Source organism: Ctenopharyngodon idella, chromosome 19 (assembly GCF_019924925.1).
Source record: "Ctenopharyngodon idella isolate HZGC_01 chromosome 19, HZGC01, whole genome shotgun sequence".
NCBI lineage: Eukaryota > Metazoa > Chordata > Actinopteri > Cypriniformes > Xenocyprididae > Ctenopharyngodon > Ctenopharyngodon idella.
The window spans coordinates 31,790,465-31,934,643 of record NC_067238.1 but is presented as its reverse complement, the minus strand read 5'-3'; the positions used below and the strand labels follow the sequence as shown (position 1 = coordinate 31,934,643).

Below are 144,179 nucleotides of genomic sequence, written 5' to 3'. Positions count from 1 at the left end.
TTCTCTCAGTATGACAGTTTCCACATCGACAGTGAAAAACACAATTACAGGTACTTTCTGCTCTTTATTATTTTTAATGCATTATTTTTATATATATATATATATATATATATATATTAAGGGTCGGTAAGATTTAAGTCTCTTCTGCTCACCAAAGAACTGATCTGACAGTTGACAATTTGAACGTGGAGCTGCTTTGAGATCCCCATATCTATGAGACTGAACTATATAGGGCCTTGAAATTGAAGATTTTAGAAGAAAAGTTTATTAAGAATGAGAATGTAGAAGGATATTAAGATATCTTGAATACTTTTAGAGTTACAGACATGACAACTTTGGAAAAGGAGTATTTATGGCACTCGGAAAGTTATGTTTTTTGCAATTGAGTTGATAGAAAAACACGAGATGCATTTCTAGTTTCAACATTATTTGCTCTTCAGATATTTCTCTTTAAAAGAAATAAGCATCAGCTGTACGCAAAGTGACCCACATTTGGTTTTTGACCACTGAAAATGTGAACAATTTACTCATGGAGCCGCATTAAGACATCCATATCTCTGGGATTGAACCATTGAGGGCCTTTAAAATGAAGATACCGAACGAAAAGTTTGTTAAGAACCAGAATGTAAAAGTTCTGTTAACACTTCTTGAGTTACAGACATGCAAACTTGAGGCAAAAAACACAAGAAGTGCTTTTTTCCCATTTTTGAACTGTCACCGTTGGCATATAATGAAACAAAGATTGATAAAGTTAACAGATTTTAAATATAGACCTACCAATCTCTGTGTAAAAATAAAGTAATGATGCTGCCATCTTTCTAAAGTCATTTTTACACCCCTGTAATTTGGCTCTAAATCTCAGGTGAAAATTGTCATTTTGACCCTTCCTATACAAAATGGTGGATTACTCAGTAAATATACATCTCTGACATTTAATATTTTGGATTTCGTCACTAAAAATTTGTAGTTTGTCGTATTATAATATTTGATTGTGGGAACATCACAGATGAGATATGAGATAAAAGTGTTGTTATTCCTCAAGTTCATGCGTTCATTCATAGTTTCACTCTCTGTGGGATCTTTAAATGCTTTTCATGGATGAAACTATGTGGAGGAATCAAGCTATTTGTTTTAATTCCATCTGGGGTTGAAATAGGGTTACGTGTCACACCAAACGCTCCTCCCTTTTCAGCCCTATTAACCACTTAGATTTCTATACAAAAAAGGAAAAGTCAAAGAACACAAAGAGAGCAGTCTTTGTATCTCACACACAGGCAGGTGTTCACCTACAAACGCTTCAGATCTGTGCATCTCAGCAGGCCGGCGGTCCGTGGCGTCCTGCACACTTGGCCAGCCCGGAGTGGCCTGTGCTGGTGAAGAGTTTCAGGAATCTAATCAGCATTCTTATCTCTAAAAATAGATTTGTTCTTTCGAACTGTTATGCTATGGTAATCACTCACTGCCTCTTGAGAGTACAACCCCTTTTTTTGGCCAAACACAAAGTGTGCAAGAGGTTGCTACTTCTGGAAATTCAGATTAGACCTTCAGATTCCAACCTGACAACCTTTTTACTTTGTGTATATAAAAAGCACAACCTGTAGATGCACTATGAAGATATGCCTATCTAGTACGGGCGCTTTTAAATCCCAGCAGCGACAGGAAAATGTTTACAGCTTGATTTTTTTTTTTTTTTTTTTATGTGAAGGAATTTGTATGCTGTTCCAGTGTGGTTTGTGTTCTGGTTTAGGTAGACATAGACTTTCTAATGAAGAGGAAGGTAGGTTACGTTAGTTACAGGCTAGTTGACCCAAAAATGAACATTCTAAACTTGTTTTTTAAATACTCCACACAACCAGCTCGTTTAACAAATATTAGAAGTAAAAATGAAACATTTAGAAGTAATTCAAGTGTAATCGACTAGTCTCTGTTGTCCTGTTTCCACCGTAACGCCGCTGGATCTCGTGCCGGAGATGGCTCGCGTTCGGCGAATTCTGAGAACAGATTTAAACATCCTAAGTATTTATATTCTGTATCTTTTTGAATAATATCTTAAAATTTTATGCCAGGCATTAGGCATTTCCATCACGCGAAAAGACCGCCGCGACACTTGTTTAGGTGACTCACATTGCGCCCCTGTATGTTGCTTTGCATAAAATTAAACGATATACAGAACAATAATGAATTTATAGATAAAGGTTGCTCTGAAGAGGTTGCAAAAAGCCCGCAATAAATAACTCAAACACTGGGTTGTTACGTCTGACCCAGGATCTGGGGAACTCAAAAACTACCCAAACACTGGGTTGTTACGTCTGACCCAGGATCTGGGTGACACAAAAACTACCCAAACGCTGGGTTGTTACGTCTGACCCAGGATCTGGGGAACTCAAAAACTACCCAAACGCTGGGTTGTTACGTCTGACCCAGGATCTGGGGAACCCAAAAACTACCCAAACACTGGGTTGTTACGTCTGATCCAGGATCTGGTAACACAAAAACTACCCAAACACTGGGTTGTTACGTCTGATCCAGGATCTGGGGAACTCAAAAACTACCCAAACGCTGGGTTGTTACGTCTGACCCAGGATCTGGGGAACCCAAAAACTACCTAAACACTGGGTTGTTACGTCTGACCCAGGATCTGGGGAACCCAAAAACTACCTAAACACTGGGTTGTTACGTCTGACCCAGGATCTGGGGAACCCAAAAACTACCCAAACACTGGGTTGTTACGTCTGATCCAGGATCTGGGGAACCCAAAAACTACCCAAACACGGGGTTGTTACATCTGACCCAGGATCTGGGGAACCCAAAAACTACCCAAACACTGGGTTGTTACGTCTGACCCAGGATCTGGGTAACACAAAAACTACCCAAACACTGGGTTGTTACGTCTGACCCAGGATCTGGGGAACCCAAAAACTACCCAAACACTGGGTTGTTACGTCTGACCCAGGATCTGGGTAACACAAAAACTACCCAAACACTGGGTTGTTACGTCTGACCCAGGATCTGGGGAACCCAAAAACTACCCAAACACTGGGTTGTTACGTCTGACCCAGGATCTGGGGAACCCAAAAACTACCCAAACACTGGGTTGTTACGTCTGACCCAGGATCTGGGTAACACAAAAACTACCCAAACACTGGGTTGTTACGTCTGACCCAGGATCTGGGGAACCCAAAAACTACCCAAACACTGGGTTGTTACGTCTGACCCAGGATCTGGGGAACCCAAAAACTACCCAAACACTGGGTTGTTACGTCAAAGTATATGTAAAAAAACAATTCATTTTGATATTTTATTTTTCAGAAGCCAATAATTAATATCTTATGTCATTTTGCTTTACAAGTAAAAGTATTGTGATTGTTTAGAAATTTGTACTGGAAAACAAGATAAAAATACAGAGGAAGAAACTCTTTTTTGCAGTGTTTGCCTTTATAAGCCCTGTGTTTGTGTCAGCCATTGCGAAGTCTTGTATGTGTCACTATTGCATTTCTGAGCAATGAATGAGTGAGACTGATGAGGTAATGAGATGCAGCTGAAAACAATCATAGGTGAGTAGACTGGGCAAGTGAATTATGGGTAATGTAGTCCATGACAGAATGGCAGTAGTCTGGGTGGAGTGCCCTCTGGTGGCAATCAAAGGCACTCCAGCTGATGATTGTAACAAGTAGGTTGTCAGAATACATAGTATTCAAATAATAGCCTACTGACTCTGGTAGGTCACATGATGATGGCAACATGGCCAATGTAGTACAGCCGGATTACATTCATACTATATAGAATATACTTTTTTTTACAGTCACAAAACAAGTTTCAATCCAATTGCTGTATGTACTATGCCATTTTGGACGCAGTGTGAGACTTTTTTTTTTTTTTTTAAATACCTTCTTTTGTGTTCCACAGAAGAAAAAAATCAGGTTTGGAATGACATGAGAGCGAGTAAATTTTATTTAAGCAGCTTGGCGGGTTCACCAGCATATCAGGATCCAGTCGTGCTTAATTCACGCACACATACTGTACATGTGCACATGCACACACACACACATAGTGCGGACATGGCACATATAAGCACTTTAAAATTCCGCAAGCGTGTGCATGAATCCACAAAGGATAATTTAAAGCTTAACATATTACAACGCACAAGCATTTCTATTTTTCAGAAACGATGTGGAGACTTTCCAGTCTGGAAATATTTGCCAGTTACTTACATTTGCCTAAATTTAAAGCTAAAAGAGTCGGTATTAGAACAGCAGTAATTGCTCACAGAAATAGTGGAGCGTAATCCCAAAACCTAAATCATGAATAGGAGTAACTGTCAAGTTTATTACCTTTCTTTGGTACTAATGATTTCCAAACTACACACAGGGTAAAGGTTGAAGTGAGCAAAGAGCACTTGGCTGAATGTATACCATGCTCAGCACAATAAATTTCAAATAACGACGATCTCTTTTTTTTCTTCATGTAACCAAGTTTGTGCAAAGGTCCGAGGCAATAATTGTGGGTATGTGAGGGGAGTGAGAGGTGTGATCCAACAAATCAGTCAGCATTATTAGACAGTGACATTACAAATACATATTAGACTTGACACTTTATTCATTTCAATAGTAAATCTCTAATGTTATGGTTAAACTGAGATCATTTTTATTCCTTAGTCACTTTTTATGTATTATTCTGATAATGTTAATATGCACACTACTATATATATATATATATATATATGTGTGTGTGTGTGTGTGTTTTTAACCTTTGTACTACAATATGAAGTTAAGTCAAGAATATTTCAGCAAAAAAATCAGTGTATTTTGAGATATACTCTAGTGTAAACACTCAAACAAGATGAAAATCTGACTTTGGCATGGAAAAAAACAACCTTTCCAACTATATATTTTTTCCAGGTCTTGTGCATTCTTCTGGTAAACCTCAGGTCTAGTTATCTACAGCTATCACAGCGTAATGTTATACGCCTCGGTGCCGCTAACTGACCACAGCTCTGCCCGATACACACATTTTAGGCTTGTGCAATGGAAATTACAACAGTTTTCAGGAGCACTGAATACACAGACCATGACACCGAATGTGAAAATGATCAATGACTGTGACACGACGCTCACTAGAAAATATGATATTAATAGGATGCAGAGAAATACATAAGAGTGAAGGAAATATATATATATAGCACATATACACAAAGATGCATATGAATATGTTTATCTGACCATTTCATATAAGTAGACAGTAATTCCTGGAGGCAGGAAAAAACAACTCCATTTTATGCTTAAAAACATAATAAATAAATACATAAATAATGTTAAAAAAAGGCAAGACTTTTGTGTATATGATTTAAGTTCAGGAAGAGAGAAAAGTGACATGAGGAATGAGGAAAAATACCCAGTACACCATTTATATTGTGTATTTAATTTCTTGACGATTGTGAGATGCTGCTGATAAACACCAGCTCTTATTACAGTCATGTTTACACTGCTTATGAATCCTGAAGCTCCTTCACTTCAGCGAGTGTACCAATCAGCTAAATGGATCTTGAGCGTAATTGCTTCTAAAGATCAACACTGGTAATGTTAGTTTGGCACAGCGCTCTACATCACTATATTGAAAGTGATCATAAATTACATTGCCAATCTCCAGCCGATCAGAAGCATTTTATCCAGATACTCCATTAAAGAGGAGCTGAAAAATGATATTTGACCATAATTCAAAATGAATTAGATTTTTTATCATAATGTCTATAATTGCATGAGTTTAATGTGAGCTGGAATTTGGGAGCGCAGTGTTTTGTTTCTAGGGTGGAACTACAAGGATACAATCCGTGGTGTTCTATTTAGAACTCTAGTGTTCTTCTTGCATTGCAGAGGGGCGGAGTTATGAGGTTTGACTGACATATTGAGGATCCAATGGAGTTACGAGGTTTAGTCACAAGCTGTTTTTCATACTTTTCATTGGTTAAATATTTGCAAAACCCACAGAGAGATGTAAAGGGTGACCGATAGTAATGATTTATTTAAAAATATGGAGATAAAAGTTTTCCACTTGACAGTTAGTAGAATGTCTAAAGTGGACTATCGAAATAAAGTCCAACTGAACTGTTTCTTCTAAGAGTGTAGGTCAGTGCTGCCACAGCCTTGTTTTCCCTGTGGGATAGGGTCATGCTGGGGGTCAGTCTTGTTCATATTCCTGGGCCGGATGCCACTGACCCAGAGCCAATGCCCACAACACTGACAGACTCCCAGACTCCGCCTGTGTTTACACGGCTGCTTTGTATATTGATGGAGTGGAGTGTGTGAATCCCTGCTGAGAAGACCAGCTCAGTCCAGGCTGGTTTGTGCCAGAGAGACACAGTGTTTACTAGTGGAGCTGATTCATTAAGTCTTGCTGGTTAACCTAGTTAAAAAGTCTGGTAGAAACTAGCAGTATAGCATCTCACGATGGGGACCGGCCTCCAAAACATGCTCCAGCTCTGCTGATCTTCTTAGCATGAGTGTGTGTTTGTGTGGGTGTTTGGAATAAAATATGCTTTAAGCTTTAATTTAAGAGAGAGAATGAGGTGCAGAGTAACTCAGGGCAAAGAAACTCATTTTTAAAGAAGGCGAACAGCAGCTACAAGCCAAAAAATACTCACTGGAGCTTCAATATTGAAATGTTTTACTGCTCAGTGTCCTTGACTTTGTTTTTAAAATCAGTCTTAAAATAGAAGAACTAATTCTCAATGTTATGGTCAAATCCAGTGAGGGGATGAAAACAAAATCGTTTTGTTTTGTTTTTTGTCTGTTTTTTAATGTTTTTATATTTTGTTTTCTGTTGTTTTTTTGCAATGATGGGAAAAAAAGAGTGTGTGTGTGTGTGTGTGTGTGTGTGTGTGTGTGTGTGTGTGTGTGTGTGTGTGTGTGTGTGTGTGTGAGTGTGTGTGTGAATGTATGTGTGTGTGCATGAGTGTATATGAGTGTGTGTGTGTGTGTGTGTGTGTGTTCTTGTATATATGGTTTATGAGGACACAAATGTGTATAATAACATGGGTATTACAACGTAAACTTCCTGTGTCCTCGTAAACCAAATGGCTTAAAAAAACATACTAATGTAATAGCACTAATGTCACAGTCCAGAACCAGGAGAGACAGTATATCCACGACACCAGTGAGGTTAACATGTGCTTTTCAGGTCCTGAAGACACTTAATTGGCGCTATATATGTTTGTTCTTGAAGCAGATGAAATGATCTTGATTTAATATCTCTTTCGTCCAGCCAAGTTTGAAATCCACAGATTTTGCGAAGATCTCTTCAGCTGTGTCTGGTGTGAATTTTGTATGGAGGTCTTGGCACAAACACGCTGTCGGCTGTGAACTCTCTACTGAAACATTAAAATTGTGTACTATCAATATCACAGCGTTCTTCCAGAGCGCTGTCAGCAAAACGGCACACAGATGCATTTCAAAGATCTCCTTTATTGACAGCCAACTTTTGTACATGATTTGCTCAATGTTGTTTCTAAAGGAGGTCAGAAAGTAGTAAGAGTGAAATATAGAAATTGTCACTTTCACCTGCGAGATGAAAATGAACTTTTTTTCAGAAAACAATCTTCAGTCATTTTGCTTCTCCAGTAAATGGATCTTGATTTAAGAATATTTGTAATGTAAAACAAGACAAAAATACTGAGGAAGAACATCATTTTTTTTTTGCAGTGCAACTTAAGGTTCTGTATATTTATTATGTTTTCAGAGGCAGCTTAAACTCCACCGTCACATTACCAATTTAAAGAAATATCGCCGCTGCAGGACCGTTGAATGTTTCCGATGGGACGTGACGGATTTAATGCGTACGGCAGGAGCGATCATGGTGGGCCTCACGCTTATCACACTGCGCTTACATGATGAGTTTTGACATGTCCCACAGCCGCAGAGAGGAAGCGATATATAAGGCTTTTTATTTTCAGTCTTTGGCAAGGAATTTTGCTTTGATCAAAGGAAGCCGTGACGCATGGACCCCTATGGCATGTGTGACTTATAGCACTCAGGATTTTGTTTTTGTTTTTTTTGTTTTTGCTCCTCAAGTAAATGAAAAGCAAGACAAAAATAATAAGCAAGAAAACCTGTTTTTGCTGTGAGTTTCGACTCTCTTTTAGTCTGTGTTGCCAAATAACGGTTTAGGTTTGTGGAGCATGTTCAGCATGATTTCATCATCAGATTTCATCAAGGAAAAACATCCATACATCCTCTTTTACTCTGCATAAACATCATCTGGTGAGGAACGTTACCAAACTGCCATCATTTCATATTAGGAAAATAAAATTAACCGGACACCAGAACGCTTCCCCTGGGCTGCTGTTGTGAAACACCAAATAAATCTCATTCCATTCTCGGTTTTCATCACAGCTTTTCCTAGTAAGGCTTGGACTGATTCAGCAAAAATTCATTAAGGCTGGTGAGAAGAAGCCTAGATGAACTGTGTCCTGTTGGCCATGCAGATGTTTGAGCTCAGACTGAAGCAGAGGCCAGAGCGTGACATTAGTGGGACAACAGAGTATCTGAACGCACAAGTCTACTGCTCTTTTGTGAACTCAGACACTTTCAGTCGGCGGTGACTGGAGATGAGCAGGTGTGTGTTTATTCACCTGGTCATGTGTTTGTGTGTGTGAGGACCTTGATCATGGTTGTTTCTCACAGAGAAATTATTAAGATTTTTTTATTACTTTTCAATACAATACAAACAGAGAGCAACACTGTAGAAAATCTATTAATTCATATCTATTAATATTACCATTAAAAACATTTGCTGTTTGTTTAATTGCAAGGATGCATTAAATTGATCAAAAGTGACATTAAAGTCATTTATAATATTACAAATGTTTTCCGTTTCAAATAAATGCATTTTAAATGCATTAAACTTTCTATTCATCAAAGATTCCTGAAAAAAATGTATCAGTTTCCACAAAAATATTAAACTGATTTCAACATTGATAAAAATCAGAAATTAGCATTAAATCAGCATATTAGATAATGATTTCTGAAGGATCATGTGACACTGAAGACTGGAGTAATGATGCTGAAAATTCAGCTTTGATCACAGAAATAAATTACACTTTACTATATATTCACATGGGAAAAACCTATTTTAAAAAGTAATAATATTTCACTATTTTTACTGTATTTTTAATCAAATACATGCAGCTTTGTTGAGCAGAAAAGACTTCTTTCAAAAACATTTAAAAGTCTTACCGCCCCCAAACTATTAAAACCTGGGTTGTTTTAACCCAGCAATTGGATTGCTTTAACCCAGGTTTTAACCTAGCAGTTGTGTTGTTTTAATCCAGGTTTTAACCCAATGATTGGGTTGTTTTAACCTAGCGTTTGGGTTTTTTAAATCCAGCTTTTTAACCCAACGATTGGGTTGTTTTAATCCAGGTTTTAGCCCAACGATTGGGTGTTTTAACCCAGCGATTGGGTTGTTTGAACCCAGGTTTTAACCCAACGATTGGGTTGTTTTAACCTAGCGGTTGGGTTGTTTTAATCCAGGTTTTAACCCAACGATTGGGTGTTTTATCCCAGCAATTGGATTGTTTTAACCCAACGATTGGGTTGTTTGAACCCAGGTTTTAGCAATTGGGTTGTTTTAACCCAGCGGTTAGGTTTTTTGAACCCAGAGATTGGGTTGTTTGAACCCAGGTTTTAACCCAACGATTGGGTTGTTTTAACCCAGGTTTTAACCCAGTGGTTGGGTTAAATGGTTGCCGTGCTGGGCAGTTTTATTTAACTCAGCTGATTAAAAATCATGATGTCTGGCTTAAAATGAACCCAAAATAGGTTGGAAATTAAAAATCAGACACATAATTACTAGAGGCAACAATAATAATCAAAAGGTGAACATTTATTAATAAGCAATTTAATTAAGCTTACTAATAAATGTTAATTTCCAACATACTTTGGGTTCATTTTAAGCAAGAAATACAGTAATTTTTAAACAATAGTTGAGTTAAATAAAACTACCCAGCAGGTTGGGTCAAACATTTAACCCAGCATTTTTTAGAGTGTACCCTATAACCAATGTCTATGAAGGCGTGAAAATTTTATTTTTAAAAAAGCAGTTTACACAGAGATACAAGTCAAATTATGCAGCAACGTTTGCGTCTGCTGTTCAAATCCGAGGAAGTTTATTTCCTCTCAAAATCTGAGTGTTGACAAGTTTGACATCTTGTATGACAGAAACTGTGCATAATAAGTTAATCATGCTGTCTTTCTGAACAATCAGTATTGCACTTGCGTCTTAATATAGGATGTAAAAATGTAGTCTTTAGTGTCAGCGAAGAACAGAATACATCGGTTTGGCATCGAGCATATGCAGAAACCACAAACAAGCAGTCCATTTATCTTTATTTAGAGACCGCAACAATGCACTTCATCTTAATGAGCATGATGTCACCGAACAATGTTTGCAACTAGTATTTGATGTGGGTGGTTTTAAAGTGATTAGGCAGCTTGTTACAAGAAAGTCTCTGAGATGGATGAAGTGTGAGGAACAAAACATTGAAAAAAAAATCCCACTTAACAATAAGTCTGACAATCACACGCTTGGCCTCGAATGCCTGTTGTTGCATCACTGGCCTCTTTGGACATCCCTAAAATACATTTTCCAAGTCGCTTTCCAAGATTCATCTTAGAAGAGGTTTATAAAGCTCACTCTCTATTGTCTGATCTTATTTGTGGCAATGACTTTCAGGAAATGATTTTGTGGGCCGAACATGTTTCATTTGGTGTTCCTTTCATTGCTGGCATGCTGATGCAGTATAGCTTTTTGGCTTAGATTATGACACTTTGGATAAAAAAAGACCAGTCAGAGGGGTAATAACCCTCAGGTTAAGACCTTGGGCAGAACTATGGGTGACACAATGAAGCAAGATGGGAAAATCAAAGGCCGTCCTTTAACCACCAAACTCTGGGCGTCAATGCTGCATAAAATTAAGCGTTTTAACCCAAGCCTGCATTAAGTGAAGGTTGTGAATTTGTGGTTGAAATCCTCAAGTGTGGATGGCTGGAGTTCAGTTTCACGCTCTGTGTGGTTTCTAAGTGCGCTTTGTTGTCTGGATTATACGGTATGGGGTTTCCCAGCCAATGTGTTTAAAGAGGCCTTATTATGCCCTTTTTGTTTTTGGGCTCTACTAGAGCAGGTTTTCCTGCTTGAATGTTGATTATTTTCCTCATATTCTCCATTGTTGCAGCTCCTCTCTTCCCAGTCTGTCAGTAACGCTCTGTTTAGTTCCTGTCTCTATGAAGCCCCTCCTTCTGAAAAGCACAATGTGCTCTGATTGGTCGGCTGGAGTGCTGTGATTGGTCAAGCACTTCGAGCATGTTTGGGAAATGTCCCGCCCTCTACAATAACCGCCAGTTTCAACACACTACACAAAATGCTGGGTTAAAAACAACCCAAGTTGGGTTGAAAATGGACAAACCCAGCATTTGGGTTGTTTTGACCCAGCGGTTGGGTTAAATGTTTACCCAACCTGCTGAGTAGTTTTATTTAACCCAACTATTGTTTGAAAATTACTATATGGCTGGCTTAAAATGAACCAAAAATAGAGTGTACACTGGAGGCATTTCAGGGAGTTCAGAGAGACTATTTATGGTTTTTCATGCTCAAACTAAAGAAAGCTGAACATGTAAAAAAGCATAAAAACCGATGCTAACTCTCACGAGTGGAAACACGGGTCATGAGTGTGAAGGTATTCTGCATAAATCGCTCATGGATGTTTCTGGCAGTAAATTTTCTTGTTCAAGGCCTCCTTGTTTGAAAAGTCTTTCTCTCCGCTCTCTTCTTTCCTGTCCTCCCTCTGTCTCAGATTGTTCCTGAAGAGCCACAGCGGGACGGCAGGCAGGCAGAGCAGTCTGGCCATCCACGGCGCTGACTTCAGCACTAAAGACATGGACAATGACAACTGCACATGCAAGTGTGCTCTGATGCTCAGCGGGGGTAAGGCAGAAAACCTTCTCATTTAACCATCTATTGCAACCCTATAGTCTTGTTCCTTTGACTGTGATACATCACCCATGATTCTCAGGAAGAGGCTGACATTGCTTTAGTGCTGAAAGCATTTAAATAAAACTGGAGAAGTAAAATGCTGCTGCAGAGAATGCTGGGAACATATAGAATTTCAGCAACTCTAAGGGACAGTTCTTAACACTTCTATTAATGCAAAGTAATATAATTTTAGTGCAGGATTAACAGCATTACATTACTACGTGTAAAATATAATTTATAATTGTTTAATAAAAGAGAAAAGCAAGTAAATTAAAGTGATTTGGTTGTTATATTCGTGTTGCGTAAGTTCAGTGGTGCTGCAAAGGTTTCTATTTACAAAGTGATTTTGCAGCGTTGAGTATTGTAACCAATCCCAGGCATTTCTGTTGAACATGATGACCAATGAGAGAGAGGTGTGTAAGTGACCAGTTGCTCAGTAACACTGAATGAGTTTGTTTAGCCCAAGTTTACTAAGTTTTACACATGCACAAATCCTCACATTATAAAAAACAGAGCGGAGACATGATGTAAATAAAAGATTCATTGTGAAGTTTAGTCATTTTCATTGACAAAAACGAGAGTTTTCGCCCTCAAGGAGTTTGCGCTGACTGACAGCTTCAGTGATTATAAAGGATGCAGTCTTTACTCACTGTCTGTGTGATTTCTTTCGCAATTTGAAGAAAAGTTTTTGTTTTTCATGAGACTTTGTGACCTTTCCTACAAATATATACTTCACACTTACAAAAAGTGACAAAAATAAACAAAAAATGACAAAAATAGATTATGTTATAATAGTGTTTTAATAATATCTAATGTGATTTTGGATTGATTTTGTTGCGAGTGCAGTGCGCTTGTAGAGAGACTCCACCCACACGCTGTTCTGATCTTTGTATGTTATAATAGTGTTTTAATAATATCTAGAAATAATTTCAAAAGCAAAACGTGTGAAAAACTATGTTAAGTAGTGGAAATGGCTAATGAGCCAATAAGTGATCCTCTGCAGCCATCTAATGGTTATATTGGTAATTTCATGTCTTTTTTATTTTTTAAAAAAAGTGTTTGTTTTTCACCAAGTTGTACACATGGGGACAATCGTTGACGGATGGACAAAGTACTTTAAAAGTCCGTCATTCTTATAACAGTGGTCCATAATTGTGTTATGATCAAAGCTATACATGATTCATCTTTGGACGCAACACACACACACTTGTCGTCATGTCGAGGGAGTAAGATTTGATGACGTCCTCAGAGTTCGTCATACCTTGACTCTTGGTGAATTGATGCCACTGTGACAAAGTAATAACTTCAGAAAGTGAGTCTGATAAAACAGTAATGACTCTAACAGAATCATTCAAGTGTTTTTGATTCACTACAAAGAATCAACTTATAAGAGTCATTAATTCAGTAATCAAAATGCACTTGTATGCTTTTGATTCATTAATAAGAACTGGTTCGTAAGAGTCATTCGTTTGGGAATTGAAAGTTACACACTGTGTTTTTTATTCACTAAACTTGCTCATAAAAGTCATTTGTTCAGGAGTCGAAATGCAACATTTCGAACAAAAAGCTGAGAAAATCACATTTTTGTCAAATACTTCATCGGGATTGGATTCTGTCGGCTCCTTCTGGTATACACAGATCATCGTCTTCGCTTGTTTTTGGATCCGGAGATGCTGTACTATTTCAGAAGATGCGTAACAGCGCCCCCCTACCGCATAACAGTGGAAACACGGATTGCCGGAAAAACTTGTCAATGGCAGGGAAAGAGTTAAGAACCACTAATAGAACCGAGCGTCATGAATCATTCAGTTAAAAAAATTATTCAAATAAACTACTTAAATAGCTACTATAGTGTTACTCTCTACATAGACTCTTGTCCCATTGAGTATTAAAGCCTTGTGAAGTGTGCAGACAGTAGGATCTAGTCTAAACAGTCTGTGTCTGTGTACACCTCATGAACCACCTCATGCGTTCTTTTTGGCAGAGGAACTGCATAAAGCCTTTAGCACGTAGTAATGAGGTCTTTGTGGACTTCCACGTCCTGTGAGGAGTCTAGAAGAATGGGCTGAGCACCAAGTATCTGTATAGGACTCCCATAGTCTCTCCTAGAGGATGCAGACCACCGACAGCTTTTGCGTTTCATTAAGAGGAAGCTCTTAGGTCTCAAAACGCTGTGCATCATTTAATAAAGAAGGCACTGAGAGAGATCCTGTCCACCCGAATCTGCCGTCACCTTCTGCGTCCTTGGTGGCCAAATTCTAAATGGGGCCCTGACAGTGATTCATCTCTGAGATATTTAATATCAGGATGAGAATAAATATGAGCCTTACAGTAGGGTGACATGCATACATCTGCTGTATCTGCAAGGGGATTTGGGCAATGCAATTAATAAAAAAGAATAGTGTCGCGGTGAAAGATTTTTAATGAGTTTATAATGAAAAAACAGTGCGGAAATCATCAGTCTCGAAGTAGAACACTTTAAATTCTGCAGCGTAAGTGCTTTAATGAAAGACATATTGGTTCCAGCTCTGGTTTATATCATGAAATCAAACTTTTATCATTCTGTTGCCTCATTTCTTGTTATGCAGTGTGGTTAACAAGCCTATAAAACACGTACCCTAGAGACGACGAGGCACTCGCCCAGATAAAGGCCTGAGATGAGAAGCATAGTAACAAGTACAATCAGCATCCAATCAGTTTACTGTGTCAGTGAGAGTCGTGACAAAGGGCAGCGATGTTGGCTCACGGACGGCTGTTAAAATGGCACAGATCTCTCTGGCATTTGAGCCTGTGAAGTGAAGCTTAAGTCCTTCATTGGAAGTCCTTCATGTGGGCACATTTTGTGTGTACGTGTCTAATAGAATGAACAGGCCAGATTCTTCCTCAGTGTTTTTGTCTTGTTTTCCAGTACAAATATCTAAACATTCTTAAATAAAAAAATATTTACTTGAGAAGCAAAATTCCTTAAGTCTTCTTTTCTGAAAAGTGAGTTTGTGCTTTAAACAAGAACAAATATCTGTCAGTAGGGTAAGAAAAATAATCGTTTTCCCCATTTGGTTGCGAGTGCAGTGCGCTTACAGAGACTCCGCCCACATGCTCTTCTGATTGGCTGTGATATTGGATTGATTTGGTTGCGAGTGCAGTGCGCTTACAGAGACTCCGCCCACACGCTCTTCTGATTGGCTGTGATTTTGGATTGATTTGGTTGCGAGTGCAGTGCTCTTACAGAGAGACTCCGCCCACATGCTCTTCTGATTGGCTGTGATTTTGGATTGATTTGGTTGCTAGTGCAGTGCACTTACAGAGACTCCGCCCATATGCTCTTCTGATTGGCTGTGATATTGGATTGATTTGGTTGCGAGTGCAGTGCGCTTACAGAGACTCCGCCCACATGCTCTTCTGATTGGCTGTGATTTTGGATTGATTTGGTTGCTTCTCATAGTCGTTTTTTGCTTCTTCTTTTTTTTCAGTGTATCGCATTGAGTTAGGCCTTAAGTAATTAAAGCCTTAAAGTAATTAAAATTAATGAAAATTATTCACTTGTTATATGATTTATATCATATGTTAGCTTCCTTTCAGGATATTGTGATACTGAATGTATACACAGAAAAAAATATTTTCTTACTCAGTAATTTTGTCTTGTTTTTCTCTAAAAATATCGAAACAATCTTAAATAAAGGTATATTTACTTGATTAGCTAATGCCAAGTCTTGTTTCTGGAGAACAATGATCATAAATTCACTTAATTTTGATCATTGTTCTCCAGAAACAAGACTTGGCATTAGCTAAAGAAACTTAATTCAAAGGAATATAAGTTTATTCAAAGGAATATAAGTTTATTTTTCTGACCCCATTGGCAGATATTTTTTCTTGTTTTAAGCAAAAAGTCACTTCATATCTTCAGTCATTTTGCTTCTCCAGTAAATGTATCTTGATTTAAGAATGTTTCGATATTTTTAGTGAAAAACAAGACAAAAATACGGAGGAAGAACATTGTTTTTTGCAGAACTGCATTAACAGTTGTAAACGTTTGTGTTTTAGGATGGTGGTACGATGCCTGCGGTCCATCCAACCTGAACGGTGTGTACTACAGACAAGGACAACACGTTGGAAAATTCAATGGAATCAAGTGGCACTATTTCAAAGGCCCGAGCTACTCTCTCCGATCCACGGTCATGATGATCCGACCGGCCGACTTCTCGTAGTCCAAAAACCTTTGGAGAAGTGTTATTTTTTCAGCCCATGACATTATCAAGTAAAGCTGCTTGCCATGCATATAAATGCAGCATTAATTTGAGATAACACTCCTCCGGGAAACAGGAATCCTGTGAATACGAGGCCGTCCTGTCACCTTCGTGAAGAGATGGAAAGCTTCCTGGGAATTTAGGGCAGGAGATGATTTGGCTGGGCTTTTATTTTTAAATATCAGAGGTATGAATTCAAGTGCCATTCACTTGTCACTCAGGACCCGTGGACTGCTCATGCAGACACATCACCTTTGATGGAAGTGCGACGCCTAATAATCGCCCTGCGCTCGTCCGGCTTTCCAGTCTCCAAGTGAATCTAAAGCAGCTTGAATGTCCTTCAGTATCATAAAAGGACCTATTAATGTCTAATACAAACGTGTTGCACAGTTATATTTGGATTATGATACTTTGCTTCACATTTTTATGCTCTTTTTTTATCCCAGTATATTATTACTTTTTTATTTTGTACATTATATCTGTCAAAGTGAAGAAAACCATAGCATGCAGCATTAGAGGTGACTTACTGTGCTATTTACAAGGAATATTTTCAGCACAACCATCTTCCAGCCTGCAAAAAAGTTATTCTTACTCAGTATTTTTGTCTTGCTTTTCAGAAAATAAAAAAAAAATCTTTAATCAAGATACTTGAAAAGCAAAATGACTGAAAAAAAACATGAAAATGAAGTGAGTTTGCGCTTAAAACAAGACCAAATATCTGCCAGTGGATTAAAAGGGAAAACAAGATTATTTTTCTTGATATTTGTTCTTGTTTTAAGCACAAACACACTTAATATTCATGATTTCTTTTCAGTAAAAGTCATTTTGCTTCTCCAGTAAATGTATCTTAATTTAAAAACTTGGAAAACAAGACCGTGCAAAGTGAATATTATTAATGGCTTTGAACTTCATAGCTTGGCATCAAATTTTGAATGCATGCCAAAGATCACAGCTATTAAAGATAATACCATAAAAATATTGATCTAATATTAATCGTTGTTACAACTGATGGAGTACAGCCAATGGCACATACGGTACTGGTGCAGTATAATACAAATAATACTGTTTTAATTCATTAATTTTTTTAATACGAGTTTGTCGTATTAAGAATGTTTTTTCAGTTTTGTATGTAGATGCTCTTCTCAAAGCAGTGTTATAATTACCGACAAGCTTGGATGATCTTTTAAATTTATCCTTAAACTTAAGGTTTGCAGAAGTATCTAATAATTGTGAATGACTGTATTATTGAAAGGAATGGAGTCAGATAAGTGTCTGACTTTGATTTGTATGTGAAGTTTATTTGTTGTGGTTTTAGGGCCGGATCACACAGAACACGTTTTTAACTGCGCCACTTTTAACTGTTTTTGTACGTAAACATGCGCTAGACTGGCGTCTTTGCTGCTTTTTGTTTTGCACTGAAACAACAGCCATTTTTAACAAGCCATGCATGTGAAGTTAAAAGTTCAAGTTCTTTTCCATTCTCCCATTTCTCATTTCACTTCGCTGCTTTTTAATCATTTCATATGTAAACATGCACTAGACGGATATATTTGACGTTAGGCTTCGTCATTCTGCTTTGTCAGCATTTTGCGCTTCGAGTAAAAAAAAAAAAAAATCAACTTTTAAATTTGACCGACACCTTGTTTTCTTTTCTATAACGCTTGATGTCACGTGTTCTTGTGAACGGCCCATTAGGACTTTCAGTAACAGTTTACAGTAAGGTTCCATTTGTACATACATTAGTTAACATGAACTTACAATGAAAAATAGTTGCATCTGTTAATTCTGTTTAATTCACTTGAAATAACATGCAATGAACAGTTAACTAACATTAACAAAGATTGATGGACACTTAAAGTTTATGTTAGTTAATGCATTAACTAATGGGACCTTTTTGTGAAGTGTTACCACACATTTCACTTTACAAATGTACATAAATTGTGTTTTGGTTTGTGGGAAAAATCATTATTTTGTAAATGTTCTGACTTTTTGAGCTGGCAGGATTGTAAAGAGATGATATTTTTGGCTTGCGCACTGCCATGTTCACAGAAGTCATTAGAAGTTCTACTTGCTTCTGTTTTTCATCAAAAAGGTCTGATAATATTCTTCTATGTCGCTGTATGTAAGTTTACTACTACTGTCTTCCATCAAATAACAACAGAGCATTTTACTGGAAACATGTACTTTATTGTAAATCCATAAACTGGCTGGAAAGCTCCAGAATGGCATGCTTATTATCATCACACTCCAAATACTGTGTTCGAAATTGCTTTTCAGAGGAAAGCACTGCTTTACTTTAATTTTTTATTAGTTCAGAACCATGGAATATATGTTCTGAATGAACAAAGATGTAGCTGAAGTAACAATAATAATAAGGAGTTTAAAACAAAAAACAAAAAAAACAACTCATTTAAATTTCATTTGCCATGTTATTTAAACACCTCATCCTTTGTAACAATGTTCATGATGTTAGTTCAAATAATAAAAGAAACCGATTCCTCAAGCTTAGCAGAACGAGCCATTATTTGCACTGCCAAAAAAAACTTTCTCGCTTAGTATTAGTGTCTTGCTTTTTATTACAAAATATCTAAAAAAAAACTCAATACATTTTCTTGAGAAGCAAAATGACAAGATATTAAGTCAAAATTAAGTGAGTTTGTGTTTAATAGTACATAATAAAAGCACTATTTAAATGCTTGATTCATTAAAACCAAAACAGATATCTGTCAGTGAGGTCAGAAAAATATGGAAGCTTGTTTAAACCAATAAAAATAAAAATAAAAAAAAGGTAATTGCAACATTTTATCTCACAGTTTTGACCTTTTTTCTTGTAATTGCGAATTTACATCTCGCAATTCTGACTTTTTTCTCAGAACTGCATGTTATAAAGTCAGAATCGAGTGATATAAAGTCAGAATTGAATTATATAAAGTCAGAATTGAGAGATATAAAGTGAGAATTGCAAGGTATAGTCAGATTTCAGTGATATAAAGTCAGAATTGAGTGATATAAAGTCAGAATTGCGAGTTATAAAGTCAGAACTGAGTGATATAAAGTCAGAATTGCGAGTTATAAAATCAGAATTGAGTAATATAAAGTCAGAATTGAATGATATAAAGTCAGAATTGCGAGATATAAAGTCAGAATTGAGTAATATAAAGTCAGAATTGAATGATATAAAGTCAGAATTGCGAGTTAAGTCAGAATTGTGAGTTATAAAGTCAGAATTGAATGAGATAAAGTCAGAATTGCGAGATATAAAGTCAGAATTGTGAGTTATAAAGTCAGAATTGAATGAGATAAAGTCAGAATTGCGAGATATAAAGTCAGAATTGCGAGTTATAAAGTCAGAACTGAGTGATATAAAGTCAGAATTGCGAGATATAATGTCAGAATTGCGAGATATAAAGTCAGAATTGAATGAGATAAAGTCAGAATTGCGAGTTATAAAGTCAGAATTGAATGAGATAGTCAGAATTGCGAGATATAAAGTCAGAATTGAGTGATATAAAGTCAGAATTCAGTGATATAAAGTCAGAATTGCGAGATATAAAGTCAGAATTGAATGATATAAAGTCAGAATTCAGTGATATAAAGTCAGAATTGCGAGATATAAAGTCAGAATTGCGAGCTATAAAGTCAGAATTGAATGATATAAAGTCAGAATTCAGTGATATAAAGTCAGAATTGCGAGATATAAAGTCAGAATTGCGAGTTATAAAGTCAGAATTCAGTGATATAAAGTCAGAATTCAGTGATATAATGTCAGAATTGCGAGCTATAAAGTCAGAATTGCGAGCTATAAAGTCAGAATTGAGTGATATAAAGTCAGAATTGAGTGATATAATGTCAGAATTGCGAGATATAATGTCAGAATTGAATGATATAAAGTCAGAATTCAGTGATATAAAGTCAGAATTGCGAGATATAATGTCAGAATTGCGAGATATAAAGTCAGAATTGAATGAGATAAAGTCAGAATTGCGAGATATAAAGTCAGAATTGAATGAGATAAAGTCAGAATTGCGAGATATAAAGTCAGAATTGAGTGATATAAAGTCAGAATTCAGTGATATAAAGTCAGAATTGCGAGATATAAAGTCAGAATTGAATGATATAAAGTCAGAATTGAATGATATAAAGTCAGAATTCAGTGATATAAAGTCAGAATTGCGAGATATAAAGTCAGAATTGCGAGCTATAAAGTCAGAATTGAATGATATAAAGTCAGAATTCAGTGATATAAAGTCAGAATTGCGAGATATAAAGTCAGAATTGCGAGTTATAAAGTCAGAATTCAGTGATATAAAGTCAGAATTCAGTGATATAATGTCAGAATTGCGAGCTATAAAGTCAGAATTGCGAGCTATAAAGTCAGAATTGAGTGATATAAAGTCAGAATTGAGTGATATAATGTCAGAATTGCGAGATATAAAGTCAGAATTGAATGATATAAAGTCAGAATTCAGTGATATAAAGTCAGAATTGCGAGATATAAAGTCAGAATTGCGAGCTATAAAGTCAGAATTGAGTGATATAAAGTCAGAATTCAGTGATATAATGTCAGAATTGCGAGATATAAAGTCAGAATTGCGAGCTATAAAGTCAGAATTGAGTGATATAAAGTCAGAATTCAGTGATATAATGTCAGAATTGCGAGATATAAAGTCAGAATTGAATGATATAAAGTCAGAATTATGAGATATAAAGTCAGAATTGCGAGATATAAAGTCAGAATTCAGTGATATAAAGTCAGAATTATGAGATATAAAGTCAGAATTGCGAGATATAAAGTCAGAATTCAGTGATATAAAGTCAGAATTATGAGATATAAAGTCAGAATTGCGAGATATAAAGTCAGAATTGCGAGATATAAAGTCAGAATTCAGTGATATAAAGTCAGAATTAGCTTTTTTTATTTTATACTTAGTGGCAGAAACAAGCTTCCATAGAAAAATAATCTTAATTGTTTTTGCTTCAATGAATGAAGCATTAAATAGCACTTTTATTATGTACTATTTTTTCTAAAATCAAGACTTAATGTCATCTTGCTTCTCCAGTAAATGTTTCTTGATTTAAGAATGTTTATTACTGGAAAACGAGAGAACTTGTGGCTCTGGAATCCAGAGTCTTTCCTTTTCTTTCACAGCACTATTCAGCATTTTCTATTTGAGTCACGTCTCTCCATAGACACAATATTTACACACGGCAGAAGAAAAAAATATAAAGGAGCGCAATTTTTGGAGAGAATGGGCCCTGAGCAAGCGAGCCACCTTTGTGTCCGGAGCGAGCGAGACTGTTAGTTCTCCTCCACTCCGGCGTGACAGATTGCTGAGGTGTCAAACGATGCTGTCGGGACGGCCAAAGCCCTCCATAGCTGACATTCCTACACCCTAATCGAAGGGTTAAGCAAACGACGGGCGCTTGTAAACTGCCGCATGTCCTTCAACACCTGAGCTGACCCACTACACCCTCCGGAATGCAGCCGACGGCATCAGACGGGCACAATGGAGAATCAAGAGACATTCAAGATGTGCGATGGAGTCAAGCCAACGTAAGAGAACAGAAGAGGTGAGTTCTGGTTGCTTTGCATCTCTGAGATATAGTTTAACATAATGTATTGATGACACATTGATATCGCCCAGAGCCTCGCGTTTAGTCTCTTGTGACCAGGATCTCTATAGGTGAAGGCCGACTCAGACGCCTCCGCGGTCCACTGGTGTTTCTGAAGACGGATCATTTCCTGTTTGCACAAGCTGAATTGGGGGGAATGGTCTGCTGACGAACATTAGGCCTGACGCCAGATCAGACAAGAGAAGAGACAGTACTGTAGAGTGAATGAGAAGAGATGGCAGCATCACACACCATAACATGATTAATAGCAATTGGAAATAAGACCACCTGGATAAAAGAAAACTCTCTAAAAGCATGTTTCCGTGTAGTCAAAGTTCCAGAAATATATCAGATATAACCTAATGAATTATGGGCCTCAGTTCAGCAAGTTAGATTGAGGGAAGCGAACAGAAAAATGAATCTTCTGGAATTTCTTTGGCTCAGGAGCGCTTGAACTTATTTTCAGGACGAGTTTAAAACATGCTGAAGTCCAGGATTGCACTGTTTGGGGCTGTTTGATATGACTGAACGATGTTTTTTTTTTTTTGTATTATTCTTTCAGTTTATTGAATTTATAGGATTTAAACAACTATTTCAGCATGTTCCATTCATTATTTGTTCAAATTGGGATTCATGCAGAAAAACTCTCGCTGCACTGTTTGTTTAACAGATGCAAATATAATTTGGTCAGTGTCATCAGAAGTCCAAAACAAATTGGTATTATGCTTAGTATTTTTGTCTTGCTTTTCATTAAAATTATCTAAAAAAAACTTCTTAAATCAAGATACATTTACTTGAGAAGCAAAATGACTGAGTTTGTGATTAAAACAAGAAGAAATATCTTTCAGTGGAGTCAGAAAAACAAACATAATTTAAAGGAAAAAGATTATTTTTCTGACTCCACTGACAGATATTTCTTCTTGTTTTAAGCACAAACACTTCATTTTCATGATTTTTTCAGAAAACAAGACTTCATATCTAAAGTCATTTTGCTTCTCAAGTAAATGCATCTTGATTTAAGAACGTTTAGATATTTGTACTGGAAAACAAGACAAAAATACAGAGGAAGAACATCATTTTTTTTTTTTTTTTTTTTTTTTTGCAGTGCATGACTTTTGCACCGTACAATAGAAATTTAAAGGATTATTTAAAGGATTAGTTCACTTCAGAGTTAAAATTTCCTGATAATTTACTCACCCCCATGTCATCCAAGATGTTCACGTCTTTCTTTCTTCAGTTGAAAAGAAATGAAGGTTTTTGAGGAAAACATTCCAGGGTTTTTCTCCATATAGTGGACTTCACTGGGGTTGAAGGTCCAAATGTCCATCTCATTTTTTTCTCGTTCCATCCATCTCATTGTTTTACCTTTTTTTATTAAGGTCGTTTGACTTAGTCTTTGCACGTTTGCTTTGTAAATACTTGCTCAGTACTTCCTCCTATGTCACACGTGACCTTTCCAACATGATTACGTAATGCGTGGCGCATCACAGAGCAGTGCAAGACGAGCATTTGTGGTTAAAAAGCATATAAAATTTTTTTTTTTTTTTTTTAGAAAATAGCCAACGGTTTCTCTAGATAAGACTCGTATTCCTCGTCTGGGATCGTGTAGAGCTCTTTGAAGCTGCACTGAAACTGACATTTGGACCTTCAACCCGTTGAACCCCAGTGAAGTCCACTATATGGAGAAAAATCCTGGAATGTTTTCCTCAAAAACCTTCATTTCTTTTCAACTGAAGAAAGAAAGACATGAACATCTTGGATGACATAGGAGTGAGTAAATTATCAGGAAATTTTAAATCTGAAGTGAAGTAAGGGTATATGTATATTATATGTAGCCATTGTTTATTTACGCTCTTGTTTCCTGGAAGTCAGTCGCTAGTTCCGCCTTCTCAATGACATCACGCATGTCATAGTCCAAGACAAGAATTTAGGAGTCAAAATCGCATAATCTGACACAGTGACTAAAATATTGTGTAGTCTGAAACTGGCTTGAAGAAGGTTTCTATATAGAAGCTTAAAGGGTTCCGTCGGGCACTTCATATATAGAACTTTTTCCCATCATGGGATCGTTTTATGGGTTTTTTTTAAATAAAATTTTATGAATTACACTGTTACATCCATCAAACTGTTACAACACCACCTTTCGTCTTGGTTATCTCACCATGGACTATTCTTTCCACAACCCATTGCCCAAACTCATTATGCCTGATTACATCCACCCGTGTCTCATTATCTTCTCAACCCTGCCTATTCAATTCACTCATTGCGAAGTCTTGTATGTGTCACTACTGCATTTCTGAGAGTTATCCTGGTTCCATGTGTCTTGGTTTTTATCTTCTGCTTGTCTCCCTGTATTTGCCTGTGTCTTGGACCTTGTTTGCCCGTGGTTTTGACCTTATGTCTTTTATGAATTACGATTTAATTAAGCTGCCCTTGGATCTTCAACCTAAAGTCTCGGAGCAGTTCGTAAACATACTTTATCACTAGAAAAATGGAAATAACTGTTAGACATGAAAGTATTATGGAATTATCTAAGACATTTCTTCTTATATAGAAGCCTTTTGGCATAAAATTGGAGTCAGAAACCCTAGAGGTCTGTGTAGAGCCCTATTGAACCTTTGTTACGAGAGTGAGATTTGACATGACAGGTCTCAACATGGTGAGTGACATTGTTCCAGATTTCTTCTTTTGTGTTCCATAGAAGAAAACAATACAGGGTTTGGAACAACATGAGGGTGAGTAAATAATGACAGAATTTTCATTTCTGGGTGAACTAACGATTTAAGTGCCTGAGAAACACACAACCTCATTGCGACACCATTGAATAAATGGTTCATTTTAAATATGCATCTAAAGGTCAGCGCTTGTTGATCAGGGTCATCACTATTTTAAAATGCAGTCGTGGTTACTGGCACATCCTCGGTTTCAGAGAAACAGATACTCAGTCTATCGACAGACCGATTGCCCTGGAGATTTCCCTGCTTGGCATTGTCAGGCTGCATTGATTTTGAGTCTGAAAGTGTAAACACACAGTTAGTGGTTTGGGACCTCTTTCACTTTAGAAGTCCAGAAGGTGTTCACGGTGATGGATGGATGGAGAGCGTAAGAGTGAAATTTGATTTGGAGGCTGATGGGAGAGAGGCAGTGGGCTGAGGTAACGGGAGAGGCATTCAGAAGAGTTATGATGGCCGTCAAAGGCCTGTTCATCAGACTCCCTGTCGTCCTGTTAGCCACTGCTGAATCAGACCCGAGGGACGGACCTTCCCCCCCGGCCACACTCGAGTGATTGACTGAGAAAAGCTCTGTTTGTTTGTTTGCTCAGTGGCATTAGCTTTTATTTCACCAGCTGCATTCCTAATGTTTTTGGAGCATGGTGACACAGAGCCTTAGAGAAATCAGGCCCTTGATAAAAGTTTGCTTTCAGTGACTTTATTATACGGGATTACGGCATTGTTTTGTATTCCAGTCACGTCGAGGAAAGGCTGCGAGGCCATAAATGGGTGCTGGAACAGTGTTATTTTAGTATCATTGAGATACTATTATAGTTTAATATTGTTAATTTGATTTTATTTATTATTTTTTTTATGTTTTATTTCAGTTAACGTTTGTTTTAGCAATAAAGAAACACATTTTTTAAGGTTTTAGTTTTAGTTAACTATAATAACCCTGGCTCAGAAGATGCGTTTTCTGAGCAATGAAACTTATAAAGCTAATATAATTCACAACAAAAATGGAATATAAATCAACACAGAAAGCCATAATGCAAGTGCTTCTGACCACAAGGGGGCGGCCTTGACCTGAAAACAAAAAAAGATTTTTTAAAAGATAAGAAGATATTTTTGCATAAAGGCTTGTTTTTCTTCACATACAGCAGACAGACAATCACTGATGGAGTATTTGTGTAAGAATACTGTTTTTTTTTTTTTTTTTTATCCATTATGTCCCAAAGCGCAACAATTACAGCACAGCAAAAATGAAGGACAATCAATCACATAACACACACACACAAAGAAGGCAAGACCTTTTAATTACACCTCATGGTAGAGGAGAAGGAAGCATGTTTACACGGTACGGCCTCGTCCTCCCTCTCAGATATCCAGCTGAACTCTCAGATTTTATCCTTTTTTTCAATGCAGTTATATGGTGTTGTGCTTCTCAGGGAAATTTATAATGGATGTACTGAGTCTAGCCTCAGGAGATTTAGTGTCTGACACACAGTTCTGTAGCATGAGGTCATGGCTTGCTGAGTTTGCTTAACACTTCTCCATAGGGATGCTGACTCAGGAGCAAACTCATAAAGATATGTTCTGAGGACTGACAGATTCTTGCAAATATATACACTCTAAAAAATGCTGGGTTAAAAAATAACCCAAGTTGGGTTAAAATTGGACAAACCCAGCGGTTAGGTTAAATTTTTGACCAATGTTCTGGGTAGTTTTATTTAACTCAACTATTGTTTAAAAATTACTATATTGCTCACTTAAAATTAACCCAAAATAAGTTGGAAATTAACATTTTTAAATAGGTTTAATAAATAATAATTAAATAATAAACATTTATTAAATTGCTTATTAATAAATGTTCACCTTTTGATTATTATTGTTGCCTCTAGTAATTATGTGTCTGATTTTTAATTTCCAACCTATTTGGGTTTATTTTAAGCCAGACATATAGTCAATTTTAAACAATAGTTGAGTTAAATAAAACTACCCAGCAGGTTGGGAAAACATTTAACCCGACTGCTGAGTCAAAACAACCCAATCGCTGGGTTTGTCCATATTTAACCATATATGTAAGGAATAATTGATGACAGAAAATAATTTTAGAAAATAATGCCTTAGAACGTTTGTCACATTCAAGCATTCAACAGCCCCTAAAATAATACATTTAACACAATATATAACAAGATATTCAGAATTTAAAGTATTTAATTAAATATATTAAATATATATTCTATTTTTCATATAAATCTTTTTTAATGAATCTGATAATTCAGGAAAAACTACTTCGAGCCTCGCGCCAGACACGTCACGCTCTGTCAGTCACAGCGCGGGAGTCAAAACAACGAAACGTGATGTTTCGCGATCCGCCTCATAACTCTTCACATTTTCACTTGCTTGTCCCTGAAAATGGAAACATTACAGACGTGTCTAATAAATTAAAATTACCGGAGCCAGAGAGTTCCGTCCGTAACGAGCTCATCTGATTGCGCGAGTCCTCTCACTCTTCCTGACAGTTAAATGCGCGCGAAATAGGGCGGAGGTGTTTCCGCTCTGGCCTGTTGGCAGTTTTGCCGCCGACTCCTGATCACGTACGAGGTAATTTACCATCCATTTCGTTTATTTATGAGGCCGCTCCAGACGGCCAAACACAATCAATAACGTTCACTGCATTAGAGCTTTATTGGATTAGAGACAGATTTGAAACCCACCAGCTGACACTGTTGACTTTGGAGCGTCTAAAATGTTCAAGGCAACACTTAACTCTGGTCATTATCCATGAGGAAGAGGATGTTGTGTTGAATTTTTCTTTTATACTCATCTGCTTTTTCTCTCTTTTAATTTCTATGCCTAATTTCCATGTCTATCCCAGATTTGGGCACTGTTTTTCCTCTACTGTGCGGTCTTACAGGTATTTTTTTATTCATGGTTGGCAGCTAAAGTTAGCCGGCTACTCCAAAATCAACATAATACAATATGTTTCTCACAGTACAAATATTCTGTAATAACTATGAATAAAACCCTAGAGTATAATTCTTCAAAATTGTTACTTTCGAGACATAATAGAAAAATAGCTATTTTGATGGCAATGTGTTTCACCTACTGCAAATATTTTGAAAACCAAAAGCTTTGCCTTGTAAAAGCCACAGCAAAGTATTTACCTCATTTTTTTATCAGTGTTTAAGACTTAATGGTGCCTTTAATCAGAGACAGATTACCACAACATAAATCCTATTTCCCTGCTCAGAATGATACACAAATCAGAAACCCCAGGGCTTCGCGTCTGCTGCGTCTGCTCAATTAGCTGCGATGGCCAAACAAAACAAGCTCAGGAACGGTTTTAGTCTCGGAGGAATTGAAAGGCAAACAGAAAGGCGGAGAAACAGGGAAGTGCGACACGCACCAGCAGGTACAGGTGCTCTTACTCTGACTCTGGACCCTACGGCCCGCCTTGACCAGGAGAGATTTTCAGCCCAGATGGACGAAGGAATCACTGGACCATACGTCTAGTGCAGACAGCCATACCAGACGTTTGGGAAGCCGATTAACACCTGGCTTTTTGGATGAGGTACCCATCTCTACTAATGATGAACGTAATAAATCAGTTGCAAGCTTGGTCAGAATGGAAACCATCTTGAGGGCTGGTGTAGGACAAATATTTGTGTACTAGATGAGTTAAATGAGGTATTATGGAAGGAATGTAGAGTGAGCTGTGTTTCAATTAGCGTTTTCAATTCAAATGAAGTCGTGTGCACAATCAAAACTGTATAAGTGCTCTTGACCATCAGCGTTCTTTTTACAGACCTTTTGAGAACGTGTGTACTGAGATGAGGTCATTTAAGTGGCCTCAGTTCGTAACACAAAGGGAATTTGGGGCTTTCACATTTGGCCTGCGTTGCAGATGAACCCCATATATCATTCGTTCTGGATGATCTGCCTTTATCTCCACATCTGCAGATGATTGTGCATTATATGCTCCAATGAAAGTCTGTATTTTTGTTTTTTAAATATTCACAGACCAATTTATCACAAGTTACTAATTAGATTTATGGATCTGGCTCAAGCTTTTATCTAAAATCTTTTATCAGTTCTGATTCCTTGAGTGGCGGCATGCACTACAAGAGCTTAATGTTTTATATACACCGATCAGGCATAACATTATGACCACCTTCCTAATATTGTGTTGGTCCCCCTTTTGCTGCCAAAACAGCCCTGACCCGTCGAGGCATGGACTCCACTAGACCCCTGAAGGTGTGCTGTGGTATCTGCACCAAGATGTTAGCAGCAGATCCTTTAAGTCCTGTAAGTTACGAGGTGGAGCATCCATGGATCGGACATATTTTTCGGCATATCCCACAGATGCTCGATTGGATTGAGATCTGGGGAATTTGGAGGCCAAGTCAACACCACAAACTCATTGTTGTGCTCCTCAAACCATTCCTGAACCATTTTGGCTTTGTGGCAGGGGCATTATCCTGCTGAAAGAGGCCACAGACTCCAGGGAATACCGTTTCCATGAAAGGGTGTACATGGTCTGCAACAATGGACCCAAGGTTTCCCAGCAGAACATTGCCCAAAGCATCACACCGCCTCCGCCGGCTTGCCTTCTTCCCATAGTGCATCCTGGTGCCATGTGTTCCCCAGGTAAGCGACGCACACGCACCCGGCCATCCACGTGATGCAAAAGAAAACGTGATTCATCAGACCAGGCCACCATCTTCCATTGCTCCATGGTCCAGTTCTGATGCTCACATGTCCACTGTTGGTGCTTTCGGCGGTGGACAGGGGTCAGCATGGGCACCCTGACTGGTCTGCAGCTATGCAGCCCCATACGCAACAAACTGTGATGCACTGTGTATTCTGACACCTTTCTATCAGAACCAGCATTAACTTCTTGAGCAATTTGAGCTACAGTAGCTCGTCTGTTGGATCGGACTACACGGGCCAGCCTTCGCTCCCCACGTGCATCAATAAGCCTTGGCCGCCCATGACCCTGTCACCAGTTCACCACTGTTCCTTCCTTGGACCGCTTTTGATAGATACTGACCACTGCAGACCGGAAACACCCCACAAGAGCTGCAGTTTTGGAGATGCTCTGACCAGGTCGTCTAGCCATCACAATTTGGCCCTTGTCAAACTTGCTCAAATCCTTACGCTTGCCCATTTTTCCTGCATCTAACACATAAACTTTGAGGACAAAATGTTCACTTGCTGCCTAGTATATCCCGCCCCACCCAACAGGTGCTGTGATGAAGAGATAATCAGGTCAGGTTGTCCCCCTCAGTAGTAATCACGTTCCGGTTCCCCCAAGCCCACAGGACCCCACACAATTGCATGCTTTGCGTGGTGGGTAAACACTACTGACTATGCAAAATAAATGCATAGGAAAAACAAAAAGCTCACAGCAAAAAGCATACATTGACTACAACATAATCAGTTATTAATATTTCATTTGTTTTTGCATGCGTTCATAATTTCTTTGTATTACACCCTGGACAAAAATTATGTTGCACAATTTGGCATTATTTGAATAAAGGATGAAAATGTCAATTGTCCTAGACTGGACATTCCTTTTGGCCACTACTGTATATAAAATACAAAAATTATATATAGTAAATATATACTTTAATAAGTATAAATATAAAAGTTTAGTTGGTTTAATTTTGAAAAAACTTAAGTTAGTGGCCAAAGTAGAGCTCTTCTCAATCTCATATTGTTATGAGGACCTCTGCTGGCAACTGCGTGCACACACACTTCTTTATTTTGAGGATGCACTGTTTTTATTCTCTCTGTTTAGGTGATCTGCAGGTATGCTATTCAATTGGTAAAGCTGATATTTATCCAAGGTTGTGTGTAATAATTTTTAACATTATCAAATTTCTTCTACATTTCATTTGCTAATGTTTTGATCACACATTTATTTTTAATGTCGGCTCTGTTGGCTGTTTGTCAGATGCACTTTCTTGATAGTGGCTTGTTATGACTCCTGAATTAATTCTGTGCGTTGTACTTTCTCTCTCTCTCAGGTCTAGAATCTAGATTTCCTGAAGTGTCTAGAGTTTGCTGAAGTTGACTAGAATTCCTCTGCAGTCACAGTGACCGTCCCCTAATGCTTACACAGATCTACACCATGTGACTGACAGCCACCAGCTGCCTTCCCTTTGCTTCATGCAGATACTATTAATAATGCCTCTCAATTCTATCTCAAACAAACAGATAAACATAGATGGCATACTTAAACACCTTTACACTGAATTTAAATATACACAAGCACAATTCTCTGCACTTCAACAAAAAATGTGTGGTATGAATAGAAGTGTTTAAAGTGCATTATAATTTTTGTCAAATCCTTCATGCATGCTGCCAGGTGCAATGCAAGACTATCCTCTGTGTACGCAAGCAGAAACTCTTGAGTCTCCTTCAGGTGTCACTTATTTTCCTCTCCAAAGACATGTCTACTTCTGTCTTGGATTGAGTGACGCCTTGACATTTGATCTATGCTTCAGAACTTACTTCCTTCACCTTGGGAATTTAGTTGGAATGAGAGACCCTATGTTGTTAAGTATCTACTCAATCCCATTGTATACATTATTCACTGTATATTGTAATTGACTGTTGGGGAAACATATACACAGGATCCACACATTTCACATTGGCAGTTGATCACTTAGCTAAGGCGATATAGTTGTCTAGATAAGCACCAAGACAAAATCAATTTAATCCAAGTATCCAGATAAGGAGCTGTCTGCACATTTGCGCAGCCTAGGAAAAAGCTTAACACACTCTGACATCTCTGCCCTGTTTACCCCCAGCGATGGTCAATGTCTTTGATGCAACGTGATTCCCCACCAATCCCAGAGGTCAGTAAGTATCAAGGAAAGATGATCAGCAGGGATGCCTGGCATACTTTCCACCGCCATGTAGGGTTGGTTCACTCATTTCAAAACCACTTGTGCTAGAGCTTATAGTCTAGAATTTACTACAGGTTGGGAATCACAACAAGGTGTTATATAAACGACAAAGGATTTGAATGAGGGAAGGAATCCCTGGAGGTAAACGATGTCAGAAAGGAAGCCCTCAGCAAACAAGAACATTAAAAAGCTGCGTGCCATAAGCAGGGTGTGCAGCTTAACACGGAGCTGGCAGCAGTGGGTGAGCGAAAATGAGGAGAAGCAGTCTAGCGAACCCAGCGGATGGGCTCCATCTTACCCAGAAGACCCCAAAGATGCAAGAAAATATTCGGTGAAGATCAGACCTGCTCAGAAGTCTCTTCCTAACCAGGTCCCTACAAATAAAAACAAGGATGATGTGGAGTCACGCATCAAAACTGGACAAGTGCTGAAAACAGTGACGAGGGATGTCCAGGAGAAAAGTGTGGGCATTGACTTTCTGACCAAACGCATCTGTAAGGACCCGGCCACAGATGAAGTGGACAAGATGCTGAGCAAGAAAGGTTCGCCCACGCGCCGCAGGAAGTGCTCCAACATGGTTTCGGAGCTGACCCGGAGCTGGAAGGAAATGGAAACGGAGAAAAAGCAGGCTCAGGAGAGCGGTGAGGATAATGAGGAGAGAGGCCTGCAGCTGGGAACCAACCAGGAGGACATAGAGAATAACAGGACGAATGAAAATACTGCGGTCACCATCAAAAGATCTTCTGTTCTCGGGTAAGTTCTGGTCTTCTAATACAGATGAGATCAGAAGTGGAATGTTTTTTTTGTTTTGTTTTTTTGTTTTTTAGAACAAAAAGGGAATAGGGTAGTTAACAAAAAGTTAATTTGTCATGGTTATATTTAGATGTTGTAAATCAATTTAATTATAGCATGCTGTGTTATTTTAGTGAATCACTTTAATTAGCATCCTTGTGTTTGATAGAAATCCCATATGTGTGCAATCTGTACCATGTACCATTCTATTTATTCACCGTTAGGTTATTATATTTAATATTTAGTAATATAAGGAATAGGCCTATCACAGCCATACTGATTATTCAGACCAACTGTTATTCAAAACTTTAATACACAATAAGTTAATATTAAGCAAATTACATTTTAGACAAAATAGAGCCAGTCAGTTGCTTCTCTATTTCACTCCACCAAAGAAAATCATTCCAAACTAATCTACAGCAGAATTAATCCTACTGTGTGGCATTTCAGAATGAATCTGTGTTTTTGAACGAATTGGTTGAATGATTTATTTAGTGAGTCAATCATAAATTTGTTTTTGAAAGAATGTTTAATTAAGTATTCAATAACTCATAAAGACAGCCACTTGTTTTGTTCCTGTATGAATCTGTGTTTTTGAAAGAATTGGTTGAGTAAAAGATTCAGTGACTCACTCACTTTAGTTTCTGAATGAATCTGTGTTTTTGAAGAGTTGGTTGAGTGAAAGATTCAGTGACTCACTTATTGTTTCATTCCTGAATGAATCTGTGTTTTTGAAAGAGTTGGTTGAGTGAAAGATTCAGTGACTCACTCACTTTAGTTTCTGAATGAATCTGTGTTTTTGAAAGAGTTGGTTGAGTGAAAGATTCAGTGACTCACTCATTATTTCGTTTCCTGAATGAATCTGTGTTTTTGAAAGAGTTGGTTGAGTGAAAGATTCAGTGACTCACTCATTATTTAGTTTCTGAATGAATCTGTGTTTTTGAAAGATTTGTTTGAGTGAAAGATTTAGTGACTCACTCATTGTTTCATTCTTGAATGAATCTGTTTTTTTGAAAGAATTGGTTGAGTAAAAGATTCAGTGACTCACTCATTGATTTGTTCCTGAATGAATCTGTGTTTTTGAAAGAATTGGTTGAGTGAAAGATTCAGTGACTCAGTCACTTCTTAAAAGGTTCACTAATACGGTCACTTTTAAACAAATGTGTCCAAATAAAAACCGCTATAGTAGCCTATAACAAATAAATATTCTACAATCTTCTTATAGGGGCAAAAAGGACATTGAAGAAGCCAACAAAATAAATGCCTTGTCAAAAAAATACAGCGCTGTGGGAAGCTTAAAAAGCCGCTGGCAAAACTGGGCATCGGAGCATACCATCAATCAGAAGCTCAACCCCTTCAGCGAGGAGTTTGATTATGAGTATTCCATGTCAACACGGCTGCGGAGGGGTGAGGAGGGCTACGGGAGGCCCAAAGAGGGCAGTAAGACAGCAGAGCGGGCCAAACGTGCAGAGGCACACATCCACCGCGAGATAGATGACATGTGCTTCATCATAAGGACCATGGCGGACCCGGATGCAGATGGCTGCACCAGAGTGACCTTTGGCGATCTGTTTGACAGATACGTGCGGATCTCTGATAAAGTCGTGGGCATACTAATGAGGGCCAGGAAGCATGGGAAGGTGGCGTTTGAGGGGGAGATGCTGTGGCAGGGCCGGGATGATGCCGTCATTATTACTCTGTTAGTATGACATGAGACTGACACAATGTGTTGATGTCATTCACTGTAAAATCAAATAGTTAACCTTACTGAAATTGCATGCAAACTGATTGCCTTTAAAAAAACACTTGGTTTCAACAATCAATTAATTTTAAGTTAAATATAGTGGGTGTATTTAATATATCTTCCACACAATTTAAGTTGAGCTAATTAATGCAACTTGGAATTTCTCAGTTTTATGTACTTGAATAACAATCTGATTTGCTTGTTAAAACCATGCAAACTGATTGCCTTAAAAAGACCAAGTAAGTGTTAATCCAATAAATTAAGTGCTTCAATCATCCAGCTAGCAATACATGTGTAAAATGTTAATGTTTACACCCATCCTCAATCTAACCACAGCCTCTACTCTCCAGAAACCCTTTTAAAACCAAACATTAAACACTAACGGTTTAATCTTGTGCAAAAACAAATAAAATAACACTTAATTTAAACATTTACACCTAGAGTCTGAAGCAAAGCATGCTGGGAACTAAAAAATATGCTGTAAGTCAAGTCAGTTTTGCCTCTTATTATCAGTTATTGAGTTCACATAACTTTTTACTGCAATTAACATAATATACAAAAAGTATATTAATATAAAAGTGCCCAACCAAAGGAAACACTGATCACCATAATGGTGATATAATTTCACAATATAAATTCATGCAGTCAACCTCTGTGGTGTTCTTTTGACGTTCAAGTTGACTTGAAAATAAATTAAAGAAAAAGATAACTGCAGAATGATTGTCCCGCCTCAAAATGATACTCATACAAATCAATTTATCTTAACTAGGGTTTACTGAGTAACAAAGGCACAGTACACAAATAATACAGATTACTATATTTTTACAATTAAATCAACAAATTGTTGTACATTAAGTAAAGTTAAATAAAAAAGTGTTCACTTTGACAGTGTTCACTCTGAACTGAATGTGAAAGATTTTGCTGCTATTGATAAAATATTGAAAGGTAAATCAATTATGTTCTACATGTTCTATGCGTTTACAGGTACTGTATACAGTTTATAAGTTCGCAGTGTTTTGGTAATGCTTTACAATAAGGTTGTTAATGCATTAACTAACATGAACTAATAATGAGCAATATATTCTTACAGCATTTTAGTTTGTTAATGTTAGTTCACAGTGACTAACCCCCTTGTTTTTCGTTGTCATATTTGTTACATTTGTGTGTATGCATGTAAAAAGATGTTTTATTGACTCATACTTTGTAAATAAGAAGCTGCTAAAAGTAATGAGGTGTTTGGTTTGTTTGTTTCTAAGGATATAGAGTAGATCTGGTAGTGTATTATTTGGGAGACTGTCATACTGTAAATTATCCAGAAGAGGGAGCAGTGCACTAACGCTACAGTCCCCCCTTACCATGTATTTGCAGTTCTTATGAAACTGGATGTGATCTCTGCATTTAGTACATGTTGTACTTTTAATAAAATACAAGTATTTGAGCAAAACAATATGGGCTTTGTTTTGATTTGTAGAAAATTGAAAACAAACCTATGTCCTTCACTCATGTTGTTTTTTGAATGGAGTGTTAGTACACGTGTTTGGCTGTCAACTTTCAAAATATGTAAGACATTCTACAACAACAACTGCTATGGCCATATAGTGGTTTCTTGTCATGTGGTTGTGTAAAGTGCAGAACAATACAGAACAAACTGATACGTAATGCCAGACATTCCATCATTTGGTTTAGTCATTTTGTCTGGAAACCAGAAAGACAGGAGCTGACTGTAATCCTCAAGAATGCGGATTAAAAATCATTAACAGGAAGTGCTGTATCATGAGATAAAAATGTGGACCGAAATCTTATACCTGCTCCACCTGAAGGTTTGAATTTAGGTGAATAGCATAATAGTAGTCTACTTTTCATGTATGTTTTATAACTCATACTCAACTCCATATATTCACTCACTGTAAAAAAATATTTTCATGATTTGTTATCACGACATTTTTTTCTTTTGTCAAATCAGCTTAGATCATTAATATGCTTCAGATAACAATATTTCGAGTTTCTGTTGATTAAATCAATCGCCTTCATTGTATCAACTCAAATTTTTAATTTAAGTGAACTCAAAATTAAGGCAACCAGGTAAATTACTTTTTTTTTTTAAGTTAAACCAACTATTCTTTTTTACAATGCTGTAAAAGATATTTGCTGTTTGTTAAATTATAATAGTTTAAAGTAACACAACTGCTATAGGGACATAGGGACGTAGTGATGATGAAATAAATGAGATGGAGGAAAAATGATATGCGCATTCTCTCGCAAATGTTTTGCGTTCCCCCGAGAAACTTTGCATTTGCTCGCAAAGGTCAGAATTTCATTGATTTCAGTACTGTATATTGATTCTGTTGTATAACTATACAATTTCAGATACAGCTACAGAACCAAAATAGAGATTTCCCACATCGCTGGTCTCATGATGTCCACCGAGGGGCTCCATCTGTAATGACATACAGTAGATCTGGAAGCATATTCTCTCCATTCATTGGAGCAAGAGTCGTGAGGGCTGTTGAGCTGCCAAAGGCGACCTCTGATTGTCACAAATTACAGCTGAAGATGAAATTACTGGTGTTTTACTTTCCTGAGACTTGGATAATGACCTTGTTCTTAATGTAGATGACTCCACGATATCGTTTTACAGATATTGTTCTCCATCTCCATGCCCCAAAAGTCCCCCAAAGACAGGCATTTCATTAGAGTGGGTTCAGCAATATTCAAGCAGGTTTTTACTTCATTTTGCCACACAGAAGACCCAAAATGAATCATGTGTATGACATATATTCTAACACATTTCCCATTATAACCTCAATTAGGTTATGATGTGATCAGTTCATAGTGGTACCTGATAATAAATATATTCTTCATGCTGTGAAGCCTGAGTTCTGCAGACAGTGATCTGTATCTGTAATGAAGCCTCTTCAGTTTCTGCATTCACTTTATACAAGCTTGGATGTCAAACTCTTTCATGAAGGGTTTATGTTGCTCTCCAGTTGTTCTGATTCAGTGTTTTGTACTTTTTGGACATCTAATTATTAAAAAAGGAATTATTTGTTCTAGCTGCCAAATGAGGAAAGAACATACCAACTCTGACTTACAGATTAGTTTGGAGTTCATATTGCAGTTATTTGGCTGTCCTTCAAACATGCTGGAAATGTTAACAGTCAAAAAATATTCTGTGCCACAATAGTCAGAACTTTTCAAACTGAATGCATGCAATAAATTAATTAATTAATTAATTTCTTCAAACATAACTCTCAACATTTGAATAAAAATAACATGAAGTTTCTGCTAGTCAAAGATAGCATACATGCACACTCAAACACACACACACACACACACACAAGCACACACACACAGGCACTCGCACACACTCAAACACACACACACTCTCTCTCTCTCACACACAAACACACACACACACACACACATATACACTCTCTCTCTCACACACAAACACACACACACACACAGGCACTCGCACACACACACACACATATACACTCTCTCTCTCACACACAAACACACTCTCACACACTCTCTCAAACACACTTTCAAACACACACACATACACACTCTCTCTCACTTACTCACACACAAACACACACACAGGCACTCACTCTCAAACACACACACACACACACACACACAATCTCTCTCTCTCTCTCTCTCTCTCTCTCTGAAACACACACACTTTCAAACACGTACACACACAGTCTTTCTCTCTCTCTCTCTCTTACACACACACTATCTCTCAAACACACACACATACACTCTCTCTCTCACTTACTCACACACAGACACACACACACACTCTCTCACACACAAACACACTCTCACTCACACACACACACACACACACACACACTCTCTCTCTCTCTCTCTCAAACACACACACTTTCAAAAGACACGCACGCACACACTCTCTCTCTCTCTCTCTCTCTCTCTCTCTCACACACACACACACACACACACACACACACACACACACACACTCTCTCTCTCTCTCTCTCTCTCTCTCTCTCTCACTTACTCACACACAAACTTGTCCATGCTTCCTAAATACAATGAGAAGAATCCAGTCTAACAGCATAGTTCCAGTAACTTTAAGGTGCAACTACAATACCCATGGTCCTCTGAGAGCTCATTCAGGCTTTACCAGAACGCTCGGCTCGACAGAGGTTTGGCTGCAAGTGTTAATAAGCAAGACGCTTTGGCAGAGTCACTCAGACACCCGACAGCTTTACTCCCATAATGCATGAACTCATGGAGTAGCAGCATGGCTGTTCAAGGTAAGACTTCAATGCTGAATTCATGCTTAAATAATGTGTATTGAAAGAAACGCTACAACAAACAAACAAACAAACAAATAAACAAACGCAGCGCGGGTCGGGATTATGATTGGCTGCCGATCAGCCGCAGATCTTTGCCCTGCTCTCGCGCTGGAAACATATGACATAGAGATGGGCTCGCGGGGCCCGTGGGCTTGAAATCAGTCTATGCATGTACTGTAAAGATTCACGATCTGCATCATTCAGCATCTGCACGTCCACCCACCGATTCACATCTCACCGCGGAACACCATTGAGAGGAACGGAACACGATTCGGCATGTGCATACTCCGAATTAACCATTTTAATGTTTAGAAGCCGTATTTTGTGCGACACTTAGGTCATTGGGATGCGATGCGCTCTTCATTGAGGAGACTGGCGCGAGAGCGTTATTAATAATCAGCTTTCATAAGGCGCGCGAGCTGTTAGACAGGTGTTTTCGCTTGTTTCGACCACCTGCCCTGGTACCATGATGTTAGGGCAATCCCCACACCTCATCGGGGGGATCCTCTGGATTCAAAACCCAATGCGAGGTAGGTTTTTTTTTTTTTTTTTTTTTTTTTTTTTTTTTTTAATCTCTGAGGACATCTGTAGCTGTGTGATCCGAAACTTGTATTGAATGACGTCTTATCGATTGTAACTCTATCGTATTGGCAGATCAGTTGAACCAGGAATAATGTGAAGAATTAACATCAGTTAACTTCAATCTCATGTGTGATCTAGTGAGTTATGCTTATTAAATTCGGTGTGTGGAATGACGGAATAGCTTATAAAGCTCAGACTTATAATAGCTAGGGCTAGTTTGCGTCCTTTTTACTTGGGTAACTATTCGTAAGGGTCGTTTTTTTTTTTGTACAAGCACAGGCTTAAATCATTGACTACAAAAAAGCTATCGGATATTTCCTCTCGCACTGGAAAAAAGATACAATTCCTTAAAAAGATGTTTATCTTTTGTGACAACATGCCCCAATAGCCCTGCATGGTGTCACTGTAGAGTACAGTATATGGGTTAAGATGGAACCTGTTGTTAAACAGCCTATTATAGGATTTTCAGCAAAATGTAAACATTATGAAACGCTAAGAATAAACATTCACTTTACAGAAATATGATGATTGGAATTTTAGTTTTTAAGGAATCTTAATAAGAATCTTTTACAGATAAACTGAACTGTGACGTTTCAGCTCAAAATACTCCACAGATCATTTATTATAGCTTGTCAAATTTGCCCCTATTTGGGTGTGAGCAAAAACACGCCGTTTTTGTGTGTGTCCCTTTAAATGCAAATGAGCTGCTGCTCCCGGCCCCCTTTCCAGAAGAGGGCGGAGCTTTAACAGCTCGCGCTTCGGTTGCTCAACAACAACAAAGCTGGAGAATCTCACGCAGCCAAAATGACGACGGTGTTCAGCCTTACGTTGTTCAAACCGGAGTCGACACTGATGGAGAGACTCAGGAAGAAGTTACAACTTTTAAATGTTTCTGAATGGTTAGTGGATAAATTTATGTAGTTGCTGTGGAGTTGATTCAACTCATCCACTAGCATGTGCCGTCATGTTAATCTTTTGTGCAAATCCAGCGTTTAATTGACCCTCGTTTGTGGTGTAAAATGAACAACACTCTACTACAACAACTCTTCCTCTTCTCTAAAGCAGCCCAACATGGCCTCACCCCCTTTGTTGTGTGTTCTTGGGGGCGGGGTTTATGTAAATTTTGGGGTTTGTGATGTCACTAACCCGGGAAGAAGCTTGTTGTAGTCCCTACCAGCCGTTTGTTGTAGTCCTTTTAAAAGAAAATATCTCCCTTTGCATTGAACTTTGAGCGTTGTAACTTTGCAAATTTTGTTTATGCTCAAACAGCAACATTACACACTAACTAAAGTTAAAAAAGTGAAATCATAATCAAGGATCCCTTTAAGAGGATTCTTGTTTGATCCGATTTGGTCTGGTTCCAAATATGATTGCAATTCCATTTGCATTTCTTAGATTCTTTGGCTTTTGATTTTGACCATTTTAATGGAAAATGTTTGATTGTTAGAGCCCTGATTCATCTTATACATGCACTTTGTGAATAAATGTGATTAAGCATTCCCTTGACTCAAATTTAATGAAGATAGGGTAAATGCATCTTACCATTTTAGAATGAAAACGTCCCATAACATTTTGTTTTTAACATCATACCAAATACTGTCACTTACATCCTGAGTTGGTCCAAAAGCTAGAATTACATTTCCAAATGTTTTGTAGTCAGCATACTGAAGATGTCCTGTCTCAGCATATACAGTCAAGAGAATTTGTGTTTTACATTAAGGGCATGCACACACAAAACATAATGGATCTTTAGGGAGAGTACATTATTCCACTGAAAAATGGGCACTGCCTAAAGAACTGTTGCAAAACTCTGAGTGATTATTAAACCCTTCCTAGTATGGTTTGCAGTATCATCTCAGGGGCGTTCTTGTATAAATGCTTTGGCTCTTCAAAACACTTTTGATTCTTCTTCGTGATTGGTCATCAGGGACGTGACATATAAGCTGAAACCAAGCCTGAATGAAGAAGACAGCAGTATTACTCAGCTGGAGGGCTGTTTAGTGCATGCTCTGAATGATTCGTCCTTAGTGGATGCTGTTCTGCTTTTAGAGTGACGTTTACATATTATAAGACAGCAAAACACTAGATTCCTGCATTTGTGATATGCACTAAATTATGCTTTTTGGGATATTACCATTCATGTAGTGTGTAATACAGCTGATTGTGAATGTAAAAGGTCTGCAAAGTTTCAAAGATCAGCAGATAAATGGAGTTTTTGTCTCCTAAAAGAACTGATTCTGAACTGCCTGAAACCTACGTAGGTTTTAACTAATTTGCATAATGCCAGCCCATTGGCTGCTCGCGAACAGTGTCTGCTTTGCCCCGCCCTCAAACACTGTAGTTGTATCTGAGACTGGAAGAGTTTGGTTCGTGTTGTTCATGTCGAGAAGACGCTGTTTTCTGCTGCCAAAGCAAATCCACTTTGATGAGACTGATACGGTAAAACCTACGCCATCATTACTGTGTGATATATCGAGTTCTGAGGAAGAGCTGAAATTCAGATATGATAATGAGAGTTTGGTTTCCGACTAATCAAAACAGACTGGGCCATCTGACCAATCAGAGGCTCTCAGAAAGGCGGGGTTTAGATAGACCGAATCCTTGATCGAACCGTTTCAGACACAGAATTAGCAATCTTTAAAGGGGTGATGAATTGAGAAATCAACTTTTCCTTGAGGTTTTGATATATCAGAGGTCATCTTACTATAAGCATATCCTGTAAGTTTCAGAACTGAAAACTTCCTTGTTAGTCCAATAAAAGCTTTTATTGACACCAGGCCTCACAAACAACTCATCCCAGAATAGGTGAAACTCCGCCTTCACAGAAGAAATCAACGCCTACTTCATCATTGCAACATTAGCCCCGCCCACTGGTGTGTCAGTGAGATGAGGAGGAGAGAAGAGCGATACAGGACTAAAATAACATTACCTTTCAAAGGATCCTAATGCTAGGAATATGGTTATTTATTTTCAACAATGTGAATGTCTCAGTTGAGCTTTATTTATTTGTATTCGGTACATTTCACTGTGGATTCTTTGGTAAATCAATCACATTTTGGTGCAAACAGACTTATGCGATATGGACTCGACAGTAATGCAACAACATGTGAGTAACTGTGTTCATTCTAAGGCCTGATCTGATATTAATGATTCATGTACAGTCAGATGTTCTTTGTCTGTGTGTCAGTAAATCAAACCAGTGACTAAACGCTCAACTTCACATTGTTTCTCTTAGTAGGATGAAAATAATCTGTTATTTAAACAGTGATTAAATTATATATAGAAAACGATCAAAGAACGCTCCCTTTACAATCACTGGAGCTGTCAATCAAACAGAGCAAGTTTGTCAGTGACCAAAACTCTCGTTTTATTCAACGAATTTCTTATTTACATCGAGTTTGCACTGTTAGTTACAATGAAAGCATTCGTTAATGTGCAGAAATTGAGTTGCAATGACGAGATCACTGCTTTCATGCGCTCAACAACATGTCTGTGATCGACTACAATGTTCATCACTGCAACCTTTCATGCCACGATCTAAACATAATGTTTTTCACGATTAGTTAACCTTGAGAGCTGTAATAGTAAAAATGCACTAAAAGAGAGAGTAATACGTGGCTATTTTAAATGGAAAGGTGTTATCCATTCACTGAAGTGATTCAAATCAGGGTAGGAAAAATGCCTTTTATTTCTAAATTATGACAATTTTTGATGTAAAAAGCATACTAACATTATAAGTGCACCCTAGGAAACATTATAAAACAACAAAACAACACTTCATGACCCCTTTAAAATAACATAACATGGGCACTTTAAGCAACAGAAATATGCATGTTTTGTTGAAATGTTCGTCAAGTATAAAATGAGGAATGCTTGAAAAATCTAGTTATGCTTCTAGCGTGTTAAACTGAGTAGAGGAATATATGTTGCAATGGCCTGGTGACAGATCGCTGGTCACATGAGACATTCAAAGACATTTGCATTCTCAAGCCCCTGAACCGACTCGAGATCAAAACGGTGAGAGACTCCCACCCACTCCAGGCAGACTCAGACTGATCTGGCGCAACACAATGTTAATATGTATGCAACGCTGAAGAAAATGTGGAGAGATAGTACTGTATGTGCCAGACTACAGCTTCTGAAGAGAGAAAGCTCTCATCTTTGATCAAAAGAACTGAGAAAGTGTTACAAGAGCCTTTTTCTTCAATATAGGGCAGTTGAGTTGGCTGTGTTTTTTTTTTTTTATAGATTAAACGTTCTTTGTTACGTTTTAAAGTTCTTCAGATCAGACTACTTGGCGTCTTCAGCAGGTTTATTCTTTATTTAAGACAAATTAGTCTAATGGTACATTGAGTTTTTATTAGGATGCAAAGGGAACATTTTGAAATCCTGACCTTTATACCTTTGAAAAGTTTGGGGTCAGTAAGTTTTTATTTATTAAAAGAAATTAATAATTTTACTCAGCAATGATGCATTAAATTGATTAAAAATTGATTAAATTGTTGCAGAAAAATATATTTTAAATAAATGCTGTTCTTTTGAACTTTCTATTCATCAGGCGATCCTAAAAAATGTAGGTTTATAAGTGAGAGAAACTTTTCTCAAGGTATGAAAAGTTTGCTAGTAGATGTTGAAACCGGTTGACTTGCAGATATTGGTGTAACAACTTTGTTTTGAAGGTTTAAGACCTTGTAGGCTTTGAAAGAGTGGATATTGAGTCACGGACCAGTTTGAGAGGTTTAACTCAACACCATTGATAGGTGCGCTTTTCTTTAATTGAGCTCTTTTTCCTGGTTTATTTTACGTTATTTACTGATAATAGTCTCCTCAGCTGAAGCTCTCAGATATCATTCATTTGTTTATGTTCAAATCAGGCAAGTCTGATGTTAAAAGTCATGAAAACGGAAGTTTCTCTCATTTTTTATTCCCTATTGTGATGTATATCTGAGTGAAACACTTCGCAAACAAGAACAAATGTAGGGCGGGGCTTGATTTTGTTTGTAGGGAATTGATTGGATGGTTGTGGTTTGCTATTGGTTGATCTCATGTGAGTGACATGTTGCCCCACCCTCGTCATCAGAGAAGAGAAGAGATGCTGACGCAAAAGGAAGGGGAAGATATTCTGATTCAAGATTACGAGGAACATGAATTCAAAACAATGATAAATAATTTATAATAAACGCTGCAATATTCCATAAAAAATAAGACTTTAATGGTGTGAAGCGATTCTGATCATGCACTCATTGGTCAGTCATTGAAGAATTGATTTGCACAAATCAATCAGTTTTGATCAAAAACATTACAAATGAAATATGACCCAAGCACAATGCAAGAAACAGAATACGTGCGTTTAGTTCAAGCATTCCTCCGTGAGTTTTCTCAGTTGATGCATCTGAGCAATGTAAAATATGTGTTCAGTGTTTCTCAAAGCATTCTTTGTAGTTCTAAGATGGGGTAAAAACACTTGCTTATCTTGGAACTTTATGTACATTTCTTCTTAGGAATAAACCATGTGAACATAAGTGCATTCTTAAAAATAAAGGTTTTATATCGGTTCCATGAAGAACCTTTAACATCCATGGAGTCTTTATTTCTTTATATTGGAAAAAAGGTTCATTAGATTTTTAAAACATTCTTCACACCAAGAAAAAAAAGGTTCTTTTTAAGAACTGTTCACTGAAAAGTTCTTCAATGGCATCCCTGTGAAACCCACTTTTTCGAACCTTTATTTTTAAGAGTGTAAGAAGCATCGATCTCAATCAATCTTCAAAGAAACCTCACATACTGAGACTCTCATTCTAAGTCTCAGGTGTCATGAGCTGATAATGCAGTCTCATCGATATGGATTGCTCTGCACGTCTATTTATTCACTCCTCAAAGCTATTTTTACTTTAGAGAGTTAGTTGATGCCAAAGGGAAGGGATAAAGATAGTCAGTCTAATTTAAGCTCTGATTAATATTCATCTGAATTGAGGCTAGAGGAGCTGGCTGCTTTTGTCATGTTCACAGCAATGTCTTTTTGGGACATTACCTGATTATTTTGCTTTAATTGAAGCACTTTGACATTATCAGCTCTCCTTCAGTGAATTGTTACCAAGTAAAGGATGGATTGATCTGATACTGAGCTTTATCAGACTAAGATGCTGGACTGGCTGTCAGTGAAAGTAATCAAGTGTTTAATTCTCTCAGTGTCACAGTACATTTTATGGTATGTCAGTTACATCTCAGTTTATTTTGAACATGCATTTAGTTTTATGCAAGGATAAGCTTCTTGTTTGCATGCTAAGAACAAAACTGATTCAGCAATAAAGACATATAAAGACAACAGTGTGATTATTCAGCTCAAATCAGTTCAAGTTTGCACTATCCGATAGTGTTAGTGGAGTCAAATCAATAATATTGCTGGATATTATGTTTTAGATGTGTAATACAGTGCTGTCTGACTTCAGATGAACAATGATGTATTGAATGCTAATGTATTGTATACTAATTTCCCCATCAGCAGGAAATGGCGAGTTTTGAGTATCACTTTCCTTGGTTACATTTGCTGAGACTACATATCAAATTTGTGTTGCCCCAAGCAGCTGAAAAAGAGAAGGTCATAATGATTATAGCAGCTAGACTCTTTTGAAAGGCATAAAGAACAAAAAACAAAATGAGATGACAGGTTCTCCTTTGTGGATTTGGAGAGTTTTATAAGTAGAAAGTGCACATTCCCAGTGGACAGACGCCTTGTTTCTGAAACAACAAGTCACAAATCCCTAAAATAGGATTTTGAAATGCTTTCAAAATTCTTGCTCCTGATTAAATATTTATATCTGTCTCAGTACTTTGTGTCCATATTAGCTTGCAATACTTGCTATTTATAATCTCTCTTAAGACCTTGACTGTTTCAAATGTGCAGCGAGCGTTTTGCCTCTGTTTTGTCTGCTAAGCAAGTTCAATGTTGAGAATATTTTTAGAGGAAAGTCGTGTCTTTTTAAAATGGGTCACTACCTTTTTTAACTTGCATAAATTAGTAATATATTTGTAGTGCATTTTGCTTGGCATCAAATGATTGAATTGTAAAGAAACAAAGACGAATTAAAGAGGACCTATTATGCTCTTTTAAGTCTTGATGTTGTTTTTGTGTTCTACTAGAACAGGTTTTCCTGCTTGAATGTTGATTGTTTTCCTCATATTCTCCATTGTTCAGCTCCTCTCTTCCCAGTCTGTCAGTAACGCTCTGTTTAGTTCCTGTCTCTATGAAGCCCCTCCTTCTGAAAAGCACAGTGTGCTCTGATTGGTCGGCTGGAGCAGTGTGTTGTGATTGGTGTTTGGGAAATGTCCCGCCCCTTACCATAACCACCAGTTTCAACACACTACTAACTAACTCAACCAGGCCCCGCCCCTTTATTCTGTGTATGCTGTGGGCGGGGATTATTGTATTTTATCATGGTACGGGCGTCACGGTTCAATTCATACAGTCAGACGACGAATACGGTCAGTAACAAGGTGATCCACACTCCAATCCAGAAGGGGGCGTGCATGGTAATGCAACGCTGTTTGCTAACCACCACAACAGGAAAAAGCGCAGAGATCGTCTGTGCTTAAATATGTTTAACTCTGCGTCCCATTCGGAAAGGCTCATCCCTATGCCCTAATCCCTTCAAAGAGTTTACCCTCCGGAGTGAGAGCTTTGAAGGGATGAAGGGTGTAGAGGTCAAAAAAACATTTTGTAGGCTAATTGATCCCCAAAAAAACACGCTCTGAACGATGAGTAGATTGTGCAAGCTGCGCCTTTTGTTTAACTTTATTTATTTATTTATTTATTATTGGTTTATCGCACCATATTATATATTGTGTCTATGTATTTGAAACATTTGAATGGACTGATAAAGGGAGCTGTAAAGTATTTTTGTTGAAGTACAATGTCGTTTTGACCATAATAATGTACCAAATCTAACTCGTATAAATATTACAGTAGTATAGAAAAAAAGAAAAAAAACTATACATACATTTATAGGTAAAATCGAACTGTACCCATTCTGTGATGCCAAACAACTTCCCTGTGCAAAGGATCATGGGGGCCTGAAGTGTCCATCAGTTGTACCCTTTGAAATCCTTAATTCCGAAGGGCCCTTTGAAGTGGCCAGTTTTGAGCACTTCGGTTTGGAACGACCCTTCAGTATGGCGGCCATGATTGTTTTCACTCTGAAGTGCCCTTCGGAGGGCGATATATGCCGTTTGGAACTCACGTTGGTGTAATCGCTCAAGCAGTGTTTCAACCGCAGAAAGACATCAATAAAACAGCTTAAGAATAATATCTCACATAGCATTACATTTACCTCAGGCAAGTCATTTAGTGTCCACAGCATGTTAGTTCACTAGAGAAATGAACTCGAGGTCAGCATTTCACTAAATTTAATGCACTTTATTAGCTTATATATTCATTTGTCCATTTGTCCCCCCTTCTGTACCGAACCCATACTGAACCGTGAATCAATCAATCCGTCATGTTTGTGTATTGTTACACCCCTACTGCCTATTGTGCTTAATAACACTTTTTAACATTGAGCACGTCCCAAATTCGCGATTGCCAGTCAGCATGAGTGCCACACTGAACTCTGTTTCAATATAGCAAAATCTCTAACAATAGACATTTTGTACCGTGGTAATGATATCGTCATACCACCCAGTCCAACTTTAGAGGCGATGAGGAAATCTCCCACTTGAACCCGGCTGACCAGCGGTACCCTGAGATCCAGATTGGATTTGGAGCTGTAATGAATTCAGTAGACCCACACAGGTCAGGGTCCAATATCCGTATCCAGTTCCAGAATTAAGGTGGCCTACTTTATAGAGCAGGGACAATCCCTTTATCTTAGATGATGGCTTGAAATTGGGAAAGAGAGCCAAGATTGGAAGCTTTTTCTTGGCTCACATATGGGACAATTAGCTCTCTCTTTCCCTCTTTCTCTGTGTGTCTTCAAAGAGCTCAATTAGAGCTTTAGTAAGTGTGTAACAAGGAGTCCACTGAGAAGTGGCCCTGCTGAGAGTTTTCTGAGCTAGCGCTAGTGAACTTTCTTCTCAAATTTCAACTTCACAGGTCTCAGATCTGACTAGCAGATAAAGTCGAGTCGGTCACATTAAATCAATTTGGATTTTAACTCTCAGAGACTCGAGCTTGATATTAATGTTTTCTTTTTTTCCCCCATTAAGAAGCTACTGGCTTCATGATATGCATGTTTTTGTGGTGAATCTTATATTTAAAAATGTTACAGTGAGTCTTCCAGGAACAAACACGTCACAATATTCCTCATTTAAATAATTCATACGCAGAATAAAGGGGCGGGGCCTGGTTGAGTTAGTTAGTAGTGTGTTGAAACTGGTGGTTATGGTAAGGGGTGGGACATTTCCCAAACGCCAATCACAACACACTGCTCTAGCCGACCAATCAGAGCACATTGTGCTTTTCAGAAGGCGGGGCTTCATAGAGACAGGAACTAAACAGAGCGTTACTGACAGACTGGGAAGAGAGGAGCTGCAACAATGGAGAATATGAGGAAAATAATCAACATTCAAGCATGAAAACCTGTTCTAGTAGAGCCCAAAAACACAATCAAGACTTGTAAAAGGGCATAATGGTATCTTTAAAGGCCTGCAATGCACTCTTTAAGCTCATTAGGCTACGTTGGTAATCATTTGCAGTGTTTATCAGTAATTTACTGTGACTCTTTTGAGAGGATAATGTATACACTATATTATAAGTTTACTTGGAAGATGTTAAATTTGATTCAGTTTGAACTTTGTATTCATCAAAGAATCCTGAATAAAAAATATCATAGTTTTCACAAAAATATTAAACAGTTTTCAACATTGATAATAATCAAAAATTAGGGATGCACAATATATCGGCCACAATATCGGTATCGGCTGATATATGTTCATTTTTAATGTTATCGTTATCGGCCCAATAAGAAAATTTGGCAGATATATTAAAACCGATAAATAATGGATTATTTCCATCCACCATGATGGTTTTGAATTGCTTGAAATATGATTGAAAACACTTCAAAAAGGAAAATACAGTTAAGTGTACAGTCATATAGGCTACATAAAATTATAATGAGAAAGAACATTATAATTGTGTGTTTGGGACATGGCTTTTAATGGTGATACTTTTGTTTTTGTAATCAGGCTGTCAAAAATATATAAAGATATGGATTTAGATTTATCGGCCAATATATCGGTTATCGGCTTCAAATATAAAGAATTATCGGTATCGGCCAAAATGTGCACTTTTTGCAGTGCACATTTTGTTTTAAAGTGAAATAATACATTAAATTAAGTTTAATGGTAAATGTTATGAAATGGTCAGAGACCAGCAGGGTTGATCTGTTCACAGTTGTTTTCTCCTATAATGTATACAGTATATGAGTGCTTCAGCCTCCGTCAGAGCGGTGGACAACATTCAGAGTGAACTGCCCTCGCAGTAGACCCTACACTTTATATCTTCACCCTAACTAATGACGTACATTTGTGTTCTGGATCAGCTGATTCTCAACTAACTCCACTCCAGTTTCTGGGTCACACACTGAGTGCACAAACAAACCACTCCACTCTTAAATGAGCTGCCATCCAGCCTTACTTCAGATACTGACCCACAACACTGGAGCGCCGCAGATACTGCTGAGGCCAACAGTAATGCAAGTCGTGATGTTCAGACACTATTGAGCCGAATCGATCCACTGTTCATTCATCCTTTCCGGCCTTTCGCATTATAGGAAAAGCTTCACTGTGTAAACCAACCCTGCTTTCCTCCTCCTCATTTAAAGGGATTGTGGATGAATTTATCCACCCTTTTGTTTTCTTGTGAAGAATCCCTAATGCTGCAGCTCTTTTTCATACAGTGACAGATCATAATGGCAATTTTTGTCAAAAAACCTGGTCCATATGAACTTTTTAGAAGCCTTATGATAATGAATGAACTGAAAATCTGATTTTTTTCCCCCTTTAACAATAGCTCGCAACATTTGATGGGTTTGATTGTAGATGCTCACCAAGACTGTTTTTTTTATTTATTTTTTTTTATTAAAAATACAATAAAAATAGAAAAAAATGTGAAATATTATTACAATTTAAAATCAAAAATTTAAAACCTGTTTTCTATGTGAATATATAGTAAAATATAATTTATTCCTGTGATCAAAAGTGAATTTTCAGCATCATTACTCCAGTCTTCAGTGTCACATGATCCTTCAGAAATCATTCTAATATGATGATTTATTTTCAAGCTGTCATATTTTTCTGGAAACTGCACTATAAAAAATGAATTTTCGAAATTGCAAATAATACATTTTACAAGAAAATGCTATTGCAATCTTTCTACTTCAAAATATAACGTTTAATTCAATGCGTTACTTGCAGTTTCTTTGTAACTTGTGCAATTTTACTAGCAATTTTAGTTAAAATTGTTTCAAAGTAAATCCTGCACCAGATGTTTTTCAGTGCAATAAAAAAAATTTAATAGAATGTTCAAAAGATCAGCAATTATTTGAAAACATTTTAACTGTCTTTACTGTATATAAAAAAAAAATCTTACTGACCCCCAAACCTTATAAATATTTTACAGTATATAGTGCACAATATAGCACACAAGATGCTTTTTATTTTATTTTATTTTATTTTGTTTTATTTTATTTTATATTTACTTTAGTTTAGTTTAGTTTATTTTTTTAGTTTATTTTTTATTGTTTTATTATATTATTTTTTATTTTATTTTATTTTAGTTTTTATTTTAGTTTTTTTATTGTAGTTTTTTTAGTTTATTTTTTATTGTTTCATTATATTATTTTTAAAGTATATTATTTTTATTTAAATTTATTATTATTTTATTTTAATTTATTTTTTATTTTATTTGATTTTTATTTGATTTTATTATTTTTTATTTTATTTAATTTTATTTTAGAGTTAATTATATTCTTCAAATTTCTCCTTTTATTTTACCTGAAAAAAAATAAAAACAACTTGAGGATGAGTAAATAATGACAGCATTTTTTTATTTTTGGGTGAACTATCCCTTTAAATGAGGGCGAGGGAAGCAGGTCTGGATTAAACAGTGGAGCATCTCTCTCTGTCTCTGTCTCTCTCTTCCTCCTTCCCTCAGTGCGCATGTCGTACAGAAGAGAAGAAGAACATCCTGATCTATATTTAGAGGCAAAGGCAGAAAAAGCCTCCTCAAGGCCCAACATCACCACCTCCACATCTACACCCCTCCAAACATTCAAATCAAGGGCACTGCTCTGTCTTTCAGATGAATTAAATGTATAATTCATATATGCCGGCCATTAGACAACCTGGTTTCAATTTTGTGGAGCCTGAGAAAGATGTGGTGCGAGGAAGGGAGGGAATCTGGGAGAAGGAAGCGCTCCGTGCTTTGCATGCTAAGATGCTTTTTGTTTCAAGGCTGCTTCTCTCTTGTAGATGCTCTGGCTCTGTGTGTTGGAACAGACACATCCAGGCAGGATGAATATTCCCAGCATTCACAGCGACAGAGGCTCAGTAAACAATAGCAGAGCGATTTGTTCTGCTCAGGGTATCAGTGGTTCTCTCTCTAATGGCGTTCAGCAGATGTCATCACGGCTTAGATTCATTTGATGACCTGTTACACAACGCCACAGGCTGCTGTTCGCTTCGAGAGCTTGTTGAGCTGATCAGAGTTAGAGGGAGGTCACACAATAATTATATTTTGATCATTTATTCACCTTCATGTTGTTCCAAACCTGGATGACTTTCTTTGTTCCACGAGAGATTTTGCAGAACATCCGAGCTGCTCTTGATGGGAATCAAAAACGACAAAATAAAGCAGTTATTTTCATTTGTTTTTTTCTTTTGTCAAATCAACTTCAATAATTAATGTGGTTCAGATAACATAATATTTTGAGTTTCTGTTGATTAAACCAATCACCTTCATTGAATTAACTCAAAATTTTAAGTCAACCAGGTAATTTACTTTTTTAAGTTAAACCAACAATTATTTTTTACAGTGTATTAATTATGCACTATATTAAGTGCATTATTGTATAAGACATTTCTTGACAATATTTTTGTCTGAATCCATGCGAGTTTTGTGTCAGCAATCCGTGTTATTTTAGTGTCATTGATATACTATTAGTTTAAATATAATATATTGAATTAATTTTTATTTTTATATTTTCTGTTTTAGTTAAAATTTTAGTAATTTTGTTGTTTTTGTCCTTTTTATTTTTTATTAAAAATGTATTATTTGTTATTTATTTATTTATTTATTTTTTAAATATGTCTATATAGTTAAAATTTTAGTAATTTTGTTGTTTTATCCTTTTTATTTTTATTTTTTTATTAAAAATGTATTATTTGTTATTTATTTAAAAAAAAAAATTTAATGTCTGTATAGTTACAATTTTAGTAATTTTGTTGTTTTTGTCCTTTTTATTTTTATTTTTTTTTATTAAAAATGTATTATTTGTTATTTATTTATTTATTTTTTAAATATGTCTGTATAGTTCAAATTTTAGTAATTTTGTTGTTTTTGTCCTTTTTTTATATTTATTTTTTATTAAATTTATTATTTGTTATTTATTTATTTATTTATTTTTTTAAATATGTCTGTATAGTTAAAAAAAATGTTTATTAAAAATGTATTATTTGTTATTTAAAAAAAAAAATTGTCTGTATAGTTTTTATTCATTTTTTTATTTTTTTTTATTTTTTTTATTTAAGTTTGTTATTTTAGTGCATAAAGTTAAACCTGGTTGCCTTAAAATTTTGAGTTCATTGAAATTAATAATTTCAGTTAATACAAAGAAAGAGAGATTCAGAAACTCCAAATATTATGTCATCTGAACATCATAGTTAATCTAAGTTGAAAAGAATATATATATATATATATATATATATATATATATATATATATATATATATATATATATATATTTCAGTTATTTAAAGCAACAAAAACATTTTTTTGGTTTTATTTTTAGTTTCATTTATCTATATACCCCCTGTGGTTGTTCAGTGTTCTGTTGTAAACTGGGTGTTTAATGTTTGCAAACAGATGGGATGAAATGATTGAATTATTAAGCGTTGAACAGTTGGTGTATATGAAGCTCAGTGATGGTTTTAGTCACATGTTCTCAGCCCTTAATCACATATTGTTGTCCTAGAGATCCACGGTTCATCATTAACCACCGTTTCAATGTTACGAGGACGCGCTCGGGTTTATTTTGGGCGTTTAATTCGGTCTTCAGCTTTGTGTAATTTCTGCCAGAACAAGCTTCGTCTGCCTCTCATCTGCTTGGCCTCAGTTCACTCCAGATAACATGACAGACGGATCCGTTCCAGTGTTTTACTCTCTAACGCTCTCAGATGAATCTTCACGTGTGCTGTAAGGATCAGCTTTCACCACTGAGTATTCAGAGATTATTATTAATCACAAAAAGGTCTAAGAATTCACCAACTGCTCTGGTTCTCTCAGAGAAATATCAAATCCTTGGTTGATTTTATAAGAGACACTGTCCATCATCTTTATGGATTATGAGAGCAGTAATATCAGACAGTGTTACAGAAATGTTGGTGTCTGTCAGACTTTGGCAGCTGCATAATTTTGTCTCTCATGCCATCTAGAGGACAATCTGAAAAATGTTTCTTAACCAGCCGGGCATATGAAACACAATCACAGTTTATTTTAACATCATTGAGAAACTATTATATTTTTTTATTAATATAGTTTTTATTCGTATATTTTCTGTTTTCATTTTCATTATACACACACACACACACACACACACACACACACACACACACACACACACACACACACACAATAGCGCCACCTTATGGTCATATCTGGTTACTAACAGTCTTGGACGTGTTTATTTCCACAGCTGTCCACTGCAATCTGACCCAGAATGGGATCGACCATCAGGTGTGCGCAGAGGAAGTGACATCACACCGGGAGGAAGTGTCTGTTGATCATGGACTGGATGACGACAGTCTGGGGTTTCTGGACCAGAGTCCTGGTTTCCAGCACAGATCTCCACCCCAGCGCTCCGTCTCCGAATCGGAGCTCTCCAGGGTGAGAACAGACACGACTGTACACTATAAACACATCTGGAATTACTGTTCAGAAGTCTGGGGTTAATGAGGTTTTTTAATGTTTCTAAAAGAGTCTCTTCTGCTCACCAAGACTGCATTTATTTGATCAAAACTACAGTAAAAATAGTGAAATATTATTTAGACTTAAAACAGCTGTTTTCTATGTGAATATATAGTAAAATATAATTTATTTCTGTGATCAAAGCTGAATTTTCAGCATCATTACTCCAGTCTTCAGTGTCACATGATCCTTCAGAAATCATTCTAATATGATGATTTGATGCTCAAGAAACATTTATGATTATTATCAATGTTGAAAACAGTTTAATATTTTTGTGGAAACTGTCATACATTGTTTTTCAGGATTCTTTGATGAATAGAAATCTCAAAAGAACAGCATTTATTTGAAGTAGAAATCTTTTATAACATTATGAACGTCTTTACTGTCACTTTTGATCACTTTATTTTCCCTATCACATATTTTAGCAATCATAAATTAGGTATCATTCGAAACACTCAAAATTCTTCCTGTGAAAACCTTTTTAAAATTGGACATTGTGATATTATGGAAACCATTTAGCAGCTCAATTTTTGTGAAATCAACTTAACATTTGGAACACAACTTGGTTAGACATTTCGCTTTGATTTTCTAGCAATTTTAAAGACCAAATTTTGTAAAATATATATTTTGTATACAGTAATAAATATTTAGTTCAGTGCATTTGCTTTACAGTAAACATACACTTCTGTAACTTTTACACTTGCTGAGTGTCTTCTTTAAAAAGATCAACCTCGGGTTTATATTTCAAAATATTCATGAATTACAGCTATTTAAGTTCAGATCTGCTCATCAGATCTTGTAAGAGAAGATTGATTTTGTTCATTTCTTTGAGACGCATGTAAGTTGTCCAGCAGGACAGAAATCACTTCAGGTGTCGTATATTGTAGTAATTTTGTCGTGCATCTGTGACTTGATCTGGAGCAATGCGTTACTGGGTGAATCTCATGAAGAAATGCCCAGATCATATTTCACACTTCAAAACAAGAGGAAGAAATTATATTTTGCTTTAAGAATAGGACTTTTTTTTCACTATTGAAAATCATCCTGTCTGGACACAATTATTATTTATTTTATTTTATTTTATTTTAATTAATTTTATTTTATATTTAAATGGCTTTGTTTTCTTTAGCAATAGTTCTCTGTTTTTTGTGGTAATTTATAATATTTTTCTTTACAGTTTTTATTATTGGCATTTAGTAAGTGATGCAGTTTAACTTTCAGATGAGAGAAGCTGAATTTAAAACATCATTTCTAATGTGAACAAAAGCTGACATAATTTTTCTCTCTGTACCAGGGTTATTATTGTTAAATAAAACTATTAAAAACTATTAAAACTGACTAAAATAAATACATACTAAATAAATACTGACTAAAACCAAAACTGAAATCAAAATAAATTAAACAATAGCAGTATAAAAGCTAATAAAATGACAAAAGCACATAACAAAATGACTAAAAAATAAACTAAGTCTCCGTCCACAACAGGGTTATTATCATTAACTAAAACTAAAGCTATTCAAAACATTTCTGTTCATTGAAATAAGGCTGAAATAAAATAAAAAAAAATAAATATTAGATGAAAAACTTAAACTAAATGAAAATTAGAATTGCATTGGCAATAATCTGAAATAAGTTTAAGTTGAAGCAAAAAATGATTAACTGGAAATAAATAAGAACTAAAACTAACAAAAACTGAAATAATAATAAATTAAACCTAAATGGCAATGTTTAAAAAAATGTGCTTTTGTCATTAAAAAAAACAAACAACTAAATTAAAAAAAAAAAAAAAAAATCAAACAAAAATGAACATGAAAACTAAAAATATGAAAATAAAGCTAATTCAAAATAATAAAACTGCTCTGTACCTTAAACTTCACTGGCTTCACAAATGTTTTTATTGTTCATCTTTCCACCACAAGATGGCGCTCTAATGCACAGATTCTGCATTTTACTCAGATTTAAACTGTCCATCTGTCTTATTAAACATACATGTATTGTGCATCATATATGAACTCTTAAGCAATGTATATGAGAAACAAACACATTTTTTAAAAAAATTGAATCAATTCATCATTCCATCAAACTATAAAATAATGAAAACGCATTTTGTCATTTTCATTGAAGCCATATATTATCTCCTTCATCTTTAATATAAATATTTCTCATATCGATCAGCCCTTCAGATCATAATCCTCTAATATGAGTTCTGCTGTCGTACATGATGATGATTCTAGTGTGTTATGCATTCATATCTTCAAGTCATCATGCTTTGTTGCTATAGTAACATGAGAATTCTTGAATTGTCTAATTATACCAAGGACAGAATGACTGACATTCTGTGTGTGTGTGTGTGTGTGTGTGTGTGTGTGTGTGTGTGTGTGTGTTATAATTTAAAATCTCACTTCCTCCCCTCATCTGTCACTCATCTCTGTTTAATTGGCTGGGAATCCTCCTATAAAGTCATTCCCACCTGCAGGAACTCCGGAGTCTCCATCCTCTCAACTTCTGAAAGTCTTCCGTGAAATGGCGCTCGCGGCGGCGTCTCCGCTCTCACTGCGCTTTCAATGTACTTTATATATTAAAGCTCATCAATCCTTTCGTAAGACTGTGTCAGCGATGGCGTCTCAGTGGCAGATATCTCGGGTTAATTATCTCGCTGCTGTTTTTAGTCGAGCTGTGACTCTCGCCCCACTGGAGCTCGTTTCTCCTGACTCAGCGTCTGTCTGTTTGCGGAGCTGAATTAGCTGCTTCCTAAAGGTAGTGTACACTTCAGCTCTCCTCTGAATTCAGCTCACGCCGTACTGACATTAAACATGACAACAGGACGCAGTCATTAAAGGCAAAGTTCTCCCAAAAATGGCATTTTGTCATTATTTACACGCCCTCACCCTCATGTTGTTCCAAACCTGTACGAGTTTTCTTCTGTTGGACACAAAGATGTTGGTAATCAAACAATTAATGGTCTCCATTGACTTCCATAGTATTTTTTTTTTTTCTACTATGGTAGTCAATGTGTGCCATCGACATTACATTTGGACATTCTCATGCTGAGAAACTGCTGAATATAATTTTACAAATCTTTTCTGCAATAATTCAGGAAGGAAATAAGATAGAAGAAGTTTTTTTTTTTTTTTTTTTTTTTTTTTTGATGAAGTTCTCCTACATGTGAGCTTCATCTGGATCAAATTTTGTGGTGAAAGCATAAAGTAATCAGCATTTGGAACCAAGGTAGCCTTTTTGTTTAGCACTTGACGCCCCCTAGTGGGCATTTTTAAAATCGTTCCTCCATGAGGAATATCTAATCTAAAAGTAAATAATGTTGTGCCAAAATTTCTACGATCTGTGCATGTTTCATGAAGTTATGAGTAAAAATGCCACTACATATTTGTTTTTAGTTAAATAAATTATGAACACTTTTTTTTTTTTAATCAGCAAATACTTAGGAGTTAATTGAATTGGCTATATTGAATTGTGCATTGTAAAGTTCAGACTCTAAGCTTTCAAATGACATCTATTTTATGTTGATCAAGGCAGGAGTTTTGGAATAAATGTGATTATTAATTTTTTCATTGCTAGGTGGCGCCGGCGGGTGGTACACTCGTTAAGATCAAAATGGTTAGAAGCTGAGTTTCTAAGCTTTAAGATGATACATATTTTGTGTTATTCCACTTTGGAAAACAAGCATGGACGGTTCTGGGAACATTGGATAACACATTGCATCCCGGAAAGATGAGAGACATAATGTGGGACATAATTCCGTAATGTGGGCATTTTTAAAATCGTTCCTCCATGAGGAATATCTCATGATCGACACAAATGGATTATGTTGATTTTGGGCTCATTTTAAATGATGATGTGCTATGATCTGTGCACTACATATCAATGATCTGTGCAGTTTTCATGAAGTTATGAGCAAAAACGCCACGTGAAATCTACATATTTGTTTTCAGTTAGTTGTTTTGTTGTAAACTCAGCAGGAGCATGTTGGAGGCTTGATCCGAACATGTAAAGTCTCTGATTTTGTATGCAAAAAGAATTATTGCGCTACCTACTTGGTTTCAGTTTCTATTGGCTCTTAAACAGAGACACGCAAACGCTCCCGCCGGTCATAAAGGGTTAAAATAACTTCTTTTGTATCCGACAGAAAAAAAATCATACAGATTTAGAACCACTTGTAATGACAATTTTCATTTTTGGGTGAACTGTCCCTTTAAGAACCATATCATTTGTAAATGAATCATTTTGACTTTGAACTGAATCAACCAATTCTTTGAAAAGATCTGATTCATTCATCAGTCAGATATTGAATCGATTATATATGCGATCGAATATATATATATATATATATATATATATATATATATATATATATAGAACCTTTTAGGGATCATGGGATTATTTTATAGATTTAGTTTTAATTAATTAGTTTTAATTTTATGAATTAAGCAGCTTGTTAAACATACTTTATCAGTAGGAAAATTAAAATAACTTGTTAAACATTAAAAGTTTTTTTTTTTGTTTTTTTTTTGGCTGAACTATTTCTTTAAAATCAGCATGAAATGGAAGTTGCACTCGTATTATCTCCCCTATTGTGCCGTATATCCGAGTGAAACGCTTTGCAAACAAGAACAAATGTAGGGCGGGGCTTGATTTTGTCTGTGGGGAATTGATTGGATGGTTGTGGTTTGCTATTGGTGGATCTCATGTGAGTGACAGGTTGCCCCGCCCTCATCATCAGAGAAGAGAAGTTGCTGCAAGAGGAAGAGGAAGATGTTCTGATTCAAGATAATGATATTCCATTAAAAAATAAGAAGTGTCCATTTTGATTTCATGGTGACTTCAAAAACAGTAAAGATCTGGTCTGCATTGCACTTAGATTCCATTATTTTTGTCTTTCCCAGCCGGGAACCGTGAAGCTGTCTAAACCGGTGGCGCTGTGGACCCAGCAGGACGTGTGTAAATGGCTGAAGAAACACTGTCCCAATCAACACCAGGTCTACAGTGACTCCTTCAAGCAGCACGACATCACAGGTAAACACAGGCACCCTGTTCGTCTGTGATCTTGTTCAAGGTCAAACACACACAGTCCAGCGCTCTCACACACATTCCTCTCGCATTAAGACATTCATAACGGCACCGTCGTTAATTGCTGCCGGCTCATTCGAGATGATTGCATTCTGATGTTTATTAGCTCAGCGGGGGATTTATGTGCCCGCGTGTGTCTTTTTAATGTCATGTGACCTAACTCGTAGTGATGGATGACTGTACCGCGGTTTTTCATGTTGTATTGTGTTTTAATGTGTTCTACTTCAAGAAGCATTATAGAGATAAATCGCTTGCATTGTGCAGGCGTCGAATTCTAATGTTAACAACATACTTTTGTTATTTACCCCTACAGCCCTATTATATTATAGAGGAAATTAATGAATTAATGTTTATTTTTACATTTTTTGATATATTTTAAAGTAAGAAAATGTTATGAATATGAAATGAATATGAAAGAATATACATTGCACAGCAAAAATGAGTACACCCCCTCTGAACAAACACAAAAGATGTATTTTCTTTATGATCACTAATACAATTCATGGAAAGATATGTCCATGAATATATGTCATTAATAGCCATAAAATAAGTAAATTAGCCAATTTTGTTTAAATTAAGGATTGCAGAAATGAGTACACCCTAGATTTAATTCAACAAATGTATAATATTTTAGTACTTAGTATGCCCTAGTATACTTAGACCCTTCTTGGCACGGAGTGTACGAGTTCATGACAAATTGTCACATCTGTCCTGTTAAACTCCTGGATGATGAGCTCCTTAAATGCCCTGATCTTTAATGGGGAGTGTTGCTCAACTCGTCTCTACAGAATCCCCCACAGGTGCTCAAGAGTGTTAAGATTGAGTGCAACACATGTCCACAGAAGGGTTTTCACCTTGGGAGAATGCATATCCTCATTGTCATGTTGAAAAAATTCCCAACAATGCAGGGAACGAGGAAAGGGTAACATCTTCTGTTTCAAGTTTGTGTGAGTTCATGACAGCATTGATAAAGCACGACTCCCTCACACCTTCAGCACTCATACATCTCTATATAAGCTTTACTACCACTGAACTTTAGGCACTTCTCACTGTACTCCTCCTCTAGCAACACCAGAACATTTTGGATGCTGTTAGATCCAAAATGATTGATTTGGTCTCATGAGACCAGAGTATTGATTCCCAGAATCTATATTTTGTAAATATGGGCTTTGGAAATGGATAATTGACTTTATTGTGCTTTGGCTACAGTAGGTAGATCCAGTGCATGTCATTTCTGCAGGCTGCATCTTACTCTGTGAGATAAACATCACTTTTTTCATAGCTTTTTCTGGCTCTGAGACACTCGCTTGGTATTTCTCCTGCTCTTTGTCTAGCCAAAAAATCCCTCATCACTAAATGAAAGCTTAAAATGAAGGCCTGGTTATTGTCACAAGTCCATTGTTTTTGAATATCTGTATTACTTTTGCTATATTTTCACACTTAAAACAATGATTTGGTAATCCTCTTGTACCACTGTCCTCTTTTGTGCTGAGAAATAAGTCTCCTGACAGTTCTCTCCCAAGTGCTTCATTGTTGTCAGCATTAAATCTGAGAATGATTCAGAGGGCTATATAACACTTCTAATTGTCAAGAAATTACTTCTCTTTAAATGTTTTGGTTCAACATACTTACCTGATGATCAAACATTGCCTTAAACTTGCACCAGAACATTTTTATTTCAGTTTATTTAGTAACTTTTAGGAGGGTGTACTCATTTTTGCTATGTTGCTACATTTTTGTTGTATGTTTTTGTCATTTTTATAAGTTTTGTTTTCTTTAAAAATATTTCTATATAGTTTTTATTTTATCTTTTTTTCTTTTTTTTTTTTTTTTTAACTAAATCAAAATGGAAAATATTGCCTTGGCAACTAGCTGAAATAAAATATTATTTTATTTTATATAAATTTTTATATTATTTTATATAAAAATGTATTTTATTTCAGTTAACGGTTTTAGTTTAAGTTCTAATAACATCCCTGATATATATATATATAATTTTTTTTTTTTTTTTTTTTTACGTATATGTATATGTGTGTGTGTGTGTGTGTGTGTATATAATATATATATATATATATATATATATATATATATATATATATATATATATATATATATATATACATACACACACACACACACACACACACATATATATATATATATATATATATATATATATATATACACACACACACACATAATTTTGTAAATTACATTTAAATAAAATAATTTTCCATTTTAAATACATATGTAATATTTCATACATATACTTAAATAGTCAATTGAAATTATAAATTATAAATATAAAATTATAAATTTACAATTCAAAATATTACAAAATAAACAAAAATTATAAAAAAGTTTAATTAATTTTAAAAATTATAAAATTAAATTAAAATAAAAAAATTAATTTAATATTTTTTAATTTACATAAAAATATACACAAATATATAAATACATACATTTAATATATTTATATAAATACTTTATAATCTGTTATATATATATTCAAAGTATTTATATATATATAATAAAATGTAAGTAAAATAATTTTCCATTTTAAATACATATGTAATATTTCATTTATATAAAAATATACATGAATATATTCTATTTAATAAATATATATATATATATATATATATATATATATCATGTCCTTCCTACTTTAGTAGGAGATTGTCCAAAGTCAAATAGATCATGGTTTGCTTTGCTCTCCTTTATTTATAATTGTGATTTTCTTTGCAGTGTCATAAACGCACAGCGCTGATGAACTGAAGTCAAGAGCAGTGAAAGATCTCTTGATGAAACACTCTTGTGGTGATTTATCATGATTTGGCCTCAACTGATCTCAATCATCACCAGTAATGCTGGTTAAAGTAAAGTTATGTCCATTCTGAATTGTTCTGGAAGGATTGTGAGTGTGATTTGCGTTAGGGTGATGCGAGATCCAATTAGCCATAATTTATGCATAAAATATGCAAGCTGCTCGATTTGATGATCCAGTATTAATTAACAGGAATCAGTTCATAAACATCAAGCCTTACCAATTAGAGAGACAATGCAATTTGCATCCATCTCTGGTCACACCATGCGTAGCGTAACACATTTCATTATAGTAAACAGAGATGGATCAGTGCCAGATCTCAAGACAACAGCGTTAAAAACTCTTTCTTTCAGCTCTACATGCTTTTCATCAGTCCAGGCAGCCTCAAATACAGCTTTGAGAATGCACCAAATTACTAACTATTAAGTTACCTAATTAGTCACCACTAAGTGTCGTTTGTTTCCGTCTGAACCAGAGCGTAGTAAGATAAACCTTTCCATCGCCAACATTCTCCCTCGGTCTCCCAAATCGCTCCGAGAGTTTGACTGGAACACCGAGCTGTCATTAAAAATGCATTAACGCATATTAAGGCATAATTAGATATTAGTCCCTAATCTGCAGTAATTACAAAGACAGAGGCAGCGAGTGCTTTGGTAAATGAGTTAAGCACATATTTTTGATAGCGTAGGTGTAATCAGGGGAGAAGGTGCACTCATTCTGTGTAATATACAGCCAGGAAGAGAAGAGAGAATGACTGAACCAGAGCTCCTCTGTGGGATACAATGAAACTCTGGGCTGGATTTCAAATACACATCAATCCCATGAGCCACACAACACTGTATAACATCACAATTAATGCCTGTTAAGTAACCAGCTGTTCTTACACATAATAGATAATTGGATATTCATTCATGAACTTTTGTGAGTGTTGTGCCAGTGTTTTTTATATCTGTACACATGATCTAATATAAGACTGTGAATGTCAGGTGTGTACGTTGATGACAATGACATTGATGACCTTTTTCGGATGTGGAAAAAATGCTGGATATTTATCAAATCTTCTCTTTTTTTTTTTTGCACCATTATAGATCAGTTAAATCAGCTAAGTCAGAATTATTGCATTTATTTTGTTGTTGTTTGTGTGAAAACAGCCAGTAGTGCAATGCAAAGACGTAATGTAATGTAATGTTATGATATATAGTAATATAATTATTTAATATGTTATGTTATATAATTAATACAATTATTAATAAAAAATATTAATATTTTTATTAAAATAATTATTTAAAATATATGTATAATTAATAAGTTATAATAAATAAAATACTGTTTGTGTGAAAACAGTAGTGCGATGCAAAGATCTCATTAATATAATATAATAATAATTTCAATATAATATAATAATAAATATATATTATATATATTTTCATTTAATATTTAATATGTTATGTTACATCATTAATAACATTATTAATAAAAAAATTATATTTTTTATTAAAATAATTATTTAAAAATATATGTATAATTAATAAATTATAATAAATAAAATACTGTTGTTTGTTTGCGTGAAAACAGCAGTGCAATGCAAAGATCTCATTAATATATAATTAATTAATTAATGTTATATTATTAATAAATTTAGATTTTTTATTAAAATAAATTATTTAAAAATATATGTATAAATAAATTATAATAAATAAAATACAATATATATAATTTTTTAGGTGTTTTAGGCATATGTGTCAATTTAGGAGTGTAGATTTTTCAGTCTAATGTCACATTTGTGGCACATTTAAAAAGTCGTGCAAAAAAATATGAAAAAAAGCAGAAAAAATGAATTGTTCCCTTTGACTTACAATGTAAATATAGCTGATTTGGTTTTATAACTTCAATTTTTCAAGTTTATTGGAGTACATTTTATAAGAAAATACTATTTCAGTTGTTTTACTTCAAAATTTCACGCTTAATTCACTGTTTGAGAAATGTACTAATAATTTCTGAGTGAAAAATTGCTTTACACCATTTTGTTTCTTCAGTACAAGTGTCCATTTTTGAACCAGGTTTCACAGCAGTGTTGTGAAAAGCCACAGTTCGGTCTGGTGTGGGAATTGGCAGCTTGTTTTAAACTGGTGGCAGCATCTTCAGATCGTGCTGTAGATCTAAATCCTCCTGATTCATGATCATTGGCTCACTCTCTGCGGTTTAACAGCAAAGAAAGGAAAGTTTGACAGATTGACAGGATAAATGAATCCAGCTGGGATGTTCCCAGTATTCTGGCTCTTCTGGTGTTTCCACATGCGCTGGACAGTCATTGTCTGTGCAGGAGTTCTGGCTCACCGCTGGCCGAATCAGTCCAGAGAACACTGGGGGTGTAGGACAGTGGGTTTATTTATTTGACTTTAATAAGAGTTATAAACAGCTCATGTAAAGGAGGCTCCCATCAGGCCAAACACTGGTGGTCTTGGCGTAGTAAATGGGCTTTTTTATGGACTCATGCAGTCCCAATTTGACATTTTCATCAGAGTGAATTTATATTTTAGTTTCATTTTTAATGTGAAAATTACATGCTGTAAAATGGGACATAGAAAATCTGATCTTTGTTGAAATCATAAAGAGGCCATATTATGACCTTGATTTTGTTTTTGGGCTCTACTTGAATGTTCAAAAACACATTATTTTCCCCATATTCTCCATCCTTCTGAAAAGCACAGTGTGCTCTGATTGGTCGGCTGGAGCAGTGTGTTGTGATTGGTGTTTGGGAAATGTCCCGCCCCTTAACGTAACCGCCAGTTTCAACACACTACTAACGAACTCAACCAGGCCCCGCCCCTTTATTCTGCTTATGAATTATTTAAATGAGGAATATTGTGACGTGTTCGTTCCCGGAAGAAAACTCAAGACTACAATGGAGGCGTTTCAGGGAGTTTTGTCCTCTTGCGTTCATTAGAACTGACTTTAAACATGGAATGTGTGTAACTAATATAATGCTGATGGATTTTGACCCTCTGATATGAGAAACAACTGATATGCTGTAATAATAAAAGGGTCAGTAAAGTTAAAGGGGACCTATAATGCCCTTATACAAGTCTCTGGTGTCCCCAGAATGTGTCTGTGAAGTTTCAGCTTAAAATACCCCACATATAATTTAATAATCAAATTTGCCCCTATTTGGGTGTGAGCAAAAACACGCCATTTTTGTGTGTGTCCCTTTAAATGCAAATGAGCTGCTGCTCCCGGCCCCCTTTCCAGAAAAGGGCGGAGCTTTAACAGCTTGCACTTCGGTTGCACAACAACAACTCTTCCTCTTCTCTAAAGCAGCCCAACATGGCCTCGCCCCCTTTGTTGTGTGTTCTCAGGGGCGGGGTTTATTTAAATTTTAGGGTTTGTGATGTCACTAACCCGGGAAGAAGCGCGTTGTAGTCCCTACCAGCCGTTTGTTGTAGTCCTTAAAAAGCGATTTAACTGTGAGCGTCATAACTTTGCAGATGTTGTTTATGCTCAAACAGCAACATTACACACTAACTAAAGTTAAAAAAATAAAATCGTAATCAAGGACTTCTTTAAGTAATGAACATGTCAATCATTTCTGAATAATGCTATATAAATCCCACTATAACGCAGCAGAATTCGAGGGCTTCAGGGCAGCGGTCGTGTGTATTTGGGATTCAGCACAATGTCTTCACAGATCAGCCCTCGGTAGCGCGCGGTGATTTCCGCGAGCGGGATGATGAGGTATGAGCATCTGAAATTGCAGTGTTCCGCAGGGATGCAATTCAGAGCCATCAGATCAATTTTTCAGTATTCTGTGGAGAAGGAAGGAGAGGAAAGATCAGATTGAATTGTGGTGATGTTGGAAGATAAGAACATGATGTGGTCTGAATGAAACTACTGCAATTTTTGTGTTTTGAAGGATTCTGAGGGGCGGAGGGAGCGGTGTGGAACGGTGTTTTGGTGGCCACATTAACAATTAATAATTCGACTGTGATCACTCGCTCTGCAAGTGTTTTATAGCTGTTATAAACAATAAAATAGGAAATAGTCACGTTCTGATGGACGTAGAGGTGAGTGGTTTGTATGGAGCGGATGACTCACACAACTGACATTTCTCTGGATGGAGTATAATGAGCATCTTGATAATGCTGTAGATTTACATTCAGGGGAAATGGAGGCCTGCGGCAAAGCATCAAAATTTGCTGTAGTATCTTTCCTAGTGTGCATGTCATGTGGAAAGACATGGCATGATCTCAGTGCTCATTCATAATGATTTGTGTCTTTGGTTGTCGCAGCTGTTGTTGTTTTTCACATTCTCCCAAGTACATTTTATGAGAGCTAAAGTGAACTTTCTCAACCACTAGAACCACAAATGCAATTGCATAACAATTACTATCAAACAGGTTTCTGAAACACTCACCCCTGTCTGCTATTGGTCCAACCAGGCATAAGCCCCACCCCTAAACTCACGCAATTGGTTGAACCAGTCAGCTGGTTGGTTTGTGTTGATTTCACCTCAGTGCCTAAAATGTCTTACTTAGTTGTCTCTCCATATTAGGCTTGTATATGAGAAAGTATTTTAATAATTACACACTTGAACTACTTTAATATTACACTAATTTTACTCCTTGAAGTCATTTAGTCAAAGTTACATTGTTATTGCCAGAACAAATGAACATCACTGATCATCCCGTTCTATTCATCTGTGAAACTCTCACTATCTGCCCTCTTTTGATTAAATGCCAAATGCCATTGTCCTCTTATCTAGTGATCAATATGGGCTCAGCAAAAGGACAGTCCAAATAATGATAACAGCTCAATCTCCTTCAAGTGATTTGGACTTATTAGGGACGTCCTAGGAACTTTAGGAAGACTGAAGATAAGCTTTTGCAGTCCAAATTTCCTCTTCTACACTTGTACATCAGGCTTATGTTTCTGTATATATATATGTGCAATACTGGTCAAAAGTTTGGAAACATTACTATTTTTAATGTTTTTGAAAGAAGTCTCTTCTGCTCATCAAGGCTGCATTTATTTGATTAAAAATACAGAAAAATCAGTAAAATTGTGAAATATTATTACAATTTAAAATAATGGTTTTCTATTTTAATATACTTTAAAATATAATTTATACCTGTGATGAAAGCTGAATTTTCAGCATCATTACTCCAGTCTTCAGTGTCACATGATCCTTCAGAAATCATATGATGATTTATTATCAATGTTGGAAACAGTTATGCTGCTTAATATTTTTTTTATAACTTGAGATACTTTTTTTAGGATTCTTTGCTGAATAAAAAGCTAAAAAAAGAACAGCATTTATTCAAAATAGAAATCTTTTCTAACAATATAAGTCTTTAGTATCACTTTTTTAGATCAGATATTTGATCAGATTTCTATTTTGAATAAATGCTTTTTATTCAATTTTTTAACTTTTTATTCATCAAAGAATCCTAAAAAAAAAAATATCTCAAGTTATAAAAAAATATTAAGCAGCATAACTGTTTCCAACATTGATAATAAATCATTATGATTTCTGAAGGATCATGTGACACTGAAGACTGGAGTAATGATGCTGAAAATTCAGCTTTGATCACAGAAATAAATTATATTTCAAAGTATATTAAAATAGAAAACCATTATTTTATTTTATTTTATTTTATTTTATTACAGTGAATTACTGCTATTTTCACAGTGAATTTCTGTTCAGCACCAGATTCACAGATTTCAAAATCTGTTCTCACTGGCATTTTTCATTTAGACTTTGGTCCTCAGCCATGTAAAGTAGGTAATTTGGCAGCATAATCTGGCCTGTTGGATGGAACTCTGTATGGATCTGCGTAGGGACGTACTTGGCAGTCATGCACAGGGCTACTAATCAGCCTGCCAGGTTGTGTGCATGTATGTGAAAGAGAGAGAGAGAGAAGGAAAGAATGAGGGAATGAAAGGTCCTCTCGGGACTCATGAATGCAGCTGCGGTTAAACTATGTGAAGTATGCTACAGTATCACCTGAGGAGTTTCCGTCTCCAGTCCAAGCAGACTCAGTGTTTCTCAAGTACAGAGTGAGAGTTTTGTCAGAGAAATCGAGGTTAATTTCCATCTTTATAGGCCCCAGAGCCACCCCAGCCCCCCTCTGTCCTTCTGTCTGTCATCCCTCCTGGTTGTTGGAGCAGTAATTAGCCAGGCTTTTGGTTCACATGTAAAAGGGACAGGTCCCTCGAGTGACAGTGCCAGGGTGGAGGAGGGAGAGCTTTAAGATAGTCCATTCATCAGGACTGGAGACGAGTACGCCAGTCCAGAAACCACAGGGAGAAAGAGAGTGAATTTATCTGCCCTGATGTCTCGCATATGTGGAATCCAGCTACTGTAATATAACGTCATTTTTGTGATTTATATGTTGCTTGCAAACCATTTTATTTCATCAGAATGCACTACTACTTTTAAATGGCTGTCAATGTAGAAAGATGTGGTTTGCGGCCAGATAGATACAGCGTTTACCTTTGGTTCATATATGTGTATCAAAATGAACAATTCTTGTTTTTTATATGGAATATTGCAGTATTTATTTTAAATTAAATGATGCACATCATAACTTTTTTTTTTTTTTAATTCATGTTCCCAGTAATCTTGAATCAGAATATCTTCAACCTGTCACTCACATGAGATCCACCAATAGCAAACCACAACCATTCAATCAATTCCCCACAGACAATATCAAGCCCCGCCCTACATTTGTTCTTGTTTGCAAAGCATTTCATTTGGATATGCGTCACAATAGGGGAGAAAAGTCATGCCCATTTTTAATAGTCATTGTAGTAGCACTGGAAAACAGTCACAACAGTATGCAGAAGAAGCCAAGTATGGAGCGTTTGATCAGTATGCTGAAGTCCAAGATGCTGTTAAATTTTTAAAACCAATTCTCTGTCAGTAACACAAAGATAAGTCGACACAGGCCGTGAACAAAGAGATGGTGTTTGCACTGGCTCAGCTCCACTGGAAAGTCATTTAACAGTCATTAAAACAAGAGTTTTGTTTTTGTGTTTAGTTGTTTTGTTTTGTCCGTTATAATAATTTTACTGGCAGGCAATATTATGACTCATTATATAATTTGTGTAGTTTACGGATACATTTCTTATTTGTCCTTTTTACAGTAATTTCCAGTTTTTGCATTACCACATGGAATGCTCTTACACTTTACATAAAGCCTTTCTATTTAATGCATTATAAAAGTATTTTTAATGCATTAATTTTGCATTTTATAATGCACTGTATGGTCTCATGAATAATTGTAACCACAGTTTTAATACATTATAATTCTTGTTTATTCATTGAACACACCTTTAGAAAGTATAATGCATTAAAACACATGACAAACATATTATAATGCATTATAATGCATATTTTTATTGATGTTTTATCATCTTCATAACATACAAAATGACATAGACAAACAATCAGCCGTACAAAAATAAGTAAAAATCAAAATAACAGCAATAAATAAAAAAATATTGAAAATAATAATAATAAATATAGCTGCAAGCAGCAATTGACCCTTCGCCTGGAGTTTGATTGACAGGCAGTCTAACCAATCATAATGCCGAATCCACCATTTTGTCTGATAAAGGGAGTTAGTAGATTAACGTCGGTGGACTTGAACTTGAAAAGTGGTGTGTACTGACGACTTCAGCGGTTGAAACAACATTCCTTCTGATGTTCATTCATGTTTATTTGATGCTATTAATGAACTAGTAGTAAGAGATGATCGGTTCACGAGCCGCTTGAACTGAGGCGCTACAGCAATCTGTCACGACACAATAAAGAGCCACAAAATGGTATTTATTGTTTAAATTTCTTTAAAAATGACAAAATTTGACATTTCAATTATAGTTATATATAATTATATATACCAAGTGGCGCAGTCCCACTGCTTTTTTTTTTGTGTGTGTGTGTGTGTGTGTGTGTGTGTGTGTGTGTGTGTGTGTCCTCGAAGTGCCCCCATATAGAAGTGTGTCAAATTTGGTGAAGATATCTCATTTTGTTTAGGAGTTAAAGACATTTATGCATATGAACACAAAAAATTACACACACCTGACTTTGACTGCATTTTTTTTGCCACTTACTATAAAAATTTTGACATTTGGCCATTTGAATTTAGTCAATGACCTATGTTTCTGATTTTTCTAAGGCGGTTTCATCTCGATCGGACTAAGGGTTTCGAAGATATTCATGAATGTTGTATAAACGCTAAATCAGAACCATGAGGTGAAACCTAGCATGTTTGGTATCGTTGGACTCTGCAAGGATTCAGGAGTCTAAGGAGATTTTCACTCCTGTGAAAATAAATCAACCTCATCCAAAGTTATAAGCATGTAAATAATTTTTTCACCACTAGGTGGCGCTGGTCCGAAACTTCTCAGACTCCTTCAGGGCATCGTGCCGATGACCCATTCCGGGTTTCGTAATAATACGTTCATGCGTTCGTAAAGTACCAAAATCGCAATGTATCTCGCCCAAAATGGCAGAGATGGGAAAATTGGATGTCATTTGATTGGCATGACGCCCTGAATCTAACGAGACTACTTTTATGATTTGGACAAACCGTTCAGAAATTATAAGCAAAAATAGCCATTTTTCGTATTTCTCCAGACCAGCAGTGCCGAATCGCAGCAGGTCATGCTTGTGATGACATGTACCAAGTTTGGTCTGAATACGATAAAGCGTTGAGATGATACAGCCATACATCTATTTTCACAAGCGCTACGTAAAATTCGCTTGCATGTTTTTCGAGAACGGTTTGACAAATCAACATTTTGTCGGCATAGTCTGAAGACGATCCGGTTCAATTTTTGTGAAAATCGGAGCAACGGCCTAGGAGGAGTTCGAAAAAGTAGGTTTTTCGGAAAATTCTAAATGCCTGGAAAAATTTTCATGAAGGAAAATGACGTCATAGGGTGCAACTGAATCGTTTTGAGCCAAAGAATCAGAGGAAAAACTTGTTTCTAGCCCTTACGGTTCAAAAGTTATTAGCATGAATATAACTGCAGGTTTGGACAGCTGGTGGCGCTAGAGGGATTGAGTTAGAGACTCCAAATTTGATATGGTGACAGTTCAGACTGTCCTCTATCAGTGTGCCAAATTTCATAACTTTCCTGCAAGTAGTTCTATAGGCTGCCATAGACTTTCCTTGACATTTAAACCAGTAAAACAGTTGGAAAACAGCAAATTAATGATGGATACCTTTATAATGCATTATACATGAAGGCTTTAAGAAATGTGTTACCGTTAAGATAATCTAAATTGTTTCGTTTGGCTATCTTTCAGAGTGATTTTTGGGAAAAGTCTCATAAAACTCAAAAAATGGTGGTATTTTTAGAAGATATTTCTGTTTTGAATCATCTGTGAAAGCATTAGTGACATTTGCACAATAGATGTTTTGTGTATATAGTACACAATATTTTATGCTTTTGTGTTTTGTATATCAGACCACATTCTCTTGCATCCTTATCTTGCTGAGACAGCTGTTACCCGGCGACCCGTTCTCCCTGATAAGCAACATCTAAAATGTTTTTGTAGGACAGTCACTTGTTTAGAATGGCACCTCTCCCATTTCTTCTCATGCACTCACATTTGTAACTCTTCTCCCATCTGTATGCGTCTTCTCGTCTTATTTTCTTTCTTTCCTGTTTTCACACTCTCCTATCCTCTCTTTGACTCATCTTCTCACTCGTGGCAGTGATTCAGAGAGAAGACACGCTGAGTTTCTGTTCCTCATTGAGGCGTTTCAGCCAAATGCTGCCAAATGAAGGGGTAGTTTGGCACTCTACCAACGTACCAAAATACCTTACCCCGATCACCTCAACCTACACGCCTCACACATACTCCAATTTTCTGCTTCTAATGTTCCGTGACTAAAGAGGCCCCATCTGTGCTCATAGCGCCTCGATATTCTATTTAGAAATATAGACGGCATCAAACTGTGATACAGTTCGAGTTGATCAGAAATGAAAAGGATTGTTCGACTGTGCCTATATTACTTTGTTGTGGGCTGTACTGTGAAATGATTCTTTCTCTTTAAAAGAAATGCCTTGTACATTTACAGTGTGTTTTTACTGCAAAATAATCTTGTTCTTATATCTAAACATCCTCAAAACAATATTGCATGAGATAATAAAATGTAAGATAATAAATGACCGGTGGCCCTCGGACCAGAGCAAATTTTAAGTTCTACATTTTAACATGTATTTTTGTTTTATATGCCTCGCAGATTTAAACATTAGGATTTTGAAATGTCTTGAATGTAGTTGCTAATTATGCTGGTATATATATATATATATATATATATATATATATATATCATTTAAAATTAAGTTAATATACATATGTATGTATATAAATTGAATTTTAAATTATATACTTAATATATATACACTAAATTTTAATTTCTTATATATATATATATATATTTAATACTTTAAAATTAAGTTTAAGTTTATATATATGTATCATTTAAAAATATTTAATAAATATAAATATATATGACTAACTAAAATTAAGCTGTCTAATATATTAATAATCATTTAAAAGTCAATATATTTATATATATATATATATATATATATATATATATATATATATATATATATATAATATAAATTATATTTTAATTAACTTAATTTTAAATTTTAATTTTTTAAGAACTGCTTTATTATTTACCAATACACTGCATCTATAAATATATATATTAATATAAATGTATATTTAATTTATAAGCTTAATTTTAAATTCTTTTAATATATAATTTCAAATCATTTATTTATTTATTTATTTATTTTTAATTATTTATTTGTTTATTTATTGGCCTTTTCCATTATTGTAATTTACTGACTTTTTACAGGCTGTAGACAAATAGAGATACATAATTTTTCCCATTTGTTCCTCTGTCCTTTTAATTTGCCATTTTTGCATTACTGCATGAAATATTGTCCAGTGGGTAAGGGTCGGCAAAATTGTTTGTTTGGCCAGCTTTCAGTGTGTTTTTTTCCCCAGTTATGCATAGCTTTCCCCTTCACCGGAGACACGCTGCGCTTTAAAGACATGAGCATTACAGCAGCGAGTGACAGGAGCCGAGCATCCACGCTCATAATGCAGCATAATCACTGAAAATTGTGCTATGCTCCATCTGAATACCGTCCTTCTCACAGATAATGATACCACGTTTGCTCTCTTTCACGAAAAACAACCGAATTAACAATTGTCATCGCAGTGTAAATGCATTAGTAGCCTTTCTGCTTCGGTACCTAAAGGCGTAGTGTGAGAGTACAATGGCTTTAACTTTATTGTGCACAAATGGCAGGCATTGACAGGCACTATTATGAGTTTTATCAGCACAGATATGAGGAGAGAATTTGTGAGGCGATGATTAAAAATGGCAGTGAACTTCATCTGACCTTGATCGTATTTCTAGCTGGAGGAAAAAATTCCGGTCTATTTCATTTCACTAATTACGATATATTCTTGTTAGGTTCTTGTAATGTAGGTTATTACAATACTCCGTTTTTACACAAGGGCCTGGATAATAAAGGACATTTACAGTTATGATTTAAATGAGTTATGCCATTTTATTATTCATAAATGTGCAATATGTAATGCTTTTTTCCTTGTAAAGCCCGGTCTGAGTTCGTGTGTGTGTGTGTGTGCAGGTCGAGCTCTGATGAGGCTCACTGACAGGAAGTTGGAGCGAATGGGCATCATGCAGGAGAGTCAGAGACAGTTCATCCTACAGCAGGTTCTCCAGCTCCGCGTCAGAGAAGAAGTCCGAACCCTGCAGCTGCTCACGCAAGGTACAAACATCTACAGCTACGCTTGGGAACATCTCCATAGACTTCTGATGCATTTAAATTAAATTCATTAGACGCACTTCACCTTAACCCTGCCTTTATAGGTTTTAATTAAGGGATTACTCTATCCTTTTATGAACCTTTTTTTACTGTAATTGCCTAAAATATGTAGTTAAGCTATGCAGTAATGCTGTAATTGTCTGTCTTCTTGAGGTCTTGTTTTCACTTGGTTTAGTAAAAAAAATTAATTTGAATGCAGAGAAGTAGAATTCATTGAAATTCAAAGAAATATATAAGCAAAATCTGTCAAGAGACTTTTTAAGCAGGATGGATGGATGGATAGAACAATAGATGGATAAAGAATGAAGGATAGAACAATGGATGGATGATGGATGGCTAAAGAACGATACAACGATGGATGGATGGATGATGGATGGATAATGAACGATGGATGGATAGATAGATAGATAGATAGATAGATAGATAGATAAAGAATGATAGAACGATTAAAAAGAAATACATAAGCAAAATCTGTCAAGCGAGTTTTTTAAGCTGGATGGATGGATAGAACAATAGATGGATAAAGAACGATAGAAGGATGGAACGATGGATGGATAAGGGACGATGGATGATGGATAGATAAAGAATGATAGAATGATGAATGGATAACAAACGGATGAATGGATAGATAAAGAATGATAGAACAATGGATGGATAGATAAGGGACGATGGATGGATGGATGATGAATGGATGGATGGATGGATGGATAAAAAACAATGGATGGATAGATAAAGAATGATAGAACGATGGATGGATGGATGGATGGATGGATGGATAAAGAATGATAGAGGGATGGATAGATAAGGGACGATGGATGGATGGATGGATGGATGATGAATGGATGGATGATGGATGGATAAAAAACGATGGATGGATAGATAAAGAATGATAGAACAATGGATGGATGGATAAAGAATGATAGAGGGATGGATGGATGGATAAGGAACGATGGATGGATGGATGGATGGATGGATAAGGGACAATGGATGGATGGATAAAGAATGATAGAGGGATGGATGGATGGATGGATGGATATAGAATGATAGAATGATGGATGGATAGACGGATTGATGGATGGATGGATGGATAAAGAGCGATGGATGGATGGATGATGGATGGATAAAACATGATAGAATGATGGATGGATGGATGGATGGATAAAGAATGATAGATAGATAAAGAATGATAGAACGATGGATGGATGGATGCTGGATGGATAAACTACATGGATAAAGAATGATAGAACAATGGATGGATGGATAGATAGATGAACGATGGATAGATAGATGGATAAAGAACAATAGATAGATAGACAGATGGATAAACAATGATAGAATGATGGATGGATAGACGGATTGATGGATGGATGGATGGATTGATAAAGAGCGATGGATGGATGGATGATGGATGGATAAAACATGATAGAATGATGGATGGATGGATGGATGGATGGATGGATAAAGAATGATAGATAAAGAATGATAGAACGATGGATGGATGGATGGATGGATGGATAACTACATGGATAAAGAATGATAGAACGATGGATGGATAGATAGATGAACGATGGATAGATAGATGGATAAAGAACAATAGATAGATAGACAGATGGATAAACAATGATAGAATGATGGATGGATAAATGGAAAAAATATATGGTATATGAACAATATTGTTGTCAGATGTTATTGCTAATTTGAATGTAATCATAACATTCAAGTATGAAGGGACTCTAAAACAGCTGTCTGTGTGACTCGCACATCTGTGTGTGAACAATCCTCACTGGAGTTCAACAGGATTCAGAACTCTTGATCTGTGTTTACTGGATCAGCATTCCTTGAAAGGGAGAGTTAGCGATTGAAAAGGAGAGAAAGAGAGGTATTATTTGGTAAAGGCCCCAGCTGTCACTGCTGCTTTTTGTCTTCTTTCTGATATACAGACTAAATTAAACAATGACGTGCATGAGAACGAACAGCACACAGATGTGAGTTTGCAACGTCCAGAGAAGGACAATATTTTTAGGGAACAAACAAGAAGCTGCTGTCTGATAAAGGAAAGCTAGGATAATATTTAATGTCTAATATCTAACCAAATGCCATGCGATTAGATTCCAGTGACAAGCAATTTGTCTGTCCATACCAGACTACGAGACGTGACAAAATCAGTATAAAATCACAGCCAATCAGAAGAGCGTGTGGGCGAAGTCTCTCTGGAAATGTTTAGCATTTGCAACCAAATTAATCCTAAATCAAAGCCAATCAGAAGAGTGTGTGGGCGGAGTCTCTCTGGAAATGTTTAGCACTCGCAGTCAAATTAATCCAAAATCTCAGCCAATCAGGCGAGCGTGTGGGCGGAGTCTCTCTGCAAAAGTTTAGCATCCGCAACCAAATTAATCCAAAATCGCAGCCAGTCAGAAGAGCGTGTGGGCGGAGTCTATCTGCAAGCACACTGGTCTCGCAATCAAATTAATCCAAAATTACAGCCAATCAGAAGTGCGTGTGGGCGGAGTCTCTCTGCAAATGTTTAGTATTTGCACCCAAATTAATCCTAAATCAAAGCCAATCAGAAGAGTGTGTGGGTGGAGTCTCTCTGGAAATGTTTAGCATTTGCAACCAAATTAATCCAAAATCACAGCCAGTCAGAAGAGCGTGTGGGCGGAGTCTCTCTGGAAATGTTTAGCACTCACAACCAAATTAATCCAAAATCTCAGCCAATCAGAAGAGCCTGTGGGCGGAGTCTATCTGCAAGCACACTGGTCTCGCAATCAAATTAATCCAAAATTACAGCCAATCAGAAGTGCGTGTGGGCGGAGTCTCTCTGCAAATGTTTAGTATTTGCACCCAAATTAATCCTAAATCAAAGCCAATCAGAAGAGTGTGTGGGTGGAGTCTCTCTGGAAATGTTTAGCATTTGCAACCAAATTAATCCAAAATCACAGCCAATCAGAAGAGCGTGTGGGCGGAGTCTCTCTGCAAACGTTTAGCATTTGCAACCAAATTAATCCAAAATCACAGCCAATCAGAAGAGCCTGTGGGCGGAGTCTCTCTGCAAACGTTTAGCATCCGCAACCAAATCATTCCAAAATCTCAGCCAATCAGAAGAGCGTGTGGGCGGAGCCTCTATGCAAATGTTTAGCATTCGCAACCAAATTAATCCAAAATCACAGCCAATCAGAAGAGTGTGTGGGCGGAGTCTCTATGCAAATGTTTAGCATTTGCAACCAAATTAATCCAAAATCACAGCCAATCAGAAGAGCGTGTGGGCGGAGTCTCTCTGCAAATGTTTAGCACTCGCAACCAAATTAATCCAAAATCACAGCCAATCAGAAGAGTGTGTGGGTGGAGTCTCTATGCAAATGTTTAGCACTCACAACCAAATTGATCCAAAATCACAGCCAATCAGAAGAGCCTGTGGGCGGAGTCTCTCTGCAAGCGCACTGCACTCGCATAAAAGATGCCTTTTATCATATGTCGCCGCGTCTGGTTTAGGACACAATGTTGGTTCTGTTGCCAGAAAGAAGAAAATACAAAGCTTTGTTCTAGCTGTTGAGCATCTGTTACATGTTGTCTGTTACCCTGACAATAACAGAATGTATTTCATTGATCACATTGTCTCTTCAGAAGAAGCTGTCCTCACAGATTCCTCACGAGTGCGCCTGGTAACTCCTGTAGGCCACTTGGATTCACACAGTCTGACATTAGCTGCTATCTGCAGCTTTTATTGTGCTCTGGCAGTCGGGTGTCATGTAGACAGACAATAATTAACCTTTAGGGCTCATTGGACCATGCAGGGAAAATAATTAGATTCTGGCTCGCGTGAATGCCATCACGGACCACGAGGCCTGATCAGTTACAGTGAACCGGACAGTGTTTGCTACATGGGATTACGACACGTTGCATACCCACTTAGATGTGTTTATTTTAAAGTTTTTTAGCTGGGATGTGTATGATGTTTTACTTTCTGTTGGACATCTGCAGTATCTGAGCGTTTTCACTGAGATCAGACTTGTTATTTTGCCAACTGTGACAGTACCAGAACCCGAATCAAAATGAAATCATCAATACAAAATTAAACCCACCCATAGATACCAAAACAAGCACAAACAGATGGCTCACAAAACAGTTGTACAATTGTTTATGGGCTTTGAGAACTAATGAGAACTGCTGAGCTCTAATCATTCTGTCATAATTACTTCTCATTAGTGTTAAATGTGTATCCAAGATCTACATCAGATATTCCACTTCAGGGGAGACAAAAACCATCTACACTGTTATGATAAAAATAGATGTTACTGAATCGGGCAGCCCAGAAACAAAAGAGTGTCTTAGCCAAGTATTACTGTATCTGTGCTTCCTTTCGTCTCTGTTTTGTGATTTGAGTGTCTTGGTGAATTTCCCAAAACATCAGCCTCATTTTAATTCATGAAGAGGTCCGATTCGTAGAGGTTATTGCACAGATTATGAATTATTGCATACATGTGTCTTGACGGGTCAAATCTCAGAGGTTGTTATAGAGGTTTTAAATTGGCTGCCGTCTAGAAAGTTGGACAGCGAGTTTAATAGCAGTCCAGCAAAGCTCATTTATCAGAGCGAAAGTGGCCAGGAATAAAAACACTTTTTGGGAGTCTATGAGGATTAAGTTAATATTTGTAATGATGGCAGCTTATTAATGCCACGCCGTGACGCTTTAATGTGTTAGAAGAAAAAAATACATTTGTAACTGTGGTAAACGTGTTTATTGATCATTTCATATGTTATTGTTTTGTTTTCTGTATATATTTTATATCGAATTCTATTGATTAGAAAACATTTAGCATCTGGTACTTTTACAGTGGTGTTATTTAAGTATCATTGAGATATTATTATAGTTTTTATTTATATTTTGAATCAGATTTTATTTTTTATATTTTCCATTTTTATTTTAAAGTTGTTGTTTTTTTTAGTCATTTTCATATTTAATCATGTTTTAATATATATTTTTTATTAATTTTTATTTAAGTTTTACTTATTTTAGTACATCAATGAAAATGAGAAATGTTGTCTTGAAACTAGTTGCAGTAAAATAAGTTTAAGATTTTTATATTTGACTTTATTTCAGTTAACGTTAATTTCAATTCAAGAAATATGAATTTTTAAAAATGGTTTTATTTTCAGTTTTTCGTTTTCATTTCTGTCATGTCTTAGTCATTTAAAATAAATAATATAAATGTTTTTAATTATTATTTTAATTATTAATAAATTATTTATTTTATTATTTTAATTAACACGCACACAGTATATATATTGCTAATGTCATTTTTATTATATAGTAAATTATGATAAATAATTTTAGATATATTTAGTACATTTATATATTTTAATTTATTTTATAGGCCTGTATAATTTATATGAGCATAATACTGGTCTATCAATAAGAATCTGCTGCATTTTATTTATGGCAAAATCAATGATTGCTATAAATAAAACCGTACCACAAACAAAATATCTTGGCATTTGTGCTGTGAGGTGTCCGTATCAGTAATGTTTAATTAGAGTATTTTGCTCAGTCTTGGGATGTGCATCGTGGCAGTGGTGATGGGATCTTTATTATGAAGGGGTGTGTGTGTGTGTGTGTGTGTGAGCGCTCTCGGGAGGGAAGCGCGCACAGTAGTCCCTCTCTTGGGGTCTTGGTGGGAAAAGGTGCAGATTGGTATCATTATTTTACACCGCTTCGAGGAACCCTTCCTCTCCTCCAGAAGGTCAGATTAATTTCATTTTTTAATTTCCTTCCCCGGCGATCCCAGAAGAGACACTTCCTGAGCCCTGTTTGGGAAGATGTGATTAAGTCTTGCTGAAGAAAATATACTCTCCTATTATTCCTCCATAAGTTCCTGTCATTCAGTCACATGTTGTTTAATAGAGTCCTCGGTCGAGAATCATATTCAATCAAATCTAAATCAGAATGAGTTTGCAGCACATTAGCAGCTCATTTTGAATGGAACGCAAAGGGTTTGGCATCATTAGAAAATGGACTATAATTATATATGACTAAAATGCTTTGTTTTTTGAGTCTTCTAAAGCCATACGTGTGTAGAATAGCTTGGTGTGAGAAACTGGAAGAAAAATGAAGTCGTTCACTTATGCAGTAACATTAATATTCAAACTTTCTATTTTCCTTGAAGGGGTAAAAATGAATATTCTGTCATTTACTCTCCTTCGTGTCATTCTGAATCTGTGGAACACAAAAATAAGATATTTCGAAGAATTTTTTTTACTGTTTTTGTTTATATTATGAGTCATTAGGGTCCAAAACAACGAGTCCCAATGACTTTCATTGTTTGGGCAAAAAAAAAACCACTGAGACATTTTTCAAAAAATCTTATTTTTGTGTTCTACAGAATAAAGAAAGTCATGCAGAATGACATAAGGGTGAAAATAATGAAGATGCAATTTTTTGTTTTGGGGTGAAACTGTCCCTTTAAGAAATATTTGTTGGTTGCATGAGAGAAGTTGCATGCATTAGAAGACATAAGAGGAGGGAGGGAAATACAGAGTGAGTGTGATATACAGGTGGTTTGTAGTTTGTACAATCCGTTTGATGGCATCTGCAAGGCGGCATTCTGTTAAATTAATTCAATTGAGTATATGCACGGTTACTTTCTGGTTTTCGTTAAGCCAGCTCGGGCATTTCTGGTGAACTGTTAGCTGTCATTCTGTACTTGATGTACATCGACACAAAACCATCAATGGTTGACTTTTTAATGTTGTATTTTTATTTTAATGCAGTTATCATACTTGCCTAATATGCCAATTAACCAGTTTTATTGATTGCAATAAAGACGAAGCTAATGGGAACGTTTGACTAAAAAACGCGTTGTCTGTAATTAGACACATTTTTCCAGCACTTCAAATGTTATTTTTAATGTGATGACCAAAAACATTATTTGTTCACACTTCTAAGATTGTCCCTATTTGTAAAACCTAAAGTTTCAAGATCCAACTTTTGATAGAAAATGCTTTAATTACAGCTATAACCATCAGATGGCGGCAGAGGAGCATTTATTGGCTCATATTAGCCATTTCCTGTAATAGTTTTTCGCTTTTGAATAAATATTAAACATTATAAAATCACTAGGTTCAAAAATACATTTTGTTAAGGTGAAGTATGAAGTATTCACAAAATCTCATGAAAAACAATAACTTTTCTTGTGAATGAAATACACAGAATTACTCTCTTTATAATCACTGAAGCTGTCAGTCAGTGCAGATCAGTGATTTTGGCACATTTGTGAAAACTCATATTTTATTCAATGAATCTAACTAAAGTGCACAATAAATCTTTAATTTGCAGTGTGTTGACCTTTTTTTATTCACACGAAAGTGTGAAAACTGATGGTCAAATTGAATTTTGCTAAGGACAAACACTGAGACTCGTCTTTTTTTATGTCTTCTTACGTTTGAATAACTAAATTAACATCAGGCCTGACTATATTCTGATTATAAACTAAGTATTACACTATTGATGCTGTTAAAGCTACCTCAAGACATTGAAGATACCGACACACCAACAAGTGACATTTCACCGGAAGTTTTCCAGCTGGCTTATATTATTGCGGAGGCTCTTAAGAACGTTCTGTGCATATGGTCAATTGAATTGCTAAAATAACTTCAGAACATGTAGAACTGCAAATACTGTACCACTGAATTACAGGGACAAAGAGATTACAATAACGTAAATGTAAATAGTGGCGTCTATAAAGTACAGCTTTCTTTAAAAATCAATTTGAGAGTAATTTTCCTTTCGCCCTCAGGGAAGATCAATACTAACCATTTTTCAACTAAACAAAAGTATTCACAAAGCAATGCATCCTGACAAATGTTCATCTATTGATGAGTGGAAGGCGTCCAACTCACAAGAGGGCCGTTTTGTTTGTTAAACAGGCATGAAGAGTCACTTCAGGGTGTTATTGGATTTTGTAAGCTCCCAAAAAGACACCAAGTAGATCTTTTGCTTAGATTTTGTTCTTTTGATTGACCATCGCTGCTCATTAACATGCAATTTTCAAGCAAAACCATCTTCATTGAAGCTGAACATCTCATAATTTTTTCACCAACTTCCACCCACTACCGATTAAAATACCCTTGACATGAAAATCGAGAGCTCCCTACTTACATTTCCACTTTAGTTTCCATGTTCTGTGTCAGAACTATACAAGGCTAATCTTAGCTGTGCCATTTTGCTTTGCTCTTCTCCGCATCTTCCAGCGCCGCACATTGTGGGCTGTGAATGCCAAGGTCACAGAGAGGTCATGATATCTCTCAGAAAAAAGAGGAAACTGCAATGTGTTTGTGTGTATATGTGTATGTTTGTGCTTGAAGGACAGTGGACTGAGAACCACTGATGCATGTGTTACATTCTATTAGTGAAAGCAAGGCTGAGACTCCTAGATATACAGAAAAAATGTGCACACATATATATAGATGTTTTCACATATAGTTTTGTCCCTGAGCATTGTTGGAAGTGGGAAGAAAATGGTGCTGATACTTTTTAATGTTATATATATATATATATATATATATATATATATATTTTTATATATATATATATATATATATAGGATATAGGATAGGATCATGTGACACTGAAGACTGGAGTAATGATGCTGAAAATTCAGCTTTGATCACAGGAATAAATTACATTTGAAATTAGGATAGAATATGCCACCGCTACGTTTACATTATGCCTCCACTGTCATTTTGCTTTTTATAGAAATAAACAGCCATTTAATTCAGTTGGATAACTGTCGCTTCAATCCCAACTTGCTCATCCAACATGACATGCAGAGTCGTACGTGGTGCAGCAGGAATCAGGAGTTCAATGATCATGTGACGAGATGACTGACGAGATCATGGCGGAGGATTCATTGCACAACAGGGCCTAAAAGCACTTGACAAATGTCTTATCTTGTAGAAAAATGTACACGCGATCGCGAAATAGAAAGCGAAAGTAAACCGCGAGTGCACGTTCGAATGCGATTTCAATACCCCGCATTTTGAAAGCGGCTCCCTGATGCATGCAAATATCTCCCAATATGAAAGCTTTTCTTAGGCTGGGCTGTGTAGTTGTAACCATCTCTCAGCTCTGTATCATTTGAAGAAAAATTTAGTCTTTATTTGCACATTGATTATTGAGAGAGTAGTTTGATTATGGTTGCACTTATTGTTTGCACTTAATAAGACTAAGAGAAAACTGTGTTATTCTTTTTTATTTATACTGTTTTATTTATTTCTGTGATCAATTTGTGGAAAGGAGTTCAGTTAGGAGGTCAAAAGTTGTAGATTCTCATAAATCAAGTACAGTTCTGAAGAGACTCGTATAAAATCATACAGGAGCCAGTCAGTTGAGTTTGTGGCAAAACCTTTTACAGTGCTCGAGTATTGTTGTCTTTCACTGCATATGATACTCAGAAAGTAGAACTGAATTGGCAAGATGATTAGTTAAAACATTTTTTTTAAATGCACCTGCAGTCATGTATTTCATCACTGAGGATTTCTAAAAAAATACTGTGTAAAAATCTCGTCTCGTGAACTCAATCTCGTGTCTCAATCTCATGAGATAACTTGTAACACCGTGCATGATTATATATCTTTGCAACAGGGACAGAATTTATCAAAGATGACCGTATGCAAGAATTATTCCTAGTTCCGTGAAAAGTATAGCACAGCATTGCCAGTACAAACCTCTGAATAATATTCCGAAAAAAATACTGAAAAACTGATACATGATCCACCAAGCTGTAACAATGGTCCACTCTGTACAGATAAATCTGTGCAAATAGGAACATTTCCCCTGGAGGTTTGTCAGGTGCAGCCATCCGGTCAATAAAGAGGCGCAGCGTAGAATTGGCTGGATTAGAAATCAGAAATGAACTGGCTGGAGGTTTGAGTTTCACAGCGTGGAGCCTCGTACATCAGTTTCCAGAGAGCAGCAGTGCCATTAAAAACGCATCGGCCCGGTTCCGCTCTGTCTGCACCCCCCCATCTGCAGCGCAAAACCACCGAGCTCTCCGGCCGCCCGACGCCAAGATGCTCTCACAGATACACTCACTCTGGTACTCATAAACATGCGCTGCATATACACACTGTCCGCTGCCATGCAGTCAGTTTCCCAGCAATAGGCTGTGGACCTCGCCAGCAGGATCAATACTGTGGGCATTAAAGCCAAGGAAGCCAGTCCGAGCTCTGCCCTGCTCCACAGAGGGCTGTTAAAGAGAAATATTAATATATTTATATATCTTATATACCTTTGGTGTCACTGTGTTCATGATTGTAGCACGTCTACAAAACATGTTGCATGTGAGTTTTGTTATGCCATGTCGGTTGCTTGCAGTGTTGACAGGGTGTAAAACTTGTTTTTAAAAGACATTTAATTGGTAAATGCATTAATTCACAGAAGGCTTCTTAATTAATTAAACAGGACCTATTATGCTTGTTTCCATGTTTATCTTTCTTAAGTGTGTAATGTTGCTGTTTGAGCATGAAAAAGCTCTGCAAAGTCCCTCCAGCGGGAGTTGTTCTCTATATCAGTGTGGGAACGAACACGTCACAATATTCCTCATTTAAATAATTCATATACAGAATAAAGGGGCGGGGCCTGGTTGAGTTAGTTAGTAGTGTGTTGAAACTGGCGGTTATGGTAAGGGGCGGGACATTTCCCAAACACCAATCACAACACACCAATCAAAGCACATTGTGCTTTTCAGAAGGAGGGGCTTCATAGAGACAGGAACTAAACAGAGCATTACTGACAGACTGGGAAGAGAGGAGCTGAACAATGGAGAATATGTGGAAAATAATCAACGTTCAAGCAGGAAAACATGTTCTAGTAGAGCACAAAAACAACATCAAGACTCTGTAAAAGGATATAATATAACATTTATTTATTAATCATGAAGTTAGTGCTAATGGTGCACTTGTGGCATATTCAGACTGCGTTCAATCTAGCAGAAAAAATTAGCAATTACGTCCAAACGTTGAAAGCTTGACAGCGGAAATCATTTAAACAGCTTTAAATAAACTGGCTAATTCCTAATACAATCTAATTAGTATGAGAGAGCACCATTCCTAACTTTATAGACGAATTATAGTGAATTTGTTTTCTTGAATAATCAATATATTCACTTGAAGTAGAAAGTTAACATGCTGAAAGCATGTAATAATTTTCTGAAGGCAGATTTACACGTTTAAATTCACTTTCACTGCAGCTTTTTCGATGAATGGCTGTGATTGTAGGTTACTGCACCTTTCTTAAAAAATGACTATTACTTGTTGATTTTATTCACTGGCTCCGGCCTCAGCAATTTCTAAAAGTGGCCCTTGATCTCTGTAAATTGAGCCTTCCTGCAGTAGAATATTACACTGAATGAAAAGGTAAAGTGGTGGAACTGTAATGGTATGTCAGAAGGTAATATCTTTTGATATATGCTTTGGTACTGCATGATTACCATACTCATTTACCATAGCATTTACATGATACTCAAAAGTACTTTAAATAATACTATGAAACATGCCCAAAAACCATGGTAGAATCATGGTACCTTCTTGTTAGTTCAGGCGTTTGGAAAGGTATATTCTAAAACAGAGTGAAGGAATGGTGAGGAGAAAATTACTTTATTGTGGGGTGTGAAGGGAAGTGTGTTTTCCTGAGGTGTTTTGTTGGCTCTGTTTATACCAAAAAAAAAAATTTAAGTCAGCTCAATATTGCTTCTATATATAGAAGTGTTATAGCTACTTTTTTCAGACTTGGGTTCAGGTTATTTTAGTTGAGGTCATATTTTAAAAACTACAAAAAAATGATTTTTTTCCTCAGTATTTTTTTCCCCCCAATATATATATATATATATATATATATATAGATAGGAAATTAAGATTCATTTACTGGAGAAGCAAGATGACTTCAGATATTAAGATAAGATATTGTTTTCTGAAAGAAAAAAAAATCATGAAAATTAAGTGAGTTTGTGCTTAAAACAAAAACAATTATCTCTCAGTGGGATCAGAAAATAATCTTGTTTTCTCTTTGAATCAAGTTTATTTTTCTGACCAAAATTTGTCCTTTTTTTTTTTTTTTTTTTGATGAAATATAATGAATTTTTAATGAAAAGCAAGACAAGAATATTAAGCAAGAACTTTAGTAAATTAGGGGCACCGAAGGAGCGTAGTATTCATTGGCGTTCTTATTATTATTCTTCTTCCGTTTCCGGAAGCCCATAGAGGAAAGTTATGAAATTTGGCAGACAGATAGAGGACAGTCTATTCGGTCACCACAGCAAATTTGGAGTCTCTAACTCAATCCCTTTAGCGCCACCAACTGTTCAAATTTGCACTCACGTTTATGCTAATAACTTTTGAACTGAAAGGGCTAGAAACAAAATTTTTTTTCTCCCCCATTTTAAATCTTCCGAAAAACATACTTTTTCGAACTCCTCCTAGGCCGTTGCTCCAATTTTCATGAAAATTGAACCAGATCGTTTTCAGACCATGCCGACAAGAAGTTATGGAATTCAAGTCTATTTGTTAAACCATTTTCAAAAAATCTTGTTAGATTCAGGGCTTCATGCCAAGTTGAATGATATCCAATTTTCCCATATCGGCCATTTTGGGCGTCGGCCATTTTGAATTTTGTCGTGAAATGTTGTATTTTATGAACACATTAGCGTATCATTACACCATGTCCTAACAGTACTCAAAAAGCTTTGGGGCAGCGCCACCTTGTGGTCAAAAATTATAATGAAATTTACAAAAATGCTTTTGACTGTATTAACCTATTGTAATGAAACTGAAACTCAATAGATTCCTTGGGTCATGCTGAGAACATAGATACCAATTTTGTCATAGTCAGCCAAACTTCCTGCCTGCCATTTTGTTTTTCTTTAAAAAGCTACTTTTTTAACTCCTCCTAGACCGTTGCTCCGATTTTCACCAAAATCGAATCGTATCATCTTCAGACCATGCCGACAAAAAGTCAGAATTCAAGTTGATTCGTCAAACCGTTTTCATTTACCGCAGCAACGAAGTTGAGGCATGATGCAAAAAACGACTCTTGAAGCTGTATCTCTGCAATGCTTTGGCATATTGACACCAAATTTTTCTAATGACTGTATTTATGATTTTTCAGCCAATTTGCAATCTTAAAATGTTGTTACATGCTTGTTGTTGCAGCTGACTATGAAAACACTTACAGTGTTAGCTGTGATAAGGTGCAATAAGCGGCATTGAGAAAACATTGTAACAGATGAAGGCGGGTTACCTTTCTTGAGTCGACAGATTCAGCATCTTTACCCTTTGCTTTTTCCCAAGTCCTATTCAACGTCTCTTCTAAAGTGGACCTGAGAGGACGTGTGAAAGGAAATCGCACAATATGCCAGAAGAATTCGCTGTCCATGAAGCGGTGACCTCTCGAAACGACATAAACATCTGTTTGAGTTCACTGGATAAATGGCCTTAATTATGACATATTCCACCCCCGAGATTCCACAGTTTTTGAACAAATACAGCTAATTTTTTCTCTCTCAGTCAGCCCAGGTGCTCCACCTCTTGTTTTTCAATGAGTCTGATTGTAGCCTTTCACCGGACTATTGAACATGATCTCCCTGCTGTTCCGGCGCACACACATCCCATCATCCATTCCTTCTCTAAAGAATTGCTTTGCACTGATCAACAATCCATCATTAACTATAATTGGTGCCATTACACATTTAATTGCCTGCCAAAATGTCCCTTTCCTCCCTCTCTGGGAGAGCGCAAAGAGAAGTGATTATTGTCTGCAGTCTCTGGAAAACGGACTGTATGAAATAAGCGATATTTCCTTTCGATATTAAGTGTTAAAGGGGTCCTTGATTATGATTTCACTTTTTTAACTTTAGTTAGTGTGTAATGTTGCTGTTTGAGCATAAACAACATCTGCAAAGTTACAACACTCAAAGTTCAATGCAAAGGGAAATATTTTCTTTCACAGAAATCAGTTTATGGACTACAACAAACGTCTGATAGGGACTACAACGAGCTTCTTCCCGGGTTAGTGACATCACAAACCCTAATATTTACATAAACCCCGCCCCCGAGAACACACAACAAAGGGGGTGAGGCCATGTTGGGCTGCTTTAGAGAAGAGGAAGAGTTGTTGTAGTAGAGTGTTGTTCATTTTACGCCGGACTGCTTCACAACACTGGATTTGCACAAAAGATTAACATGACGGCACATGCTAGTGGATGAGTTGAATCAACTCCACAGCAACTACATAAATTTATCCACTAACCATTCAGAAACGTCCAGTTTCATTCTAAAAGTTGTAACTTCTTCCTGAGTCTCTCCATCAGTGTCGACTCCGGTTTGAACAATGTAAGGCTGAACACCGTCGTCATTTTGGCTGCGTGAGATTCTCCAGCTTTGTTGTTGTTGAGCAACCGAAGCACAAGCTGTTAAAGCTCCGCCCTCTTCTGGAAAGGGGGTCGGGAGCAGCAGCTCATTTGCATTTAAAGGGACACACACAAAAACGGTGTGTTTTTGCTCACACCCAAATAGGGGCAAATTTGACAAGCTATAATAAATGATCTGTGGGGTATTTTGAGCTGAATCTCCAGACTCCACATAACGAAATTACTAAAAATGAAACTAAAGCTACTTCAAAATATTAATTGAAGTATTAAAATAACACTGAAATAACACTGAAAATAACTGAAATAACACTGAAATAAGACTAAAATAACACTGAAGCTGGTTTATATGAATCCAAGTCTTCTAAAGCCATATGATAGTTATGTTTGAGAAACAGACTAAAATTTATATAAATCTAGACATTTTTGCTCTCCTTGTCACGATCAGATTCATGAATCAATCATTATGTTGAGTTGAATCTTTTCAGTGAATCATTTGATCAGGTTCACAAACCTGTTTGAATCAAATCTTAACAATTATGCCTTTTTTGAAGCTTTAGAAGCTTAGTCCATTCTGACACCGGCTCATCTTCAGAATTTCTTTACAAGTGTACACATGAGAGTAAATGATGACAGAAATATTAAAACTGACCTAGCAACCACATAGCAACAAATTGGCAATCACTGACAACACCCTAGAATCGTGGCCGGGAGTTTTATTTTGCTCATTCAGTTCTTGTTTCTCTTTCTCTGTGAATAATGTCGCAGCTGTGATCTAATTGTTGTGAGTTCGCTCTTGCATCAGCTCACAGTATATCAGAATCTCACTGACTCATGGAGAGCAAATTGGCTTAAATCAGTTTGGGCCTTGATAAAAATCGGTTTATAAATATTTACAGACAAGGCCTGCCTGAAGGGTGGGTACCAATGAGACTTATTTGTAAGTAGCTGATGCACTGCTGTAGTTCCTTCTGTGAGGATGTCAAGCTGTTTGTGCCCGTTTCAAGTATGTGTGAGTGTGTTTCAGAGTAGCTGCAGGCTTAGTTTGCCCCCTATTAAAGATTTACACTCTTCACAGGGGTAGTTATTAAGCCCCTGGGCCTCTTTATGACACTGACTTTCAGTGTGATGGAAACATTGTGAGGAGATTAAAGCCACTTCATTGAAAGGCCTTTTTGCTTTTCTGCCTGATTGATCTTCAGCTGCCTTTGATTCACAGAGTTAAATGTGTCTCTCTGTCTCCCATCTATCTATCTATCTATCTATCTATCTATCTATCTATCTATCTATCTATCTATCTATCGTTCTATCTATCTATCGTTCTATCTATCTATCTATCTATCTATCTATCTATCTATCGTTCTATCTATCGTTCTATCTATTTATCGTTCTATCTGTCTATCTGTCTATCTATCGTTCTATCGTTCTATCGTTCTATCTATCTATCGTTCTATCTATCTATCATTCTATCTATCTATCGTTCTATCTGTCTATCTATCTGTCTATCTATCGTTCTATCGTTCTATCTATCTATCTATCGTTCTATCTATCTATCGTTCTATCTGTCTATCTATCTGTCTATCTATCTATCTATCGTTCTATCGTTCTATCGTTCTATCTATCTATCTATCGTTCTATCTATCTATCTATCTATCGTTCTATCGTTCGTTCGTTCGTTCTATTGCTCCATCCATCCATCCGTCGTTCTGTCGTTCGTTCTATCATTCTGTCTATCATTCTATCGTTCTACCTATCGTTCTATCTGTCTATTGTTCTATCATTCCATCTATCCATCTGTCATTCTATCTATCGTTCTATCTATAATTCTATCTTTCTATCTTTCTATTGTTCTATCTATCTATCTATCTATCGTTCTATCCATCCATCCATCTATCATTCTGTCTGTCGTTCTGTCTATTGTTCTATCTATCGTTCTTTCTATCGTTCTATCTATCCATTTGTCATTCTATCTACCATTCTATCTATCATCTATCATCTATCTATCATTCTTTCTATCGTTCTATCTATCCATCTTCTATCCATCTATCGTTCTATCATTCTATTCATCTATCCATCATCCATCCATCCATCTGTTGTTCTGTTATTCGTTCTATCCTTTTATCCATCGTTCTTTCGTTCTATCTATCATTCTATCTAACATTCTATCTAACATTCTATTGTTCTATCATCGTTCTATCATTCTATCTGTCTATAGTTCTGTCTATAGTTCTATCTATCGTTCTTTCTATCCATCTGTCATTCTATCTATCGTTCCATCTATCATTCTATCTATCCATCTATCATCTATCCATCCATCTGTCGTTCTGTTGTTCGTTCTATCATTCTGTCTATCATTCTATTGATCTATCTATCTATCATTCCATCCATCCATCATCCATCCATCTGTCATTCTGTCGTTCGTTCTATCATTCTGTCTATCATTCTATCGGTTCTTTCTATCGTTCTATCCATCTGTCATCTATCCATCTATCTATCATTCTTTCTATCGTTCTATCTATCCATCTTCTATTCATCTATCTATCATTCTATCTATCATTCTATCATTCTGTCTAACATTCTATTCTATCATCGTTCTATCTGTCTATAGTTCTATCTATCGTTCTTTCTATCCATCTATCGTCTATCCATCTATATATCATTCTTTCTATCTTTCTATTTATCCATCTATCTATCTATCTATCTATCTATCTATCTATCTATCGTTCTATCCATCCATCATCCATCTATCATTCTGTCTGTCGTTCTCTGTCTATCGTTCTATCTATCCATTTGTCATTCTATCTACCATTCTATCATCTATCATCTATCCATCTATCTATCATTCTTTCTATCTATCGTTCTATCTATCCATCTTCTATCCATCTATCGTTCTATCATTCTATTCATCTATCCATCATCCATCATCCATCTGTTGTTCTGTTATTCGTTCTATCCTTTTATCCATCGTTCTTTCGTTCTATCTATCATTCTATCTGTCATTCTATCATTCTGTCTAACATTCTATTCTATCATCGTTCTATCTGTCTATAGTTCTATCTATCGTTCTTTCTATCCATCTATCATCTATCCATCTATATATCATTCTTTCTATCTTTCTATTTATCCATCTATCTATCTATCTATCTATCTATCTATCTATCGTTCTATCCATCCATCATCCATCTATCATTCTGTCTGTCGTTCTCTGTCTATCGTTCTATCTATCCATTTGTCATTCTATCTACCATTCTATCATCTATCATCTATCCATCTATCTATCATTCTTTCTATCTATCGTTCTATCTATCCATCTTCTATCCATCTATCGTTCTATCATTCTATTCATCTATCCATCATCCATCTGTTGTTCTGTTATTCGTTCTATCCTTTTATCCATCGTTCTTTCGTTCTATCTATCATTCTATCTATCATTCTATCATTCTGTCTAACATTCTATTCTATCATCGTTCTATCTATCGTTCTTTCTATCTATCTATCATCTATCCATCTATATATCATTCTTTCTATCTTTCTATTTATCCATCTATCTATCTATCTATCTATCTATCTATCTATCTATCTATCTATCTATCTATCTATCGTTCTTTCTGTTGTTCTATATATAATTCTATCATTCTATCGTTCTATCATCTTTCTGTCAATCTATCTACCCATCTTCTATCCTTCTATCTATTGTTCTATCTATCATTCTATCCATCCATCCAACCATACATCTGTTATTCGGTTTTTCTGTCGCTCTATTTATCTTTCTATTGTTCTGTCATTCATTATATCTATCGTTCTTTTGTTCTAGCTATCATTCTATCTATCTATTATTCCATCCATCCATCCATCCATCCATCCATTCATCTATCATCCATCCACCTGTCGCTCTGTCATTCTATCTATCCATCTATCATTCTGTCTATCTATCTATCTATCTATTATGTCGTTTTATCTATCGTTCTATCTATCTATCGTTCTATCGTTTTATCTATCTAAAAGACACCAAGACTTGTTTTCAAAGAATATATCTTGTAATAAATGAATTGATCTCACTCCAGTGGCAGTTTTTTCTTGTCTTCAACAAAAGCCTTACAAAAATACAGATGAAGACATTTTCATGCAGTGCACACTCCCTACATTCTTCCTCTCACTCCATCTTGTTGTCATCCCCTTATGTAATTACCCATCTTAATTGCTCACCTCCCTCTCATCCTGATAACGAAGAACCGGTCACAGCCGGCCGTGTGTCAGCACAGAAATAAGTGCTGTGCATCCTCTTTCCACCTCAGATGTTTCCACGTTGAGTGATCTGTCCAAACCGAGCGTGGGCTCACCATGGCAAGAGATGCTCATATTTTACGGGCCCTGTTAGCGTTGAGATGTTGCGTTTTGGCTGAGAGCGAGATGATGAGAAGCAGAAGGAGCGATGCTGCCGTCACCTGTTCTGACAGAGGCCAGACGGAGGAACACAGATGGTGCCTCCTTTTAGCCAATGGTGTTCCAATAAACCCGTGATGGATGGATCATTATCCCACCCTCAGTTGCGGGCAATGGATTACCCCAGTTGTTTTGACTGTTTGTCAGTATAAGCACGTTTTATATGATATGAAATGTCATTTGTTGTAGTATTTAGGGCTGTTTGTGTAGATCAGCAGTCTCTTGTTCACACAGGCATACACTGCAAAAAATTGCTTTCTTAATAAGTATTTTTGTCTTGTTTTCCAGAACAAATATCTAATCATTCTTAAACCAAGATACATTTACTGGAGAAGCAAAATGACTTCAAATATTAAGTATTGTTTTCTGGAAAAAAAAAAAAAAATCATCAAAATGAATTAAGTTTGTGCTTAAAACGAGAAAAATATCTTTTGATATTTGTTCTTGTTTTAAGCACAAACTCATTTATTTTGATGATTTTTTTTTTTTTTTTTCAGAAAACAATACTTAATATCATTTTGCTTCTCATGTAAATGTATCTTGATTTTAAAAAGTTTAGATATTTGTAATGAAAAGACAAAAATAATAAGCAAGAAAAAGTGTAAGAATAAGTTTGCCAGGCCTGTTTGGTGCCCTAAATACAGTTACTTTCATACACCATTTCTATAACTGAAGTGAAGTCAAAAAAACTGCATTCAACACGTTCTTATTATTCACATCATTAGACATGGGTAATCTTTTTGTGGTCAGTCACTATGTTTACAGATGTCAATCTGCTCTTATCTGCTATAGGACAATTAAAGAATTAAAGTCCCCCTGTAGTCAATAATTTTATCCCTTAAAACTCATCTTTGATCACTAAAATTACATATTTAAAAGTTTTTTCTTGTGACAAAAAAAATCTTAATGCCTTAAAATAGCTTGGATGTTACTCTACATCCTTGCCTCATTTATACGCGGATTTATGAATATGATAATTAGCCCCGCCGATTTCAAGCCGTCTTTTTATCACTGCAGTTTTTAGGAGAAAATACTCGGCGATGGTCTTGACTTCTGAATTTGCACATGGTTTGTCTTAAAGCATATTAAAAACACCACATAGACATATAAACAACATTAAAAACTTGATTTTCACCACAGGGGGTCTTTAAACACTCAGAAAAATTGTACCTTTAGGGGTACAACAGCTTGTCACTTGGGCAGTATCATTAAAATGACAACTTTGTACCTTATTTACTCATAAAAGTTCTTAGTAGTACCTTAAGGGTACATATTACCACATTTAAGTACTAAAATGCACTTTTTAGGGGTTGATAAGGTTATCCTTTTAAGGTTACTGCCCCAGTATCAAGCTGTTGTACCCCTAAAGGTACAATTTTTGTACCTGTTAATAAATGTGCTCATCAGTCCCAAATACTGACGGTTTGAACATAGAGAACAGAGTGTACAGCTGCCCCAGATCTGTGCCTGTGAAATCAAACACAATACAAATTTACTGCTTAATGTATTGCAATCTGCAGCGTATCTAGCAGTGTCTGACAGAAAAATATTGTCTGGTTTAAAAAAAAAAAAACCATAGCTTAGGTGCTGGTCATAACAGAAGTAATGGTGTGTTGTTTACAGTGTGATGCCAGGCTTATTTGATGCATAAAAACAAGCTCAGTGCTCAGAGTCTTAATTTAATATTCTCTGTTTGCACATTGCGTGCCGCACAAAGATTTGGATGTCTTTACGATTTATGTCTCTAGATGTATCTCTTGCAATTTCCTGTGTGTAAATGTACTTGCTTTCAATGCCGTGCACCTGTGTTATGCAAACTAACCCTGGAATCAGATCGTGGAAATGCTGGAAACGCCACATTCGAAGTGCATTTATTGGGATTTAAATTAATTAAGGTTTTGTTTATTGCCTAGATTAGTCTGGTTCTCAATTGAAACCATCAAACAGTCTCTCCAAGTGCCAAACTTCAGGTGCTTCAGACCAAGTTTATCATTAACTAAAACTAACAGTAAGCCTATAAGTTTATGTCTAATAAATTTTATGTTGAATCAAATATATTTATTTGTAAAGCTACTTTTTGTAATGTATATTTGATGCTTTTCTCATTTAACACAATAATGACTTTAAATGATCTTTTGGGGGTAATTTCTCAGCCAAATTTGATGTTCGATTAATTTGCAATTAATTAGATTAATTAATCGGCACATCATGTAATTAATTAGATTAAAAAAAAATTTATCACTTGACAGCCCTTTTGAAAAAAAAAAAATTGTTAATTGAAATAAAGCTGAAATGAATCAAAATATGAATATTAGTTGAAAAACGTAAACTAAATGAAAATTAGAAATGTTGCCTTCTCAAATAAACTGAAATAAGTTTAATTTGAAGCACTAAAATTATTAACTGGAAATAAATAAAAGTAACTAAAACTGAAATAAAAATAAATTAAACGTAGAAAGCAATATTTAAAAAAAAAAAAAAAAAAACAACTAATAAAAAAACAAAAGCATGAAACAAAAATATAACAATAAAAGCTAATTCAAAATAATAAAACTAAAAAGACTAAGCTGTAAATGTCCATCAAATTTTATTTATATAGCACAAATTTAACACAACTGTAGTTGATCCAAAGTGCTTTACAACAAATCAGAAATTAAAATAGAAAAGGAGGGGGGAAAAAATAAAGATAAAAATCAAACAAACAAATTGTATATACACAACATAGAACACCAACTTTATAAGAAATACATGCAAAGCATCACTCGAACGCTAAAGAGTAAAAATAAGTCCATCATCTCCTCCCTGATTTTACAAAGTCTGGCTTATTATAATATCTGATAGCATGCTCACCCGTGACACGTTCGTTATTAGCCCAATTTTACGCTTAATTATGGCCGCCAGTGGTAGTCGGTAGGGTTTTTTTCTTTATTTAATGATGTGGTCTGGACAGGTGGTATTTGCATGCGGCGAGGGAGTCACCCGTCCAACCCCGCACGCTGCCGGTTTTTAATTAAGCCATGTGATTAAGTCGAGCCGCGCCAAACGTTTCAGCACCCCGACAAATCAAATCAAACCACCCCCGTCGTGCCTTGCTGCCCTCGCCGTGTCTCTTCAGTACAGGTCAGAGACGTATCCTCTGGCCATTAGCAACAAAGCACATCTAGCAAATCAATTACAAAGAGTCGCGATAAAAGCCCAGCCTGTTTTATTTACACCCTTCCTTCACATAATTACAGAGCGAGCGCGTGTGTGCAGTGTTTGGAGTGTTCCTCTCTTTCTGGTTTATTGTGATAGTCCCTTTTATAGTCATTTGTCACACTCAGGGCAGCGATTCATAACAAAGCTGTCTGGTTATAAAGCAAATGCATGATACGTCCTCCCTTCTTTTGAGAGCGCAGGCTTCTGAGACGTTCACGCCGCAGCTTTAGGCCTATTCAAACAAACTCTAAAAAATATATCTAGGGTGTTTAATACACCTCGGGATTTTTAAGCCGCCATGGATATATTAATAGACTCAGAGACTTTTGGTTGGGCTCTTTTGAGGGCTGGACCACCTATTCTCTTTTTCATTCTATCCCTTTCTTCTCTCTCTCTTTTCTAAATGGAGTGTTGCTCATGATCTCTGCCGCCCGTCACTGCAATATGATTCTTATTCTCTCTCCGTCACTTTTCATTCTTCCTCTCTGTTCATTTTTGAGTTTGCATCTGCCAGGAAAGCACACCTCATGCCGTATTGTGTGTGTGCTGCATAAATATGAAAGACTTATTGTGCTAAACTAGAAGAAAGTCTTCCATTCTCATTGTACACACTGAGCTTGTTGGCCACGGGAAATCTGCATGTTGAAGATTTTTGCAGAATTGGAGCCGCCACCATTGACTAAGTTGTAGTACATGCAGTGCTATTAGCATATTTTACCATATGAATCCATAAAATGTTCACAGATTTGTGACTCTGCTTATTGAACTCACTGATTCAAATTGAGAACACAAAATCTGGCCAGCTTTTATATCATGAACTGAGTATCTGCACAACTTTAACTTGCTTCTTTAACTTTCTGTTTATCAAAGAATAAAACAATGTCACAGTTTCCACAAAAATATGAGCAGCACAACTGTTTTCAACATTGATAATAACCAGAAATGTTTCTTGAGCATAAAATCATCATATTAGAATGATTTCTGAAGGATCATGTGACACTGAAGACTGGAGTAATGATGCTGAAAATTCAGCTTTGATCACAGCAATAAAATAGAAACAGTTATAGTTTTAAATGTGTTGATAATTATTCAGAAGTCTAGTTTCAAATATAATTCTTAGAGAACAAAACTAGAGGTTTTTCGCATTTCGTGGAAGGAAAGCATTATCGCATTCAGTTTAGTTTCAAATATAATTCTCAGAAAACAAAACTAGAGGTTTTTCGCATTTCATGGAAGGAAAGCATTATTGCATTCAGAAAGGCCTTAAAAACTGCTAGATCTGCTTATGTTTCAACTCTCTTAGAAGAGAATAAACACAACCCTAGGTATTTATTTGATACAGTGGTTAAATTTAATGACAAATTCAACTTCTGATGTTTCCAAACAGCACAGCAGTAATGACTTTATGAACTTCTTTACTTGCAAGATTGATAATATTAGAGAGAAAATTATAACCATGCAATCGTCTACTACAGTATTGTGTCAGACAGTGCATTATAGTGTCCCTGAGGAAAAATTCCTTTCATTTATTGCTTTAGGAGAGGAAGAATTGTCTAAACTCGTTAAATCATCAAAATCAACAACATGTATGTTAGACCCTATACTGATATAAGTCGGTATATTATATTATTCTGAGTCTCTCCAGCTCTACAGTGCCACGCAATATTCCTTTTTATTCAGCCATATAGTAATTTTTAAATAGTAGTTGGGTTAAATAAAACTACCCAGCACATGAGTCAAACTGCTTGGTTAAAACAACCTAATTGCTGGGTTTGTCCATTTTTAACCTAACTTGGGTTATTTTTAACCCAGCATTTTTTAGAGTGTAGTTAAACTAAAACTATAAAAACTTTTTTTCATCAAACATTTAACCCAACCGCTGGGTTAAAACAACCCAATCGCTGAGTTTGTCCATATTTAACTCAACTTGGGTTGTTTTTAACCCACCATTTTTTACAGTCTATAATAACCCCGAAAACCGTATTTGAAACCCGTCATTGTCCTGATAGGAAGCGCTGCGAGATTCATCCGATCTGAATTTTATCATGTCCAATCACTGCTTGTTACTGCGTGTTGCCAGCAAAACGTCAGATAGATTTGCGTCCCACTTCGTCTTAATTAACCGAAAGCATTTTTACATAGCCTGCCCCATTTTTCTGTATCTAGGCATGAGAATTGAGAAGATCCGTCCTCGCGACAGCACACCTTCTCAATGCTGAACGCAGGGCCATTCGTCATCTTCAACAGAGCCAGGACCTGTCGTTCTGTCTTCATCTCCTGCGATGTTGGTTAGACACTTGTGTTGTCTTTTTGTTATCAGCGGGAGATTTGAGAGCACTCGGATATAACGCCTTCATTGAGCTTGAGAGGGACGGATGGGGCTGTGGGAACCAATCCAAACCATCTAGAGAGGTTTAGTGTTGTATGTCCAGCCATTCTGTCTCCTCTCTTCACCTTTAGGAAGAGCTTCTGTCTCTATACGAAGCACTCTCAAACTCCTTTCTCTCTTTACCAGATGTGAGTGTTGACTTTATTCCAGCACTTTCTTCTGCTGAACTCTTTCCCTTTTAATCCCATCGCCTAAAATGGGCCTGTGTTTAATGGCGTCCTCTCCTCCAGAGCTCTTGTTGAGAGGAGTTAATGGAGAGCATGGCTTTTTTAACTGGAAAAAGAGGGAGAAGAAGGGAGAGAGACAAGAAAAAAGGAAGGGAGACAGGGAGAAAGGAAAAAACGAGAGAGAGGATTAAGGTAGTTAGAGTAGGGCCACTCCACCCAGAGCAAGATTATCCTGCTGCCGCAAACCAGACACACAACACTCACGTCTTATCTGTGAACACTGTTGTTCTAGAAATTAGAATTCGGATTAAAGTATGGAAATGTGTGGATTTGCAGCTGTGGGGGAAATGTGACATATAACAAGGTTTGCAAATGTTAGAAAATATTGTGTGTTTGTGTGTACAGTATGTGTGCATATGTTCGTGTGGAAGAGAGGAAGATAAACGCTGAAACACTGCACTCTGTTCCAACACTGCGCTGCTATGGATGATGTTCCAGTGTTGTTGTGTCTGAAATTACATTCATTCGTTCACAAACATCTGAACTGATTTTAAATTACAACACAGAAGCAGATTGTTGATGCCTGTCTGAACAAAAACTTTTAACTTTTATAAAGTCTCCAATTAGACACAAAAAAAAATGGGACACAGGGACTTTCATCATTTCTCTTATAATGTAACTTTTTGTACTTTAGTTCTTTACAGAACTGTGTATGTTCTGGAACACTGGAGGAAAAAAAACAGGAAATCTTAAGGATCTGAAAGGAACATCAAGAATATTATTTTATTTTATTTTATTTTTTATTCTTTGTTTTTATTTTACTTTACTTTTTTCTATTTGATTTTATTTTATTCTTATTCTTATTTTTATTCTATTCTACTATACTTTACTCTTTGATTTTATTATTTTATTCTACTCTACTACTCTATTCTATTTTTATTCTATTCTATTCTACTCTACTCCATTTTTATACTATTCTACTCTACTACTCTACTCATTTTATTCTATTCTACTATACTTTACTCTACTACTCTACTCTTTTTGTGTACTATTCTACTCTAATCTATTTTATTTTTTACTTTATTCTGTTCTACTCTACTACTCTACTCTTTTTTATTTTATTGTACTCTACTCTAGTTTATTTTATTTATTCTATTCTACTCTACTGCTATACTCTATTTTTATTCTATTCTATTCTACTTCCACTCTACTCTACTACACTACTCCATTTTTATTCTATTCTATTCTATTTTATTTTATTCTTTTATATTATTTTTATTTATTCTATTCTACTCTTTTATTTTATTATTCTATTCTACTCTATTCTACTGCTATACTCTATTTTTATTCTATTCTATTCTATTCTAATCTATTTTATTATTTTATTTTATTCTGTTCTACTCTACTGCTATACTCTATTTTTATTCTATTCTATTCTACTCTATTTTATTTTATTCTATTCTACTCTACTCTACTGCTATACTATTTTTATTCTATTCTACTCTATTTTATTTTATTCTATTCTACTCTACTCTACTGCTATACTCTATTTTTATTCTATTCTATTCTACTCTTTTATTTTATTATTCTATTCTACTCTACTGCTATACTCTATTTTTATTCTATTCTATTCTAATCTATTTTATTATTTTATTTTATTCTGTTCTACTCTACTACTCTACTCTTTTTTTATTTTATTGTACTCTATTTTATTATTTTATTCTATTCTACTCTACTGCTATACTCTATTTTTATTCTATTCTATTCTACTCTTTTATTTTATTATTATATTCTACTCTACTCTGCTGCTATACTCTATTTTTATTCTATTCTATTCTACTCTTTTATTTTATTATTTTATTCTATTCTACTATATTTTATTTTATTATTCTATTCTATTCTATTCTACTCTACTATTTTAGATGTTCTACTAGTAGCTACACCATTCATTCATTCATTCATTCATTCATTCATTCATTCATTCAAGAAAGTGAGAAATTGACTGTTTAAACAGTAAAATGTTTAGGACTGTGAGGGTTCGTGGTGCCATCAGTGTCTTCATGACGTCTTTTTCCTGCAGTAATTAGGTGACAATTAGACTCAAACAACCCTGTATGTGGCACTGAGTGCCCATTAGCAAAGATGTCAGATTGAGATGAATGGGAATGGGTAATGTAGATCACCTCAACCAGCTTCACTAGATAACCTGAACAACATGGCTATTCTGTTAAGCTGCTCTTTTCAGCAGGGCTCTTTCAGAAATATACATATCCCTCTGTTCTCAGCCAAACAAATGAGTATGTGAGCCTGTCCCACTTGTTCCCTGCTCTCTCTCTCTTCGTCTCATCACACACAGAACAAGGGAGAGATGTAGTGAAAGACTAGAGGAGGCGACAGGGGCTCTGGGGAAATACAAAGCAATATCCCGAGCAGCCGGTTCATCCGCACTGCCCCTCACAATTACAATGCATCTGACAAAGATATTGGGCCCAGATCCCCTGCCATTTCAGCTGATAGGGCCACCTGTCAGTGGCAGAATTTCACAAAAAAAGTGACCCCATAAAAAAAATTGTATTAGTGCTGCCTTATTTAAAAAGAATGTCAGTAAGAGATCTCATATTCTAACAACACAGTGTGTGGATGCGCTCGGCGCTGAGATACACTGCTTACAGATTTATTGCTGACATAAAACGGCGACAGATTCAAGTTAAAGACAGCAGGATAGTCCTCCTGCTATATTATTGGATGCTTTATGGAAGTTTTCACAGGATTTCAGTTTTATTGCTGTTTTTCTTACACTGTTATGTCGATGAATGTTTTTGTTTGGTCACACTGTATCACCAGATGTTCTTTTGAAAGAAGTAGTTAAAATAAAACAAAATAAAATAAAATAAATGTAAAAATATAGGTGTATTTTTTTTTTTTTAATTTTATATTTATGTATTTTATTCTTTATTTTATTTTATTTTATTTTATACCAGTACCTCATTCATTCATTTCAGAAAGTGAGAATTTTAATTTTTATGTTCTTTATAAAACTGTCTGTACTGGTACTTTGAGGATTTTAGACCTGAGCTCTTCATATGGGCCTGTTTTATAACACAATATATTTTTTGGGGGGTGTGAACTGTTCCTTTAAGATTTCTGTGTGGTTTATTTGAGGAAAGTGTGCACCGCGTTAGTTTGTTGTGGTGTTTTTACAGTTCATGGGATTCAAATCTTCATGGATTTAATCCTAAGATGTCAGCATCTTCTGAACTAAGAGGATCAGATTCTTTACTAGCTCTTCCATGTCCATTATCAGGTCTAATGCTTCTGCCAGTGTAACTAAACTGACCAATGAAGTCTTTCCACTGAGCCTCAAATACAGGAGCAATGCAGTTTCCAGTTGCATTAAAGTAGGGTTAAAAACGGCATGTCGCATGACACATAATTTACATATAGTTTTATGGAGGAAAAAAAAGAAAAGAAAAATTTCACACAAGCTGTCATTTGAAGAAGAAATCCAGATAATATAACAATTTGCTTTATTTGATTTATACAAGGATGATATAAAAACAATTGTCTAATTTTTTAAACATATTATCTAATTTTTGACTCGTATGCATGAAATATAAATAGATATGCATGAAATGTATATAGCTGTATATAATTAGTTATAGCTATATATGTTTCTTTTATTTTTATAGCATTTTATTTATTTATTTTACTATTTTTTATATATTTTATTTTATTTTATTTATGCCAAATATAGAAATTATATAGAAATTAACTATATTTCTCTGTCCGCTGTCTTTGTTACAGTGCAAGATAGTTACTTATAAAAGATTTAAGACTATGAAGGTCATAAGGTGTTTTATTTTCATTTTCATTTTTTATTTTATTTTATTTTATTTTATTTTTATTTATTTATTTTTTTCATTTTTTTATTTTATTTTATTTTTTCATTTTTTTATTTTATTTTTATTTATTTATTTATATATTATTTTTCATTTTTATTTTATTTTTTATTTTTTTTCATTATTTTTTTATTTTTTTTATTTTATGCCCAATATATAATATTGAATTCAACTATATTTCTCCCTGTCTGCTGTCTTTGTTACAGCACAGGATGGTCACTTGTAAAAGGTTTAAGACGATGAAGGTCATGAAGGTCATAAGGTCCTCACAAGGATCTCATCATATTTGGGGGACCTTGACATCAAAATGTTTGACAACCCCAGACTTTTGACAAAATGCACATTTAGGATACAACGTAAACCAGCTTGAAACTTCTCATCTGCTGTGAATATCTTTATGAAGTAAAGTATTCTATCACTTCATTATTCACCAGATAACTCAAAGGCATAGTTAACCCAAAAATGAACAGGTGACTAAATGATGACAGAATTTTCATTTTTGGGTGAACTATCCCTTTAAGTGTGAAATTTTCAGCAGGACCATTTTCACACAAGCAAATGAAAGCAGCTCTTCTGATGGGTTGATTCATGAGCAGGTCGAGAGCGCAGGGCAGATCATTCTCTAACAAGAGCTACTCGTCTTTGTACACACCAAATGGAGGCCAAGGGTCTCCGATACAGAAAGAGGTTTGACGCAGGACTGCTGATCTGGAGTCAGATTCCCTCAGTGAGATCCCTGAATTAGAAATACAGACTTCAGGCAAAATCTCTCCTGCTTCCTCTACAGTTTTACACTGCATCTGCTGCTGGCGGCTCCCCGGAGAGACCGCTGGGGTGGCACAGATGGGTAATGGGTAATTTTAAGGTGTCCGGACCGCTCAGTGTGTACATTGCCAGAGATTCAAGATTAAATTTAGTGAGTTTTGTGAAGGTGAACTGAAGGTTCTCTCACACACCTGCTCAGAAACAGCCCATGAGAGACTAATGGAGAACAAATAGTTATGAAGCAAGCGTCAACCTTCCCGTTCTCTGTTGAATCCAACACGGAAGTGACTTAAACTGCAATTCATCGACTGGCTCCAAAAGGGAGTCAATCCCATGTTAAAATGCCCAACTTTACAGCAGAAAAAAATATGTTTACAGCCTGGTATAAAAAGTGGTTTGGTCTATGTAGCTAATTTTGCCCTTCGTAACAAGTGAGGGAGGTGAATTATTTTATAACTCATCCGTTTAAATTATATTAAGCCTTAAAGTTCTGCATAATTAAGGGCGTGGTCACTCGAGTGACATTTGGATTGCCGTTTGTGTGCTCTCTTAGCTCCACCCACGTCCCGCCTCTTTGCCCATTTTCGGTTATCCGAGAGTGATCCGCGCTGCCAAGATGGCGACGACTGGCTCCGCCCACTTTGGGCTTCAAAAATACTCTTCAGAAACCTACAGGGTGACATTACGAACACTACGTCCATGTTTTATACAGTCTATGTTATGAAGTAGTTTGTCTTCTCCTCCTTTTATGTTCCCAAAGCAAAATCTACAGTTGTCTGGCTTTTGGGACACAAAACCAACAAAAATGAAACATGTTGCAGCAACAGTATTTTTTATATTATTGGTAGGGATTCTTTTAAAATCCTTCTAGCCTCTGCAGGAAACCAAAATCAGGCTAAAATGTGTCTCAAGTGTGTTTTGCTGCATGAACTTCATTATGCGTTGGCTTAAAAATAGCAGAGTGTTATTTTGGTGCTGTGCTGCAAGCAACATTTTCATGTTTGTCAAAACAATAAACACATCCATCTAATCTGTGCCGAATCTAAGCAGATTTATTTTTTTTGCTGAAAAGACAAATTTCACAGCTTAATGAAGCGCTGTTGACATCTTCTGTAATACTCCATTTGGGCCAAGTTTCTGTTTCAAAACCATAAAGATCTCTTTCTTGTTGAGATAACATTTTTTAAAGTCTCACTTACTGTAAATCAGCGGTTCTTGAAGTGAGGTCCTTGACCTATAGCCAGGGGGTCCGTATTATTATTTGCTAGGCTACCATATTTGTCGCCTTTTTTATTCTGAAACGTGTCTGGATATTGAGGCATGAGTGAAGTACAAAGCCTCGTTTATATGATAAATAATAGTTTAGCATCCATATACATGCGAACATGGAAACATTTGGATTCGTGCCAAATGAGAGAGAAGCCCAATAACGGGTAAATAAATTCATTTAGGCTTTAAAATAAATGTTGTTTGTAATAATTGCCACTATAATTTGTTTATTTTATAGACCACTATTTTTCTTATTATATTTATATATTTTTTAGGTAACACTTTATTTTAGGGTCTTTTAACTAGTTGATTATTAGCATGCATATTAATAGAATATTGGCTATTTATTAGTACTTATTAAGCACATATTAATGCCTTATTCTGCATGACCTTATTCTACATTCTTAATCCTACCCAATACCTAAACTTGACAACTACTTTAACATTAATAAGCAGTAAATTAGGAGTTTATTGAGGGAAAAGTTGTAGTTAATAGTTTATATTTGTTCCCTATACTAAAGTGTTACCATTTTTTATTATATTAATATTTTTTTGTTCTGAATAGGCTACCGTTAATTTCAAAGGATTTGTTGTGGAGCGAGGGGAACTTACATGTTTAGAATGATTGTAAACATTTTGTTCATACTGGTATTTTACATTATTTTTTAATGTAATAGCCTAATAAAATGCGACTTATATACCGATGCGATTTATCTGTATGTTTTTTTTTTTTATCTCTTAACAACGGTGCATAACACAATCTCACTGCAATTCGTAACTAATTGACGTATTGCTTAATTGGTGGCTAATTTGTACAATCTCACGCATACATTTTCATATGATCTTAGGGGTGGGTTTATTTTAAAAATCGTGCGTTTTTGTACGATTTAAGTCGTAGGAATTCACACAAACAAACGCCACCTCGCAAAATATTTATGTTTTCCCGTGAGATCGCGTCAGGTGCAACTTATTTTCCGGAAAATAAGTTCAATTATAAAAATGTGCTGTATTATTAAAAATGTTTTTACAGGGGACCATTTTCACCAATAAAACAAGCACATTGTGTTTATAATTTTTTATTTTCTTGAAAGAAGTCTCTTATGCTCATTAAGGCTGAATTTGTTTGATCAGCAATACAGTAAAAATTATGAAATATTATTACAATTTAAAATATCTGTTTTCTATGTGAATATATAGTAAATTGTAATTTATTCCTGTGATCAAAGCTGAATTTTCAGCATCATTACTCCAGTCTTCAGTGTCACATGATCCTTCAGAAATCATTCTAATATGACGATTTGCTGCTCAAGAAACATTTATGATTATTATCAATGTTGAAAACATTGATACAATGATACATTTTTCTCAGAATTCTTTGATGAATAGAAAGTTCAAAAGAGCATATATTTGAAGTAGAAATTTTTGTAACATTATAAATGTCACTTTTTATCAATTTAATGCGTCCTTGCAGAATAAAAGTATTCATTTCTTCACCCTAACCCTAAATATATATATATATATATATATATATATATACATACATTAAATGGTAGTGTAAATGCCAACAATGTTTGAACTTTTTCAGTGAAAAACAGTGCCTCGTGCATTTAGAAGCATGTTACTGCAAACCAAAAATATGTTAAGTAAGCATAGTTGTGTTAAAGTACACATGCACGGAAACACTGCAGTAGGCCGCATGTATGTTGGCGTATGTGCGCACGCTCGCCCTCACGCCTGTGTGCAGTAACCAAGGTTACAAAGATCAAATACAGGCGCAATCGATTCCTCTTTCTCTCTCCCTCTGATCTGCCTCGCCTCGACTGATAAATGCTGTCAGAACAATAAAAAATGTAAGACAGCTGAGCTTTTCATGAAGTCTCACATGAAAGTTATAAGAGGTAATAAATCACTCTGAATTGCGTCGAAGCGATGCATGTGCGTTCCAATTTCAGAGGGCCGGGGTGGAGGAACGCTATTGCTGATTTGATCAGCAGACGAGGAGCGGTGTGTCGTATCCGTGTATCTTTACCATCAGCAGGGAAAAGCTTGATGTTTGGGAATTGTCCTCTGCAGAGCGATGATAGAGCCTGCTGCTCCTGATTTTACTTCTTTTCATGAACACTAAGCATAAGAGCTACTAATATCTCCACACGGTCATCAGGGGAATGAAGGAACAAACAGAAGAAGGCCAGTGTTATAATTACAGCTTCAAAGGAATTCATGTAAAGATACAGCGTAGTAACATTGATTGGTGTCTTTGTCAATATGATGTGTGCTTTTTACGGGAAAAGGGAGGGTCGAGTATGGAGCGATTCTGCAGCTGCTGTTTGCTTTCTCAGTCTCAGCTTAAATAGTCCAAACAATTAGAGAGATTTAAAGAATAGGAGTCTGAAACCAGCAAGTCCTTTGATCCGACCCCCTCACAGAAACACAATTAAAAGAGGAATATACGAGCGAAACGGTTCTGACATGACCTTAATTATGAATGTTTGTACCTCAGGGGGTTGAAGAGGCAAACCTGCCCTGTGTGATAAAATCAAGCTTTGCAGGAGTGAATTCCTTCCATTAGGGGAGAAAAGATAGTAATAGTCTGCATTCTTCCACAGATGCAGAATGAACGCCGTAATTAAATATGCAATGTATGCATCAGAGTCGGGATGTTCGTTAACAGTATATCTCTGCAAAGGTATTTCCAACTTCTTTTTACTTCTAAGCAAAGAACAAAAAAGGACTTCACCGTGAGTTTTCAGGGCATTGAATCACGTTCAGTCTCTTGTGCGATACACGAGTGCGAGTACGAGCAGTAAGTCGCTGGCTGCAGTTCACTTATCGGCCACCAGTGTCGCTAATAACAAGGGATTTCTGAATTCTACATACAGGTCATGAACTGTGTTGTTTTATTGTTTTATAATGTTTCCTGGGGTGCACTTATAATGTAAATATGCTTTTTACATCAGAAATTGTCATAATTTAGAAATAAAAGGCATTTTTCCTACCCTGATTTTATTCGAACGCTCTGTTTTAAGGGGCGTGTCTGCTGTGAGACTTCAGTGTAAACGCCCACTGCTGTGATTGGCTAACAAGTATTACTCTCTCGATAACTTTTAGCACGTTTTTACTATTACAGCTCTCAAGGTTAACTAATCGTGAAAAGTGTTGCATTATATTTAGATCGTGGCATGAAAGGTTGCAGTGATGAACATTGTAGTCGATCACAGACATGTTGTTGAGCTCATGAAAGCAGTGATCTCGTCATTGCAACTCGACTTCTGCACACTAACAAGTGCTTTCATCGTAACTAACAGTGCAAACACGATGTAAATAAGAGATTTGTTGAATAAAACGGGAGTTTTGGCGCGAGTCCAGATTCAAACTCAGTCGTGCTGTTTGATTGACAGCTCCAGCGATTGTAAAGGGAGCGTTCTTTGATCGCTTTCTATATATAATTTAATCACTGTTTAAATAACAGATTATTTTCATCCTACTAAGAGAAACAACGTGAAGTTGAGCGTTTAGTCACTGGTTTGATTTACTGACACACAGACAAAGAACATCTGACTGTACATGAATCATTAATATCAGATCAGGCCTTAGAATGAACACAGTTACTCACATGTTGTTGCATTACTGTCCATATCGTAAAAGTCTGTTTGCACTGAAAATGTTGAAAATAAATAACCATATTCCTAGCATTAGGATCCTTTGAAAGGTAATGTTATTTTAGTCCTGTATCGCTCTTCTCTCCTCCTCATCTCACTAACACACCAGTGGGCGGGGCTAATGTTGCAATGATGAAGTAGGCGTTGATTTCTTCTGTGGAGGCGGGGTTTCAGGCACATTCCAGGATCAGTCGTTCATTGATGTCAATAACAGCTTTTATTGGACTAACAAGGAAGTTTTCAGTTCTGAAACTTACAGGATATTCTTATAGTACGATGACCTCTTACATATCAAAAGCTCAAGGAAAAGTTGATTTCTCAATTCATGACCCCTTTAATATTCTAAATATTCTGGACTAGTTTAAATGCATTGAATCACTTTTGTTCTTTTGAGGGTGAGTAAATGATGACAGAATGTTGATTTTTATGTGAATGAACCCTAGTTTGTGTTGGAATTAGTGGAACTGGAACCATTAAATTCACTCCCTTTAGATCAGAGTGAATTACCATCACACAAATGTCACTCTCGCTCTATACCGCCTTCACACAGCAGCGTAGACAGATTCAGTTTGTATAACCGTGCAGTTCTCCAGAGCTCCGTATAAACCTTTCCCAAAACAAGAGGAAATGCAACAGGTCTCTTGGCATCCTTTCTTTTTGATTTGCACGCCAACTGCATTTACTATATGCCAAATGCCGATCAAATAATGGTGTTCATATCTGGAACTTCATTTTTAAGAATTCTTCCCTAAAATATGAATAAGCGAGGAAATGCATTGGCACATGACCTTTAAGAGAGAAATCCTTCAGCATGAGAGCCGAATGCCGTTGACGAGAGGAGGAGGAGGAGGCAGAAAAAGCCTCAGTAGGAGCTTTTGAGAGCATTTAATGTCTTCACAAAGCTTCTGCTGAAAAGACTGAGTGGTGGTCCCTGAGCTAAAGACCCCCAATCAGCCGCCTATCCGAGAAAAGGAGGGCCGATTGTTATAATCGCTCCTTGTCTTTTTCCCTCCGGTAAAGTGTCATCAGTCCATCACAGAATAACTGTCTAAACCCTCACCTTTCCTCCCTCTCTCCCCCGTCCCTCCCGCGTGGAGCAATCAAAAATGTGAGATGGATAACAGAGGGGTGGCAGGGCTTTTTTTTGTGCGGTGGTTCTTCACTGCTGTAATTTACAGCGGTATCACAGAGGCTGACTATCAGTGGCTCGGTTTCACAGTATGTGATGGTCGCTTTTTACCTGGTCCCCATGGAGGGTCCATCAGGGTCCTCCGAGACTCATGCCGGCATTCATATAGACGCCTCGGTCGCCATGGGATGACACACTGTGGAAGCATCTGGAAAGTTTAAAGGGATGGTTCACCAAAAAATTTAATTTTTGTCATCATTTACTCACCCTCATGCCGTTCCAAACCCGCATGACTTACTTTCTTTTTGTTTTTCTGCATGAGAAATTTAAAGACAGAAGCTTTCAATCTTTAAAAACGATGCAAAAGCAACATAAATGGCTCTTAAAATAACTCAAGCAGTGTATACCAAGTCCTCTGAAGTCATACAATAGTTATATTTATAAATATGATGGCATATTTGTGAACGAATCCTTCTGAACCATTCTGAATCGGTCTGAATGATTATATTCAGAATTGATCTGAATGATTATATTCAGAATCGGTCTGAATGATTTGATTCAGAATTGATCTGAATGATTATATTCAGAATTGATCTGAATGATTAGATTCAGAATCGGTCTGAATGATTTGATTCAGAATCCGTCTGAATGATTTGATTCAGAATTGATCTGAATGATTAGATTCTGAATCTGTCTGATTGATTAGATTCAGAACTGGTTCTGATTGATTTGATTCAGAATCGGTCTGAATGATTTGATTCAGAATCGGTCTGATTGATTTGATTCAGAATTGGTCTGAATGATTAGATTCAGAATTTGTCTGAATAATTAGATTCAGAATCGTTCTGATTGATTAGATTCAGAATTGGTTCTGAATGATTTAATTCAAAGTCGGTCTGATTGATTTGATTCAGAATTGGTTCTGAATTATTTATTTCAGAATTAGTGTGAATGATTTGATTCAGAATCGGTCTGATTGATTTGATTCAGAATCGGTCTGAATGATTAGATTCAGAATCGCTCTGATTGATTAGATTCAGAATTGGTTCTGAATGATTTAATTCAAAATCGATCTGAATGATTTGATCCAGAATTGGTCTGAATGATTCAAAGTCAGACTACCAACACACTGGATGTGATTGATAATATAATGATTATAAGTATAGTAATAATTCTAAATTGTTTCTCACACAAAGCTATCATATTTCTTCAGAAGACATATCATATATGTATATAGTGCAGGAGTCATATGGAAGACTTTCATGATACTTTTATGGAGTTTTTGTGTTCTTTTGAAGCCTAAAAGCTTTAATTCTCCACTGTAATTGCAGGAGTGGGGAGAAGGAGATAATAATGTTCTCATAGTTGTATATTTTATAAAGGATAAATCTGTAATTGTGTGTGTTTGTGCAGATGACTATTTTTCTACCAGAAGATTGATTACAGTGCTGGAAAATATGTAGATTGAGGGTAAAATGCTGTTGATTATGATGAAATAGAAGCCACATGAGGACATTATATACTCATGCCTCATGTGGTTAGTACCAGTCCCATAAACTGATGGCTTGGATAACCCTGGAAATATGGGGAAATAAAACTCATCATAAACCACATAGCTACTAAAAACTTGAGGAAAATGCCATCTACATCTGTCAGCATCTTCATAACCCACCATAGTTTATTCAGCAATCCTTAATTTCTGAGTGCAGCACATAAATCATCAATGTTTGTTTCATAATTGCTGTCATGCAAACCACCCGTCTTTTGCAGCCTACATAACTCAATTGAAAGCAGAAAGCGATGTCAGTTTACCTTCGCCTGTTGCCTGAAAGTGCTGCCTTGCGTTTTCACCTGTGGGAAGTTCCTAGCGCTGATTTTGATGTGCGGCTCCCTCAAATGAGGCTGTAATTGTGGGGTTGCTTTGAGAGATGGGTGGCTGAGATGCGTAGCAGAAATAGTCTCTTAAACACTTGTCAAGATGTCCTCCTCCTCCGGCCCACCCTCACCTTCATTAAGGTCTTGAAGTAATTACCAAACACTGGCGATGACCCGAGGCAAGATTGTCAGAGAAGTCAACAAATGGCCACACAGATGAAAAGTTACAAAAGACATGCATGGCTTCATGTGTTTACTGCTGGAGTAAAAATTGAAATAACCTGTTAAACATGAAATTTTTGTGCAAATATTTAAGACTTGTCTCTTTATATAGAAGCTTTTTGGCATAAAGCGCTCTTTAAAATTGAGTCAGGAACCCTAGAGATCTATATAGAACCCCAATGAACCTTTTCTCAGAGTTTATGGAGGCTTTTGTTAGAAATCAATACCGTATTCCCCTTCAATACAGTATTTGAATAATGGAATTCATATTCAAGCATGTGATTGGTCCACAGCTGGAGTCTTTCTCTGAAACTGCCAGTGCACACAAATGATTATACTTCATAGTATTATTTAAGTTTCAAATACATATTTGGAATGAGCATGTTCATAATTATGTCTAGAGCATTTACCTCAGTCATTTTTAGGTGGGGAACTTTTAATCTTGGGCTGAATTTTGCTCAATCTCGTCTATTGAGGCACATTTACAAATCTCCCATTCATATTCTGATGCATGAGTTTGTGATTTGTTTTTGATTGTAATTGCCATTATTACTGCTTTTAAAGGCAATTCTGCGCTGGGTTCAAAAATTAAGATCTATGTCGATGCTGTCAATAACCACAGACAAAACAACAACAAACTGTGATTGCAGTACGGGCAAAACACTCTGGATAGCTATTTTATTATTTTATTTTCACTTTTTTTTTTTACTAATGAAAATGAAAATTCTGTCATCATTTACTTTATTTTTTCTGTGGAACACAAAAGTTTTTTTTTGTTTGTTTTTTTTTTTGTCCAAAATGTTTATTTTTTATCCATAAATTAAAAAGTAGGGTTTTGAAATGGAAGAAAGAAGAAAGTTTTATTTTATTTTATTTTATTTTATTTTGTTTTGTTTTGTTTTGTTTTGCTTTGTTTATTATTTTATTATTTTAATTTATTTATTTTTATTTTTTTTAATATTATATATTTATATCTATTTTATTTTATGTATTTTATTTAATTTAAAAACTAAAATATAAAATAAAATATTTTATTATGTGTGTGTATATGTATGTATGTATGTATGTGTATATATATATATATATATATATATATATATTTAAATGATAAAATATTTTATTTTATATTTTAGTTTTTAAATTAAATAAAATACATAAATAAAATATAAAATATATAATATTAAAAATAAAAAAAAAATAAAATATAATAAATTAAAATAATAAAATAAAAAAACAAAACAAAATAAAATAAAATAAAACTTTCTTCTTTCTTCCATTTCAAAACCCTACTTTTTAATTTATGGATAAAAAATAAACATTTTTAAATTATAAAATTAAATATTTTATTATGTGTGTGTGTGTGTGTATATATATATATATATATATATATATATTTTAATTCATCATCTTATCTTATCTTATTTTATTTTTGTTTATTCTTTTTATTTTTTATTTATACCTTTTTTTCCCTTTTGTGGCTATACTCTACTGAATGTGAATCACAATTTATCTACTATATATATATATATTTTTTTTTTTACAGAATAAAGCATAAATCTGAATTAATTTTCATGGTTATAGACAACATATCAAAGATTATTTTGAACCCAGAACATCTCTTTAATAAATATTGTAATCCATTAATTGTATTTGACTGAACTTGCTGTTCATAATCACAAAGTTTTGACACCACTATGTTTTTTTAACCCCTTTTTTCATTCATTTTTCACCCATCATTAAAATGTTGGACGTCTCAGAAGCTAAAGTGAGTGTGAATGTGCCATTCTGCTCAGAACCGACTGACGAGGAAAGACAAACTCATTTTCCTCTCCCTTAATGAAGAGTGAAATCCTGCCATTTCTCGTTGTTGCTCCTGCCTGCCAATCCGTCCTCCCTTCAGACGGAAGCGTTCCAAACACATTTGCACTGAGCACTGATGAATCACCAAATACAGACATTATATTTAGACAGACGCAAGCTGCATTTACACATTCAGCAGCATGCTCATTATTAATGTGTATATAGACGTAGATAAATAGGCTATTAGTGATAGCTTTGACGTTGGTGTTATGTTTGCTTTGATGATAGTGCCTTTGAGGATCCCAGTTGTGTTGAAATTTGTGTTTCACGCTCGTACTTTGTGATTTTAACCCTGTCCGAATCTTCTATGTCTGTGTTTTACATTTAAATTTAAATTGTATGTGTTGTTTATGAAGTTCACGAGAGGAGCAGCAGCGTTCACGCCTGATTAAATCTCTTATTGCTCTGATTTCCGAGCTGGAAATGAGTTGGCTTGGGCTTTTCCGTATTAAAGAGTAATTAGACATCTCTGGTATAGTTTATCTTTAGTTTGTGTGTGTGTGTGTGTGTGTGTGTGTGTGTGTGTGTGTGTGTGTGTGTGTGTGTTTAGTCTCTTAATATAATTTGGAGGAAAAGTACAGTATCAGTCCATTTCCGTATGGAAAGAGGCGATTAGCATTAGGTTCTAAAGAGAAAATGGATTAGAAATCATTTCCGTTTCTCCTGATGCCCTTAAAGGAAAAGTTTTGAAAAGTTTTCGTTCTGTCTCTCTCAAGTGAATCTGTCTCACCTTCTCTCGTTTGTAGTAATTGTGACTCTGGGGTGAATTCAAGGAACAAAATTTCATTTAGAAGAAATATTTGTGTACATTTTCCATTGATCAGAGCAGCATTAATTCATCAAATGATGGAGCGGAGCTGGAATATATCCAGACAAGCACACAATATATATAATAACCCTGGTGTTAAAGCACTGAAATAGTGCCGAACATTATTATATTCTGACACCGTGTCCTAACCAGACGTGACGCTGCCACTGATAAAAAAGCATCTTTTCCATGCTTGCAGAGAGACTCCGCCCACACGCTTTTCTGATTGGCTGTGATTTTGGATTGATTTGGTTGTACTGCAGTGCACCTGCATAGAGGCTCCACCCACACGCTCTTCTGATTGGATGTGATCTAGGAATGATTTGGTTGCGAGTGCAGTGCACTTGCAGAGAAACTCCGCCCACAAGCTCTTCTGAATGGAGAGACTCCGCCCACACGCTCTTCTGATTGGCTGTGATTTTTGATTGATTTGGTTGCGAGTGCAGTGCACTTGCAGAGAGACTCCGCCCACATGCTCTTCTGAATGGAGAGACTCCGCCCACACGCTCTTCTGATTGGCTGTGATTTTTGATTGATTTGGTTGCGAGTGCAGTGCACTTGCAGAGAGACTCCGCCCACATGCTCTTCTGATTGGCTGTGATTTTTGATTGATTTGGTTGCGAGTGCAGTGCCCTTGCAGAGAGACTCCGCCCACATGCTCTTCTGAATGGAGAGACTCCGCCCACACGCTCTTCTGATTGACTGTGATTTTTGATTGATTTGGTTGCGAGTGCAGTGCACTTGCAGAGAGACTCCGCCCACATGCTCTTCTGATTGGCTGTGATTTTGGATTGATTTAATTATAAGTGCAGTGTGCTTGCAGAGGGACTCCGCCCACACACTCTTCTGATTGGCTTTGATTTTGGATTGATTTGGTTGCGAGTGCAGTGCACTTGCAGAGAGACTCCGCCCACATGCTCTTCTGAATGGAGAGACTCCGCCCACACGCTCTTCTGATTGGCTGTGATTTTTGATTGATTTGGTTGCGAGTGCAGTGCGCTTGCAGAGAGACTCCGCCCACATGCTCTTCTGATTGGCTGTGATTTTTGATTGATTTGGTTGCGAGTGCAGTGCCCTTGCAGAGAGACTCCGCCCACATGCTCTTCTGAATGGAGAGACTCCGCCCACACGCTCTTCTGATTGACTGTGATTTTTGATTGATTTGGTTGCGAGTGCAGTGCACTTGCAGAGAGACTCCGCCCACATGCTCTTCTGATTGGCTGTGATTTTGGATTGATTTAATTATAAGTGCAGTGTGCTTGCAGAGGGACTCCGCCCACACACTCTTCTGATTGGCTTTGATTTTGGATTGATTTGGTTGCGAGTGCAGTGTTATTTACAAATTTCAGCATTGATTTATTAGAACATTCTCTCCATTATCTAATATGCATATTTTTTTAATTAATTTTTTTCTAATTTGCACATTTTCTAGTGAATCTGCTGCTAAAACAATATAAATAACACTATCGGTGATAGTTCACGCAAAAATTTATTTATTCACTCTCATGTCATTCCAAACCCTTATAACTTTCTTTTCTTTTCTTTTTTCTGTGGAGCACAAATGAAGATATTTTTTGTCTTAAATGTTTAAGGGGTTTTATTTTTGCCCATACAATGCAATTTTTATTTTTATTCTTGTATATATCTTCTTTCATGTTCCACAGAAGACAGAAAGTCATACAGGGTTTGGAAGGACATGAGGGCGAGTAAATGATGACAGAATGTCATTTTTGTGTTCACCGTCCCTTTAAGCTGCATTCATTCTGGGCTTTGATTTCCGGAACAACTCTTCTGGAAATTTCCTGTGTGAAAGAGGCTTTAGTGAAATTCCCCTCTCTTATTTTCCAAGTCACATACCAAGAAACCCGGGCGTTTTGTTCTGTGGTAAAAATCTGTGTTTGTCAATCACACATCTGACATCTGAATGGATTTCAGGGGAAGTAGGAGGAGTCGGGGTGTGTGTTCCTCTGTGATTAGTCAGTGGTGTTTTATCAGGCGACAAGTTCCTCAGTGTTTGCAAATTAGTCACTGCGGATTGTGCAAATTTCCCTTGCCTTTCCCGTTTGTGTATTTGAGTAGTTCAATCATGGCAGATTTACCTGAATAACACCAGTCACTTACATGAAACATTTGTCTGAATATAATACTGCTGCAATAACCTGGAAGCTTTACTGATGGATGAGACTCAAGTTATTATATTCAAAAAGGGGGGAAAATGATGCTGTCATGATGGCATGTGTTCCCCAGAGTCATTGTGCTGTCAGATTAATATTTATCATTGAGTTGTTTGGCACATACCCTTATATGACCGAGCCTGACGTCTGCTAATGCGCTTCAAAATCTACATACAATCTGGTTTATGCCATATGTTCATCAAGTGAGTAGTTTGCATTATGACTTGTTTTTGCTTTATTATTGAAGAAATATTTGATAGCTTGTCTCAGGTCACTGTTTGGAAATGCAAGGTTTGTATTTTCTCTGTTATTCCTGTAATAATGTGAACTGAGAATCAGTGTAATTATGCCCAGACTTGCGCAAACTTGAAAACAAACCAGAAGGAAACAAGAGGAAAAAATGTAATTGTATGTAATGAAGCGATTCCAACACCCACATGCAAGCCGCAGTGTTCTTTCTTCTCCCAGACAAATTAATTTTTAGTTTAATTACTGAATGTAGAATGTGTTACATGAAGCATTAGGGCATGTAATAATTTGAGGGGAGAAAAGGTCCATCACTCAGGAAAGGTTTCTTCATTACATTCAGATCTTTTTCAAATGTGTTTCTCTACATGTTGTCATATGAACAACCGGTCAGAATTGGAGTTTCATGAGACGAATATCACTGAATGTAAATGAGACAGATGTGGATAACGCTCTGATTGATTCAGTGAGTTTATTCAGACTGATTCAAACTGAGTTCTAGAGCCGGGATTCTCAACTCTGGTCCTCGAGGTCCACTTTCCTTCAGAGTTTAGCTCCAATCCTTAAAAGAATCAGTTCGTAAGAGTCATTTGTTAGTGAATCAGGTTAAACCAGCCATGTTGTATGTTTGTTTCGTTTGCAGCTTGTAAGAATGACTCAATAGAAAGACACGTTTTCTTGCATTATTTAGCGGCCTTTTATATATATATATAATATATATATTTATATATATTATATATATAAAAATATATAACAATATATTTAAAGAAACCTTTACAATAAGTCAACATATGGGTCATTGACGAATAATGTTTTTAAAAGTGTAAAAAAACATAATGGAGATATAATTAATTTTGAAGTTTTATTAAGTGTTAACAATGAGATTATTTGGTTTTATAATCAATTAACACTGCTTTTGTCATTTTTACAAGATGGACCAAATTTGTCACCGAAAAAGTCATTCAGTTTAACCAAAATGTCGGTTTTACCAAATGACACATTTGGTTAGTCCAAATGACGATATTTTCAAACAGTGCTAACAGACTGATATCTAGCAAAAGGACAATTAAATATTTTATATTTAGTACAAGTTTTTAAAATATTACAACATTTTCCATGTTTTATAGCGGTTGTACCGAATGACCTGATGTTTCGGGACATGCGTATGAACAAGTGAAAACATGAATTTTTCCAACAGTTAAAAGAGAGTTAGTTACTTTGCTTCATGACCATGTGGTCCTTTGCAGGTGTCTGAATGATGTCACATCCTGTCACATGATACTGACCGCTTGACTTGATCTAAAATGGCCCCTTTATATTGGTTACTCCAAATGACATCAATGAAATTAATTTTTCCGGACATTCTTTCTCATAACTAAGCAACGACTTCTACACATAATTTTAATGCCATTTTGCACTATGTTGATATATGATGTTATAAAATCATGCCAGAATAAAAAAAATATATACATTTATTACATTTTAAGATATTTTAATCACAAATGAAATGGCTGTATTGGCCTTTGGACGGTTAAACCGAATGACCTTTTGACACTTCAAAATCTTTAAAATATCTTTATATGAAGCAAAATATAATTAAAACCTTTTGGATTCAATAAAAGAGATCTAGTTGTACTACCTTACATACTTTGGCACATCAATGACCCATAAATGACACACAGTCGTACCTCAAATGTGAAATTGGAAACAATTGTGTTTTAAAAATGCAATTTTCTAGCAAGTTACATAAAAGCTTCAGCTATATCTGATTCGTCAAGTTTATAATCTCACATACTTGTGGTAGTATATACTTTATGTAGAAACTCTAAATTGAGGTTACAGTTTATTTCGATAGACATTCTATTAGTAATTTTGTAACTAACTGTCAACTAACTCTCATTAATTTGCAACTACTTGTAAACTAGCTCTCATTAGAGTATTAGTAGACTGTCAATATTACCCAAAATGCTCTTGCAAGATCGTAGATTAATTGTGTAATAAAGATAGTAAGCTTTCGGTCATAGGTGTGCTTTAAACTCTGAAACATTAACAACTTTGAGAAAGTGACAACCTTCAGCTTGAACTTGAGCTTGATGATTTAATAAATCTTCAATAATAGTTTTACCAGATAATATCACATCAAATGAGTGGAAGTGCCGGAGAAAGTGGAAAAATACAATATCCTTTTCCCATGTGAAAGATGTCCACTTATTGAGAGGGGTCATTACTCGCCAACGAACCTCAAGGTTATGAACATAAATCACTGCTTCAAAACATTAGGACTCCTTCCTGGACTAATTTCCTGGCCTCTGAGGTTCATGGCTGATTAAAATGTTGAGTCATCAGATTTAAGGGCTCTTTTGAGAGTTTCATCCCTATCAATGAAAGGGTAATGAGATCCAGCACCTTGCTGATTATCACACACTGACCAGAACTGGGCATCACCAGTCAAGACAGTGAACTTCCAAACCACTTACACGCTTATCAATGTCTAATATAACTGCGTCTTTTGACTTAGAGTTTGGATTGCTTTCATATATGTAGGAGTTATAGACATCAGCCATGTGTAGCTGACAGATGGACTTAACTAGCAGAGATTCAGTAGTAATGATGATGTTCACACGGTTGTGAGCAATTCACAATTATGACTTTATATCTCACAATCCTGACTTTATAACTCGCAATCCTGACTTTATATCTTGCAATCCTGACTTTATATCTCGCAATTCTGACTTTATAACTCCCAATTCTGACTTTATATCTCACTATTCTGCCTTTATATCTCGCAATCCTGACTTTATAACTCGCAATCCGGACTTTATATCTCGCAATCCTGACTTTATAACTCCCAATCCTGACTTTATAACTCACTATTCTGACTTTATATCTCGCAATTCTGACTTTATATCTCGCAATCCTGACTTTATAACTCCCAATCCTGACTTTATAACTCCCAATCCTGACTTTATATCTCACAATTCTGACTTTATATCTCGCAATTCTGACTTTATAACTCCCAATCCTGACTTTATATCTCGCAATTCTGACTTTATAACTCCCAATCCTGACTTTATATCTCGCAATTCTGACTTTATATCTCGCAATCCTGACTTTATATCTCGCAATCCTGACTTTATAACTCCCAATCCTGACTTTATATCTCACAATTCTGACTTTATATCTCGCAATCCTGACTTTATATCTCTCAATCCTGACTTTATATCTCGCAATCCTGACTTTATATCTCGCAATTCTGACTTTATAACTCGCAATTCTGACTTTATAACTCGTAATTCTGACTTTATAACTCGTAATTCTGACTTTATATCTCACAATTCTGACTTTATAACTCCCAATTCTGACTTTATATCTCACAATTCTGACTTTATATCTCGCAGTTCTGACTTATAACCTTTTTATTATTACCTTTTTTATTTTAATTTTTTATTTATTGGCAGAAACAAGCTTCAATAGTGTTGCATAAGTCAGTATCATTCTTTTCAGGGCAAACACTAAAGATTGCACACTGTCTATGGAAAGCAGTTGATACATTTTATTCGGACTTTATATCTCGCAATTCGGACTTTATAACTCCCAATTCTGACTTTATATCTCGCAATCCTGACTTTATATCTCGCAATCCTGACTTTATATCTCGCAATTCGGACTTTATAACTCCCAATTCTGACTTTATATCTCACAATTCTGACTTTATATCTCGCAATCCTGACTTTATATCTCGCAATCCTGACTTTATAACTCGCAATTCGGACTTTATAACTCGCAATTCTGACTTTATATCTCACAATTCTGACTTTATAACTCCCAATTCTGACTTTATATCTCGCAGTTCTGACTTATAACCTTTTTATTATTACCTTTTTTATTTTAATTTTTTATTTATTGGCAGAAACAAGCTTCAATAGTGTTGCATAAGTCAGTATCATTCTTTTCAGGGCAAACACTAAAGATTGCACACTGTCTATGGAAAGCAGTTGATACATTTTATTGATCACGTCATCCATAATTCATCAAATAATGGAAAAGAGGATTAGAACGGCACACATATTTGAATTCCTTTTAGTAAATTGGGTCATAAAACAAAGCGTGTGCAAACCAACAACGCTATCGTGGTGACTCTGGTGGCGCCATTGCATTGTCTTTTAATATTTAATCAATTAACTTCAATTGTTCTTTTGCGATTTGTGTGGTGGTGATATTTATAATGGAATTTACATCTGGCATTCACATGGGAGGGAATAAAACAACATCCCTAATTTAAAATGAGAATGATGACACAAAAAGCATGAGAGAGGGGGAGAGATTGAGCAGAGATGAGGGAGGGCTGCGTTCCCTGATGTGCCGCGGGATTGAGGCTCTTCTCCGCTCCTGCTTGGAGGATTACTGCATTTACACTTCAGCTTAAAAATAGCCCCGTGATAATTTATTTAGCCGGAGTGAGCCTGTCTGCATTGTGTTCCTGGAGAAGAACTTCCTCTGTCTGAGACTGATACACTTCCACAAACCTCACATATAAATGCAGAACATTAGACTTTCGAAACATTACAACCAAAATCAAAATTACAACATTGGTTATTGTCATCAAAGAAAAGAATGAGGAAAAGTCTGTATGAAAACACTGGAAATCAGGGGCTTTATTCCCGAGAGGCAAGGGCAGGGCCGGGTTTACCATTTTGGTGCCAAAATCGGGCTGATATCATGTAGTCTGAACCTGGCATGAAGAAACACAACCAGAATTGCGAGTTTATAAAGTCATAATTGTGTTAAGAAGTCAGAATTGTGAGTTACAAAGTCAGAACTGAGATATAAAGTCATAATTGTAAGTTATAAAGTCATAATTACGAGCTATAAAGTCATAATTACGAGTTATAAAGTCAAAATTGTGAGTTGCAAAGTCAGAACTGAGATATAAAGTCAGAATTGCGAAATATAAAGTCAGAATTGCAAGTTATAAAGACAGAATTGTGTGATTTAAAAACTTGCAATTGTAAGAAAAAAGTTTTTGTGTGAATTGTGAAATAAAAAGTACAGTTACCTTTTTTATTTTTTATTTCATGCCATAACAAGCTTCCAAACAACGCATTATGGACTGAACTGCGGTGCAACTTTTTTAACTTTCATCCCTGATAGTTCTTTTGTTGCACCTCCTTCATAGAGTTTGTTGTATTTTGTGTAAGATTCAGCCTCTACTAATGAAATCTAATAGCGCATAATGGCATGCTGTTAATCATCAGTTGAAGGTTGGTTTTACAAGGTTAACGATGGCAGGGAGAGTGTATTCTCATGTGGGCTCGGGTCCTTGGGTATTTATCAATGTCAGGTAGAGGCGAGCAGCCATAACTGCCACAGCATCCCGAAGTGAAAAATGTACAGAGGTCTTTGGGGAAAGTTGTGGACTTTTTGTAGAACTTTTGAGAAGTGTGTATATATATGATGTGCATGATATGATATGTCAATTTGAACCAAAATCTTTGAGGAATGATTCCAGCACCTTTTTGAATCTATGCCACGAACAATTAAGGCAGTTCTACAGGCAAAATCCAGTACTAAGAACCAGTATGAGAGCTGTAAAAGTCTCTTTTGTTCATCCCCTCTTCATCAGTTCATCTTTCTCCAGCCTTCACTGTAAATCATATGCTGTTGTGCAGGAGAGAGGAGTGAAGGCATGGGAGATGCTCAGGCACAACAGAGCAAATGCCTACATAAATAGACCCATTTATTTCACCTCAGATACAGTGATCTTTTGTTTGTTGTTGGAAATCAGGGCAGAGAGAAGAAACTTATAAGCCGCAGCAGAACAGGACGACCTATTTAAGTCTTTGCAGTGTACAAGGAAGAATGCATTGAGCATGTTGTGCTTACTGTAAATGTGGTAGTCTGTAAATGTTTTTCCCTTGCAGGAAGAAATTGCAGTACAGTGTGACAGATGGGACCTGCGGACGAAAATATATACGTGTGAACAGAACAGATGCTGCATTAGTGTGTAACTAGTCACGCAGACAAAAGTTAGTCCCATGAAAATAAACCCCAGATGACGTTTTGAGGATGAAGTGATCACGTTATTATTGGGTGTGCATTATTTTAAAATAATTCAACGGACTGGAGTCAATTATTCCGCTTATACTGCACAGTTACCACACCTCAAGACATCGTTCAGATGTTGTATTTCAAGACATTTGTCAGGGTTTTTGTCCTTAAACCTAAAGGGTCCTTCAGGACAAATTTGGGCGAAATCATTTTGTTTTGTTTTTTAAAAATAGCTTCCTTAATCTGAGCGGTACAAGACTTGGCTATTTTCATATGTTTGCCACCTGAACACACAAATAAAAATTGTACTTGATTCAACAATGTTAAGTGGTTGGAAAAAAAAAAAAAACTCCTTAATTGGTCCTTCGTGGACAAAATTGGGCACCCATAGGAAATGAATGGCAAAGGCTGTAATTCAGAGCAACTTTTTGGTACTTTTTTGAGTCATTGAAATTTGATGTTTTTTGATAGAAATAAATGATTACTCTGTCTCCTACTTTGTCTTTTCATTATAGCATGGTCAGATTTGTCTGTAAGCATATTTTGGCATCTTTGTATAGTCTCACCCAACACATTTTTGTGATAAAATCTAAAACTTAAGAGGTTAAGTTCGTTACAACACCCGCAAGCCCTTCGTTCATCTTCAGAACACAAATTAAGATGTTTTTGATGAAATCCGATGTCTCAGTGAGGCATCTATTGACAGCGAGATAATTTACACTTTCAGATGCCCAGAAAGCTACTAAAGACATATTTAAAACAGTCATGTGACTGCAGTGGTTCAACCTTAATGTTATGAAGAGACGAAAATACTTTTTGTGCGCCAAAATAATGGCTTTATTCAACTATATCTAGTGATGGCCGATTTCAAAACTCTGCTTTATGAAGCTTTATGAATCTTTTGTTTCAAATCAGTGGTTCGGAGCGCGCATCAAGCTGCCGAAGTCACGTGATTTCAGTTAACAAGGCTTCGTTATGTCATAAGTGTTTCAAAACGTTTAGAAATTTCAATGGTTCACGTGGCAGTTTGATGCACGAACCACTGATTGAAAACAAAAGATTCGTTTTGAAATCGGCCATCACTAGATATTGTTGAGTAAAGTCGTTATTTTGGCACACAAAAAGTATTCTCGTCGCTTCATAACATTAAGGTTGAACCACTGTAGTCACATGACTTTTAAATATGTTTTTAGTAGCTTTCTGGGCATCTGAAAGTGTAAATTATCTCGCTGTCAATGGAGGCCTCACTGAGCCATCGGATTTCATCAAAAATATCTCAATTTGCGCTCCGATTAACGAAAGGTCTTATGGGTGTGGAACGACATGAGGGTGAGTAATTAATGACAGAAATTTCATTTTTGGGTAAACTAACCCTTTAAATATAACAAAAATAAACATTTTACATTAAAAATATGGTACTTTTAGAGGTAAATAAATTCAAAAATCACAAAAAATTGCATAAATTGATAGCTTTTATTTTATTGAAGAAAGTGATGTGACATTCATTTAAAAAAAAAAAATGACACCTGAGAGCGAATTTGTTAATTAAGGGCTGCCATACGAGGGTTAAAATGCTCTTGTGTGTACGACTAATTTCTTCCGCATCTCATCCCAGGCCTCCGTTGCGTAATTTTGTGGCAAAAAACATGGAAATAATTGGTTGTTTTTATCCTGTTGTTTACTATATGTATTTGCTTGGCCAGTGTCGTTATGGGTTTTGGTTCTTTTGCTGTTGTTGGCTATAAAAACTGAAATAATTTGGCGAAGTGATATGGAACTGTAATCAGCCTGGAACTACTTTAGCCATGTTCGTCAACCAATCAGATTCAAGCATTCAACAGCCCCGAAGTATATGGAATGTATGTATGGGTCAGGGGCTCGATAAAAATCCATTAACTAATCTAAATTCAGAGTGTGTGAGCAACACTGCCTCGGGTCATTTGCCGAAACAGAAGTTTGAAAAGTAGAACCCTTCCAGTCGTCCATTCGGAGCTCATCTTGGTTGTACTACAAAGGGAAGCGCTGTCAGTTTTTGGTGGAGCTGCACAATCTAAAGGAAGAGAATCTGGTGTTGAGGCAGGCGAGGGTTGTGCTCTGATTCAATAACACTGGTAAGAACTCATTATGAATGCATAGGTTGCCTCCAGCTTCTGTTACTCTTGAGCTTTCCAGGATTCCTGGCGCTCCATTTTTCTTTCTCTTCCTCTCCTCTCTCTCCCACACCATTCTCATGGCCACTCAACTGTGATGTATTTGAATCTGATCTATCTTTCAGAGATGGGGGGAAAAGATGGCATTTCCCTTCAATGTGCCATAAATCACATCAAGGAAAGGTTGCGTTGATGAACATCCGGTTCACGTGTTTGGGGTTCAAATATTTTATAAAAGCATTCTTGGTCCAAACTACAGGTTTTGCATGGAGAGATCAGCCTCCTGAGCAGATCTTATTGTTTCAGAGTTGACAGGGAATGGAGCGGGTCCTCGGTACAGTTCTCCCGCTGTCACATTCAGCCTGTGATAATTAATCAGAGAGAAGAGAATGAATCAAAAGAATGGAAAAAGAGGAATGACTCATTTGCAGAATTTTTTTCTTGTTCAGTCTGGCTAGGATCGCTGTGTTAAAGGGTATCTGTTGATATATGAAATTGTTCTAGTCTCAGACGTCCAGTGTCAAAAGCTTACAGCATCATCTCTTTAGCAGAAGAAATACAATAAACTGTGTTTAATACAATTAAGAGTGCATGAACTAAAATTACTTTTAAAATCCCTTACAAAAATATTACGATTGCACGGTGATGGTATCAAATGAATACTATAAAATTTTTATATATACCATGGTACTGAATGGTTACCGTTATCAGACCTTGGTATTCACAATCTGGCTTTGGTAAATGTCCACAAATGTGTGTGTGTACCTACTTAAATATATTTTGGAAACAAGTTTATACCCAGAAGTAAGCCAAACATGATAAAATTGCCCAAAGCCTCCTTTTGGGGACGTCCTTATTTGTAAAAACAGTATAATAAAGTTTTCATTTGAATTGTAAAAATGCAGAAAGTTTTCTGTGGGTTAGTTTACAGTATTTAGCTGCATATAAAAACAATAAAAGTATTTGTGTTTTTGTTTGTGCATTTTTAAGTGTAATTACAGTCTACTTAATCCAACACTTGGTATACTGTACTACTATACCATGATACTGCCATGTTTTTGACTTGTTCCATGTTATTACCATGGTTTTTTTTTTTACATTTACCAAAGTAGTACTATGGTATTTTCGAGTATTATGCACAACTTAAAGCGAGTATTATGCACAACTTAAATAAATGCATGGTTGCAAGTTAAAAATTCTAATTTATTGTTTTAATTAAACCTTTTAAAGTTGCAAAGTTGTAATTATTTTCTAAAGTTCTGTTGACATAATAATGTCTGTAATATTGTCTGTAATTTAATCTCAAATTTCTGCGTTAATTGGCTTTTTTAAAATTAAGTTGTTGTAACGTAATGAAATTGTCTTGATAACTTCAGAAATTAGGCAGTGGATTTCTAGTTCCCAGCATGCTTTGCATAGGACTGGATGAGGAGAATAAATGTGTTAATTTAAGTGTTAATTTATTTGTTTTTAGTGAAAAGAAAGACTTGTTAGTGTTTAAAAGAGTTGCTGTAATATTGTGGTTATCATTGTGCTGAAGAGTAAATACATGAAGGTAAACACTATTGACTCTATAAGCAATGACTGCGCTAATGCCAGTGACAAGTAATATTCAACCCGGCAATTAGTACATATTTTACGAGGTGGTTAATTTGCATGACCTGGGTTTAGACAAATCGTATGAATTCGTACGAGTGAGGTCATACGAATTCGTACAAATTACCCACCTCGTAAAATGCGTACAATTTGGTCGTGAGATAGCTTTAGTAATATCTTACTTGTTCAGTAAATAAACATGTTAATTAAGTTATGCTAGCATGTGCTTTGATAGCTGTTGATTTGAACTAAAATAGATCATATTAATTGGTTCCAGGGCTGATAGTTGGAGCGACTTAATTTTTTTGAGTGATCAACTTAAAAATGTGTGTTTATGCTACAAATTATTACGTTATTAAGTAAGAACATACATTCACTCAAAGTTAACTCTTTATAACTTTATAACTCAAAAAAACAAAATTGATGCAAACTGTTTTTTTTGTTTGTTTGTTTGTTTTGTTTTGTTTTTGTTTTGTTTTTTAGCCAATTTTTTAGAGTGTACATGTAGTATGTGCAACTATGTCACCTAATAAAATTGCCCAAAACCTCCTTTTGGGGACATCATTATTTGTAAAAATGGTATAAAAATGAAGTAAATAAGTTTTATTTTAATTGTAAAGATGCAGAAAGTTTTCTGTGGGTTATTTTACAGTATTTAGCTGCATATAAAAACAAAAGTCTATGCAATGTCCCTATTTAGATAGTGAAGTATTCGTGTTTTTGTTTGTGCGTTTTAGTGTATTTACAGTCTACTTAATCCAATGCTTAGTATACTACCAAATATACTGCACTATACTACTATACCATGATACCACCATGTTTTTTTGGACTTGTTCCATGTTATTACCGTGTTTTTACCATAGATTGGTAAATTGATTTGTTTTGAATTGAAATAGATCATATTAATTAGTTCCAGGGCTGGTAGTTGGAGCAACTTAATTTTTTAACTTAAAAAATTGTGTTTATGCTACAAATTAAGTTCCTCTAACTCAGTGTAGCTTGTTGGTGGAACGTAAATTCACTCAAAGTTGCCATAACTCAAAAAAATTGATGCAAACTGTTTTTTTTAAGGTGACGTATTTATGTTGTAATTACTCAAATAACTACATGTGCTTATTATAGAGACAGTTGGGTTAGGGTTTGGTTTAAGGGTTAGTTACTTGTAATTATGCATAATTTACTGTTATTACTATAGTAAGTACATGTAGTAATGTGCAACTATGTCACCTTAAAATAAAGTGTTACTGAAAAACCTTGGCAATAAGAACATTAAAAGACCATTGTGGTATAATGATGGTATCAGATACCATGGTACTGAATCGATTCTGTTCTCAAATACCATGGTATTCACATGTTACTTCTAGTTCATTTTGAAGAATAGTATAGAAACAGTAGTGCAGTACTGTCATGATAAATTGCATGTCCATAAAATCTTTTTGCTAGTAAAAATTTCTATAATGTACAAGATTTTCATCCATGTTGATGGCCGTAGAGCAGCACCCTTTGACTGGTTAGATGTCGAGATGATTGTTTGTGTGTGTGTGTGTGTGTGTGTGTGTGTGTGTGTGTGTTCCACTGTAGAGTCTAAATATGTACCTGTCTCTGTGCAGCATGTCAGCAGTCCTTGGCAAATTGAAGGAAAATTCCTGACCTTGATTTGCAACAAACAAAAACAAAAAAACGGGCAGCTTTATCGTTCAGCCGAACCACCAGATCCGCCTCCCGCTCCCCCTTCCTCGACAACACGCGGCTGTGCGCGGCTGTTCGGGATGGAGAGCCTGTGTACGCTGCTTTGACAGCTTGTCAGGATACCCCATGATAATGAATTTCAAATGCTAGATATGCTCTCTGTAGCCAGCAGCAGCTAGTGTGTTCTTGGACTGTTTGTGCTCTCCGGGAGATCGTGTGTGTGTGTGTGTGTGTGTGTGTGTGTGTGGATGCTTAATACAATCTATATCACAACATGATTCATACACAAGGTTTTTAATGGTGAATTCATTCTCATGCTACTCTCTGAATGTCATATGTCAGTTAAATCGTGATGCGTATCGTACTTTGCTTTTGGCTTTATTTTTCTCTTTGTCTTTCCTGTCTTTCTCTCCTAAAGGTCAGATGAGATATTCTGAGAGCCACTGAACGCTGGATAGTGTCTCTCCTATTGATTCACCACCATTTTGTTTTCTTTCTCTCCCTCTTTTTCCGTTCCACTATCTTCTCGCACTCTGTATCCTTAACTGTCTTTTCCATCTGGACCCTCATTTGTACATATCAGTTCATCTGTTTCTTTCTACACATGTGCTTTGTGTTCCTTCCCACTTGAGTGTGTTCTTCCCATTTAATTCCCATTTCTCCCCAGAGGACAGCTCAGAAGTTGCTCTTTCATAGTTCAGGAGACTTGAATGGGGTTTTCAGCTATGTTTCAATTAAGTATCAACATCGTCTCAGATGTTTCTCCTAAGGAGAATCAAAATATATGGAAATTGTTGACGGAGTGAGAAAAACTAACATAAAGTAAAGACTCTGTAAACCATTTCTTTATTGACCTCAGTGTGTCAGTGGACTGAAAGGGATTGTTTTGTCTTCCCTGGAATTAGGGAGTCAAACCAAACCCATTAATTAAAGGGGATGTCCACATATTTTTGGCCAAGTATTGCATTAAAGATATCCCTCATTCTCAGTATCTAATTTCTCTTTATTAATTTCCTCTCTGTTGTTTGTGTTTGTGATCCTCTCTCATATTTTACTTTTCTCTCTTGTGTGTTTTCAGCCTCTCTGGAGAGTTCGCCGTAGCTTGAGCAATCCTGGAGATCCTCGGTTCCCGGTCCATCTTCCGTGATGTCCACACCACACTCCAGACTTTCAGCCCCTGCGGTCTTCCTTCTTTTAAAGCAGATCTATACCTCCCTCTGATCAAAACTATCCTGAAAAGGATCCAACTGATCTTCGGTAGCTCTTTTTACAGCGTATCAGCATATACAACCTCAAAGAATCGTCTGGACTATTGATGTTCTCTATTGGACAATGTGAAAGACTTGCTGCTGAATTGTGTTGTTTGTTATATGTAATCCTGAAGTGTAGCACTTTAACCTCTCTTCCTGCCAGTGCTCTCTATCTATCTATCCATCTGTCTATCTGGCTATCTATAAGCTATCTAGCTAATTAATTAGCTATCTGTATAACTTTACCTGTCTGTCTATCTAGCTAGCTAGCTAACTGTCTAGCTAACTATCTGGCTATCTATATAGGTAGCTATCTAATTAATTAGCTATCTATATAACTTTGTCTGTCTACCTGTCTATCTAGCTAGCTAGCTAACTACCTGGCTATCTATATAGGTAGCTATCTAGCTAATTAATTAGCTATCTATAGGATATAGTTTATCTCTGTCTAGCTAGCTAATTATATAGCTATCTATATAGCTTTATCTATCTGTATAACTATCGATCTATCTATCTATTTAGCCTGCTAAAGATCTAGCTAACTATCTGGCTATCTATATAGGTAGCTATCTAGCTAATTAGTTAGCTATATAGTTTATCTATCTGTCTATCTAGCTAGCTAACTATATAGCAATCTATATAGGTAGCTATCTAGCTAATTAGCTATTTATATAGCATTATCTTATCTATCTGTCTATCTAGCTAGCTAACTATATAGCAATCTATATAGGTAGCTATCTAGCTAATTAGCTATTTATATAGCATTATCTATCTGTCTATCTATCTGTCTAGCTAGCTAGCTAAAGATCTAGCTAACTATCTGGCTATCTATATAGATAGCTATCTAGCTAAATAATGAGCAATCTATATAAGTTAATCTGTCTGTCTATAAAGCTAGCTAGTTAGCTTACTATCTGGCTATCTATATATGCTATCTAGCTAATTAATTAGCTATCTATATAACTTTTTCTGTCTGTCTATCTAGCTAGCTAACTAACTATCCGGCTATCTATATAGGTAGCTATCTAGCTAATTAATTAGCTATCTGTAGGTTATAGTTTATCTGTCTATCTAGCTATCTACTTATATAGCTATCTATATAGGTATCTAGCTAATTAGCAATCTATATAGCTTTATCTATTTGTCTATCTCTTGATCTCTCTAGCTATCTATATAGGTAGCTGTCTAGCTAAATAATTAGCTATCTAGTTTATCCGTCTGTCTATCTAGCTAGCTAGTTAGCTAACTATCTGGCTATCTATATAGGTAACTATCTAGCTAATTAATTAGCTATCTATATAGTTTATCTATCTGACTATCTAGCTATCTATCTAATGATCTAGCTAACTATCTGGCTATCTACATAGGTTGTTATCTAGCTAATTAGTTATCTATATAGCTTTATCTATCTGTCTGTCTGCCTATCTATCTATCTAGCTACCTATGATAGTTAATTAGCTATCTGTATAGCTAACATGTTTATCTGGATGGCTATATAGCTTGGCTTACTAGCTGTCTAGATAGATAAACAAGCTATCTATCTCTTCACATGTAAACATACTAACGAAATAGTGTCATGAGGACTCCACCCTTTGCACGTCTGAATACTACTTGTCTCTTCCTCTCTCTTGTGTCTGCCGTCTCTTAGTATAATGTAAGACGTCTGGTCGACTTGCTTGGTTAGTTGTCTCTTTGTCTTTGTATGTCCCCGAGCTTGAATTCCCTCGCCATCCATCAAAAGCAAGAGCCCGTTATTACGTATGCCGTAGACTGAACTGCACTGTGACTGTGACCAGGTCTCTTAAAAAGACAAGCCCACCCTTCCACCGGGAGCTGCGTTTCACCCCCAAATCCTTCTTTCATCGCCGGACCAAATGCATTATACCCTCATCTCTTGATCCGGAGCCAATCTTTGGGTTTGACTCATGGTGGAATTCAATTAGAAGTAAGGATGAAGCAACTGAGCTCGGAGCTGTGAAACTGCAAGGACTCAGAAATGGAAGACGATTCTTTCTTTTTTGGATAAGAAGGCAGGAGAAATAGATGACATGCCTCTGTGAAGTCTCATCCTGCCATTGGGAAAGACAAGGAAAGGAAGAAAATGTACTTTCAGGCATGGGACGGCATTATTAAAAAGTGTATAAACGAGACTGAGCATTATTTAGCATAAAAGAGGACTGTCACTAGGAGCCTTGTAACCTCCCATTCACTGTATCTTTTTGAATAGAGATCCTCACAAAGGCATCACTGTTAATACGACATGGCCATTCACTGTTACCTTTTTAACTTGGAAGCACATGGAAGTTCTGAATCAAATGAACTGTGTCTTTGTACCCTTTGATCATTGTCACCTTTGTATCAAACCTCCATTACTTACAAGAGCCTCAGGCGTCAACAAGGCTTCCCACCTCAAAGAGACTTGCCACAATTGTAGCATGACTCCGCAATATCACACACCTTCCACAAGGGCGCCAACACAAAGATCCATGACGGCGCAGACCCGCCATTGATTAACCAGAGCGGCTCCAGTTGTTTTGAGGGCTACAGTAATAGGTTACATGCTGCCGATCATGGCGTGATGGAAGTTTTGCCTTACAAGACGCTTTAGATTGCAATGAGATCCAAAAATTGAGTGCAATCGATTAGACCTTGTCGATCAGATCTCATATTGGCTCTTGTCTGGCTCACCGGATAGAGTCAATACTGGGAATCTGGGGAAAAGCATGTTCCAATTAAAAACTAGCTACCATTTCATGCCTTCGTGGGGCCTTGGTGTTTTTTATATCTTCGAGAGGGCTCAACGCCAGGGGCTTTTGATGACTGAAGGGCTGAGAGGGTGAAAACCGAAATGATCATTGGTTTTATAGCTGCTAAACTAGTATAGATATCACTATATGGGCCGTTCTATGGAATTGGTGCAAATTGCTGTCCCACAACCAAAAAACACTTAAAAAGCATTTAAGTTTTCAAGTTTTAGATGTTTACTAAGATCCTTCTTTTATCTATTGAATCCCACAATAATATTTAAAATATCAGTAATATATATAAAATCATAATTTATTGGGTACTTTCAATTGGGAGGTGGCTGTCCCAAACCCTAACCCCTAAATTTCAACTTGTAAAAATGATACTGAAATAATTTTTGCAATTCTTTCCATTGTTGTTTTTTTAAGTGAATTTAAGTTTTGAAATCATGAAACTTTATGTAAAAAAAAAAAAAAAAAACGTGTCCCGCATTTTCTTGTCACTACCGAAACAGTGTATGTTTTAGTCCATTGTCTGAGACTGATTTTAATCACATTTCTACATTTTTGATCAGGAAATATTCCTGTGTCCCTCCCTCTCATAGCCTCTCTTTCATAGTAGATAGGTCCATCATTTTGAGTTAAATGTAAATGTTAAATGTAAAAGTCTGAAAATATGTGTGTAACTTTAAGGAACGTCACTACCAAACACCTTTTTTCTGCAATTAAGCAACTTTTTTGGGTGTTATTCCATAATATTTAGTTTTTATGTGTGTACAACTGTTCAGAACTGTGCTAGCTAACCATGTGCTGAGCAAAGCTCAAAAATATCGAAAATTGTCACTACCGAAACAGTCATTACCGAAACATCATTGTTTTGGTGTAGTGACAACACCATAATCACATAATCATTTATTTGGGGGAAATAAACACAATTTTAGTACAGTTATGCAAATCATTAGTATTTTACTATGTTTTAATAGTGTTTTAGTATGCGAGTTAAAATTCTGTAATGTTTTGTGGTCGCTACCAACACATTACTGTCACTACCGAAACATGGGATGTTTTGTCAAAAATAAAGTATATTGAATTATCAACTAAGATGTTATTATAGTGTTTGGTTCAGTGTATATTCAAACTAATGAATCCTTCACTTTAAAATCAGTATGATAAACTTTATGCCTTTTACAAAGAAATATTAGATTCAAAATACAACAAATCTCATAAATTACACTTGAAATAGTTGAAATTGTTATTGATTTACCTGTGAAAACTTTTTTTTTTTAAATAGCAAAAAATATATATTTACAAGGTAGATCTAAACAAAATCTTAAAAGGTCAATGTAACCCTTCTTATTAAATTATTTATTATTGTGTTTCGGTAGTGACAAATTTGGGGAGAGGAAAAATATTCCAAAACTTTCTGAAAATACAAGAGAATTAACTGCACAATTACTAGAAATGTGGATATTATACAATTTGCATACATACAAAGTTTGTGGAAAAATTAGTTTTTCAAAACGTTTCCAAGTCTGACTTTGAACCGATTCTGTAGAATGGCCCATATAGACAATTTGTGTGAAACAGTTTAGATGAGCCACACCAAAATTAAATGCACAACTCTAAATCAGCTCTAAAAGACACCGAAAGAGAGTTTGAGTTCTTTTCTTGTGGATTAGATTATTAGTTGTGAGATGTTCACCCACGAGGGGGTTGTTTTTGATTTGAACTTTATGAGACCATCTCATGGTACATTAACCGCAGAGTTCAAGTCAATTCAAAATGTTCAGCAAAAACTCAATAGCAGCATACTGTCGATTCAGACTCTTAGTTCGCCTTAGGGCGTTTTTGTTATTTTCTAAGAAAAGTGCATAGGAATTATTTAATTTTTTAAAGATTGAATTTTATAGCGTATACTAGAGCTGTACAATACACTAAAACTGTGTTTGATAACCACATAAAAAAGACTTTAAAATATATAATGATCTTTAATACATGTCAGAATCAAAACAACAATGATCAGTCATTCTCATGAGAGTAATGCCAAAAAAAAAGGCAAACACCAAGGATCCTTTTTGATCTTCAAGACGCTAGACCTTGGAAAAACAAATTAATTTTAACTAATGCACAAATGTACAAGGATAATTAATGAATAAACATTCCCTCCCTGCTCATTTATTTCTGAGATTTGCCTTTAGATCCACATAGACTCCAAAATTTCTTTGAGGAAGAGAATATGACTGATGTTAGATGTACGCTTCCCTCTAGTTTTATCTGACATAATATAAAAACATGTTAGGTTGGCATTCTTAAAGTTGAACCTTTGTCTGTGGAGCTGAATTTGGTGGATTATTAATGTCCTCACATGTACTGATATTGTTCACATCGGTTCTTTTATCAGCTCTGAACTAGATTGGAGAGCTGGACTGCATACAAATCAAGTGAACGTTAGCCTCAAACTGCACAAAGTACTCATGGATAACATAAGTATATATGAAGTTATTTATTTTCTTGCATACGCTATATTATTGCTATATTGATGCATTCACTTACACAAACACAACACACCGATGTAAATGCATAAAGCTGTTTGCATTAATCTGAATAATATTATTTACACCCATAATACACTACGAAAAAATTATTTTTGACACTATATGCGAGCATGTTTTCTATTGTTCTTGTTCATTTGTGATGTTTTGAATTCGGCAGGCATGCAGACCAAACTATCAGACCCCTTTCTTTCCATATAGTGTGCATAAACGTTACTATTCATGAACATGTTAATATTCTAATAAACATATTAATATAACAAGGCCATTCTTTGTGTCTTATTGAACCCTTAGATGTTTAACGAGTAGCTGTGTTGTCTCTTTGTTAGGTGATCATGTGCATCTTTATGTAATAGAGTACAACGATCAGGTTCCAGAAGTTCCATTCATTTTCTCCATAGGGAAATTGATTTTTAATGATAACTTATAAACTTTTAAAGACAGACCTACTGTGAGGTTGTTAATCGATGGTATTTTCTTTTCTTCAAGCCGTCAGCCCACGTTATTTCAACTTATTTTTTAAATAATCTTGTTTAACAATGGAATTCGGAATGAAAAACTACATTACCCATGATGCTGTACAGAATTCCACCAATCAGAGTTAAAAAGAGCTCTTTAGCTCCGCCCACTCACATGAAGTTCTGCGAATGACGTAGTCGAGTCAGTCTATATATATGCATATTTTACAATAAACTTTAAATATATATAAATATATTTGTAGTGTCATGGCGGACGAGCAAACCCACCATGTTTTTATAGATACTACTGTTATTTTGTAACGGAATGTAGTTTTAAGATTTTTTGAGTTGAGAATATAGTTGTTTAGACCTCAGATATGCAATTTATATGTAAACATATAGTGCCTATTTGAAAATTTGTTTAGACGGCGACCGTTCAGCGCTCATGTACCCGCAGAGAACAGCTTCATCTCGGACAGTCCTTCGGGAATTTGCTGCTGGCTCTTATGCAGATAGTTTAAACATGAGGTATAATTCGTTTTGGGTATATCAAACAGGCAATCTTTGCTCCTATTAATATATTACTTGTTCCAGAGCTAATATATTTGGTTTAAGGGCTATATTAAGTTTCATAACTTTATATTTACATTGAAATTAAATCCTGTATTAACTAGAGCGCTGCTTTTGTATGTTTGACTGAATAGTTTGCTTCTTTATTTCCTATTTTACTTCTTATACTGTTATCATGGCTATTGTTGTTAATCTAAATATTATTTTTCAATAAATAATATTTTATATAAATAACATGCTGTATTAAGAGGCCATTAGTGGTTTCGACTTCAGTGAAAGTTACATTAATACGCCATGAGATGGCGGCAAAGACTGTATGAGTGAGTCAGTCAGTCGCAGAGACTTTTATATTGAAATGGACTGAAACAAGGAAACAAGGATGTTGTTTTTACTTTAAACAACATCTTATGAGACGCAACTGACAATTGCATTGACTAGCGCTGTCATGGGAAATCCACTTAAATGTTAAAAGGACAAAGACAAAGATTTCGATTTCCTCAGCAGACATTCAAACTGATTTTGTGATTATGAATATAAGATTGACCTGAAGAATATCAGCTAGATGCAGGTAAAACACTCGCTCCGGCGATCTCTCTCTCTCATAATATTTTACAGTGAGTTTCAATGAAGCGACTAAATGTTGCTTCGTTACTAGTTCTAAAGTGACGTTTTAAAATTAGTAACGAAGGCTTGAGCTCAACTGTTAAACTGTCAACTTGAGATTTGAATCCGTGGCGGAAGGAAGTAGTTCCTCACAAAAGAGGCTTTTAAAGACACTTCATCGTTGTTTTTTATTTATTTATACACTCATGCCGTCGAACTGTTGTATAAACGCAATATCACACTCGTAGCTGTGCGATATGGCTGTATATCAGCATGCTGTGATTGCCTACGGCCGAATCATGCTGATATACAGCCATGTCGCACGGCTACGAGTGTGATATTTCTCATATATACTATAGGATGTAGTTCTTTTATAGGCTTTTAAAAGAGAAGTGCAACCAATAAAATGGATGTCTGTTGTGTCGTGTGGCTGGTTTCACCGGCACGTTAATCTAGATTGATATTGACTGGGCTGTGTCTTACACACACATACGCAAGGCAGCAGTAGAACATCATCACACACAAACACACACACACACACACACACACTCACTTTGTTCTCATGCTGACGGTGAGGATTCAGGGTACCTGGTGGGAGAGAGTGAGAGATGAACAGACGGAGAGATATGACAGCACATCACTCCACCTCAATCCCTCTGTACTCTCCAGCGACTCTACCTGAGACATTCTCAGCATTTTACAACTCTTTCTTTCAGCCCATCTCTCTCTCTCTCTCTCTCTCGTGCTCCTCATATTCCTGACTGCATTTGCACTTGCTCTGTCCTCTCATATCTATTTCTGAGCTGTTTCCATATCTATCTATTTAAAATCCTTCTCTCTGCTCCCCTATGCTTGCATGCACCTTCTCTCAATCGCACCGTCTCTGTCACGACTATTAAAATTCAGCAGTCTCTGTATATCTATAAATACATACTCAAATATAATGTGTCAGCCTTCGCTCTCCACAGTTCCACAGCATATATAGGCGATATATACAGGTGCTGGTCATATAATTAGAATATCATCAAAAAGTTCATTTTTTTATTATAAATTATTTTTAAAAATGAAACTTTCATATATTCTAGATTCCCTACATGTAAAGTAAAACATTTCAAAAGTTTTTTTTTTAAATTTTGATGATTAGAGCGTACAGCTCATGAAAGTCCAAAATCCAGTATTTCAAAATATTAGAATATTTCCTAAGATCAATCAAAAAATGGATTTGCAAAACAGAAAAGTTCAAGTTCTTTAAAGTATGTTCTTTTGTGCACTCAATACTTGATCGGCAGGACATATTACAGCAAATGACTTGCTCCTAGCACAAATTACTGCATCAGTGAAGTGTGGCATGGAAGTGATCAGCCTGTGGCACTGCTGAGGCACTATTGAGCCTTCAGATCATCTGTATATTGTTGGATCAACTGTTTCTCATCTTTCTCTTGAAAATATCCCATAGATTCAGGTCAGGCATGTTGGCTGGCCAATAAAGCACAGTAATATCATGCTCAGCAAACCACTTGGAAGTGGTTTTTGCACTGTGGGCAGGTGCTAAAGTCCTGCTGGAAAAGGAAATCAGCATCTCCATAAAGCTTGTCAGCAGATGGAAGCATAAAGTGCTCCAAAATCTCCTGGAAGATGGCTGCATTGACTTTGCACTTGATAAAACACAATGGACCAACACCAGCAGACGTCACGGCCCCCCCAAATCATTATTGACTTCAGAAACTTCACACTAGACTTCAAGCAGCTTGGATTCTGTGCCTCTCCAGTCTTCCTTCAGACTCTGGGACCATGATTTCAACATGAAATGCAAAATTTACTTTTATCTGAAAAGAGGACTTTCGACCACTGTTCACTGTCCAGTTCTTTTTCTCCTTAGCACAGGTAAGATGCTTCTGACGTTGTCTCTGGTTCAGAAGTGGCTTGGTAGTCCTTTTCCTGAAGATCTGAGTGTGGTGACTCTTGATGCGCTGACTCCGGCTTCATTCTACTCATTGTGAAGCTCTCCCAAGTGTTTGAATCGGCTTTACTTGACAGTATTCTCAAGCTTGCGGTCATCCCTGTTGCTTGTGCACCTTTGCCTACCCAATTTCTTCCTTCCAGTCAACTTTGCATTTAATATGCTTTGATATACACTCTGTAAACAGCCACCCCATTCAGTAATGACCTTCTGTGACTTACTCTCTTTGTGGAGGGTGTCAATGATTGTCTCCTGGACCATTGCCAAGTCAGCAGTCTTCCCCATTAGTGTGGTTTCAAAGAACAAAAGATACCCGGAATTTATACTGTAGGGATGGTCATTTAATGAAACTCAAATGTAAATATTCTAATATTTTGAAATACTGGATTTTGGACTTTCATGAGCTGTACGCTCTAATCAACAAATTTAAAAAAAAAAAAACGTTTGAAATGTTTTACTTTACATGTAGGGAATCTAGAATATATGAAAGTTTTATTTTTTTAAATAATTTACAATAAAAAAATGAACTTTTTCACGATATTCTAATTATATGACCAGCACCTGTATGAGTATGAGCCTTCTGGGTAGACACATGCCAGCCTCGCCGTAGGCAACGACATAACCACATATAGGCAAGTGTGGTGGAATAATCATGAACGCATGCCGTTATTTATGGCCTATTAACAGGAGGTTTTTTCACACTGCACATAACTCATTTGTTTTTCAAATCTGGCCTCTAAGACGGACTGTTCTCACTGCTCTCATGCTAGTGATGAAATCAGACTGTTTGTATGGCAGAATAGATGATTTCCAGCAAGATCAAACGATCTTTATTTTCTTATTTTACACTTTAAAAAACATCCCAAGTTGGGTTGAAAATGGACAAAGTCAGCGATTGGGTTGTTTTGACCCAGCGGTTGGGTTAAATGTTTGCCCAATGTGCTGGGTAGTTTTATTTAACTCAACTATTGTTTAAAAATGACTATATGTCTGGCTTAAAATGAACCTAAAATAGGTTGGAAATTAAAAATCAGACACGTAATTACTAGAGGCAGCAATAATAATCAAAAGGTGAACATTTACAAGCAATTTAATAAATGTTTGTTTAATTATTATTCATTAAACTTATTAACAAATGTTCATTCATTAAACATATTAATGAGATTGCAGTTTTAGGGGTTTTTATTAGCCTATTTATTATCATTTTAAGTAATTTTCTGTCACAACCGTGATGTAAAGTTGTTTGGAATTTGATTTTAAATACATAATATCTTTAGCTTGCAACACCAGAAAAACAAAATGGCTCCTGCATGTTATGATATTATATATATGATTATTCTGTCTGACTGACGGGCATGACATTTCAACAGATTAATCTGAAAATCAGTTTGAAACATCTTGAAGTCTCATTCATTCGTTCAAGTCAACGAATCTCCGAATGTAACTCTCAAGATTAAAGCATCTAAATGTATGAATGTAAATGGACATCATCCCAGCTAACAAAAATATGTTCTAAGAATGTTTGGCTAATGTTGCCATTAAGCTCTGAAAATGTTATTTGTAAATGTTCTCTAAACATTCAAAACATTGTTTTTTAAATGTTGTAAAAACACTCTTGTGTTATTTTTTCTACCCAAGTCCTGGGTTGAGCCATTTGGGTCATTTTTTGGGGTTATTTTTCCAGTTTTTGTGTTACCCAGATCCTGGGTCAGACGTAACAACCCAGTGTTTGGGTAGTTTTTGTGTTCCCCAGATCCTGGGTCAGACGTAACAACCCCGTGTTTGGGTAGTTTTTGTGTTACCCAGATCCTGGGTCAGACGTAACAACCCAGTGTTTGGGTAATTCCTAGGATCCTGATCCTAGGAATTATAATAAATATAATAATAAAGGAATTATCATGCAAACCAGTGGTTGTGTGGAGTATTTAAAAAAAGTATAGATGATTTAAGTTAATCCGTAAACATTAATTCATGAAGTTAAAAAAAAAAAGGAAAAAAAAGTGTTTTTTTAGAGTGTGGTTAAGCGAACATTCCATTTTGCAAACATGTGAATGTTACTTTTGAATGTTCTCTGAACATTCTGAAACAAGCAGTAACATTTAAAAATGTTAAATGAACGTCTAAAACGTTTCAGAAAAAAAAAACTTTCCATTAATTTTTGTTCTAATGTTTTAAGAACATCATTAAAGACCAGATGACTTTGAACGAACATTCTATTAATGTTCCTGGAAGAACGTTTCTTCGTAACTTTGAGAGAACCTTATTAGAACGTCAGCCAAAGTTCTGAGAACGTTCCCTGATGATGCGGGCAGGAGCAGAAGTGAGCATTGCTTGTCATTATTTGATCAATGCGTAAATGCACTTTTGTTAGTCTGTATGTGTCTTCTCTGACATAAAGGTTGGTATGTGAGTGTGCTTTTGTTAGTCCCAGTCGAGGACATGTCTGGTGCCTCAGTCCTTGTCAGAACAACACAGCGGGCCGCCAAACACTTTCTCCAGCCTTGTTGCAGATGGAAGGCCACAGCAATCCTGCGCATTAAAGCTTGAAGTCCTGCTCGTCTTCCTTCCCATTCACTCTCTCTGCATTCTCATTATTTCCTGTCTCTCTTTCACACTTCATCCCTTTTTCACTCCCTCGACCAACAGCTACTGCGATTCATTCATGCTGACACAGTGAGTCTTTATCATCCACACACCAAAACAAACACCAAGGTTTCTTGCACAGTTGCATCACAGAAGGGCACCGGCTCTCGACACACGGCATGAAAGCAGTCGTACGATGACTTGAGTTTGACTGAAAGAACAGTATTTTGACTGAGGAAGTTGTCCTTCAATGTTTAAATCTGCATTGCTAGCAGTTTCTGAATAATGTTCCGGTTATGACTTTAGTTCTGCTTTTTGCGTTTCTGCTGAAATCATGGGTGTGCTCAAAAAATGATTTCTAGCAACTTGATTATTTTAATTACTTAAAATAAACTAACAATTCTTGATCATTTTGTCACAATTTAAGTTCATTATGTTCAATCCACTTAAATTTGTATAATGGAAGTTTACTTAATCCATTTATGTTGAGGCATGAATCATTTTTGTTGCATGGCATTTGTAGTTCCCAACATGCTTTGTTTGCGACTTGTGTTTAATGTCTGGTTGTGTTGGGTTTTAGAACAGTTCCCACTGTGGTGAAGAGTTGAGGTTTTGCTTAGGTTCCCATTTTTCAGTTTGTTTATTTCAACAGCAGCTTTTCATTCAAGATTCGCAATATCAAGAAAAAGTGTAGGTTGGAGATGCGGCATAGCAGTTAATACACGTGTGGTGCTTATGTGGTCAACGTGAGTTCGAATCAGACTTGTGATTTTTATTTTTCATGAATGGACAATAGGTCATGACCGTATTCATGTTTCTAACTAAACACCAACTCAACACCCACAGTTGTGCTTCATGTCCTGCGCTCCTAATCAACAGCCGGCATCATTATGTTTCACAACTTTTCCTGTTAACGATCTTCTTGTGCAATCATGAGTGATTTTCTGTTGGAGATTCCTCTATGAGGACACGTGTGAGTCATCGAGTTCTGCTCTGAAATACTGGGAATCGTGTGTGTACGTGTGTGTGTGTGTGAATGTTAGGAACAGGTGTTCTGGAAGAAGAATCTGGTGTGTCATCACTGGCACACCCTGTCTCTTTTTCTTTTTCTTTCGTACATATCTTGAGACAAGTCTGTGCAGTTGTGACCTTTCTGGCCTGGTGCCAATCATAACCACAAGAAATTGCATGTTTTCCCACACTTGTATCCAATAGTGTGCTGTAATCAAGGTGCCTTCCCTGCTTGGAAGTTCAGTGACTAAACCAAAAGTATTTCCTTTTTCATCATCCAAATAAAGTCAGATTGTCATGTAGCCTATCTAATCCTAATGTTCAGACTGTGAGCAAAAATCTGATTTTTTGCATACCCAGATGGGATTTTGAAAGTCTGGACAGCAAAAAAAAAAACAAAAAAAAAAACACATGAAATCTTTTATTTATTTATTTTTATTTTTTCTTCAAAACTGATTCACATTTGGAGGTGGTTTGACATGCAATTCCAATCAGACTTTTACAGATAAGTCTCATCTATTTTGGGTTCATTTTAAGCCAGCAATATTGTAATTTTTAAACAATAGTCAAGTTAAATAAAACTGAATTCTTCCCAACTTTTGACCGGTAATGTATGTGCTATACAATAGCTTTGTGTAAGAGACCAAAATTAAAGTCTCAACTTAAGCATATGAGCACATGAATCAATTGGGAATTGTTATATAAGCTATCAAACAACCCAATCAATGTTGTTTTACAGCGTTCTGTTTGCTGACGTGATGTTCAGCAGCAGACAACTGCCCATTCTGTCCATCCTAGTCCCAGCTGGCGCAGAACAACACTGTGCCAGGCCTGATACCCATGGGGCGAAGCTGTGCCTGCGGGCTGAGAGCGTCCAGCTGCCCGTCGGACTCTGAAGATCATCCTCCTGCTCTCTCTCCAAACACAGACACGTCACTAAAACAGGCATGGCATCCGGCCCACACATGTACTAGCTGTCACAACACGACAGGAGCATTAACATTGTGACACATCCAAACACACCATCATCAATCTCAAGAGTCCCACTGCAGACGCGAGGAAAGAACGGCTTCCTTTCCAAAAGGGTCTTCCTGGACCACAGGGCATCCTTGAGGAATCAAGTATAAACAATGTTAGGAAACAGGGAAGCTTATGCACAAAACAGTGGACAGTTAGTGAAAATACACAACCAAATGCAGGTTTAGTGGGAATGCAAATATAGGGGAAATTTAATAAAACAAACAATAACAAACTATATGTTAAAGTAATCGGTCAGCTTACATTATGAACCAGACAATTGCTTTAACACGTTTTTTACTCAGTAATTTATCATGTGCAAGTGTGTGCAAAGACACGTAAATCAGGCTTGTGAAACAAAAACAATGCAGTCTTTATAATTTTCTCAAAACATTATCATAAAAACATTATTTATATATTGTACATTTTTGTTCTTAAATGTTCTTTAAATGTTTTTAAATGTAACTGCTTGTTTTAGAATGTTCAGAGAACGTTAAAAAGTAACATTCCTAAAGATGTTTGAAGAATGATGAAATGGAATTTTCCCTTAGCATTCTCATAACCAAGAAAAAACGTTTTTAAAACATTTGTAAAACTTGGACGTTTTAATGTTTAATAAACATAACAGTGTTTAATAAACATAACAAACAGCAAAACGTTTTTGTTAGCTGGAAGTATGAGGCACAAACAGCTCACAATGAAGACTGACATGAGCACTTGTGCTCCTATTTACTTTCTTAATACATGTTCCTGATCTTATCGTGAATGATTCATCTGTGCATGCTATTCCAAAGAAGAAAAAAAAAGGTTTGTCTTTGTGATTTTTAATCAAAATTTAATAACTTGCTCATCCTCAGAAATGACCTTTCCATTTTCTCTTTTAGGTCACTTTGGATCATATTAGCCAGTGTTGATAATGCTGCATCACAAACCCATCGGCCTGTTGTCTGAAATATTGTCTGTATTTATTGTTTCTTTGAAAATGTGAATTGTTAATCAAGTTCAAAAGTTTGGAAGCGAGGATGCATTAATGCAAAAGTGACAGTAAAGACATTTATAATGTTACAAAAGATTCTATTTCAAATAATTGCTGTTCTTTTGAACTTTCTATTCATCAAAGAATCCTGAAAAATAAAATGTATTATGGTTTATGAAGCAGCACAACTGTTTTCAACATTGATAATAATTAGAAATGTTTCTTGAGCAGCAAATCAGCATATGCTGAAAATTCAGAAATCACTCTAATATGCTGATTAAGTAATTACTTATTAAAAGGAATCAGTTTTGGATTCAGCCATTGTCTTTATGACTGAGTCATTGAATCATTCACTGAAATGATTCGTTAAAAACACTGATTCATTCAGAAACAGAGGCTGTGTCTGAAACATACTCTCTTGAGTAGGTACTTATTTTGAATAAGTAATTTCTTCACAACTGCTAAAAAAGAATCTCGCAGGAAGTAGTAGGTCATGTGATCTACCAGCGTCAGTTGCGTCG

The 144,179-nt window shown here is 36.0% G+C and overlaps 3 protein-coding genes and 1 long non-coding RNA gene across 6 annotated transcripts in view; 3 read left to right on the top strand and 1 right to left on the bottom strand.

Moving 5' to 3' along the window:
• Window positions 1-18,768, top strand: part of angpt1 (angiopoietin 1) — a 70,714-nt gene extending 51,946 nt beyond the window's left edge. Inside the window, exons 7-9 of the mRNA XM_051873135.1 lie at window positions 1-50; window positions 11,843-11,973; window positions 16,063-18,768. The exon at window positions 1-50 is cut by the window's left edge and continues 117 nt beyond it. Coding sequence (XP_051729095.1) covers window positions 1-50; window positions 11,843-11,973; window positions 16,063-16,226 — 345 coding nt within the window. The 3' untranslated portion in view covers window positions 16,227-18,768. The remainder of the gene's footprint in view (window positions 51-11,842; window positions 11,974-16,062) is intronic.
• An 11,746-nt stretch (window positions 18,769-30,514) lies between these two features.
• Window positions 30,515-35,492, top strand: abrab (actin binding Rho activating protein b). Its single transcript, XM_051873137.1, has 2 exons — window positions 30,515-32,262; window positions 33,527-35,492. The coding sequence occupies exons 1-2, from the start codon at window positions 31,658-31,660 to the stop codon at window positions 34,008-34,010; spliced, it is 1,089 nt and encodes a 362-aa protein (XP_051729097.1). The 5' UTR covers window positions 30,515-31,657; the 3' UTR covers window positions 34,011-35,492.
• Window positions 35,493-38,090: 2,598 nt separating this feature from the next.
• samd12 (sterile alpha motif domain containing 12) lies at window positions 38,091-134,748 on the top strand. 3 transcript variants are annotated; one of them, XM_051873140.1, is made up of 6 exons: window positions 38,091-38,331; window positions 53,862-54,052; window positions 59,035-59,164; window positions 73,737-73,877; window positions 129,013-129,827; window positions 129,915-134,748. In XM_051873140.1, exons 1-5 carry the CDS (start codon window positions 38,298-38,300, stop codon window positions 129,033-129,035), a joined length of 519 nt encoding a protein of 172 aa, XP_051729100.1. In that variant the 5' UTR covers window positions 38,091-38,297; the 3' UTR covers window positions 129,036-129,827; window positions 129,915-134,748. The 3 variants fall into 3 exon arrangements, with proteins under 3 accessions (XP_051729100.1, XP_051729099.1, XP_051729098.1); XM_051873139.1 differs by lacking the exon at window positions 38,091-38,331 and adding an exon at window positions 38,516-38,903 and having other exon boundaries at window positions 129,013-129,746; XM_051873138.1 differs by lacking the exon at window positions 38,091-38,331 and adding an exon at window positions 38,516-38,903.
• Window positions 134,749-142,082: 7,334 nt separating this feature from the next.
• LOC127501230 (uncharacterized) overlaps window positions 142,083-144,179 on the bottom strand; it is a 5,419-nt gene continuing 3,322 nt past the window's right edge. The window contains exon 3 of the long non-coding RNA XR_007926559.1: window positions 142,083-142,773. This is a non-coding gene — a long non-coding RNA (uncharacterized LOC127501230). The remainder of the gene's footprint in view (window positions 142,774-144,179) is intronic.

Excerpts from the sequence above, each read along its gene's own strand:
- abrab (XM_051873137.1), top strand. The coding sequence starts at position 31,658 with ATGTCAGAAAGGAAGCCCTCAGCAAACAAGAACATTAAAAAGCTGCGT. Across the intron at positions 32,263-33,526 it reads AAAAGATCTTCTGTTCTCGG|GGGCAAAAAGGACATTGAAG; the intron begins GTAAGTTCTGGT and ends ATCTTCTTATAG.
- samd12 (XM_051873139.1), top strand. The coding sequence starts at position 38,840 with ATGATGTTAGGGCAATCCCCACACCTCATCGGGGGGATCCTCTGGATT. Across the intron at positions 54,053-59,034 it reads CCGAATCGGAGCTCTCCAGG|CCGGGAACCGTGAAGCTGTC; the intron begins GTGAGAACAGAC and ends TGTCTTTCCCAG. Across the intron at positions 59,165-73,736 it reads CAAGCAGCACGACATCACAG|GTCGAGCTCTGATGAGGCTC; the intron begins GTAAACACAGGC and ends GTGTGTGTGCAG.